We start from the raw sequence: 129,804 nt of genomic DNA on the forward strand, positions 1-129,804 counted from the left end.
TGCTGCTGCTCAGGCTGCAGCCTCTTGGCCAATTGCATGTCCGGCTAATAGTTGGGACTCTCAGTCTCTCTCAGTGCCATAAGATCTTCATATGAAATTATAAGCGCTTTAGTTTTATTATGCGTTGTCTGCTGCAGTGCCAAGGCGGTGGCGGTGGCGGTTGCTGTGGCTGCCACGCAGTGATAAATGTTTCCTATGCCGTGGTATTTCACCCGCGGCATCAGCAGCAGCAACAACAACAATTCATACAAATGCAAATTTAATTGTAGTCGCAGTGGCATCCACATCCACATCCCGACGACTTCTCTTGAGTCCACATCAAAATGAATGCTTTCAGCATGCCACGCAATTTAAGTGGGCGTGCCCCAGAGGCAGCAACAACAACTCCAACTCCAACAAAAACAAAACTACAAACAAAATGTGCCAATTCGTTTGAATTTCTTTAAATGTTTTTTGTGCTTTTCGCTCGTTTTCAAATGATAAACATTTCTTTGGACTTAAGTCTAACGGTAGCTGCCGCCGCCTGCTAACGGTTCATGCGCTCTCTTAACGTTTTTTCAGCGTCTGGCCAAGAGCACACGCAATGCGTCTGCAACGCAACTGGAAGCCAACTATTTTGTCTGCGCGTTGGCGTCGTCCACATGTCATTGACGAATGTGGCATGACACTTGTTCTGCGCCCAATCAATTGGCTGTAATTGCGCCAGCGACTAATTGCCGTAGTTTCTTGTAATTGTTTTTGCCACATATGCTGCAACATTTCTGACACCTTTGGCAACCGCAAAGGATCAACAGATCGAAGATCGCTCTGGCTGTAATTTCACTTCCTTTCGGGTAACTCGTGTGTCACACCTTCTTCTCAGCTGTTCATCTGATTTTTCTCTCTTTCTTTGCTTTTAATTGCAATTGTGCGTGAGTCTACTATCTTTTTCTCTCTTTCTCTCTCTCTGCGTAGGAGCGCGCCAAGGTAACAGCTGGCATTGCTTCTTTTCCTACTGCAACTGCAACTGCAACTGCTGCTGCTTCTGCTTCTGTTCTCGCTTAAGGACACAAAGCAAGCCGCCTGCAGTTGCAATATGTTTGTGTTGTTATTTGCTTAGAGGTCAATAATCTCTGCCTTAGGGTGGCTTACAACTTACAACGGGGAACGTGTGCAAAAACTAGAAATGCAGTCAGCTGACTGCTGGCATTTATCGCATTAGGAACTACATTCCTCGACATGGCAATAAGGCACTTAAAAATAGAAATAAAGTAAAATTAATATTCTATAAAATGGAAAGAGAAAAAGATGAAATATTAAATGATGTTCAAGCTCTTTAGCTTGGTAGACTTCTAAGATAGAACAACTGAATGCCTTTTCCAAAATGAATAAATGTCAGAAGACATAACACAATATTTAACATAAGATTGCTTTCTCTAATACAACCATCAAGAAAAACATCTTGAATCGAGATTATGTACATATATGAGGTCGAAATTGAACTAATTGGGTTTATTACTAAATCTTGATGAAAATTCTACAAAAATTCTAGATTGCCCTATATTGAAAATTGTGATTAAAATTTTGCTTCGGGAATGGAAAATTCACATAATTGAAGCAGAAAAGCAAAATCTTAACTCAAGATTTGGATCTAATTTGCAATCTAATTTATTTTCTCTCCGTGTAGTAAATATAATATGCGAATAGTTTTAAATGCTATTTTCAATATAAAATCATTTCTTTACATAACGAAGTGAAAACTATATTGCAAATTATTTGATAAAGGAAAAGGATATAAAAGGATAGAAAATATAAAATAAATAATATTTCTTTAAAATAATTTGAGAATTCTGAAGTTTAATTATTTATAAAAATGTAAAGGATAATTTGAAGTACCTAAATACCAGTAAAACTAATATTGTGTAAATCTATTTAAGAAATGTAAGTAGTATTTGGGAAAACTAAATACATTTTAAATTAATTTGTGACTAATCTATTTTAAGTAGTATGCTATAAGATTATGCATACTGGACATACAATAATTGCAATTGTTTTGAAAATATATAAATCTGTGTTAGATAATGTCAAGTTCAAATATATTCTAAAGGCAATCTTAAATCTTCGTTTTGCAATCTTGGTTTTTGCATTTCAAGTCTGCTTCTAAGAAATCCCCCAATCGCAATCAAATCTGCTTGATTTCTACTCTCGTTTCGCTGCTATCAACAGAATCTGCAGCATTCTCCCCCATCTCTAGTAGCTCTCCCATTATACCTTCTATAGCAAATGTCATTAGTGTGCGGCATACAAATACGCAACATGGCATGCTTCTTGCTACATTCAATTGTGGCATGCGGGTGTTTTCTTTGCAGCAGCAGCATCAGCAGCAGCAGCAACAAATCAAAGCAAATCTCAACGATGCTGCAGCTAGCAAAGGTAGGTAGCAGAAATTAGATGTTATTGTATAAGCGGAAGAGGGAAACACACCGGGCCGTAGATAATAACAATAATAATGATAATGCACAACCAAGAAGAACGCGCGCGCCAAGCAAAGAATAAGGAATGAGGAACGAGGAACGAGGAACCAGAGATCGAAGAACAGCTGAGAAGCAGTCGAGTGAAGTGAAGTAAGGTAAAAGGAACTCAAAGATCGTCTTACAGCAGGGATTTCAGTTTCAGCCTCAGGTGCGAGGGTGTTCACTTTTTTGTCATGCAGCAGCAGCTTCTGTTGCCTTATCCCTCTCTCTACCGCTTGGCAACAATTTGTAGCACGTGGCCTATTTGGCCATTGTGACACCGGGGCAAAGTTGGCGCCTTTTTTGGGCAGACGACGACCTTATAAAGACAACATCGCAGACGTGATTGCGGGTGCCTCAATTATCTAACCATATGAGTCTCGAGCTGTGTAAAAAGTGTCATCAAAGGGGCAACCACGTATCTGATTACCAAACGGGTTGTTACTCATTTTTTTTTTTGCTGTTGCAGTTGCATATGAATATCGATTGTTGGTCATTCAACACCCACGCGCCAGCGGATGCAGGAAGTGTTGCTGCTGCGGGGCTTCAGATAGGAATTGCAGACAACGATCTGCATAAAGCCTGGCAATTTCACCACAGCAACATTGTGAGTAGCAGCAAAGCAGAAAAACAGCAGCAACAACTTTTGCCAAAGACGGTTATAATTGGCCCAAGGCAGCGACAATTTATCAACGCCGATTGCCATTTGTGTTGACAACTAACACACTGTTGTGGATACTCTGGGAGTGCAAAGAAACACAACTGCAACTGCGAATCTCAATCTCGAATCAGTTGTTGCTGCTGCTGTTGCAGCTGCTTGCAAAGTTGGCATGAAGCGTGTTGATTTCGCACTTTACAGCTTGTAAAAGCCAGCAATGGCAACTGCCAACTGCCAACTGCAAGAGCAACACTTTGCTACCAACTATGAAATTATTTTATTTAATAACCACAAGATACGCGCATCTACTACTCGTATGTATGTATATGAAAATGGTCAACAATTGTCGCTTTGTCGCTGCTGGCCAAAACGCGCTAATTGCGCACGAAAAGCACAAAACACAGCAACAACAACAACAACAACAAAGACAGAATTTATTACATTTCAATTATGTATATGGGCAAATGTTGGCACAACCAATTGGCATCGCATAAATCTTAACGAGCATCCATCTAACCAAGCACTTTCCTTCCACACTCTTTTTCTCCCTCTCTCCCTCTCTCTCTATCTCTCTCTCTGTCATCATCATCAGCATCAGCTGCATTAACTGCCTGTCAAATTAGCCAGAAACTCAGTCAGCAACATGAACAGCAACATTAGCCGCAGCTGCTGCTGTCTTTGACTTTTAGCAACATGCCGTTGATGCTGTCAGCAACATGCAACTGCAGCTCGACAACACTGGCCAATTGGTCCAGTTGGCAATACTTGGCTGATTAGATGAGGGTTGAATTCGAAGAATGCGAAAAATAAAGTAGAAATCAAGTAGGAAATCTGATATGAAGAAAGCCACAAAATAACAACGATAAATAAGTTAGTAGAAGCAATTTAATAAATTAAACGATTAAACAATGATTATTTCTAACGCACACAAATAAATAACTAAAAGTAATCTTGAGATTAGACAGAGAAAAAGTTTATCTAACTATGCGAATAATTGAAATTGTTTAAGAAATGTTTAATTAAGCAATGTATGTGTCTTTGTAATAGAAAAAAAATCTTTTTTAATAATGTATTAGTAGTATTTGTTTTAAGAAAGTAAATATTCTAAATAAAATATTAAGAAGAGAATAGGAAGAAGTTTAGTTACATAATAAATAGTTAATAGAAATGAATTATCTATTGAATCTATTCAGAATCTTTTCATTGTGTTGAATATTTTTTTTTTTTTTTTTTTTACTTCTACTTTTACTTTTGTGCTTCAATAAAGTAATACTTTATTAGTAAAAATATATTAATACTATACTTATTAAGTCATACTATATTGTTTTTATGATTCCAAATAATATTTGTATAAGTTATTCAAAAAATACTTTTGTATGGCATAGAACGACTTCTACAATCGGGTCTTAGCTACTTTGGCTGGCAATCTAAAACATTCCATTATATTCAAAATAATTTATATTAGTTTTAGTGCCAAACCCTCTATTTATTAATATATGATGAATATCACTAATGACTTCTTCTACCAGCAACATTGAGTACTTTTTCACATGATTTACTACCAATCTAGCACTTAACGCAACAATTACGCAGTCCAGCAACATTGCAGCGACAGCAGCAACATGCTGCATGGATGGAAGCGGAAGGATGGGCTAGGAGGCGAGAAGGGGGGACAACTGTGGAAAGCCCTGCGACGTGTGTGGCCTGTTAAAGGTTAAAACCAGCAACTACATATTGCTATTGCTATTGCAATTGCTGCTGCTGCTGGCGTTGGCTTTAGCGGTTGCAACTTTTGTCGTTGTCCGTGCATAAATCGTGTGAAATATCGCATTTCGCGCAGTTTCGCTTCGTGTTAACGAGTGTCACATACACACACACAGACACACTCACACGCACACAAAGATAGACAGGCAGAAACACGCATTTATTTGTCTTGGACAAGCATTGTTGTTGCTGTTGTGGCCGTAGTTGCAGTTGCTGCTGTTGTTGTTGTGGTTGTTGCTACTGCCCAACTGCTTAGCTGGCAAGTGCTTGTCACTTGATTGCATTGCTTGCAGTTGTTGTTGTTGTTGTTGCTTCTAGAGTTGCTGCTGCTGCAGTTGCTGTTGTTGTCTTCGGTGTGTGTTTATTTGCATATATTGACAACGCTGTGTGATAATGCTGTTGACATTGATATAGCTCACAGTCGAGGGCTATAAGTTGAGTCTAGTTGTAGTTTTTGTTGTTGTTGTTGCTGCTATTGTTACTCTTGCTGTTGCTTTCGTTGTTGCTGCTGCAACGCCCACAAAACAATTGACAGTCGACAACATGCCGCAAAGCTGCAAAAGCAGGCAAAAAACAAAAGCAAACTCCAAGCTGGGGGCAGCAGCAGTCAGTTTTGGTTGCTGCGGCAATCTGATAAAGTTGCGGCTGTTGAGCATGCGCATGTTGCACGCCTACAAAATCATGTTGCACGTCAATTGTGCAGCTCGCAAAATATTTGAGTGCGTCTCTCTTTTTTTTCGCTGTGTTGTCTGCTTATTTAAATTCAATGCAATGATTTTTTCAAAGTACAGAGACTCTTCAAGGCCGCCCCTTTTCTTGGCGACGTGTGTGGCAATAAGCTGAGTCTGTGCACGGTAAGGGGAGGGGAGGGGAGGGAATAGGGAAACATGTTGCTGACAGACGGCAGCCAGAAGGCGGGCAACAGCAGCAGCAGCCACAGTCTGAGCAACACCAACGCCAAAAGCCACAACGACAATATCGAATTGCGATTGCTGCTGCTGCTGCTGCTTTAGATGTTGTTGTTGGGCGGCAATTGATTCTTAAAAAACGCTGACATCTTACATGTTGCAGCAACATATTGCCGCTGCGACTACGACTGAGATTTGCCTACGTCTGTTGGCTGGTTGGCTGGTTGTCGCGCTGCCAGTCGCAACAACGTTGACAAATTGCTACATGTGCTCTGCAAAACTTGAGCAGCATCGCATTACGCAGACTTTGCTCGACTTTGCGACTTGCGAACTGGACAACTTGGGAATATGCCAAACGGAAATTGAAAATTACTTAAAAATTGCACATCTCGAGAGAGAGAAGGATAAACGCCCACCAGGTAGCTCAAAGTTGTTAGTGCACTCTCATATGTAGCTATAATCCTTCGGCAGGTCCAAACTAATAATCGCATAATACACGTTCCAAGCTAATGATTAACTTGCATCATTATCGCACAAGATCTCGATCGTTCTCTCCCGCTCCTGCTCCCGCTCTCGCTCTTTGCAATTGCTGGTGAGGAAGGGTTCGTGGGTTCGAGTTGATTTCATCGTTTTTGCCGCTGAGCGATCTTGAAATTAGCTGCTGCCGTATCTGCAGAAGCTGTTCCGATGGGCAGGACAACAAAGCATCCTGCACTTTTACTCGTTTCATTGAAGAAACGACGCGCGCCCATTGCCCGAGGCAACTCTGACGTTGCTGCTGCTGCTGAGGTTGCTGCAATCTGCTTTTATTTTATGCGCAGCGCGCTTAAAAATGCAGTCAACGTCTTTCGATGGGCTCCAGACGCAGGCGCAGACAGGAACCTGCCGCTTAGGCGAATGCCTGACGACGGCCCCAAAAAGGCAAACGGCCCGACAACAGCAACAGCAACAGCAAGAGCAAAAGAGCAGCAGAAAAGCAATCGCGTGGATGATTCCCAAGCAACAGGCAACAGGCAAACGGCAGCCGAAGCTAAAAAATCTGTTTTGCCGAGGGAGAAAATTCACTGCATCCTCCCACTTTTTGCTGCTGCTTCTGCTGTTGTTGTTGTTGTTGCTGTCTTTTTTGCTGTTGTAGTTGCTTCTACGTGCTCCAAGCATTGGGGCTATTATGTTGCTGCTGTTGTTCTGTTTCTGTTGCTGTTGTGGAGCCAATCATTATATGCGTTTTTCATACTTTTTTATGCGGGAGTTCGGCCAGGAAAACAAGTTGCTGTTGCTGTTGCCGTGGTTGCTGCTGCGATTTTTGATTTATGCGCAGCCAAATGAGTTCCAGTTTAAAAAAAAACGAAGGGAAAAGGAATCAGTTGAGTAGTAGAAGTGGGCATATCAAAATGCGTGCACACCCACACTTCCGGCTGTAAATTGAATGTGGGCGTGTCACTCTGTTACTGCCCCCCAAAAAGTGAACTGAGCAACTGAGCAAAGCAACGAAAAGCAATTGGAATGTAGCACTCATGTTGCTGGCAGGTAGCAGCAGCAGCAGCAGCAGCCACAGCAACATGCGCATAATTATGCTGCTGTTGTTGTGTATTTAAGTTGATGGTTTTGTAGCCAAACATCAAATAGTCGAAGCAAAAAGAAAAAAAAAAGCCAACACACTCGCAACTAAGAAGTCAACAAGAGGCAAACGTAGAGCGTCGAACGACAAATCGTCGAAAGTTACAGTTTAAGTTGCTGCCTGGCTGACTGACTCGATGGCTGGCTGCTGCCAATCACCACAGCAGCAGCAACAGCAGCAGCAACAGGCAGTAGATAATCAGAATTCCAACATTTTCACCTGTTGCCATTTGCTGCTGCTTGCAGTTTGACATGTGCCGCACATGCCGTTGCCATTTGTCTGCACTTTAATGTCGCACCACGTCCAACAACCACAGTCAGCAGCAGCAACCACAGCAGCCAACGGGCAGCTTCAATCCCAATCCTCGCCTTCTCGTCGCTAGCAATCAGCTAAGCATCTTGGCGCGTTGACAATCTATGCGCATAGTTTAGCATTTACTGTTGGAATTATTGAACCACATGCGAAGTTCGACTTACAGTCGCTGACCCACTTGCCATTACAGCCAAGTCAGGCTAGACCAGGCCAGCTGATGTCTACTGGAAGTGGGGGGGGGGGGGGGAAGGAGGCGGTGGACTGCCGCTGCGCCTGAGGTGACCATCATCATCATGGGCTGCCACCCTTGGACGGCCAAAGTGTCATTAGTATGTTAATTTCACTGAAAATTCATACGCAGCGTGGTACGCCTGCAATGCAATTGCCAATGCGCATATTTAAATGCCAATTTTCAGCTGCCGTTTGCTTGCCGTTCTCACAATACCCTGCAAGCTATGATTGCGCTGCGATTGTAAATTAACTATTTCTTTACGAGTTGGTAGCACACTTTTGTTTATAAATAGTTTATGAAATTTACCAAAACATAGAAACCAAAAATATGTTATTTGAAGATAATTCTTAGTAAAGTGAAAAGCAAATCAAAGATTCAAATTTCCTTTTAGATGTTTTAACTCTTGTTAGCTAACAAGAAAGGAAGGCAATATTAATAAATTAAATAAAGATGTATAACAATTTATATTTATTTTTAGAGCACAAGAGAGAAAGGAACGGTTAATGAACTTTTTAAAAATTATATAATTGACTTTAAAATTATTTATTCACTTTACACCAAAGAACAAAAGTTGAAGTACATTTTGGCGAAAATGGCTTAGCAAAAAGCTAAAGTAAAATCATTCAATGTATCTTATTTTATTAGTAATGATTATTTCTGAGCTTAATTTTATATAATTGGCTTCTGATTTGAAGAATATAGGTATATTATATATACATTTCAATATGCTCTAACTTTTAATATGTGAATCTTCCTCATCCAAAATGGTTAATAAGTAAGTTAACTAGCTGCCCCTGGGAGGGACGAAGGATTAAGTAGCCTAGCTGTACCGAAAAGAACAGAAATGAATAATAATAGTGTATAATTCGTATATTCTAAAGGAATAATTAAAACTTATCTTATTTCGATCAATTTTTAAACTGTCTTAAGTACATCTTGAAAGCTCAAACTTCAAAATATTTATTTTTTATTAAAAAACTTAATTCTTTTCTTAAGTCGACTGCAGCAATGCGCAATTAATACCCTGGAAAAGGTTTTTGTTTTGTAGTTTCTGGTCTTGTTGTCACCACAAAGTGTAACAGAATGTTAGATATCGGAATTCGCTGACCTCCCGCGCACACATTGCGCAAAAAACACCTTGATCGCTGACCGGCCACCTCAGCAGAGGGGGCAACAGGGAAATACGCAACCACGGCAATAGTCACAACAACAAATATGCTATAGGAACAGCAACAGCTACAGCTACAGCAATCAAATGCGTAGTTGACCCCTGACTTGGCCTCGGTAAAAGCAAATAAACAACACAGCAAAAGACACTTGGCGAATGTTGAAGAAAAAAAAGCTGAAAAAGGGGCACTAGCTGAATTTGCATAGGAAAAACAACATTTCCGCCAACACACAAATACAAAGCGAGCAAAGGGGCGGTTTCATTTACTATAGCTGCAGAACAGAGTGAGGGGAGGATCCAGGTTAGACAATTGTATATATTACACAAGTACTCGCGCCGCGGACTCATAGTTGTACTCGCATTAGCATTCGTATTCACAGTCGCACTCACAGTTGTATTCGTGCTCACACTCGTTCTCAGAGTTGTTGTCCCAGCGGGAGGTTTGGCGATGGGCCGCACACAAAGCAAACTCAGATTTAACTAGAAACTGTACTTTGTGCCAATCGCCATTGAATGATACTATAAGATACGATACGTTGCGATCTGCTGTGCTGTGCTGTGGTGCGTTGCGGTGGTTTTCAGTCAATTTATGGTCAATGCCATTATTGCTAGGCATGTGAAAAATGCGTGCAAAGAAACAACAACGACAAACGCTGGCCACACTAATTAGTTTGTCTTTTGGCTTGGCCTACAACGAGCCTCCATTTCGGATCACCAGCTTGTCTTCTTCTTGCCTCCTCGTTGCCGCCTCGATCGCCAGCGGGCTGCTGCATAATTTAGGTAGCAGCAGAAGCCACTCTCCACTGGCCAGCGTCTTCATGGTCAGATCACTTTGGCAGGCTTTAAACGCCCACACAACAAACATTTGTTGCTCTCCGCGCTGCTGCTTTCGTTGTTCTTAATTTCCAGGAATGAAGCAATGCTCTGGGCCATGCTAATATTTAAAAGCCATAAAGCTGCAAGTTTTTAGCTCAACAATGAAGCTTTAATACTCTGCAAATTTGAAATTTTATTCAACTTAAGTCATAAATATATTTCAAATATCTAAGATACAACTAAGTTAAGCCTTCAACTCTGAAATGCCAAGTATTTTATATTAATAAAAGTACACAATTAGGATACTATAAATAAAGTTACACCACTCTGATTCTATATCATATATTTTGTTATTAAATAAACACATTTTTTATGATAAAAACCCACAAAAAGTCTAATTGAAAAGTGCAAATATTTTCACAAAATAATTTCAAATAATTCTTCTTAAAAAAGAGTATTCAAACAACTACAACTTATGATCTTCTGCCTTCAACTCTTCGCATTTAGTTCTTAACCATTTGCATAATTGCCAACCAAGTTGGCCCTGAACAACACAATAAATATATATGTAAAACATTTATGTGTTTGTGTGTGTGTGTGGAATGCTCTCTAGCCTAAAATGTTGCCCCCTAAGATGCCAAGTCGTCGGCGTTTCTCCATACAAATGAACAAGGACCTGAGGGATGTGTTGCAACCGATTCATGTGCGGGCTTTTCACTTTCTACAACGCAACTTGGGGTAAGTTGCGATGAGTCATTCAAGTCGATATATATATATTGACCCATTAACTATCCTTAGCTCTGGGCTATCCTATAATTCGCACATTGAACACGTTGTGGAACATCCAATTACGTATGCAGCAATCAATGAAATACTCGTAAGATTCAGCTCTCGATTCTCAATATAAATACCTTATACTTAGCGATATGGAAGCGTTTATTAATCTGCTCAAATGCGCTCTTGGCACGGGTTGTCTGGCCATGCCCAGAGCCTACTATAATGCTGGCTGGTTGCTCGGCTTGATTAGCACAATTCTGCTCGGCTCCTTTGTGGTTTATGCCATGCACGTGCTGGTAAACTTGGCTCTTGATTTTTAGTTTAATGTTCAGCTTATACGATTTCCCTTTGACCACAGCTCAATGATATCAACTCGCTGTGCAAACGACACAAGTTCTCGACACTCAACTACAGCGAGACCATGGAACTCGCAGTTCTCAATGGACCACAGTGGCTGCAGCCTCTTGGAAAATTGCTAGCGTAAGTTTAGCAAATAAGTTATTATTTAATTGTAAGCTGTGATGCTCGTATTAACCCTCAACCGAATACGAAGGTTTCTCTGACACTATAAAGTATTATTTATATTATTAAGCGCCATAATTACATTTAAAGTAAGTTATGACAAATGTTTAACACACTTAGCTGACCTTTTCTAAGAATTGATGTATTCTTCTTTAGAAAATGTTAACTTAAAATAATAATTTATATATGTACTTAATTTATTATTTGAAAATACTAAAATGTACCCAAAGATATATTTCACATATTGTTATGTACATATGTACATATATACTAGAGGTGGAGAACTATTGATGGCACTATCGGGACTATCGATGGCTGGCGACTATCGATACGCTCTCGATAGTGGCACGTACTCTCGATAGTGGTCAATCGCTATCGTCGATTGTGGTCGATATTTTTTCAAATATCTCTGTATACATGAAACTTCCGTAGAGTCGGAGAGGGTCTTCAACAAAGCAGGACAAATCTCTTCAAATACGCGTACAAAATTATTGGTTAAAATAAATATATAAATAGCAGGTAAGGTAAACCTACAAAATAAAAAAATCATATTCGAATAATAATTATTTGTTATTTTCAGATAAAGATTGAAAAACCAAATTATTGTTATTATTATTATTAAATTATTTTCTTTTACTGCGCTATCGACAACTATCGACGATAGTTTTTCCTTGCTATCGTCGATAGTCGATAGTTTATGGTAACTATCAAGCACTATCGATGGCGCAGACTATCGATAGTTCGCCACCTTTAATATATACTACTACATTATTATTATTATTATTAAAAAATACTATAATATACCGATCAATATACTACTACATTCAAAATATACCATCTGGTTACTATCAATTTTGTTTTACTATACTTCTCAGCTGCCAAGTGGATGTCTTTCTTTGTGTCTATCACTTTGGCGTAGATTGTGTGTACGTGGTGTTTGTGGCCAAGAGTGTCAAGGAATTGGGCGACATTTATTTGCGGCCCATTGACATACGTTTCTATATGGCGCTGCTCACGTTGCCGCTTCTGTTGACCTTTCTCATAAGAGATCTGAAGTATCTTGTGCCCTTTGCGATAGTTTCAAATATGTTAATGCTGACAAGCAAGTATTTTATGTAGTTTTAACATTTACATGTGTACCCATCCAACTTCCATTACAGGCTTTGCAATCATTTGTACCTATATATTCTGCAATTTGCCAAGTCTGGAAGAACGTCGAGCTGTTCAGGTGTGGACACATTATCCCCTCGTCTTTGGCACAATATTGTTTGCCATTGAATCTGTTGGCATGGCAAGTGCACACACTTTGCTTCGTTTCCCATCGTTAATCAAATTCGTTATCCCACAGATCCTCACGCTGCGAATGAACATGCAAAAGCCTGAACATTATTTGGGCACCTTTGGCATACTCAATCGGGCCATGTTCATTGTGATTGCGTTTTATGCGGCATTCGGCTTTTTCGGCTATTGGCAGTACGGCGATGCCACCGCCAGTTCGATACTTAACAATCTGCCCATCAATGAAATGTAAGCCTCAACTCAATATTTTAAGCTGCACATTAATCCGAGTATCGACTGCTTTACAGACTGCCTCAATGCGTTAGAGCCATGCTGGCATTGGCCATCTTTTTCAGCTATGCCCTGCAGGGCTACGTTGCGATCGAGATAATCTGGCGCAACTATATGCTGCCTCGATTGGTGGATAATGCAACCCGATCGCTTGAGTATCTGGTGCGCATGGCCATGGTGATTGCCTCTGTGCTTTGTGGCATCGCCTATCCGGACTTTGGATTGCTGCTTTCGCTGGTTGGCTCCTTTTGTCTAGCTCAAGTGGGTCTCATCTATCCGGGCATTATCAATCTCTGTGTCTGCTACGATCAGGGCTATGGTCGCTTTAAGCTGCTGTTTTTCCGTTCATTGGCATTCATCGTTGTGGGTTTGGGTGGCGGCATTGCAGGCACTGTGACCTCATTGGCATTAATGCGAGAACAGCTAAAAGACAACGAAAACTGAAAAGTAAAGATTTGTAGTTTAACAATCGTATTGGCTTTTACTATTACTTTAAAAATATTAAAATTAGTTCCGATTTTCAGTTGTACTGTTGACTTCATAAAGCATATTTAGTCAGTTTACCAAAATTAAAAGTTATTAATGGCAGAGTAAGTTAAATCTATCCTAGCTTTTTGCGATCTAGCCTTTATATAATGTCCACACACAGTTATGATCCATATGCAAGTCGAGAAGTGGAAGTTCCGCTGACGTAAGTTTTAACTTCTACAGATGGAATTCCACATAATATTCACTTTTGCTTAGCGTCTGGGATGCGTTTTTCTCATTGGTGAAATGCGTTATTGGCACTGGCATTTTGGCCATGCCTTTAGCCTTTAAGTTCACTGGCGTTCTGGGTGGATCCGTTCTAACTGTGCTGTCTATGTTTGTGCTTATTTATGGCATGGAATTGCTGGTAAAAGAATAGTTTTATTCACATTTAATTACTATGCCCAACTTATTCTACAGATCATGTGCATGGTGGAGTCGTGTAGACGAAAAAAAGTCCCATATATGACGTTCCATGAGACAATGGAGTTCGCCTTTGAAGAGGGACCCAAATGTTGTCGTTGGTTCTCCAAGGCAGCTGGATATTCGGTGGATATTATTCTCGGATTATCGCATTATGGTGTCAATGTTGTCTATATTGTTTTTGTGGCTGTCAACTTGAAACAATTCATTGAAGAGTATTTTGCTAAAATCGATCTTCGGATTTTGATCGCAATTGTTGGCATTTGTTGCATTCCATTATTCTTATTGCGACATCTGAAGTATCTGGTGCCCAGCAATATTCTCGCTACATGTCTGATTCTCCTCGGAATCTTGGCTATATTTTGGTACTTATTCCGTGGCCTGCCATCGATATCAGAGCGAAATATGTTCCCGGACCTGATTAAAATACCCTTTGCCTTAGGCATTGTATTGTTTTCCATATCATCCGTGGGTGTGGTTAGTAAGACTATTCGAAATATTTAGAGGACATTTTCCAACTCTTGCGGTTTCTCTTTAGATGCTCGCTATTGAATCAAAAATGGCAGAGCCGAAGAAATATTTGGGTTGGCTGGGTGTTCTGAGTGTCGCCGCGATATTGATATGCATACTTTATATTTTCTTCGGATTGATTGGCTACTGGCGTTACGGTGATGCCACTGAAGCGACTATAACTCTCAATATTCCAGTTGAAGAAATGTAAGTTAAATTTTGCACGTTTGATTTCACTATATTCGTGTAGAGAGCACAGAAAATAGGTCCATCATTCCAATATGTTCACTCCGAAAAAAGAGTAAAAAGGGGTTTATTAATTTACTATATAAGATATATTTTCTATACATCTTCTGAGCTTTATTATATGTCTCTTTTTGTCTCTTAATCTTTCTTTACCATCTTTTATTCATCTTCTTTCTTTCTTTCTCACGTTAGATCACATTTTGATTAAATATTTTTGTATTCTCAGTCTCGCTCAGATAATCAAATTGGGCATAGCTGTTGCCATATTTCTCACATATCCACTTAGCGGATATGTCACCGTCAACATTATCATGGATCATTTGAAGAAGCGCGATCTTAAAAATCCTCACATGGTTGAATATATCGTACGTATCTGCTTTGTCCTGTTAACCACATTAAATGGCATCGCATTTCCCAACTTGGGTCCATTGCTGTCGTTGGTGGGTGCATTTTCCATCTCGGTGCTGAATTTGATATTCCCATGCTTCATCGAGTTGTGTTTGTACCACGATTCTTATGGCAAATTTTTATGGAAACTCTGGAAGAATATTCTCATAATTATCTTTGGATCAATTATATTCTTTTATGGCAGTTATACAGCGTTCGTGGAAATGATTGAAGAATATTTTACATAGTCCGAGGAAACAACAACAGCGAAATATACAACAACTGAGGTTGCAACGACCTAAAAAACGTTTAGCAATCATATTATATTTACTTTTGTATATTGACAAGTGTTATAGAAACAGAAATGAGTAATAAAGTCAATAGTAAAGTACCTTTTTATGTATGTATTTTGGATAGTATAATTTCTGAAAAACGTAGAAGTAATGCGTCTATTTAAATTGTATTTTTGTACAATAAAAACACATAGTTCCTTTATATATAAATACATATATGTATAAAATGTACAATAAATATAAAAATATAAATATAATCAAATAATTAAAGAAGGGCACGAGTACGTAGAGAGACAAAATCTAGATTGAATCATATTAATATCAGATATTTTTAATCAAAAAAAAGAATGTTGAAATAACATTTTCCGGTTCAACAAATCTTATTTCGCAACGATTTTTATACCCGCTAACCCTTGTGCCGATAGGAAATGTATGTAACAGGTAGAAGGAGGCATTTCCGACCCTATAAAGTATATATATTCTTGATCAGCGTCAACAGCCGAGACGATCTAGCCATGTTCGTCTGTCTGTTTGTGTGTCTGTCCGTCTGTCCGTATGAACACCTAGATCTCAGAGACTATAAGAGATAGAGCTATAATTTTTTTCGACAGCATTTGTTATGTTTGCACGCAGATAAAGTTTATTTCAAATTTTTGCCACGCCCACTTCCGCAATTTAAAAAAAAATCGAATAACAAGAGTAATTTTAAAGCTATTGTTGCGAATTTTGGTATATACAATAATTACTATAGTAGTTATGATTCCTGAAAATTTGGAAAATTTCACTAGGGCTCTTAGTTGCTTTGGCCGACAATCTGGTCCATTGTGCCTATGGTATATTTTGAATGGTGTACTATATCGAAATACCAAACAAAACATTTGGTATATTTTAGTATTTTTTGGTATATTTTGATAAAATACTGCACTATTTTTCTTTTATTGAAAATGGGTAGCGGGTATCTCACAATCGAGCATACTCGACTGTAACTTTCTTCCTTGTTTTTCTGTGTAGTGATAAATTTCTATAATAAAATAATATTTTTCTTAATTACATTGTGTATTGCATGAGAACACGTTACTAAATAATTTTACTGAAGTAAACATCAATGAATTATATTCCGAGAGGGCGGTAAGATGGCACAGTTGCAATTGCAAGCAACTCCCAACTGTTCAACACCAACAGCATTCACAACTCCACCTCCGCTGACGAGTGCTCAGCCCATTATCGATGGTGATGTCGACATTGGCATTGCCGGTAATTCCCTCATTAGGTGGCAGTCTCTGGGTAACCAATCTGGCGTAGAGCCTGGCATGTGGCATGCGGCCGAGGCAACCTGCTTGCCACAACACAAGCAGCAGCAGCAGCAGCCTCAGCAGCAGCCTGTTTGTCTGTCGACGTCGCCGAGTCAGGCCCACTTAACGATGCTCCGGAATTTATGCCGATATGGTAATGCATCTCTACGCTGGGGCCGCTGTTGCAAGTGCTGTGGCAGCCACTGCTGCTGCTGCTGCTGCTGGGGCGGCCCGCCGCTTGCCTCATTATGCCATTGATGGACTGCAGTTGAGCGTTTGGATTGCGTAATTTATTGTTTGGGCCGTCGCTTGATAAACTGGTGTTGGATTCCGACATAACCTAAATGGGCAAACGGCCGACAGGCGACATCTGTTTGCAGTTGTTGTTGTTGTTGTTGGTGTTGCTGCCACCGATGTTGTTATTAGCCTGGAGAAACATTTTTTGCCAACGCCTGCATATCACTTTCCGTCAAATCCATCGGGGCTTTGAGTGAGTTCAACGTGGGATTTGAGCGCACTCGCATTTATGGCTCTAATTAGCTACGCAATCGGCATGCAAAAGCCACAAGACTCTTTTGTTCACCACAGACAAACATTGTTCAGTTCAGTTAGTGATGCCAGCGATCTTTGGCTAATGATTTCCAATGAAAATGTGGCACACGTGCAGCACACAGACATAGACGACTCCACCCATGTGGCCCAAGTGGAGGGCAAAAGGTTAAACAGTGTGCAGCAGGCGCAAGCATCAAGTTCTGCGTATGCGACGATTGCGCCAAAGTGCCACAAATCATTCCGAAGGAGCTATCCACTGCGATCCTCGGCAACCAATTTGTGTTCCGTTGCTTTGCCGTTTGTATAAATCAATTGGCCAGCCAAGAGAGTCCAAAGTCGAGAGTCGAGATACTGAAGTTGGAGTTGGAGTTGGGAGTTGTGCGGTTCGATTTGACAACCCGCTGCGCGATGTCTATTGGCATGGCCATCCTATAAATTGCCTGCCTCTCTGATCTCCACTGATGCATTATGTGTTTGGACTATGATTTTTCACTTGTTTTAGTGCGTGCGATTCACGTCTGATTGGTCTATAAATTATAAAGTTTATTGCGCCCAAAAAACCTACTCAATGTGCGTTCCTTGAATGTGTGAGTGTTTGAATCTGAGTATGAGTGTGAGTGTATGAAGCCTAAGGCCGCCCCCGACACTGATGGATTACAAATGTCGTGCCCGTCGTTATCTTACGCTCGACCTAACGCAAATATTGGTTTATCGAAATATTCTCCTTAATAAAAAAAAAAAGAGAAATGAGAGAAAAGTTATTGGTTTTTTTTTGGTTGTAAATACTTTCGATTTTTTTTTTCTTCAAATTTTGTTTAAATATTTGCACAATTTAACGGTCAGCGGCAGTCGCTGATTATTGAGTAGGTTGTTGGATAAAGTCGGAGACACGTCAAGAGTCGCCAAAGTCATCAACTCGTTGATTATGCTGCCCCCAAGGCCTTGACCTGTGCGGCAAGAGCAGCCAACGAACATGCAACACGGAACATGCAACAGTCAGAATGTCAAAAATGGAGAGACACAAGTTGTGTTGTGTAGGAGACGCGACACAAAAGATGCCGACAAAGACGCCCATTGAACTGCACCAAATTTTCAGAGCCCAGCAGCAGCAGCAGCCACAGTCGCAGCCGCAGCAGCAGCAACATGCTTGGAAGGTATGTCAGCAACATGTTGTCTAGCCAACTGACAATTGCCTGAACTGACTGACTGAATGACTGCCTGGACAGGTAATGTCTGTTAGCGGTACCTTTAATTGCCTGGCTGCCCAAAATCTATAGACAAAATGTCATGCCTAACTAACTAAAAACGGTTGCAGCCAACAACAGCAAAGTGAAGCAACAACTGACAACTTTGTTGCTACCAGCAACAGCAAAAGCAACTACTGCAAGCTCTTGTTGCTGCTGCTGCTGCTGCTGTGCCAGCATTAATATTAATTAAATAAACGTTAATTCAGCGCATTAATGCGTAATAAATAATGCCACTTTGTGGCAAAAATTAATGCATAAAACGCTACTTATCGCTGCCGACGCCGCCGCCACGCACTTATCTGTGTCAACACAGCGCCAGAGGCAGCAACAGCCAGATGTTGCTGCTGTTGCTGCTGCTGCTGACAAACGCATTGTCAATAGGCCTGGCCAATAGCAATATAGATCCGTTTGCTGCGGGACTCGCTAGTCGGTTAAGTCGGGAGTCTGCAGTCGGGAGTCGGGAGTCGGGAACTCTGGAGTTGGCGGACGGCGGCGCGTTGCAATTACATGTCTGTGACAAGAATTTTAAATGAAAAAAAAAACCAAGCAAAAAAGCAAGTTGCTGCACTGCACTCTGTGCACTGTGGACAAATGATTCAAACTTTCGCATTACGTGTGGAAAATGTTTAAAATTGCAGCACAGCCTGCGGACTTTTTAGCCTGCAAAGGCCCGAGGCGCCATGCCAGGAGGAAGGCTGTTGCTTGTTGTTTTTGTTCGCTTTGCATGCATTGCCACAAAGGAGCGTTGCAAAAACGCACAACGCACAACACACAGTGTACACAGCACATGGCACACATGAAATTAGAAAGGCATTATTGCAAATCTCTCGCATTTGAGGTTTATTTATCAGCAATTTGTCAGCAAGTGTTTAGCCAGATGCTGCGGCTCAGATTAAAGTGACACGACTGCGGCACTCGCCGCACTCGTACTTTCTAATACAATGCATTGACACACTCCATTAAATGCAACATGAAAAGAATCCGCAAAATATCAACTTAATAGCCGCAACCAATTGGGTCACTGATTTGCTAAGGTCCTTCAAATAAGGCAAGTACATTTGATAGCAATTTTAATGAGAGATAATGAGGATGAAAGAGTGACCAAATTAAAGATAATACAGTAGGAGAAGTAATGTCGTACATGTACAAAAAAAGGCTTAGATTAGCGAAAAATCATTCAATGAGAAATCACCATTATTTTGGATGATTAAATAGTTACCTTAATATTGAAATTATACTTTAAAGAGTGATATATAAAAAAAAACGAAATGAAAAACAAGTAAGTCGAATGTGCTTTTGAATAAAATCAAAACACTGCGGTATTATTCGTCAAATATACCGTAAAGTACTCAAATATACCGAAGGGCATACCATAAATGAAGTAGAACTTTAATTTAGGACATATTAAAAAATTATTCTATTATTCTATTCTATTTACAAATAGAAAATTGTCAGAAATATTAACAATATTCAATAAACTAGTTACTAACTCAAAGTTAATAACCACTTGCCAATAAATCATTTATATAATTGGATTGCCCTACAGAATGCTCATAGAAATAAAGTTATTTTTCTAATAAGGATTAATTTGTGGTCGTAAAAATTTAAAAGTCTCATTTAAACTATTTTATAGTTAAGTAATAGTACAAAAATAGCTTCCCTTTGGCCATATTAATTAAATTTTAGTTACTATTGAAAACTCTTTTTATAGCACACACACATTTAACCTTAGGCCACATTTCTGTCTGTTTGTAATTTCACATATTTAATTGCCAGTATAATTATTTGTAAATCGTGAAATTAAACTAATCAAATGAGTTGTTAGCCCTAAGCACAAATGCGAAAGCCAATTCAATTTTAATGCACTTTGAACAACAATTTAAGCAAGTAAATCGATGTATTGCAGTTGTAACCCACGCCTAAGCATAAGTTGGCCAACTGATTTATGGGCAAACATTTGACCATGTTGCAGCCAGTGTGCCATGAGTGCATTAGAAATGGCTGCAGCGAGGAGTACGACAGGAGCAGCCAGCCGGGAGCAACATAATTTCGCAGCGCGTTGCCTTTGGCTCAGTTAACAAATAACATCAACTTATTAAATAAAGTTTCAATTCGAACAAACTGCAAAACGAACAACGGCTACCGAACTGAGTGTGAGTCGCTCTCTCTTACTCAGAGGGGGTAAAAGGGGAGTCAGTGTGCAGGAGGTCGCTGCAGGCGCAGCCACAATAAATCATCACATCGAAGGCAGCCAGTTGGATGGAGGGGCACGACTCGTTGTCTGACTGTATGTCTATGCTACCTGGGCTGCCGCCTGTAACTGCGGCCAAGTTATGTGGCTTCATTGTGGACAGAATGAACGCTTTTAAGCAGACAATTGCAGCCTGCGGCGCAGCGACGTCGACAGCGGGAATAGAAGCAGCAGCAGCAGCAACAGCAGCTTCAACGCCAACACAGCAGCAACAGCAGCAGCAGGTAGGCAAAAGCAAGGAGATTGGTTAGCCACTCTAGCAGCTCCCACTGCCCCATTGCCCATTGTTCAGGCAAAAGAACGAAGCAGTTGCCTCCTTGCTGCTGCTGTTGTTGCTGCTACACATCGTAGGCCGCGCTGTGCACATAAATCATTGACTTGACTCCAAACAGCAAGTTCGAATTGCCAGCTCGAGTGCTGCTGCTGCTGCTGCTGGCTGCAATATGAGTTAATTTTTGCCAGCCCCGAAGCTTTGCGTATTTGTCAACTGCAAATTACAACTTTTTCCCACACGTTTCTTTGCCGCCTGGCGTATCGCAAAGCGTTGCAACGTTGACACAACACATGTGGGTGTATGTTGCAAATTTATGGCACGAGTGGCATTATAAATTTTCTATTAACTCGCCAGACGTCACACAGACACAGAGATTTGCATTGAATGCGGCCAACAGTCAGTCTGCCTGATAGCGCATTATCTGTTTAAGGCTTTAATTTTGTGTTACCAAAAATGTACGCAAAATAAGTGCGAGAGACATGCGAGACGCCTTCTACGGTGTTGGTGTTGTGGCATCGCACAACTCGCACTGACTGCATTTGCATGCAATTGACTTGAAAGGCGATTTTGTTGCAATGCCTTGTCCCTGCCTTGGGGACTCGCTGCCGCAGTTGCTGCCACATTCAACCTGCCACTGTCTATATAGTATTCGCATTTGCTTGGCTGCATCTTATTGAACTCGACAAATTGGTCATAATTTTTAGCAACTAATCCCAATAAACATGGCCCAAACATTGTGCCACTGACATTAAGCTGCCAAGCAAGCTAATAGATGCAGAGAGAAAGGGGAGTAAGTCTCTCTCTCTTTCTCTCTTTTCGGTTGCATTTATCTGTGCATCGATCAGTTGCAGAGAAACCTGTGTGCAACTGTAGCGCAGCGAATCGATTTGGCCAACAGTCAAACATCAATTGCAAATTAACAGTAGTTAAAATCCAAATGAATTTGTTGGCTGCCGTTCAATTTATGCAGCTGGCCACGGACTTCGACTTTGTCGATTTTGTCTTGAGGCAGTTTAATCTGCCGGTTCAAAGGTTGTGCATACGCATCCGAGTGATTTATGTACAGCTGCTGAAATATCATCGGAGATACAATTCGATGATGATGGCTTAACGGGCGCCAACAAAATTATGAGCGCGTGTATCCATAAGATACTCATACAGCGACTGACGAAGTCAAGTTCGGAATGTTTTGTTTTTTTTCCTCAAAATTCACACGCTGTGCTTATCGCAGAACCACGACGCACGAAAATAAACCACATACAGAGGCAGTGCCAATACTGCGCGTGTGTGTATCCGTCAGATACAATTTTTGATTTTCGACTGTGCACGAACTTTAAACTCTTACTTCGTTCGTTCAGTCGCTGCCTTGACCGTTTGGTAAATAGTAATTTTTCAATTGTACACACACGCACACACACATATGTATACAACCGAACATTGCGTCACAATGCAAAACGCTTATCGCTCAAGACTCAGCTACAACTCGTCTCAGTCCTCAGTCTTCAGAGTTCTGATGTCTTGTGTTATCTGTGGGTGTAATTTTCTCACGGTTCACTTTTCAGTTACTCCGACTTAAATTGCGTTTGCACATTTCCCTTTTTATATTGTTTTTTTGGTTTTGGTTTTTTTATTACTCGCTTTACCTTTTCGCCAACACTTTTGTGGGTGATTACTGCGCAGCACCTGAATAAATATCTTATCAGCATTTCGTTTCAGTTTTCAGCGCTTTATATCGTATATTAATTTGATTTCTCTGTTCTCTGAGCGTCATAAAGAAGCGTGGGAATGCGCTAAAAAATATTGTTGCAAATTTCAAGCCCTTTTTTTTGGAATAGTGTGGAACAGTTGAAACTGTTCTCGCTGCGGTTTGGCAGCCGTATTCCAACATTATCACTCGCTATCAAGTGTTTGGATTGTGCAAATAAACATGTGTGGCAAATCTTTTGCCACTAGGCAGGCAGCCAGGCGCTGGGAATTGTCAACAAAGTGGAGGCGATAAACGCTCATGTAGCTGGCGTGTTCAAGGTCTGGTTAACCAGCAGAGCTTCGCAACTTTCGAGGTGCATTGTAGTTTTAAACAATAAGCGAATAAAAATAAGATATCTTAAATGGAAAGTATGAACTAAAATGATAAACTAATATTAATCTTTTAACAAAGAAGTCGTTTTAATATATTTGATATTTCATAATGTACTTAAAGTAACAACAAAAAGTGAAGGCTTTTTGGTTGCCTTGCTTGTTTTATGTCTTTTTTTGCTTTTCGGTTAATAATTATTCAATTTTATTGACCTTATCTGTGTGCCCATCCGTCTGAAGATATTGCGAGAAAACATTATATGTAAACCCTTAATATTTATTAATTTACCAAATTATTTAAAAATCGTTGCAGTATCAAATTTTATTTAGTGAGATATTTGCAAAATATTTGTTCCTCTACAAATTATGTGCTTTACATTGTTTTCTTAGTATCGCTAAGTTATTGTATTTAAAATGAAAACTCCAAATTGACCTGTACTCTTCAAACGTGGGAAATACGTTCTCATATGTTATCTTAATAAGCGTTCAAATGAAATGTATGTTCATCCTTATTGGCATTTGGCTCTTGTATTTGACTTCCTACAAAAAATAATTAAATTTTCAAACTAACCTAAAAGTATGCAACAAACTTCAATAAGTCATAACCTTAGCATACTTGTGTACTGTTTACAACAATAAAACTTAGAGCATACTTTCAGGCGTCACATTAAATACGCTTGTATACTTTGGAAGAGCGGATTTTTATAGGCTTTTGAGGCACCGCAGACTATCACTTAGAAAGCTACTTCCTCATAGATATTTGAGGCGTCTTAAACGGCAAGACTTTGCCCAACTAATACGCTTTCATAATCATAATTGTAATATCTTCTAATATCATTCATATTTTTGGGTTTTGGGTATACAACAAAATAGTAAAATATCAAATATTAGTATGAGCAGCAGAATGTCTACTACATATAATGACATATATTCAGTCGTGTAAGTCGTAAGCAAACTTTTCATTTTCATGCTTAGAATACTTTTCACTAACCCCCGAAATTAGTAAAACATATGGTACATTTTATATTTTTATTAAATCAATTTTTTTGTTTTAAATTTTATTTGCGATTTATGCAATTGGTCTCCTTTACTATAGGTATTTTATATGTATATATGTATATAATATGTCATGATTATTAAATAGGGCATACAAATCGGAAAATCAATATTTAATAAACGAAAATGTATAACAAAATGAAAATATGTTGTGTATAGTTTTTTGTACACTTTATGCGTGTGTGTTTGTGTTTGTTTGTTTGTTTGTTTTTTAAATCTTTTCTCGTTTTTGTTTTTGGTGTGTAACTAATTTAGTTCAGCTAGGAACTAATTACAACTACTATAACTATATTGTTTTGTTGTCAAAAGATCACTACGTTTACGAAATCACTTCTAGTAGAATTCTCTAAATAACTTTGATGCCACAATTACGATTGTCCAACGACAAGTAATGCGGCATCGACTAAATCAAATACTTTGTGTTTGGATATCGGTAGAGGTTTAGGTCGAGCGTTTAGAGTTTTAGATATGTTAGGATAAAGATAGAGCTAAAAGTAAAAGTAAGTAGAAAGCTGCTTGCGCCTGGCCTGATTGAAGAGTTGTAGAATGATTTTGCTGGCATTTTGTTTGGTTTGTTTAGTTGCGAAATTAAGATATGGATGTGAGAAGCAGAGGGAGAATCTTACAAAACTTTGGTTAGCCCTAAAATTAGTTAAAAACTTAACTTAGATATCCCTGTGCTTAGAAGAGTTTTATTAAAACTAATTTAAATTAAATTAGCATAACGTGAGACATCTTTTCGACATCTTTGCTCACTTCTCATGTCCACCAGCGAACTCAGCCTGGAACTCGCGTATGCTCACATATGTGCCCGTCACGAAGCCCACAATTCCGAACAGTATCAGGCCCGAGTTCTTCCACAGTCGCCACTTGAAGGTGCCATAGCCAGGCTCCTCATAATACACAGCCAGCTCAATTATCGAGGGCACAATCATGCCCAGAGTGCTGAGGCAAACGGCGCCAATGAGGGAGATGAATGGACCCAAATTGGGCAGCGCAACAGCGATGGCACAGCAAAGCACCTAGGAAAATAATTATTTAGTATATAACAAATAAATAAAGCATTCAAGACTTACCACAAGTGAGACACGAAGTGCATACTCGCTGATGTTTTGGCGCGCAGCGGAAATCTTGCTCTCAATGCCCTTCCACAGAATGCTGACGGGCACATAGAACTGCAGCGTGAAGGTAAAGAATATGGCAATGGCAATCATCAGCTTGACAGACTGAGCCAATCTGGAAGAAGTTAAAGATACTTATAATCAACTGAATACATCGATTAAGATGCCAACTCACTTGTCTTCCTTTGGCAGATTCAGCGTAATGCTGGCCTCGGTTTCGCTCCCATACTTCAGATAGCCAAAGAAGCCAACAAGAGTGTACAGACCAATGACCAGACCCATGCCGAAGTTGAGCACCGATGGGCAACCAATGAAGTGAGTGGGGTTCTTCATGTCGTTCTCCAGGGACATAACTACACCGATGCCTTCCAGAGCAAAGATGACGGTGCCGAAGAAGAGCGGCCATTGTGTTGGCTTCACAATGCCTTCGCGTTCAGCGGGCGCTGGCAGATCGGAGAACATGTAGACAAACGTGATGACAATGCCGACAAACATCAGAATGTTGGCGATCATCGAGAAGGGCGTCAGAAACTTGAGATTGCGCACCAGACACATGAAGACCAGCGGAGCTGAGACAATGACAATCCACAGGCGAACGCTCAATTGTGTCTCCAAATAGACATCGACAACTTGCTGCAGATTGGTGGCCACAAACACCAGATAGATGCAACAGCAACCGAGCAGATCGAACACCAGAAACGTATTCACCATAAAGCGTATGAAGCGGGACCAGCGATTCAATGCCGGCGGACCATCGAGGAAAGCCTGTTCAGCGACATCGGCGAATCCCATCATGGGAATCTTGCGACGACGGCACAGAATATGCGCACACTTCACCAAGATGTGGACACAATAAGTGCAGAGAGCGCCAACGGCGAAAGTGGCAATCAAACCGAACCAGAGACCGGCATTGGCAAAGGCCATGGGCATGGCCAGAATGCCGGAGCCCAGCGAACCTTTGAGCAGATGCACAAATGTTTCCATATCGCTGCAAATCGAGATCAATATTGCACAAGTGCATGAACAATAATTAGACACGTCGAATGTGGACAATTATTATATTATATCTATAATAGGTTAAAAGAAAACCAGTCTGGCTGCCAAAATAAAAACGAAAACTTAAGTTGCATCCAAAATATTTACGAAAAATAAGAGAATTCATTTAGCTATCTTATTTGTTGTTGCCTCATTGAGCGAGAGTAATGCCAACAATACTTAATATAAGCTACACACACCTACAAACACACAGACGTCACACAATCGTGTGATGCTTAGCTTAATTCCAGCTTCTAATTGTCTGGTAATTGTTTTGTGAATAAATTCTGAAGAGTGAATCAATTATTTGTAGTTTCAGCATATTTAGCAGCCAATTAGCTGCTTTGTTGTTTAGTGTACATTTATGGCGCTAGCCCTCTCTCAAACTATTCTCTCTTGTTACACATTTTTGCACTGCCAACGAATCGTGCAACGAAATTTCGACATTTGTTTTGGGTTTTTCTTTTCATACCTAATTCTATTTATTTTTTTCTCTGTCTATTTGCGAATTTACTTTATTTTTAGTGTGGAAGCTTTTTCATTTAAAGTCCAAGGACAATGTCAATAAAATTGCAATTTGCATTTCCGATCTTTCTGTTCTGTTTCGTTCTGTCTGTCTATTTTTTCCTTTTCATTTAGATTACAAAAGGCAATCGCGGCGAGAAATCAAAGTCTAGGCAAAAGTTCAATGACGTTAATTAATTAGTTAGTCATTGATTTATCTTAATCACATGCGGTGCGCACAATAATATCAGCTGTTTATATAAGCGAATCAATCGAGTATACGACGTGTTGACATAGGCAAAGAAATAATATGAAAATAGATGATCTATATTTGGAGAACGATCTTACAATGAATAGGTCAACTTTCAGAAGTAAAATATCCTTCACCAAATAATATTTAAGCTTAAGCGGATGAAAATATCCTTCAGTATTTTACTTACGAAGTTGGATGCACCACTTTGCGATGCTCGAAGGGATTGTAGGTGCCATCCTCGCCATCGTCGCCGCCTTTTTTGCGCGTCAGCACCAGGGGAAGAGTCGAGCCAGCCGCCTGCTGGACAGGCACATCGGCCATGTCGGAGCGTATGAATCTATCCGAAGATGAATACATTTCAAACATTGTAGTCGAGGACTCATTATCGATATTCTTGTACATTGTTGCATCAACACCGAGTGCACCAACACACACACACACAGACTCAAATTTTAATTGTAAATTATATTTGAACGAGCGAATAGCAAACGTTTTTCTATGGCATCGAACACTAAAATGAATTGAACACTCACTTGGGTTGCCCAATGTTCGCATTATTCCTGCTGCCGTTTTTCTTCTCGCTATCGTAGACCGTCACAACCGTCGGAATTTTCTGCAAGAAAAACACATATACGAGTATAAGCAAAAGAGAGATCGGATTGAGAATATGTATGCAATGAATTAAAGATTGCAGAGTGCAGTCGACAAAAGCTAAAGAGCGAATGCTTATGTAAACCGCATTGAGGGACTATCAACTGATGCTGAGAGCGAGCCAAGAATTGATTTACGTAGTTTTTTCTTTATTTTTGTTTTTTTTTTGTGTGGTTGTCAGCAAGATAAATGCAGTTTATGGTTACTTGTTTGCTGGATTTGCAAATGATTTCTCTGACCTTGACAATGCTTATGCGCAATGTCAAATATTTTGTTGGTCTGCAGCAATTGCAGCAAGTTGAGCTGGTAAACAAAACGCCCGACAATGCAGCGTATAGCGAAATTTTTTGGCAACACGCGTCGTATGCGCAATATTCAAGTTCAATAGTCAAATTGTTATGCGGAAGAAGAACACAGAACACAACACACACTATCACACACTTAATCACCCACGCAGTCGACAAGATCACGTTGTTTCTCAGCCCATTCTTTTCTTTTTTTTTTCTTTTCTTTGAGTCGCACCTGCTGATCCAAACTAGACGCACTCAATGACGTTGTCATCACAGCGGAACCGCTCGATGGCGCCGGCGGTGGTCCGCCTCGTTTCAGCGACATTTTCAACCTATGACGACTGAGTGCAGCACTCGATAGTCGTGTTTCCCTTGCCCTAGAGCCAAGACTGCTCAGCTCGTGATCCTGCTGCTGCGGCTGCTGCTGACGCGGCGGCAATGGCGGTTTTCCGGCTGTGGCGTTCAGCTTGATGGCGTTGCACTGCACTGTGTGTCGTGTTTGAAATTGTGATCGCAATCGAGATCGAGCTAAATGTCAAATTCGTGTGTTCGAGCGACATGCGCGACGTTTACACGTTCAATTCACGTTCCAGAGAGAGGGAAAGAGACCAGCAATGTAAAATCTATTCGCGTTCACGGCCAATGTCGTCCGTTTATATGCACATTTGTGGCCAAAATGAAAAGCGACAGGCCGCAGCAGCCAGCAGCCAGCAGAATGAGACACTGCTGCGACGTGGCGCACTCAGAGAGTTGTCTATGATCTCTTGCAAATAGCTGCAAATAAATAGTGGGACACACGGCTGAGCAACAGCAACAACAATCACAACAACAACAACGACTGCATTAACGCTAGGGGCTCTGGCAATTGAGCAACAAGCAGTTTGTGACGGGATTTGATCGCAAACGAGGTTTTTTTTGTCGGTTTTCGGCTTCTATAGGTGTAGCCAGAGATACATTCATTGGGGGTGCAGCAGCAGCTAGTCGTAGCTAGATCGAGATTCTCGATGTCGTCATCGGTTTGCTTGCTGCCCGTTGCCTTCTATTGTTTCCTACACATTGTATCAGAACACACGTGCCCCAGCGAGCGTGTGGAAAAGAGAGATACAGAAAGAGAGAGAGAGAGAGAGAGCAGCTGCAAGCGTTGGAGGGGTAAGGGGAAACGTGAGTCGCAGCGAGGTGGCTATTAAAAAACAAAAAAAGCACAATCCGTATTGTGAGTGCTCCCACATATAAATTGATCAAAATCAGTGCGACGCCGCACAGCAAGCGACATGATCCGAGCAACGCGACTAAAGCAAGTGCGACGTAAATAAAATTAATGAGGAAGCTGTAAATTTGCGCAAAAAATGTGCGAAAAATATTTACGACTGCAGCCATGGCCAAAAATTGTGCCCTCTTGTAGTAATTTTATGTTTATTTTGGTTTGTCCAAATTGAATCAACTGCCCAAAAAGAGACATCAAAATATTCATATTTGACAGCGATTTGAGTTTATTAAAAAATTGCAGCATAAATTTACTAATTAAAGCAAACGCCAAAAATTTGTACATTTTATTTATTTACGCGCGGCAATTTATCCCGCGCAAGCGACAACGGTGCGTATGCTTGTTGTGTGTCGGAATGCGGCTGGCGCCATCTATGGGCCTGCGCAGGAAACTATTGCAACAGCGCCACACGTAACAGCGGCGTGTCACAAGCACCTGCGCGGCGAATTCGCCTAGCGAGCTGATTCAACGAGTTTGCGCGGCGAATTCAAAGCGACATCCATCAGATGTTTGAATTTTAAATTAATTGTGTTTGACAACAATGCAATTTAAGCGACAACTATTAATTATATTTGATGTAATGTATTTTATTACGTGAATATTTTCAAATTTTGAGAAGTTCGTAACACAGATGTTGAAATTTTAAGCGACAACTATAAATTATAATTTATCTAATTATGTAAATATTGTTAAATTTTGAGAAGTTCGTAAGACAAGCTGAAATGCAATTGGAAACTATTTTTGTACACAACTGTTGATCAGTTTGAGAAGCAATAAATCGCTACAACTTTCGCGGTGAATTCAGATGTTTGAGACAAAAGACAACTATTAATTATAAATTGTGTAATAACATATTACGTAAATATTTGTAAGCTTTAAGATATGAAATTGTAAAACTATTGTTCACGCCCAGCTGTTGATGAGCTTGAGAGGCAATAAATCGCAACAACTTTTGCGGCGAATTCTAAACGATATCCGTTAGATGTTTGAATTTTAGTTTAATTGTGTTAAAATATACAATAATTTATGTAATATAATTTATTACATAAATATTTATAGATTTTGAGAAGTACGTAACACAAGTTGAAATGCAATTGAAACTATTATTGATCAGATGTTTGAATTTTACTTTAATGTATTTGCAAATAATGTAATTTAAGCGACAACTATTAATTATAATTAATTACGCAAATAATTTTAAGCTTGGAGAAATGCAATTGAAAAACTATTGTTCACGCCCAGCTTTTGATGAGTTTGAGAGGCAATAAATCGCAAACAACTTTCGCATATGCCAAACGACAACTTGACAGTTTCACGCTTCAGTAAGCAGTGTAGTAAGCGAAATTGGAAATGGGTTAAATATACCCCGTGAAGTGCAGGGTATATCAGCTGCTGCTAAAAATAGTTAAACGCTATTTCTAACTAAAAATAAAAATAGTTTTGTTTACATGTAATTGGGCAGCTGTGCCGTGCAAAAAGCTGAGCTGCACTTTGGCGCCAAATAATGCAATTGTCATACTCGTATTTATAAACGTCACATTCCGTCAGTCAATCATTTCGTGTTCTGTCGCGTGCAATAATTCTAAAGTCGGAAACTTCATGCACAGTGTAACAATTACGAAATTCATTTAACTGCGTTTGCGTTTTTCGTTGCGCTTCTCGTGTCGAGTTGAGTTTGCAGAGCGAGGGAAGTGGAATTTGTACTCGAATTCAAATGGCGGCAACAGCTACGCAAATAGCGCAAGCACAGCAAAGTGCATAGCCAACAGAAAACAGAAAAAAACAAAGTATAGAAAAAAAGAGAAACATGTGCGAAGAAGAACAAAAGCACAACAGAACAAAATGCAACCTGGAAGCGAACGAATTGCAAACTGCATTTGCTCCCCTAAAGAGCGTTCAGCTCTCAACACGTGTCATTGGCGCAGTTCAAGTTCAATATGGCGGCAAGTTCCGTTAGCTGCGAGTTGCGAGCTGCAGCAATGTTGCCCCATTGATAACAGAGATAAGCAGATAAATTCACTATGAACACAAGCGATGAGATGGCAAAAGTGTTTTAGGTCGCAAATATTTGTATAAATGCTTTTGCAAAAATGATTTAATCGAATGCCGAGATAGCGATGTCATTTAATTTTTGTTGTAATAGATAGCTAGGGGAGAGAGAAAAGACAACTCAATTGCATAAACATGCGAAAAGAACGTCAGAAAAAAAGGGGTGACTACACGCTTAAGTGTCGATTACATAAGACAAAATACAGTGTAAAATAATTCATGACAAATGTTCAACCATAACTTATTCTTGTATTGGATTATAATAATTATAAATAGCATATTTCCTTATCAGCTCACATGCGCTGATTCAGCACAGAAATAAATATAATTAGCGATAGCAATCATTATGGAAATTTCTAGATAAAATTTGCAAATTCACGAAACTCACATCAATCAATGGGTATTCCATTTGTTTATAATTTTTCAAGTATTTCCCACTCATCGATAACATCGGTAATTTCTAGGAGCCAGCGATAAGAAGCCCGTAGAGTTTAAAACTCAAGCTGAAATCTCGGCACAATCTCGAAACGTGTTATTACAAATTGTGCGCAAATAATGAGTAATTAGAAATGTAAAGAGAGTATTAAGTATTAATTCCCTTGCATGCAATGACGAAATCACAAACAGCAAATAGAACTCTCAATCCTAGGACAATGACTAAGCCACATTCGCAGGCGTACGAGAGGCGGCATCGAACATGCATTCATGTACATTGCGATATTTCTAATTAAAACTGTCAACTTGGCTCAATAGCTGCATGCCATTGAACTTACATAAGCAACAGAACAGAACCGAACAGAGCAATGAAATCGAAATCGAAAACGAAACGAAAACGAAACAAATGCAAACAATTTGTAGTGGAAAGTTTTTAACAAAACTGGCTAAAATGCTGGCGACGAGAAATGTGCATCACGTGGCTCCCCCACCCCTTCTTCATGCCCCTTCTCCCTTTGCGGTCTGTTGCATTTCTAGCGAAATAAAAACAAGTAAGAAAGCTACAGTCGAGTGTGCTCCAGTCGTAACCAGGAATCATAACTACTATAGTAATTATTGTATACACCAAAATTCGCAACTCTAGCTTTAAAATTAGGCTTGTTATTAGATTTTTTTGATTTGCGGGGGCGGAAGTGGGCGTGGCAAAAATTTGAGACAAACTTGATCTGCGTGCAAACATAACAAATGCTGTCAAACAAAAATTATAGCTCTATCTCTTATAGTCTCTGAGATCCAGTGTTTCATACGGACAGACGGACAGACACACAGACGGACAGACGGACATGGCTATATAGTCTCGGCTGTTGACGCTGATCAAGAATATATATACTTTATAGGGTCGGAGATGACTCCTTCTGCCTGTTACATACATTTCCTGCCGGCACAAAGTTATAATACCCTTCTACCATATGGGTAGCGGGTATAAAAACTGTCAGAAATCAGTCAATGCAAACACCTAGCTACGATTTATAGCTGTGGCTTTTTCACCCTCTTTTTGCAGTGTGCCAAATGTCATATGCATTTGGGGCACCTTCGAAATGCATAAAAATATGTTATGTTAGATAAGATACGAGTGTTTGAGAAGGGGCTCTACAATTTCTAGATACCGATGGAAACGGGTGTCAATCGAATTGCAATTTAATACATAACGAACTGCAGGAATTAATGTTCCTCAAATATAAACATCTGCGAAACTAGAGACTATGTAATGAGGTAGAGACTTATTACCCGATGCCTGAACATAATGTGTGACTCTGCAGTCGAGTTTCAAGTGCACAGCGGCTGATGCAATTCAATAGAAGTAAATACGAGTGCGAGAGCTAGTTAGAGAGAGAGAGAGAGAGAGAGAGAGAGCTAGCAAGTCGAGTTATTACGTTGCAAGTGCTGAGAATCTGGACACGCTTTTAGAGCGCGACTTCTGGGCATGGAAAATTCCCAAATGTAATCGAATGTTTTATTGTGCCAGTTTATAGAAACGCAACGCAGCAAATTCATCAACGGCGCTTGCGCAGCAGACAGACTGACAAATCGTCGACAGTTGAATATTTTCAAGTCAAAGTACAATTTTTTAGCCACGAAATTGTAGTTCTCAAATTGAAACCCTGAAAAACGCTGACGCAGTAGGTAGTCGAAGAAGTCAGCTAAGTCAGCTATAGACGATTTGCTGAATGCCCTACTTCGTCCCCTGCCCGATAAAACTCGACTCGACTCGAATCGCAGCCAGGCAAACATAAAAGTGCAAGGCGTTCGCTCGCACAGGCGACGCGAGTGGAAAATTCCACTAAGAGACAGAGAAGAGCAAAGCAAACAGCAAACATTAGAGACAACAACATTAGGGCTAGGTGTCTAGGAGTATCTAACAGTCGGTGAGGGTGGTTTATAGCTATGTTACTCATAACAACAACACACGAAACAGAAACAGAAACAGGAGCAAGCGGACCACAAAAAACATCCCCGAAATTAGGCTTCAGTTTTCGGGACTAATTTGTTATCATTTCAAACAAACTGATTTGCATAGACTAATATTAATATATGCGAAAGGCGATCAATCAATAGGAAAGGGTTAAGAACTCATGGTTGCTAATGACAATTAATGCACAGCTTTATATCATATGACCTAGTCAGCAATAGAAGCAAAGCCGAGTCATGGCTTTACCTGGGAATAAGAGTCATGCTCTAGAAATTTATCATTGCAAAAACGAAGTTGATAAGCGCAAAGCTATCTGATTAGATCTGAGACTCTCATCAGACATCAGAATGTTTGTCGACAAATCGATGTGAAGGTGGGTCACAAAAAAACAAGGAATTCCCAATGTTTGCGCTCGAGCCTAGACCTAGAGCGGAAAACTGGGAGAGTGGGAGAGAGAGCTAAGAGTACTTACGGTATATTCCGCCGGTGCTAGCGGCGTGCGTGAGTCGCTTTTGTGAAAACTCATTTTCACGAGCAGCGATTATCCTGGGGCGTGTGGGGCGTGTGTTATCCTGTCGGCAATGGCAACTGGAGCGCGTTTAACGTATATCGTAAACTCTCGGTAAACGCGTTGCGACACGTTTTCCAGCAACTTCCAAACACTTGTTACAATAATATAAATAGAATTTGAATGAGGAAATTTAGTGCAAACTATTGAGACTCGATATTTAATTTTTTTTATTAATTTTGGATAAAGATAAAATGCAATATTACTAATGCAATTCTCAAGAACTTGCGACCGCTCTGGCTTTGAAAAATATGCAACGATTTTGCGTTGCCTTTTGCCTTTTCTTTGTGCCGAAAGAAATGAATTAAAAACGTCGCCAAGACGTTGCAAAAGAAAATTTTCAAAGTTCTGACAACCGCACGGTTTGACAAACAGAACAAGAATGCCAACCTTTGCACAAAAACGAGCGAGTAAAACCCCCCGATTTGACGATTTTACGATTTCACGGGCAACGGCAAGCCCAGAGAGAAAGAAAGAAAGAGAGCGAACTGGAGAGAGAGCGAGAGAGACACAATTGTTTGAAAGAGAGCGCACTCCGTTGAAGTGGAGAGTGCATTCAATATTTTCAACGTCTGGTTCCGCTTCTGATAATGAAAAGTGCAAAACTTCCAGCGAAAAGGAAACTTGCTCGGCCCTCATATGGCTCAAACAGAGGCTATCACCCGATATTGCCTATTGCAAATCAGTTCCGTTGCAATTGCACTTAATAAGGCATATGCGTCACAAGCCACCAAGATTCCCAGAGAGCGACAGAGAGAGAGAGAGAGAGTGCACCTTCTACTATTCAATACAATACAATAGAAAAGTATGTAGTATATAAAAGTTAGTTTTTAAATAGTCTGGCATGAATCAGTTATGCCCAATAAATCCATCGATGCTAATTACACGATAATATGAACTGCTTGACACCCTATTTATAATACACATTAATAAATTACAATCTTAATTCCCTTTGCTGACAGCTAAATGAACAAAGATTACCGCTTAGTGTCTAGATCTAAGTAAATAGTTATCAATTAACTTCTAGTACTGTGATATAATACACCCCTCAATCCTCAGACTTTCCTACAGGGTATATCGATAAGACACACGAATTACGTGGAAAACTCAATACAATATGCATGGCAAATAATACTCTAATTAATTAGCGATGCCATTAGATAAGAAAGAGCCCAAATGGCATATACCATAAATAAATAATAATAATAACATCGTCGCACGCTCTAAAAAGGGGGCAGCTCACCATCCGATGCCAATTTCAACTGCGCAAAACTCTCGGCTGCCGCCGCGTCATGAAGTTGCAGTCTCCGTCTCCGCTCCGATTTTCCGCTTTCCAATAAACGTGACGGGTCGAAACAGAGAACAGTGAACGGCGAACGGCAAACGGCGAACAGAGACATATATTATTATAGTCAGTCAGCTCACTCAATTGGGCGGCAATTGAATTGTGTGACGTTTACCCCAAACAAATTACGAACAATTGATAGCCAAAAATATGAAACGCAACTCAAGGGCCAATTCAGACACCAAAGACACACGACAAGAAAGTATATAAATATATATATACTCTATATATATATGAGAAACAACTGCAAATTTAAATCAATTTATGTTTCTTTGCGGCGCATTTATTCATGTGAAACTCGAAACGTGCCAAGTTACCCGACAACGCTGCAAAAATCGAACCAATACAGATCTCGTCTAACTCAACCAGTGCGAAGCGGTTCGATTTGAGCATATGGAAATTTTTAAGATTTTTCGCTAAGTAGAAATCAATTGAATATGGCGAAATTGTTTAAACTTGACCGAGTTTATGTCTCAATTTATAACTAATCACTGCGAGAGCAGATTAGATGAAGACGACATTGATTTCAGCTCAATAATTGTCTTTGTAACTATTAATGGATTATAAATTGATTTAATTCAATTAAATAATGTTGCCTTTTTTATTGTACGCAGCGTGAATTGCAAGAAATGTTTAAATTTCCGTTAAGCATTTGCATCGATATGCAAACAAAAAGCGTTGCATACTTTTGTGCGGCGACGCACGATAGCGCCATCTATCGGCAGCTGTCGGCGAACGTAACTAACGTAACTAGCGACAAACGCAGTGAACGATACTCTGAGTCACTTGACGAAATCTAGCAGCGCGACATATTGGCTGGATATTGCGCATACGCCCCCATTATTTTTGTAACATATTTAAAGCACTTAATTTATGTGACCTTTGCACTGAGATCAGCAAATGCAACTATTTAACTAATTGAAAACTAAAAACATTCACACACTAGAATAACAAATCAAAATCAAATCGTACTTGAATGCTAATTCAGTGCAATCTCCGAGCATCTCAACATGCTGCTGGCACGCAAATTAGTTGTAAGTTGAACCGAATTTAAGTAAAATTTGCATACTGAACAGGCACAAACGAGTATAAATGCATTCTAAATTTAGGCCGACAACCGGTTACGATCATTTATCACACTCATTTAAAAGATGAGAAAGAAATTTCACAAAAAATAAAAACAGGCGTCGCACTCGTAACATGAATATTGAGAAACAGGAGAGATGCAAACAATATGGCATAACAAAAACAACTCAAGTACCGGATACGCAACAACTAGTTGCGGCAGTCATAACATATTATGTATGCAAGGCACATTCGCGAGAGAAGTGTTAACTGAATACGCAGTAAGGACGGAGCACAATATGTGAAACTCATTTCCATAACTTGATGACGTTCGAGGGAATCACACACAAAAAAACCCAAATTAAGCGATTTTAATGGGTTAAATCCGTAAACTGTGTTGAACTTGAATAGCATATTTAGAATGCACAGCAGACGAGTCGTAGATCGCGCACAGTTCATTGTACAGCAAGTAGTTAAAACACTGTTTGCATCCTTCGCATCACTTTTTACTCACCTCACTGTTAAATGTCATTTTAATGTTAATTGATATGCAGCATAAGCATCTGTGCTTTGAGTTTAAACACTTTTGAAGAACTGTTATTCAACAAATACTTTCACTTCAAGTTTTTAGACGTTGACCATGGCCATCATCCGAAGTACAAGCTGCCTTGAGTTTCAATGTTGCGGCTTACTTCGTTTGTCTTGTCATGAAGCAATTTTGCAATCTTTGCCGATAACTGAAGATCTCAGGCACCGTTTGTTATTCAATTTCGGGCCAGACGATCGAAAATATAACCACATGGGCCATATGTTTATTTAATTAAAAATCTATATAGGTTCTTATCTTTTATCCAGATTTAAAAATAGTTAGACAAAATAAATGGGTGGTGATTCATGATGCTGAATCACGGTTATAAAGATTGTGATTAATAAACATAATCTTAGCACATTCTCAACATTCGATTGTTGATTGATTGTGAAACAAGTTTTATTGATACATTTAAGTAGAATTTAATCTACGGAAACTGCACGTGAACTGATTTGCCTAATTGCCGCCTGCCCGCAGGTCAAGTTTATGAGAAGCACAACAAATAATTGCGGCTGTATCACGTCACGACAACGGCTTTATATCTGAGATCGCGACGAGTGTTTGTTCAACAAGGCATGGCCACAATCTTCAGTTCATACCAAATTGGCAATTACATTGTACTCTACCTTTATTGGAGTCATAACGCTAATCCGTTTAATGCACTCGGCACAGCGTGGCTGTTGGGTAACCAGACAATATTCCTACTGTCGGACTTCTGTCATTGTCGAGCATCTCATGAGCTGTCATTAAGCAATTCACCAGTTGCGAATTGATAAGAGAACTCACTGAAATGTCGCTGGCAATGTTTACTATTATTAAATAATATTCGTCGTCCCAGACGAATGATATACGAACTTGTTCCCTACATGCAAATTATGTCAGCAGTTGAGATAGATTTAATAGAACTCACAGGAATTCACAACTATGATAATATTAACATCATTGATTTACGTTGCCCTAATGATAATTTAATGACTGGGAAATCGCCACACGATAGTGAACATTTCGATTACCACTCGCAATCAGAATTTATACAGATATAGCTTTAATGATTGATCCATAAATATACACTTATGTCCCGCACAATCAAACAGTTTATAGGACAACTGATAACAGCTAAGCACTTTTTGTATTATTGTGTATTAAGAACTTACTGTTCCATTATCTGGAATGGTATTTGCACCATTAATCGCGATGACCGTCATTATGGTTTATGCCTTCTCCACTTTAAATCGATTAATGAAATTATATTAAGTATACGTAAGCGGTTGTGCGCCAAGAACTGACGACTGTCGACTGCTTTTCAAGCGGTTGGCGCACAATGAATAAAAGCACAAATCTTACAATACAATTGTGTTTAAAACACACACGGTTAATACAATCTGATCAGCAACTTCACTCAAAACCCGCTCACTTGTTGAGTGAACTATATTTGCACAGGCTGCGTTCGCCGATTCAAAATTCGAATGGATTTTCTACTCAAAACAGAAACTGAGATCACTTCGACATACACTTAAAGTGCCTGACAATGAATGACGCTTAGCATTAACATTAACATTAACATTGAAAAATCCGCCTGCTAGCCAAATGCTGTTTGTATACTCGTTCTTGTCTGGTTGGGCATGTTTTTTTCGGCCTGCTTTTATTGCAATAGTTTTAGCGCATATTTGAGACGCAGACAGCAAAACGTGAGAAATAGACTCACAAAATACGAGACAAATTGTGCAGGTAACTCAGTTGAGACTGATAAAATGGAGACTACGATTAAACATTGTTTTCACTGCTTATCAGCAGTGTTAAGGGAAACCAGCCACCACTAAGAATATCACTCAGAATAGAGTTTTTTTCTTTTACATACAATTAATTCAATTGGTATGCGGCTGTAAAGATTAGGCCAAAATTAACTGTTGTAATCGGTGCGAAGAGTGTAAGGCACCAAAGAATGTGTTTTATTGCCAGATGTATTTCTAATTGAGGTTCAGCGATTGAGTGAGTTTTAACGCAATCGTTGAACTGGAAATATTTCTATTTTAATTTATGAGCAACACTCATTGTTTGTAATTGTTTTGACACATGCTAAATAACTTCCTTAATCAACTTATATTTCAATATAAGTCAGGTATATTTTATGCTTAGAATTCTATTTTAAAATGCTAAGAATTCTTTAAAGAGTTGAGCACTTTCAAATAATTAAATTCTAAAAATGTAGAGATGCTTTATTTATATATTTATATTTTAATTATATTTTAATTTATGAGCAACACTCATTGTTTGTCATTGTTTTGCCACATGCTAAATAACTTCCTTAATCAACTTATATTTCAATATAAGTCGGAATAGAATTCTATCTTAAATTGCTAAGAATTCTTTAAAGAGTTGAGCACTATCAAATATTTTAATTCTAAAAATGTAGAGATGCTTTATTTAGTAGATCAAGCAAATGCTTTAAAACAATTCTGCTCTCAATTCACACTTCCTTTTATGTTAATTTGGGAGCGCGTTCGCAGTGAATAAATCAAACAGCTGCCGAGGAGCATCACCCAGATTTTACAGTTTACCATAACAAACATTTTATGCGCAATTTTTTATTTAGTTTTTATTTCTATTAAATATATAGTACGTCAAATAGTTGAGATACACCGCAAATTGACAATAACAAGGTAATCATTCAATTAGGCCACACAAATCCACTTGTGTTGTACCTACTACATGGTTACTACTGATGATGATCGCTGATGATGATGATCAGTCTATGGGTGGCTAACAGTCATATTTCAATATCAACTAATGTAAAGTACAACCGAATTGATGTTGTGACGCACGCGTAATAAATCCAGTTATGACCGACGGAGGCCAAAGGGCAAACTTCGAATGGATTCTAATTTTAAAAGCTGAAAGAGTCCCGAGTTAACCGTGATAATGACACGTGTTCACTGTAATAAAACTGTTGTTGTTTGTTGTTGATAAGTGTTGCCACAAGTTCATGGCGAAAACAATTTACAATTATGCTACACTTAATGCGGCTTCTAATGGAACTGTTTTTAGTTATTTACATGTTTTTATTATTATTATATTTATTGTCATCACCTTTTTTTCTATATTTGTGTCTGGCGTCAATCAGATATGTGTTTGCCATTATTTCGAGTGAATTTTCACATGTAATTATTAGATGCAATTCATATTTATCTGCTTTGTATTTGCGTGACAGCACGGAAATTATATTTGAAATTGCTTCGCATTTAATTAGCGTGTTTTAGCTGACCCACTGATTGGTTAGTTAAAAGGTTTTTTTCTGTGTGCTTCCAAAACCACAAAATCAAAGCTAAAGTGTTTTTAAATTAAAATGTATAAACATGAAAAATCCAGTTTCTATAATGAATCTATAGATGAGCATAATTTAATTACATTTATTTAGCAGCTGAACAAACCATAAAGGAAACCCCAATGATCTCTGCAAATTAACACCAATTTATCAAATATTTTGAAGGCAGCTCTTAGCACCTAATGTTTGACGATAAAGCCATTCCCAAAAGAGCGATAAACACAATAAGCGTCACAATAAACGATCAGTTTAAATGTGTCAAAGCTTATGTGAGATTTGCGTAGGCAGAGATTTGGAATAGGAGTTGCAATTAATTGATCTCTGCTGCTGGTTCCAATCGGATTCACATGATTCACGTCTGGCGTTTGATATTGACGTCACACTTAGCAGACAAAAACAAGAGGAGGAAAGCATAGACGAAGCCAAGACGAAGTCGCAGTCGAAAACGATAATATCTCGGGGTAGACTTTGAGAAAGACTACGTCAGAGTCGGGCTAACGCTTGACCGGTTTTGTGACAGGTAGTCAGGCAGACGAATAGACAGACAGACAGACAGACAGACGGACAGACGGGTGAACAGGTGAACAGGCAGGTAAACAGTAGCTAGACATGGGCATGGGCAAATATTTAGCCGGCTTTTGGTCTGCTGTGTTCATTGTGGTTGATAGTTGCTTATGCTTGTTGGTTGTGTGTATGTACTTAGTGTCTGCCATATGAAACTGTAACACGCGGCGTATGCGCAATGCATGCAAAATGATTGGAAGGCCGCCGTCGTCGTCGTCGTCGCCGTTGTTGTAAATGAAATTTCGCGTAAAACGCGCAAATTCTCTTTGCCCCAAAACCGGTTGATCGCCTGAGAAAGTGCATTAAGGCAACAAAAAAAATGTAAATTGCACATTTTGGCAACAGTTTTGTTGTTGCTTTTACTGTTGTTGTTGCCCATAGTTAGTTACCCACGGTAGCTGCAGTTTATGCAGTAAAGACACCTTACACCTCAACTTGTACTGGTTCTTTATGCAGTCTTGCCATAGTTACGATTACTCGCTGCTCATGTTGTTGTTGTTTTTGTTGTTGTCGAATATTTGGCAACGACTTTGTGCCAAGACACGAAAGCGTAGCCGACAAAAAAAAAAAACAGAAAACGAAAAGAGAGTGAGAGATCCATCAAGTTGTTCAGACATTGTTTACATTTATTATCGTTTTTTTTTTCTGTTTCATTTGTCATGGCATCGATAATGAAACAAGCAAGAATGCACAACGAATTTACAAGCATACTCGATAATATTATATTCGCATTTACTAAGAAACAAATTGCAATGCTGAGACTTGACAAATTGGTTAGAAGAAAAAGGCATTCTGATTTGATTTATTATGCAGTTTATATAATTTAATACCTGGAAATGCGAGTATAAGGAAGCAAATATAAATGGTCATCACGATCTTGTTGTAGTAACAATTATTTAATAAAAGCAATGTCTTCGATAGTTTCGTAGTTGATGTCAATTGAGGAAAGAGCTTTCGCCGTACAGTAATTGAGCTTTAGTCTACAGATCAACAGAACAGTTAAAAGCTGCGTATTAATAACATTTAACTAAACAGTTTAACATTAACGTATCTCATCCACAATCTCTTCGCATTCTCATTCCGTCCTTTTTTGGTACACGCCGGATTCTGTATCGTAACTCGAAAATTTCGTTATGATATATATTTTGTCACTGTGATTTTGTTTTTTTTTTGTTTTTTCGTGCCTCCCCGTAACTTGAGAGAACGAGTATTCATGAGTGCCTGTCTGACGGTCTGCTGGCATCGCGATCGACGTCGAGCAACAACAACAACAGCAACAACAACAGCAACAACAACAATTCGCGCAGTGCATAAAACCGGTGACCCACGTTGGGTCTGATTTAGTCGTTAGCGCGCGGTCAACACGATCACATCGTATATTGCAGATCGTCTCGATCCCATTGTAGATCGCATCCGTTAGATTTCATCCAATTTTGACACCTGTCGCGAGTCGGCTTCGCTTCTCTTTTCGATTTTAATTTCGTTAAATTAGCATGTGTTAATTTGAATTTGTGCAACATTCCATTAATGCAAATTATTATTTACAAATAAAATAATCGTTAACAAAATTTGTGTTATACAAAATTATATTTTAAATTCTCTTCCTAAAATCTATAAAATACAAAAAGTGTTCTTAGGGCTTTAGGTAAGTTGAGTTCTCTACATATTATAATTTTTTTCGAGTCTAGTCTAATTAACAACGGAAGTGAGAGAGCATTTGCAAATTACTTGACACTCCGCTCCACCCCGTCCATCCCCTGTTCCATTCAACATTCACCGAAAAAACACTCATGAGTGTCGAGCTTGAGTGCACATTCAACATCGCAGCTCTAATTTGGCGAGCGAGAAATGAGATGAGATTTGCTGTGATGAGAGTGTTTGAAACGAACTCAAAATGTGTCTTTTGTAAATCTAAATTAATTGCATTTAAAATTAGCACACACTGACGTAGTATTATTGATCAAACTGACGAAAATAGAACCAACTAAACTTGAGCGAGGATACTCGATAACGGTTTCAATTGTGTTTGCCGGAAAAACCTTCGTTGACTCGCTTTTGAGATGCGCTAATGAATGAGATCAGTTCGTGAAATGATTTATGGCCTAAAAATTTAATTAAGCATCCTAAAAACAAAACAAGTTATGCTTATCTCAAATTATATATTTTCAAATGTAGAATACTTGATTCACTTGTTAACATAAAAACATTCAGTTTGTCCCATATTATATATATTAAAATTTAGAATACTTGATTCAGTTGTTAACATAAAAACATTGAGTTTAACTCAAATTATATATTTTGAAATTTAGAATACTTGATTCACTCGTTAACATAAAAACATTCAGTTTGTCCCAAAATTATATATTTTTAAATTTAGTATACTTAACAAAAAAAAACTTTCAGTTTAACTCAAGTTTTATATTTTAAAATTTAGAATACTTGATTCACTTGTTAGCTCAAAAAATAATACATTGTATTGCCTTTTCGCATTTAAAATGTTCATAAAAAAAAAACAATATTAAATATGCATAACAATTGTTGAAGTAATTGCACTGCAAATCGACTATTTCATAATCATAACTTTAGAGCCGAAAACAAAAAAAAAAAACAAAAACGTTGATTCGTTTTTAAGTGAAATTGAAAGTTGACTAGAACAAAAGGAATTACATTTTATAATTCGTTTAAAATTATTCAAGTAAATGCGGAGCAAGGCCAACAACTTGGTTCGAGTTCAGAAGCTGGCGCCGTCGTCGAAGACGACCAATTGATATGGCCAGCATGACGCTGACAAATGAATTTGAAATTTTTCAAAATTCCAAACACAGTCAATCACACCTGAAGCACCGCTAAGGCCAAACTGACTGTAAGCCAGGCACATTGAACTCGCCCCTCGAACTCAGCTCAGCTCAGCTCGCAAAGCAAAAAAAATAAATACAGCAACAACAACAACAACAGCAACAACATGAAAATAATAATAAAAAATCAAACAAAGAAAATGTCGCGTGCTGATCGCGTTTTTAGTGTAGTGTCTGAGTTTTCAATTCGATATCAGGTTCATTGGATATTCTAGTTTAAAAATTTGATATATTTCTTGCACGTATTGAATTTGCATATTTGCTCAATTTGCAATTGGCAATTTGCATTAAATAATGCGCAATTTCTTTGATTTGTGGCTCTGTCAAATAAATTTCAAATATCTTAGGCGAATTGTGCTCGCCTCTCGAATTTGGTCTACAACAAAGGTTTAAAAGACAAGCGGGCGCATCTGGTTTGAACCGGTTGCAGTTCAGTTCATTAATAAAACAAACTTTGAAAATACTTCTTTTACTTTATTTTTGAGCTAGTTTGCGCATAAATTATCGTAGAATAAATTATCCAAAGTATTTCTGCGAATTTTGTCTTTACGTAAATCTCGTTTAGGCCATGGATAAAAATAAAAATAAAAAGTGAGTTTGATGACGCTCTTTTTTGAAATCCAAGACGTATAAACAAAAGAATTTAGAAATTTCAAATTTCAAGTAATTTACAATTGAAGCCAAAAATAATGCGCAGTAGTTTAATTTGTTTTACCCACAGTTTAATGACATTAATAATATATGGTAATTCGATCCGCCTTGAATGGGATCAATTCGATATTAACATACCTAAAAAGTAAAATACTTGTTTAATTAATAGATGTAGAAGTTTATTAATGCATTAAATAAATGCCCTAGAGTCATTTGGCTCCCATTGTTTTCTAAAGACTTCCGCATATTAAATCTGACTCGTAATCTTGGCTAGAACGAATCATAAGAGAAAAAAAAAACTGGCTGTACTTGAAATTATGCATGCATCATCTTAAGCAACAGCCAACAGCTCGATGTGTGGGTGTGAGAAATGTGGCTTTGGGTTTAAAGATTAATGAAGAAAACACAAAAATAACAACGAGCGAAAATTTACTCATTGATGAATCAGTTGCAAGCGACCTTCTTCTGTCTGACGAAGAAATTACAATAATTGTTATTGTTTTATTTTTTAAAATAACAACATTTTATGCATGTGAGCAGTGCACTTGCAAATAATACTCACAGCTGTACTTTGCATGCTAACCCATTACGTATACGCAATGTGAAATAGAGAAATGTCAAGAAGTCAACTCGGGCAATTAAATATACTAATTGCAAACGACGCTCGCACAACCGGAAAACTTTTTGCCTTTGCCGTTGATTTGCCAAAATTTCCATTTCTCGGCCGTAGGCTTATCTTGGCACTCGGATGGAATGGGGCAATAAAACATCGAGATTTCTAATTAAGGCATGCGTTGTCTGTGTGTTTGTGTGTTGCAGATAAACAATTGTTGTCTTAAACAAAAGGGGGATAACGGTAACAGCTAAATAGCTAAATCAATTGAAATGAAAATCACAACAAAGTACGAGTGCAAAGCCAAAGCCAACGACAAAGCCAACTCGCCAAGTGACAGTAAAATTGGCTGCAATTACAAAATGTTAGCACGTTTCATTCACGACATGTTGTTGACGACACACACACAAAAGTATAAAACATATATATTATATATAGTAGAGTATAGTATAGTGTGTGTACCTACAATGTGGACTCATCTGCTGAGGGGGCAACGCTTCGTTCGCTTACATTGAACTTGACATTGTGCGGGGTCTGCTTTTAATTTAGAAATATGTCAAACTATTTTCAGCTGCATTTGCAGCGCTTAGATCGCGATCATCATCATCGTCCGACAGTGTCAGCAATTAAATAATGCCTCTCCAACTGGACTTGCCTTGCCTTGCCTTTCCTTTGATTTATCGCCCATTATGAGTGAAATTTAACTGGAATTCTCCCTCTTCCTCTCTCTCTCTTTGACAGTCATGAGTAAAAATGGACACAACAATCCGGCGTTTGTCAGCGATCATGTGGACAACATCAAGCAGCAGAGCGCCAATAAATACTCGCTTGAGTTGGCGGAAAAAGGTTCCAGCAAGGCCGCCAAGGATCCCGACTACAATCCTTACGAGCATCGCGAGGTTCCGCATCCCACAACGTAAGCACAAAACAAATTTTGGCTTCTCAACTGCAGGAGAAACAAGTAGAAGAATCAATCTGTCTAGAATCTGAACATCTCTGTTTAAAGTACTGCTTTTAATCTCTTAAAGGAAATATATATAATTACCACCATTACTTTAAAATAGGCACCAAATTTTGGTTCCCTATAGTAAAAGCTCAGACTAAATGACTTCTGATCAGTTTAAATTATTCATATGAATGCAGTATTCAATTTGTGAATGTTTCGATTTGGAGAAAAAATGTTTGAAACAAGAATTTATTTTGCATAAAATTATTAAAACAAGTTATACATACCAATTTTTTCTAAATTATATATATTTGTTTCTAAATTGTATAATCTATTTATATTAGAGATTTCATTTTAATTGGACAAAGAGAAATGCAATTGAATTCTATAATTTTCTTTTTTTGTAAATCATTTTAAATAGCTACAATTTTATGTTTGCCATACTTTAATCATATTTAATTGTATTGTATTTGCAGCAACTGGGAAACACTTTTCCATTTGCTGAAGGGATCGCTGGGCACTGGCATCCTGGCCATGCCAAATGCCTTCCGCAATTCTGGCTACTTAACTGGATCCATAGGCACCATTGTGATTGGCATCATCTGCACCTACTGCATACATCAGTTGGTCAAGGCAGAGTATGAGTTGTGTCGTCGCAAGCGAGTAAGTTACACTATAATTTCTTCTTTTAAACTCTTCTCACATTTCCCTCCTCTTATCAGGTACCCAGCATGAACTATCCCGCTGTTGCGGAGTCAGCTCTCCACGAGGGTCCGGGCTTCTTTAAGTGCTGTGCTCCCTACATTGGCACTGTGGTGAATGTCTTTCTGCTCATCTATCAACTGGGCACATGCTGTGTCTACGTGGTCTTCGTGGCGTCCAACATCAAGTCCATTGTGGATGCAGTGTATGACACAAATATGGATGTGCGCCTCTGCATGATCATCATCTTGGTGCCTTTGATACTCATCAACTGGGTGCGTCAACTCAAGTATCTGGCTCCCTTCTCCACGCTGGCCAATCTCATTACCATGGTCTCCTTTGCCATCATCTGCTACTACATATTCCGCGAACCCATCTCAACAGAGGGCAAGGATGCTGTTGGCAAGATCGAGAACTTCCCATTGTTCTTTGGCACTGTGCTGTTCGCCTTGGAGGCCATTGGTGTCATTCTGCCGCTGGAGAATGAGATGAAGACGCCACACAAGTTTGGCGGTTCTTGTGGCGTGCTCAATGTGTCCATGGTGTGGATTGTGTTCCTCTATGTGGGCATGGGTCTGTTTGGCTACCTCAACTACGGCGCTGACGTCTTGGGTTCCATCACCTTGAATCTGCCACAGCACGAGATGTGAGTAGTTTCATTGTTAATCTCTTGGAATGAAACTGAATTGGAATTCAACCTTTTTGTAGTCCAGCACAGATCGTGAAAGGCATGCTGGCTTTTGCCATCTACATCACCCACGGCTTGGCCTGCTACGTGGCCATTGACATCACCTGGAACGATTATGTGGGCAAGAAGCTGGGCCCACAACGTAACAAGCTGTTCTGGGAGTACGCTGTGCGCACAGGCTTGGTGCTCATCACTTGTAAGTATTTTGTTATTTGAAATCGGGTACTGCAAGAGATACTACATACATATATCAACTTCTTTTAACGATAGAGATACATATGTAGTACATATTATGTACATATATCCACTTCTTCTAAAGTCTTTATAAGCGTCTTTATAAGCATATACATTTTAAAAGTTACATAGGACTTATAGGATATATTAGTTGCCAGCTTGCCCAGAATGAATGGAAATAATGTAAAATTGAATTTTCTTCAAGTGGTTCGTGTCTTCGCTAAGCACAGGTTAAAGTACAAACTATGGTCTGTGTCTTAGCATTAGCAGATATTAACGAAATTTCATCATTTTATAGAAATACATAGTTAGAATAGGAGTAATGAAAATTCTTACTTGTTATAGATTAACATTAATTTATAATAACATTAGCTACTTTAAAAACACTTTCCTTTAGAATTTACACAAATCCTTTGCTTTATTTTACAGTTCTGCTGGCTGTTGCTATTCCTAATCTGGAGCTGTTCATTTCACTGTTTGGTGCTCTCTGTTTATCCGCTCTGGGTTTGGCTTTCCCAGCTCTGATTCAGATCTGCACGCATTGGTATAACACGAGTGGCTTAAGCAAGGCCTGGTTGCTGTTGAGTGAGTATTTGTAGCCATAGTTTCCATTTTATAATATATTAATCTATTACATCGATCGCAGGCAACTTCGTGCTGATTATTGTGGGAATTCTTGGCCTGATAATCGGCACTTATACTTCTCTGAAGGAGATCGTCCTCACATTCACCGAATAACCTTGTTATCTTACGAGTAGAATTGTTTTTTTCTTAGGCATAGGATTTTGTTTTACTTTTTCCTTCGAATTTGCCGCCACGCATTTCAAGCAAAGTATTATGCACAAAAGCAAAAAACTAAATTGTTAAATATTCTAAAAGAGCATGACAAATGGGTTGAGAGTGTCAAACTATTGTTAAGTAAAATGCAACTTGAATATATTTGTATAAATTTATCAAATTTGTGATATTTTTAAGCATTGTGCCCAAAAAACATTTTTTTAGATACGCATATTTTATTACATGTTCGTAATTGATAACGATCTTTATAGCTAATTACTGTCTAAGTCCTATCTGTTTAAGCACTATTTAAAATACGATAACAAACAACAACAAGCAATAAAAACATTTTGCCATATTATAAAAAACAGAACAGTTAAAAATAGTCTTTTCTTTTTCGCTTATCAAAGTTTGACGTCGGCAGTAATGGCCATAAAGCTCTTTAGAGCTGAACACAATCGTTTTGTTCCATCCTCCAGTTTCTCCTTGGAATGGAAGGCTATCGATATACGAAAATATTGCTTACCCTTACCAGTTTCTATTGCAAAACGTGGGCCAGCTATAAATGTGATCTTCTCGTGCTTCAAAGTATATTCCATAAACTCGCCAGCATCGAGTTCTTCCGGTAATTTTATCCAAATAAAGTAACCTCCGCGTGGGGCTGAGAACTGACAACCTTCAGGTAACTCAGCCTTAAGTATCGCTGTCGTTGTTAACATTCTCTCTTTGTATGCCTCATAGACACTTGCTATATGCGTTTGGGCCAATTGCAGCTCAAAGAGACTGGCCACAATGCCAGCTGTGTAATTGTTGAAGCAGCCACCACTCATAATGATTCCACTTCTGTCGAGTTGCAGCTTTAATAGAGGCGGCACTTCCAACCAACCCAAACGCACTCCTGGACCAATAATCTTCGAAAAGCTGCCATTGGAGATGACATTGCCAGCGAAATCCTCATCCGTACGTGCATCGTAGGAAAGAAGACGTGAATGTAATGGCTTCTCTATGTAGTTGAGTATGTTATAGACATCATCGCACAGCACCAGGAAATCAAACTTGCGCGCCAGCTTCACAATGCCACGACAAACATCTGTGGGAGGATTAAGGAGATCATTATCGATTCAACTTTAACAAATTTATAAGCTACTGGAAAGCTACTGGAAATTTTGAAACCCCATGTTATACTTAAAACTTACTCTTTAAAATTTAAAAACTTTAAACTATCAGTTGACTAATTTTAGAGGCTCTTAAAGAAAGTTAGAATTGTCGGTTTAATGAACTGACCTGGCGAGAACAAAATGCCCGTAGGATTGTGATATGTTGGAATTGTATAGTACATGGCCCAGAACTCTTTACTGTTTGATTTAAAGCGCCTTTCGCTTACTTTCGCCTCGAGATCTTTGAGATCAACTCCATCGTCGTTAAGTTTAAGAGGCACAATCTGAAGGGTCGTAAAGTGTTTCATGCTATCCAAGGCAATCATATAAGTGAATTCATCCACAAAGATGAAGCCATTGAAGTCAATTAACGTGGAGAGCACAAAATGCAAGCCCTGTGTGGCGCCAGTTGTGATTATCAAGTCCTCACTAAAATCATTGAATCAATCATGAATCATTCAAAGATAAATATAATAAGCCGTTAGAAATTACCTGTTGACGGGACTACCGTACATTTGGGTAAAGTATTGCGCAAGTTGATGGCGCACTTCGAAGGTGCCGCTCGTTGGTCCATACTGAAAGATCAACGACTGATTGTCGTCCTTCTCTCGATTCTACAAAGGTTGCGGGAATTATTGCTGTTGATTGACAACAGGTGGTTGCTGATAAGAGAACTCACCAGACAATGCGCCGATGCCTGTTGAAATAGATCACAACAGGGCTCTAATAAATCTGTGCCTGGGGCGCCCACGCCAAGATTTAATATATCCGGTGCATAGACATTCCAAGCGCCGCCATCGAAGAGATGCTTGAGTTTCTGTTCTTTATTTTGCAGTGACATTCAAGTGTCTTTCCTTTGATAAATGCGATTTGATACTGATTGCGAGCGCCACAAATTTATAGCCATTCACGCCGACCGATGACAATCACAGCGAGACGCAACCATTTAACAATGAAAAGCAACCAAAGCAACTTTTAAATATATAGGAGTATTTATCGCATTTTATAATTTTTTGTAAGTTAAAAAACAGTCTGCTCAAGCTGCTTGCACTCCATTTAATTGTTAACGTATATTTTTAAAATATAAGAATATTTCGATTGTCATCGATGTGGGCAATCATCAATTTTCGCATCACTACCAACAGACATTCACAATAGAACGACATCAGTCGTCAGCTGTTCGAATAGTAATTTTCTCTCAAGAAAATTCTTCTTACATCGTAAACATGGATAACGAGCAGCCAACAACAAGCGCTAATGCAGCCCAGGCCCAGAACCAAACCAAGGATCAGGATCACAATAACATGCTGGACTCCCCGATGCGTGGCCCCACACTCTCTACCTCGACGTCCAGTTTTGAAGCCTTGGCCCACGCCCATGATCCAAATCTCAGCAAGTTGGCCACAAAGATGTTCCAGAAGACTGAAGACTATATATCACACGAACTGAACGCGCCATTGGAGGACTATAAATTGCTTGAAGAGATGAACAGAGCCACTATTGGTAAATACAAGGATATGCGACAGATAGCTGAAAATCTCAATGTAGGCACTAGCGAGCTGTGCGGCAAGTTCCAGCAGTTAGCACCGCTAATGCAGCAAATCGATGAAATCTCCGATACGGTAGACAAGCTGGAGGCGGCAGCCTACAAATTGGACGCTTATAGCATAGCACTGGAGAATAGGGTCAAGTGTGTATTACAGCGAAAGTCGCACGCAGGACATTAATCGACAATGACATTTATTAATTAAAGAATAGCTTGTAAGTTTTACCCGAGTAACAATTTAAATATAATCGCAACTATATTAAGAAATATCAGCGGAACTGTTGAAAGTGGGAAAGAGAAGGGACACGTGTTAATCTTTAAAGTGTTTCTATTATTATGTGCTACTTACTCTTGGCAACTGTGCGAATAGAGCGAATTAGGTGCAGCAGCTGATCTTTTGCACTGGGAGCTCCAAAGTCTTGTTGACCCGCCTGTCTGCCCCAACCAACTGTAAATGCAGCGTGTCAAAAGTTGCAATTGCGGCAAGTCTGGGTTTTAGTCTACTTACATTTGGCCAGGAAACGTTCTTCATGTAGAATGCACACGGCATTTAAGCAGAGCAGCGAGGCTTCAATCAGAGTCCAGAGTGTAAACATTGTGTATAGCGTATATATGAACTATTTAAGTAAAAAACAAAGAAAGCAAACAATTTGTTGACGTCAGTTTTAAAGCCGCATTTGCCAGTCACTGCGAAAGAAAACATTTGTCAGCTGTTGCGTTTTTAGGGTGACCAGTTGCTTTGTCGCCTGAACGTTTTGTAACACTCAAATTTATCGATAGTGGTTTCATATTTTCACTTCACTAGCTTGCGTTATTTACGTTGTTTATTTCGTTTGTTTATTTTTGTATTCAAAGTATTTATAAATAAATAGTAAAAAATGGCAAACATTGCAAAACTATTCTTGCTGCTGTGCTCCATAGCGACCATCAGCTACACGTTCTACGTGTTTGGACGCTTCACATCTTTCCTCTCCACACCGCGCTCCATTTCAAAGGCACACACCTGGATCTTTAATTTACTCGACAATAAATCGCGTTTGGAGACCGCATATGGACCTATTGTGCTTGATACGCTCTACGTTATTGGCTTCATCTTTCAGCACAGCTTCCTTAAGTCAGCCTTTGTGAAAAATCTCCTACGCAAACTGGGCTTGGCCACTGCAGAGAGAACTATTTACGCTCTGACGTCATCGCTGTGTTTACATGTTTGTAGCCTTGGAATTTGTTTACATTTCATGCACATTAACTAACACGCTCTATTTCTGTAGCATCTAGTTACGAACTGGCTGCCAGCCCCCTCCATAGTGCTTTGGCAGTTCGATGTCGATGAATCCCCAGCTCTTTGGTGGACTTTCCTCATTTTCCATGCCATCTGCTGGCTCGTCATTTTTGGTGGCTGTGCCATGATGGACTTGCAGGATTTGCTGGGCATCAAGCAGGCGTACTACAGTCTACACAACTACTCACTGCCGTCTGCTTACAAGTCACCCGAGCTGCATCAGCTGTATTCACATGTGCGTCATCCATCCTTCGTGGGCTTCACTTTGATTCTCTTCGTAACGAATGTGATGAGCGTGGATCGGCTGCTGCTTGCTGTACTGCTCACCAGTTACATGTTTGTGGCCTGGTCCACCGATCAAAAGGACGTGTTTTACCAGAAAGTGCAGCTGGAGCGCAAGAAGCGCCAGTTGAAGGCGTTCTAAGAGCTATTCACTCAATTGCAAACTCTTGGTCTCGATTGCAGCCTTCTCGTATAGTCTTAAGTATTTTATTCTAACCCATGTTTGTATTTCATCAATAAATCACTAACTCATGCGCACCATTGATGGATCAAAGGGTTGTCCTTTAAATGGTGAACCCTCGGCATCCCACGCCTTCTTCAGACGCTCCATAGTCTTGTTCTGCTCGGGATCTATGGAGGCTAAAGCCTGCTTTTGCTGCTGATCCGCTGCGATTTGCTGGACGCGCAACTTCTCGATGGCTTGCTGCGAATCCTCGGGCAACTCGTCGATGTAACGCTCAGTGTCCAGTTTCTTGATGTCGATCTCATCGTCGTCCTCAAAGAGCCGATCCCACCAACGCTCCTTTGCCTTGTCTGCAATAATAAATACTTTTAGCACCATTTGCTATGATTATATTATAGTTCATTCACTTACCACAACAGATGAGCAGCTGGCCACCTTCGATGGACCAAACGGCATCGTTGTGTCTAATGCGCTGACTCAGTGTTCCCTCGAGGATCAGCTGCTGTGGTCCCATCTTGCTGCACACTTTAATCTGTTGTGCCTTGATCTCGATGTTCAGCTGCTTGGCAGCTTGCAGATTCTCAGGCAACTGGATGTGCAGCTCTACATCCTTGAGGGTTTGTGACCAGCAATGATACTCAAAGACGGCACCATTCTTATGGTCAGCAGGCTCAAATCCTCGTCTGCTCTTGGCCTTTGGCGTTGGTCGAGTATCCACTTCCTGCTCTTCCGTCTCCACTGTGACTTCGTTTATTGCCGGCGGTGCATTGATGCCGCTGTCATCAATACTGCTCTCCGCGGTCATCGTTTGCAGCAAGCAGTCGGGATCGTAGCGTTGCATGGCACCGTACAGGATTTGATCCCGCATTCCCTTCGGAAAGCCAACTTTGTCGGTTGCATCCTTTTTCGTGTGATAAAAATCTGTGCTGTAAACAACGCTTATTAAAACCATGTTGGTTTTACTTTGTAGTCTTCTTACTTGCGCTTCAGAAAACCAAAAACTGCATCCAGAAATCCAGTTATAGTTTTACGTTCTTGCAATATTTCCATTAACATAGCATCGCTTCTTTGAAATTCCATGATTATTTATTTTTGTTTATAATTCATTCGCTTTTTAATGGCTTGAATTGCGGCAGTGTTGTAAAACGACATTAGTGTGGCAACAAGCAAAAAGACGTGAGGCATTGGCGCGAATATTGAAACTGAAGGGATTTTACTATTACAGGAATGAATGCTGCTCTTTTTCAAAATAAATGCTGTATTTACTTGATGATTTTAATACATGTGGACTATACAAGCGTGATCCAAAGGCTTGGATCGTCACAGAATTTGTAAAATACATTTCATTAGTTAAAGTAAATAAGTTTACATACTTCTTTTAGCCTATATCATGATTAAATTTAAATTATAACTAATCCGATGCAGAATCGAGGGGCACAACTCCTAAGGCACAAGTTGACCAACGTTTGTCTTGAAAAACAAAAATTAAATTAGCTTTTTAAATATGAAACTATAGTAAACAAAACTACCTTCATCCAAAGTCCAGAGGCCAAAAGTCTTAAGCTTAGAAAGATCCAATTTGTGCCCATTTTGTTGCTTATCGTTTGTATCGTTCTTTGTTTCTCCATTACATTTTTTAATTGTCATGTCGCATAGTGTAAGCATGTCATTTGTCTGTTCCTTACTGAATGGCGGGTCTACAAGCGGCAGTAAACTACAATAAAAATAAATCATTAATAAAAATAATTTTAACAGATGTTTGAGAACTTTACCCCTTCAAAATAGGGGCCGAGTGTAAGCTCAGGTGCCCAATTCTGTTCAGAAGGAAGTCTTGCTCAAATACCCAGGAACACGGTTTCTTGGGACAATCGCCAAAGATTAAGGTAAGAGTTGGGTCTACGCCCGAATGAGTGAGCAGAGTTCGCATTATTTTCGTCATCTTTGGATTGTTGTACATCGAAAAGTCTACCGGCTTTGTCGTCGTTGGATTCTGCAAATTCAAATCCAATTTAATTTACTAGTTTCAAATGTTTGTCCAATTCACCTACAATCTCCACTTCCTCGGAATACATGCGCTTCATGCGGCCAAGCATGCCAAAGGTGTGTAGCATTTTTGTGGCCCAATAGCTGGCACCTTGACGACTCTCCGTATCCGCATTTGGATTTTCAGCCAGATACACAAAGGCCACAAAGATATTCAAAATATAACCCTGCACAGCCAACAGACGAAACAGCTCCTGGGTAGCCTGAATAACGTCATCCTCCTGATCATCTTTGCTGTGACTGATTCCTGCGCCCAGGAAATACTTCATCTTGAGCACACTGGCCATATATATGTCTAGCAGATCCTTCATGGCTGTGTTATGTTGCTTGATTACAACACCCAGTTGGTTTATCACCTTACCGAGAACTTCGGATGAGGTTTTTACATTGTGTTTGGAGCAAAATATGCGTAACTTGTTAAACTCGGCGCTGCTTTTCAATTTGCGCACTTCCTTCAGCTTCTGAGCTCCTTTCAATTGACATTCCAGGGCCAAGTCGAAGATATCCAAGAGGCTCTTCAGTTTCATCTCGAACTTCAGCTTATCCTTGCGCTGCAATTTTGGTGCATCGAGATCCTTCATCGTTACCTGCTGTGGCTGCCAGTAAAACTCATGCAGCCATTTCATGCAATGTTGTGCTGTATTCCGTAAGATCGCAGTAGGCGGCAGCTCTTGTCCATGGGCGCAAAGATGTCGCAAGTCCACAATGAACGAGGGCAGGCCCAGTTGACGAGCTGTCTCATACATGCTGCTCATGTTATAGCTTTGCATGATGGAGGACATGAAGTTAAAGAAGCGAGTAAAAGCACTGGCATAAGTTGTCTGAATGTTAACATTGCCCAGCTTGTCTTCTAGTTGTGCATGCACCAGAACAGCAGTGGCAAGCACCGAGGCGGGGCAGAGGCTGCCGCGTCGCAAGTTCCAGATGCGCATCTGGCTGAGCGCCTTCCGAATATCTTCTGGCGTTGTCGCGTTACCAAACAACCAATCGTATACCAAGCCAAACTCTTCACTGAAAGCATAAAGCGATTATATGGGAATTCTGTGGATTTCAAAATTCAAACAAACGCACGTGTCGCGCCAAGGTGTGACCACCATTCGCTTCTTGGCCGGCGGCGGAGCTGTTGATGTGACCAGATCACCGTCATTAGAGCGTTTCACGCCGCGTTTTGCTTTCTTAGTCGCAGACATTATTAGTTACTTAATATTGAGTACGTTGAATGGTAATTAATAATTAAGAACAATTTCTATTATCTTTGTTTCACTTTATTTAAACTAGAGCGCTCTCTTAAGCAGACCCTTTATTGTTGTTGACATTGATAAGCGATGCAATGTGACTGACAGAGCTGTCGACCATCTGTGGTTGAAGCAACAGCTCACCACTAACGTACAGTGCTGCCAAGTTTCGAGTAAGAAGACAGCTGTTTTACCAGCTGTTGGCTATCACTGATAACACTGATAGTATTATATAGTATATATTAATGTATAAAATGTCTTTTATTTTACATGACAGGGTAATAAAATCCACAAACAGCTAATTAAAAACGCATAATTCTTCGTTACATTTTTCAAAACGAAATTGCCAACACTGTCAGACCAATGCAATGCAGTGTTGAAAAGACGTGTTTTTTGTTGGACACACAACAAGAACAAGAATTTTCATTCGGCAATTTTAACGGGTCTTAAAATTAATATTTATTGTGAAATAGTGCAACAAATATATTCTAGAAAGTTGCCGGAATACGAGCGGTATTCGATACAATTCGAGTGTGACTCCAGAACAAAGTATTTTGCCGCGCTGCATAATACGCGCGTTTTTTTTGTTGCTCTCTCTCTCTCTCGCTCCCATCTACCTGCTGCATTTGCTCTACACATGCATATCGTTTACAATTACAACAACATAATCAGCAACAGCCACAATAACAACAACAATAATTTCGCGGATATCTTTAGTCCCGATTACATCGATGGACCCCTGACGTCCAAGAAGATGCTAATTGGCTCATTCTCAATGTTTGTGATATTCTCATATTTGAAACTTCTCTATATACTCGTGGCAATCTATTTGGCCCTCCACCACGTCCACATCTAAAAGAGATCGAGCAAATGTATCATTTGGTCTCTGAGCAAACAGCGGAATTGCGCCTCTCCGACAATGTGCTCATCGGCAATCAGACGACGCAGTATCTTAAACCCTTTCAACTGGAAGCTGTGCGTTTCCTTTACGATCGATTCTCGAAACATGAATTTTGTATCTTCAACGATGAGAGCGGATTGGGTAAAACCGCCTCGATTGCAGCTTTCTTGAGTGGACTGAACACGTCTAAGAAGACGCTTGTGGTTCTGCAGAATGATGATCACTTGTTGGCAGGCTGGCAGTTTCACCTCGGCGTTCTCACCGATCTGTCCGTCTGTGTGGTAAAGGATGTCAATGGTAAGCAGCCCTTTTTTAATATTCCTTTTGATCAAATATATCTCAGCAATTATAGTAGATATAGGCAACGCACTTCTTTCATTTGCATCAATAGAACTTTTAATTTGTTTTAAATTATTATAAAGTAAAACGACATATATTCATACTAGATCAACACACAACAAAGGGTCTTTTCTTGCCTAAACTTGACTAAAGCTTTTACACTCTTTTCTCCATTGTTTATTGTACATTTCATACAGACAGCACAGAGTCAGCGCATAGCGTTTATCTGAGCAAGTGGAGCATTCTGCGTAGTATCGGTGATCTCAGCAAGCTAAAGTTTGACTACATCATTGTGGATCATCGTGGGTTTACGTTGAACAACAGTTTTTGCAGTTCCATGCTGCTCAAGCATTATGAGGGCAAAGTCAACATTGTGATCTCTAGTGTGGACATAACGGTATTATCTGTCTGATATTATTAAATTACTATTTTATATTAACTGTTTCACAACTCTCTAGTCCGACGTAAAGCTGCTGTACAATGTGCTGCGCTTGGGCGGTTGCCTGGAACATCAGTATAAAACCATTCAAGCCTTTGAGCGCAAATTCCATCTGCCCGATGTTAAGGAGGTGCTCAGCAAACGCGTCGATCTCGAGGAATATTATAAGCAGCGCGGCGTTCTAGGCGAATATATCAAGTAGACACAATTATAATCTGTTTGTTAAATGATTTAATATGTATTAATCTGACTTCTGTTTTTTAGAGATTATCGCCTGCGTCGTTACCGCCATCAGTTCGAGTCTTATTTGCCATTAGTCACTGAGGAGCAATACAAGATCAATTTGTCTCGTTGGCTGGGAGAAAACAATAGCAATAGCACCATAAGCCAAACAACTTTAGAGTCCTCATCAGAGCCGCTTTCCACGGGCAACACAGACGAGATATCCGAGTGCTTGAGGAACATGAAGCGAGAGCCTGAATCGACAAGTGGAAATGATAATGCTGAGATATTGTCCGAGTGCAGTGATGAAGTCGTGGCCATGGAACCGTTGTTCTTGCAATTGTCTGAATCAGAAGTTGAGGATGCATCCAAAGAGCGCGTCGATGATGAGAGAGATGAATGTCGCAGCCCATTCATCGATGTCGTCTCAGTCTCCAGCGATGATTGCGAGATTATATCTCTAGCAAATACACCGCCACCGCATCAGCCAACAAGGTCGCCAGCAACCAGAAAGAAACGGAAATTCACTAAACGTTTGCAGCAGGCGGAAAATATTGAACTTACCGAATCAGAGACAGAGGAAGCGGCGCCTTCAAATAGCAACAGAAAGTCATTAAATGTTAGATTGTGTCGTGTGATGTTGCCACAAAAAAAGCACCAAGAAACGGAGACAGCCTCCAAGAGCGCAGAACCCAGAAAGGCACCATTGAGAAAACCTGCATCGAAAAAAACAGATGAAGAGATGACTAAAAAACCACCGAATGAAATGACAACTTCAAAGTCCACAGGGGTATCACAGTCTGAGTCAGAGAAGGCATCAACATCAAAGTCAAAAGAGGAACAGCAGAAGACTCCAATGAAAAAGTCACCACAGAAAGTTCAAGCTGTAAATGTTTTGGCCGATACATCGACAGATCAGCCAACAACATCAAAGGCAACGCGGGGCAGAAAATCCGAATCTAAAAGCCCAACAGAGCACACTTTTAAAAAGCCACAAGAACAGAAGATGCAATCGAAACCAACACAGTCCTCTAAAACAGTGTCCAAGACACCAGAAAATGAATCAAAGTCTTCAAAGTCAACGCAGTTAAGGAAACCTGCAACTGCAGCGTCGAAGACGCCACAAGCGGAGACAAAGTCAACGCAAGTGAAGAAACCTGCTAATGTGACCCCAAAGAAGCCACAGGAACAGACAAAGTCTAAGACAGCAAAAGAGGAAACAGCAGTAACGAAATCAACACAGGCCACGCCAAAGAAGCCACCACAGACGACGGCAAAGAAGCCACAAACAGAAAAGACACCTTTGAAATCTAAACAGACTTCTCCTAAGGAGGCAACGGAACCGAAGACAAAGCAAGCTATGAAGACTGAGCCTGCTACTTCCAAGAAAACGCCACAACAGAAAAAGACCTCAGCAGACGAGCAGATGGGACCACTCAAACAAGAAAGATCAGCGACTCCCAATTCAGAGCCAAAGACGCGGCGTTCATACTTGCGCGACAGGAACTCCGATGATGTGGACCAACGACAGACCCGTGGCATGCAACGACTGACGCGATCTGCCGAATCGCGCATTCAAAGCAAATACATGTCACCTTTGAAGGCTTTGCAATATGACAAGAAAAGCCCAGTCAAAGGCAAGCGTAGCCATGATGCGGTTCAAACACCAAAAGCGAGTAAACGTAAGCGGGAGGAAGATAACGTTAAGCAGGAGGAGACAGCAGACAACAGATCATCAACAACAATGATAGAAGGCGAACCACCGCCAAAAAGAAAAGTAGGTCGCCCACGAAAAGTAGCGCAGGATAATCAAAGAGTTGCCACGCCAGAGGTAACAAAGAAAACGGAGATTACTCAAAAAGTTGCCACGCAAGAGTCATCAAAGCAAGCGAATATTACTCAAAAAGTTGATAAGCAAGAGTCATCAAAGCAAGCGAATATTACTCAAAAAGTGGACACGCCAGAGCTGCTCAGTTCCGGCTCCAATGCCTCCGACTATTCGTACCTACAGTGCGCCCAAAAGCTGCCCGACAACCTCACCGAGCTGGAGGCCTTTCAAGACTTTCGCATACCCGAGGTGCCTCAGGCGACGCCACTAATGCTCTCGTCCAGCTTGAATGTGAATTTCTTCAGCGACTCGGAGGTAATCGTTGTGCCCAGCTCCATACCCAAGCAAGAGGTTGTGGTGATCAACAGCTCGAATGAAGAGTGCTCACAACAGTCCAACACGCAAAGTCGACGCACGCGAGCCTTGAAGCGAAAGGTGTCCAAGGAACCATCACAGCCAAGCGCATCCACATCCAATTTTGGTCTGCTGCTCGGCGATCAGCGTGCCAGAGTCAACAAATCGCCGGACATCTTTAGCAATTGCTCCGATTTGTCGCAGATTACGTTGGCGCAACCTGTGCCCCAGCCATCGCCTTTCGAAGGCTTCAAGATCTTTGGCTCCGAGGTGAAACAGCATCAAGTCAAGACGCAGCAATCGATGGGTACGCAAAAGAAGCGAGAGCGCTCTTGCCTGGACATCTTAGAGAACATGTTTGAGCCACATAAAACCAAGACCAACAAATCTGGCATCAATTTGCTGCCCATGCTGCCGAGTCCAAAGAAACAGCTGCCACAGCGTCGCTTCACTTTGCTTGACGAGGATATCTTTGAGATAACAAATAACGGCGAATTCGGCAGTCGACTGCGTCTCAACTCCAATGGCCACGTGTCGCCTGTTCCTCAAGCGCAGCAGCAACCGCAAGCCACGCAGCAGTTGCAACAGCGCAATAAAATAACAAAGTACTTGATAGGTTCTGGTTGCACACCCGAGGATACTGGCCAACGTATTCAGGCGCTCAGTCCGGCACAACGCAAATCACCGAAAAGTATCAAGTCGACGCAGTCAACGAAGCTGACACGTTGGTTTGGCACCGCCGATGCGACAACCTCACAAAGTGCACCCAGCACTCCACAGGTGCCAGCTGACAAAGCAGCCGCAGCTCGAGTGGCACGAAGTGGCGGACCAACGAAGCGCAAGCAACTTAATCTCTTCAAGTGATAGAAGGATAAAGATTACAAGCAACATCATGATCTAATTGAAAAAAGACTCGAGAGACCAAGACTCAAGTCTTGCTTTGACAACTTGCCAAGGCTTTAACGAAATCCGTTCGATGGATTTTCAAATATTTTTAAGATTTTCCCTTTAATGTGAAGTCGAAGAATTCACAATTCTAGCACAATTGAGTTGTAGTCACTCATTAAATTAACTCTATCGTACTTTAATTTGAGAGAGGTATTCTCTAATGAATTAAATACCTCGATGAAAAGTTAACAGCTTCCAAATCACATTGGGGCCATTGACAGTTTTTAAAGTTTTTACTGTGCATAGCTTGAAGTTTTAACTTGACCCTATAATTTAGTTGCCAAGTACATGAAGTTAAATGTATTCAATTAATTTGTTTAAACTCACAACTAGCTGAATGGTTCACTAGCTAATTTAGTTCATTACTCTTATTTTTATTGTGCACACTATATGAAATTGTTAAACATTTAATTGCGGAAATACATGCAGATTAAAAAGAAACTAGTCTAGACCGATGGAATATGGACTATAATGATGAGCTATTTTTATTATGTACGCTTCAGAATGTGCGTCAAATTGTACATGACGGCACGTCGCTGATACTCGAGCTCCCGTCGACAGGCGCTGCCCAGAAGCGGTGGACACTGATACTCGATCTTCTCATTGGCGTAGGTATCATCACCGCGAGCACTGAAACGGAAGTCGCTATGCGAATGCACTGCGAGATAAAGAGAGAGAAGTGAAAACATGTGGCAGAGAGTCAAGTGCTTGTGGCACAACTTACAGCAATAGAAACCGTTGAAGAAGCAAGTTTCATGACTCGATTCAATTGCCCATTCTTGGGGCGTTACACCTGGCATCGTCTTGGTCACCACGTACTTGGCTGTTGCCGTGTTCAGCCAGTGCGGCCAATGAGACAATCGTTCCGTATACTCCACCGTATATCGCCAATCATGAGCATGTCCGTGATCAGCTAGAATCTTGAAATTCAGGCTAGCAAAATGAAGAGATTGCTGTCAGTTAGGAGAAGAAAGTGCGGGTAGTTTATGATAACTTACATTGTGGGATTTAGTAGGCGCATTTTGTTAAAGTCCGCAACATATTCCCAAACCGTTTCCGGTTTCGTATTGCCGATAACAGCGTCTATTTGATACTTGCGATAGCTTCCCGAGAACACAAAGACATAGAGCACGAGGACAGCGCAGAGCATGAACGACACCCGCTTGTTATTCCATGTATGGCGAGAACGCATGATGATGGTGTGTATGTATTTGGTGGAAACCAATTCGAATTTCAAATAAACAAAGTCAAGCAGTGCCGATCTCGAGTAAACAATGTTCCAGCGGACGATCCAAACAGCAGCGATGCAAACAGAAGACTGAGTGCGGCAAAGAATTTGAATTTGAAGGAACTTCAGCGAGAACCGAGAGAATGTGTGAATGGGAGAAGACTGTTTATCGGAGTTCAACGGAGGCTGACACAGAGGCGTAGGGCATAGGATATAAAAAGGGAGAGATTCTAATGTGTACATTCCAACATTTGTATTTTGACGGAAGCTTATTGATTTTTGTTCCCCATACTATCAAGTGTCGTATATATAAGTCTATTGAAAGTAATTTGGATGGAGGAAAATGAAGTGCCACCTATCATATATGTATGTATAAACCTTTTATTACTTTCATGGAAGTTCATAATATAGAGGACAAAAATCAATAAAAGTATGTATTCGAAATAGTAAGTTAGTGGCAATTAAGAATATTTCTTATAGTCTTTTATACGATACTATCATACTAATAATAAAGTAGACCAAATTCCATCAAAATTTGGATTTCTTCAGTATCTACCTTCTATGTTTAAAGCAAAAAAGGAAATCTTCATAAAAGTTGTAGAATGGATTCATAATCTTTAATTTTGTAGATAGTATAATATTAACTTTTTATACCCGCTACCCATAAGGTAGAGGGGTATTATAACTTTGTGCCGGCAGGAAATGTATGTAACAGGTAGAAGGAGGCATCTCCGACCCTATAAAGTATATATATTCTTGATCAGGGTCAACAGCCGAGACGATATCGCCATGTCCGTCTGTCCGTCCGTCCGTATGAAACACTGGATCTCAGAGACTATGAGAGATGGATCTATAATTTTTTTTCGACAGCATTTGTTATGTTTGCACGCAGATCAAGTTTGTTTAAAATTTTTGCCACGCCCATTTCTGCCCCCGCAAATCAAAAAAAATCGAATAAGCCTAATTTTAAAGCTAGAGTTGCGAATTTTGGTATATACAATAATTGCTATAGTAGTTATGATTCCTGAAAATTTGGTTGCGATCAGATAAAAATTGTGGAAGTTATTAAAGAAATACTTTTGTGTGGGCAAAAACGCCTACTTACTAGGGGTCTGAGTTGCTTTGGCCGACAATCTGGTATATTGTGCCGTCTATGGTATATTTTGAATGGTGTACTATATCGATATACCAAACATACCATTTGGTATATTTTTAGTATTTTTAAGTATTTTTGCCTTTATTAAAAGTGGGTAGCGGGTATCTCACAGTCGAGCATACTCGACTGTAACTTTCTTACTTGTTTAATATTGTAAAATAGCTATGCTGTTAAGACGAAGATTGGTAAATATCTTCATAGTCCACAGGGTATCTCACAGGTTGGTCATTGGTATAGACGCTGTAGCTTAGAGAGATAATAGCCCATTCAGCAATTTGCCCCACATTCACACACACAGACAAGCAATGTGCTTGTGTGTGTAAAAGCTTTTGCGTGAAAAGCTCTAAGCAACGTTACAATTCGCCATATGATCGGAGCGTTCAGTTTATAAACAAGAGTTGCCGGCTGCAGTTCGTCATCGCGCAATAACTCGAGCTAGAGCTGGAGGAACACGCCGAAATTTGGAGAACAAACGTACTAAGGTAAGCACTTTTAAATAATTGCTTATCACGATTCCAGTTGTCTGAATTAGTTGAATTGATGTCAGACACAGCCAGCCCCCCTACAGGGCACTTGCAGGTTAGGTAATCGAGGCAACGAAGCGGAGCGTGCTAATAACAATTTTGATTAGTCCTAAACAAGTCAATACACAGAGATATAATACACATTCATCAAAATGAGATTGCTGGTGAAACGCGCCAAGCTAATGCTGTTCCAATGCGGCGCACAAATCTCTCGCCGCCCCTTTTCGGGCATGGCAACCGGTTCGCAGTTCCACAGATTGGCGACAGCGACGGCGACAAAAACTGTGGCAACAGGTGCTCAACAGCACGATTTGGATACTGACAGCCACTTGAGGGAAACAACAATCAGACAGGTAAACATGATTAATATACTAAACAGGAATGGAATTAAATTAAGGCGTCTCATCATTAGAATCAAGCAGCGACGTCACCGCTCACAGACAGCTTTGGAAGACACCATACGTATCTGCGAATTTCACTCACCGAACGCTGCAATTTGCGCTGTAAGTGAAGAAACGAATTCAATTAAAATGCCTCCAAAACCAATCAATGTTATCTCTCTAATGTTGAACAACCTTGCGTATACTTGATAAGCAAATTGTACGACTAACGACATATGGTGAAATTACAGGCGATTACTGCATGCCCGCCGAAGGTGTGCCGCTCCAGCCAAAATCACAGCTGTTGACCACCGAAGAAGTGCTCCACTTGGCCCGCATCTTTGTGGAGCAAGGAGTGCGAAAGATTCGCCTGACGGGAGGCGAGCCAACAGTGCGTCGCGACATTGTGGAGATTGTGGCACAGTTGAAGGCGCTGCCTGAGCTGGAGCACGTGGGGATAACCACCAATGGCCTAGTGCTGACACGTCTGCTGCTGCCGCTGCAACGCGCTGGCCTCGACTCGCTCAACATCAGCCTGGACACGCTGCGCAAGGATCGCTTTGAGCGAATTACGCGACGCAAGGGTTGGGAGCGAGTGATTGCCGGCATCGATCTGGCCATTCAGCTGGGCTATCGACCTAAGGTGAGAGTTGCTCTTACACGCCATCAACTAGAACTAATGCGAGTTTTGTGTCCAGGTCAACTGTGTGCTGATGCGAGACTTCAATGAGGATGAGATCTGTGATTTTGTCGAGTTCACACGTGAGCGTCCAGTTGATGTCCGTTTCATTGAGTACATGCCCTTCTCTGGCAACAAGTGGCAGACGGAACGTCTCATCTCCTACAGCGAAACAGTGAAGATCATTCGAGAGCGTTTTCCCGACTTCCAGGCACTGCCCAACGGTCCCAATGACACATCCAAGGCGTATGCGGTGCCAGGTTTTGCAGGTCAAATGGGTTTCATCACCTCGATGACGGAACACTTTTGTGGCACTTGCAATCGACTGCGTCTCACGGCCGATGGCAACATCAAGGTGTGTCTATTTGGCAACAAGGAGTATTCTCTAAGGGATGCCCTGCGCAGCGATCAGTGCACGGAAGAGCAGCTCATCGAGTTGATTGGCAGCGCTGTGCAGCGCAAGAAGCGACAACATGCAGGTGAGTTTGGCACTCCAAAGATTCGTGTAGTTAGAGTTATGTGTATTAATTGGGCATCCTCTAGGCATGCTGAATCTGTCGCAGATGGAAAATCGCCCAATGATACTCATAGGCGGCTAGATCCCCAAAAGAGAGAGAGAGAGCGAGAGACAGCCACAACACATTCCATCATTCCCCACATGCTGTTTGCTTGCAGGTTACGCCACAGTTGACATCAGGCAGCAGCACTTGCTTCATCCTCATCAGAAACCACTTTTACATATGCGCAACTACAGCAACTTGACGCACATCGATGCCCAGGGCAAAGCAAAAATGGTTGATGTGGCCGCCAAGGCGCAGACGACCCGCGTGGCCACAGCCGAGGCCTTCGTCCAGGTGGGAGAGCGTCTCACGGCGCTGATTGCAGCCAACGAGCTGGCCAAGGGCGATGTGCTGAGCATTGCCCAGCTGGCGGGTATAATGGGTGCCAAGCAGACCTCCCAGTTGATCCCATTGTGCCACAACATTGCGCTCTCCTCGGTCCGTGTGCAGGCCACGCTTCTCGAGGCGGAAAAGTGCGTCCGTCTCGAGGCGAGCGTACGTTGCACTGGCCAAACTGGCGTGGAAATGGAGGCGTTAACTGCTGTTGCCGTCGCCGCTCTCACCGTCTACGACATGTGCAAGGCTGTGTCCCATGACATCTGCATCACGAATGTGCGTCTGCTGAGCAAATCGGGCGGCAAGCGTGACTTTCAACGTCAATAAAGATCATCCAATCGAATTTCTTTATCGTTTTCTTGTTTAATTGTTAGCCGGACTTCAACGTGGGCGTGTTGTTGTTAAGTGTGTGTAAGACTGTGTGGTTGAGGCTGTGTTAAATGAGGGGATTTCGATGGGCGAATGAATGTAAAATAATGCCTTGATTGCAAATATCGATGTGCGAAGGTCCTTAAGACAGACCGAGAGACTTCGACTTAGTTGTTGTATTGCTTTAAGATACATTTTCAATTTATCAATTCAGTTTAAACAAATGTTGAATATACCACAAATTTTTAAAATGCAAGAGATTTTCTTGAGCCGAATATTCTGGAAAATTCGATCACTTTTATGGTATTACTAAAATTACATTCAACACTTTACTGTATGCAGAATTGTACATATTATTCAAAGCTAATATAGTTTCTTCAAATATTATGCTACTCGGAGTTTTAAGTAGATATTGATAATTTATATTGCTTCATGTACATTACAAATGCATTTAGTATCTCATCTCTTTTGTTTTGACATATACAGATAAATTGTATACAAGAATAAATTGCGCAGAAAACTAAATTTAAGTTTTACTGACAAGTGCACAATTCAATCATTTCAAAATGACTCGCGTATATATAAAGCACTACTCGAGGAAAAATTCAGAATATGCAAATCGCGTGACTATATCGAAGAACAATAAAGCAAATGCGAAACCCGTGACTATATCTCTGGCTGTATGAATTTGGTGTCTCGTCTCTCTGCTTTGTAGTTGGAATCAAGGCATTAATTAGTGTGTGTGTGAGTAGGTGTTGATGATGTTGGTGTCGAACTGCGCCTTAATAGCTAAAATTACATATAACATTAGAATCAATCAATGCATTCGTGAACCACAATAAATACGCCTCGTTCTTCTCTTCATTTTGGCTTATGCTCTTCTTTATGTTCTTAGAGATGTTAGTTGGACACAAGCACATTACGGTTTTCCGCTTTGGTGGCGCTTTCCGCCTCGGATGCCTTCGAGGAGCCGTCGGTGCCAATTTGTTCGCCACGAATCTTGATGTTGTGCTCTTCCTTAAATTTATTGATTTCGGAGCCTTTTTTGCTCAGTTCTTCGGTGACCATTGTAATTGTTTTCGCCATGAAATCCTTGTTCTCCACCAACTGGGGCAGTACATCTTTGACGGTGCGTTCGCACAGCACTCCGCCAATGAGACGGAAGCACTTACGTTCTGGATCCGCCGAATTAAGGGTTTCTATCACAGTTCTATTTAAGATTTTGGAATTACAAGAAATATCAATTAATTGTTTGCGTTTTTTTTTTGTAGGTTAGGTTAAGCGGTGCATTCTGACTCACTTGTGTTCACGCAGATCCATTTCCAACGTATTGAGGCTGTTGGCCAAATTTCTTTGTTCGTTCCGCAGCTGTTGGAACCGGGCCACAATTTTCTCCTGGGAGATTTGCGCTTTCGCCGCTTCGTTGCTCATTTTTCTAGTTAATTTTTAAACAGATGTCTACTAAAGTTGAATGCTAGCTCGTTAGGGTGTGACCGAATCGTTAAATGCGCGGTGTTTTTATGTGTTTCTTGTGTTTACATGCTCGCTGACACGGTCACACTGACAGTTGTGTCGCTAGCATTCATTTGCAACACTCACACTTATCGGTGTGTGTTATCGGCAACATACTTGCGGCTGGCAGTGCTGCACATTGAGCGCGCAATTCAAATTTGTTTGACAATACAAATGAAACAACAAATTAGTTGGGCAAACAATAAATAATTCTGTGCAGCTTCAACAAATAGCTGGTACACAGTTTCCTATTATTGCAGAGCTCAGTTTGATGGCTTTATAACCCAATTTCACTGCTAATTGCGCAAGTAAATATTTATTTGGCTTGCTGACGAAGAATATTTTCAGGCGCCTGATACGATTCTTCAGCATTGTCATAACGGTTGTGACTGCTGTTGGAACTCGTAATGCATATACTTCTCCGCCTGTTGTCAGCGCTGTGCCTCTTGCAACTCTTGCACGCCGCTTACGATGTCGTTGCACCCACACAGAATTTAACGGCTTACCTTCATGCACGTCAGAAGCGTCATCAACTGGTATATCCAAATGGAGCAACCATTCGCCTGGTCGTCGGCCCTGTGATGGGTGTGCAGCTGGACGATCCGGTTGTGTGGCGCAGTTTCCTTCATTACTATACGCTGCACTTTGGAGGATACTCAATGCCCTCGACGCCTTTGTATCCCTGGGACAAGTGGGAGACTATTTTTGCCAGATCGTTGAACGAACAGATCCGACAGCTGGATGCCTCGCATGAGGATGACACACGACTCTTTGCCTACACTGCATTGGAACAATACATGGACAGCGCCAGTGGCGTCACGGGTCGTGGTCGAGAGTGCTTGCTGCGTGCCATGTGCGAGAATGCGCAAGTGCATCATCATGTGGGGATTATGGCCGAGCTGTTAAATGTGCTGCTAACGTAAGTGCAAATGATCGTTATCCCAATTGCCTCCCCAATTCTCCTAACGTGATAAATTGCAGACCCGGCAAGGCGTTTCTCGGGGATGTTTACAGGGAGGCGCATGCTGCGGGCGTGGCAGGTGTGGATTGCTTGCGGCACTTTCCGGGCTGCCCTCGAGGTGACTCTGTGCTGGACGCCTTTGCTTTGGATGTGAGCCATTAAAGTGCAGGTTTGTGGGTTGACTTAGCGGGCTAAGCTCAGCTTTAAATTCTGAATTCAAATGTGTAAATAAACAAAAATGTAAAAATGAAATATTTTGCTTTAAATAAACGTATTAAAGATTAAAGTTTTTAATTAAAATTGAGTTTGTATTGTAGTGCAACATACATTTATTTTCTTGCTGAGTTTAAAGTTTTTTCATTTAAAAGTTTAAATAAAAAGTTTCGTTACAAAACCGTCTCCAGGTTGAGCTTAAAGTTAGTAATTGAAAAAGGCAATTAGAGAAAATTGTAGCACAACATTTATATTTAAATTGTTTTGTTTCCAAATAAAGAATTTTGCAAGCTGAACAAAAATATATCACTTTGTTTTAGTTTGCTGGATGAAATTTAAAAAGAATATAAATCAGTGTTGTTAAATGCTTGTAAATTAGTTGTATACTGATTTTGACAGTCTTTAAGTGTTGCCTAACTCCTCCCAGAAAGCCGTCGCATTAATGCCTTGAGGCGTTCGCTAAGTTCGTTGAGTTGCAGTGCTGTGCAATGCAGCGAGCAAGCGACCGCCATTTTGTCAACAATGGCGTCAATTAAATGGAAATGCAGCAGCCCCATCAACAAGAACAGCGACAACAACGATTGCTGCTGCTGTTTCTGCTGCAGCGACAACTGAAAGACAATAAATGCGTCTTAAGTGGCACATTAGGCTTGTCAGGTGGCTACACACTGACGACAACTGACAACGCGACAGCAGCACAGGGTGTTGCCACCACTGCCAGTGTTGAGCTATAGCAAACCAAGTACAGCGGAGACACCCTGTTTCTGCAATCGGTCGTCGTTTTGTATGCACAGCTAATTCAAATGCGATTATGACAACGCGAACAACGCTGTTGATGAGTGCGCTGTTGGCATCGTGTGGGAGTGGCAAGTGGGCGGCATTGTGTTGGGCTGGGGGGTGGCATGAGGCAGACGCGCGGCAGTTGTGCAACTTTGCGGTATTTGAACTTGCGATGCAGCATGCGAATAGGTAACAATCCTGTGGCTGCCACGTTTATGTGTACAGCAAATTCATGATAAGAAAGATGTGGAAGAGGAGAGCAACAGAAGCTATAGTAAATATAAATTTGAAGAAGTTTCACGAATAAGTGCAAATTACTTGCTTACCAAAGGAATGTGCTGTAAAATCAAGTAAGAATGAATGAAATAAGATTTAAACACATCAATAAGGCATTTATAAAACTTTTCAGCTGTCAGCCTTTCAGCTTTTTTAAAATTATAATAGAAAACTCTTTAGCAAGAGATATTTATAATCATTTTGTTTAATTTCTAAGATTAAATGGAACATGCCCAACTTCTAAATGTATTTTAGAGCTGTACAAGTTACCTCTTAAATTTACAACCTTTAGCTTTTAACAGGTTCCACACATGGACAGACGCATACTTATGCTAACATTAAAGATGAAAGTACAGAGTAAAGACTATTGAAATAAAAACTCATTAAATATGTAGAGTAAAATAATCATATATGATTAATTACCAATCTTACTTTCACAATAAATTCCTTTCGTCATATCGTCATGCGTGTAAACCTTAATGTTTGTTTAGCTGTATCTGCTGTAGGTTTTGTTTGTGCAGGCTCCCTTAATGCCGTTTCCTGCCACAATTCCCTTCCAAACCCCTCTCTCCATCTCTCTCTCTGTCCCCTACTCACCGCAGAGTCCTTTGACAGCAACACAAATTATGCAACAGCCACAGCAACAGCAGCAACAGTATCAACAACAACAACCGACAATAACAACAAGAAGCATTAGTTATGCGCTTTGATTTGGCAAACAGGAAAAAAAAGCAAACTTTATTGTTGTCTCATGCGTCCATGCGTCATCAATCCATAACGAACGAAAATCCAATCAATCAAACCTTCAGTTAAAGCTGTGCTCCAACATCAGCAGCTCGTCGAGAAAGTTGAGGCCACGTGGACATGCCTTAAAGAGGCCCAGGCAATTAGCACCCGCCTGTCCGGCAGCAAAGGCATCGTGATACGAGTTATCTAAATCCGCTTTGCCCGGACTACAAAAGAGATGTGGTTCAAGGATGAGCAATGAGGGGGCAAGAACATGGCTAAATTGTTTGCTCACCTCAGCACAATGTTTAGGATTTCGGAGAAAATGCCAACATGATGATGGACCTGGGCATTCTCGCATATGGAACGCAGCAGGCATTGTCTGCCCACAGTCATATCATTGTTCCTTCTGCCCAAATACTCCTCGAGCGCAATGTAGGCCAACAAACGTGCATCGTCCGCATATCTAACGCCTCCGCCTGCCGTATGCCTCTCGATATTCCGACGCATTTGCTGCATAGATCTGGCAAATGTTACCTCCCACTTATCCCATGGCCAAATGGGCGTCGTGGGCAGACTGTAGGTGCCGCCCTGCAGCGTATAGGAGAGGACACAGGAGCGAAAGGACACAGGATCACCCAGAGGTATGGGCATCGAGGGTCCGATGCTGAACTTCAGCGAACCGCTGTTCTGAAAGATGAGGCCACGACGCTGGCGATGCAACAGGAACTCGGTGAGATTGTGAGCCGCCAAGGCGGAGTGAAGTGTGAGGCCAAAGATCAGATACCTTAGGGCCGACATGGTCGAAGCGCGTTTGAAGAACAACTGTGGGTGACGTTGTCGTAGTCAATGCTAATGCTAAGTACAGACCGCATTCTAAATGAACCATCAACGATGACAAGTGGAAATTTCAGAGAGACAAACATTTGTTCAGCCAATTAGCATTCTCGTTTTGGGTCCGAGTTAATTCTAAAGAGACCCGAAAATCAGTTTAGTTTCATTTCTGGTTTTCTATTTGCGCACGTGAGACTGAAATTGAGATGTTCGACGGATTAACTGACACTCTTTTCTGTTCTGTTTTTTTTTTTTTTTTTGTGGGTTTCTTCGTTTTTGTTTTGCGTGACCCGCTAGAAGGTTTGATACCCTGCACCAGATTAAGCTGTGGCTGCCTTTGAAGTGAACTGGGAGACCACTTAAAAGGCCATTAAGAAAGCATACAATGAAAAACGAAAAATGTTTTCCAAATTATTTATCCAAATAAACATGAGAGCGGCAACAGCAGCTCCACGACAACGACGATGAAGAAGATGATGATAGTGTGGCCAAGGAAACAGTTTTGCTGCAGATAATATCCTTTTAGGTTGTTTGTGATTTGTCGACGTGGCCGGAAATGAAAAGCAAACAGCAACAGCTACAGCTACAGCTACAGCAACAGCTCCACCATCACCATCGTCATCACCAAGAGCAGAAACAGCAACTGGAGCAACTATACAGGAGAGGTGCAAGCAGAGCCAGCAGCACACAAATAAATTTGCTTAAATAACAGCAGGAAGGCATGAAACTATAGTAGTATAACGAAGCACAGATACTCTTTCGAAAGTTCAGAAATTATTTTATATTGTTAAATATCAAAAAATGTCAATTGCAATCCGTTATGAGCTGCTTTGGTTGAGAAAATGGTATGTTTAGTACTCTATGGTATATTTGAATATAGTACTATGTTGTTATACCAAATATAGTCTTCGGTATATTTTATTCGGTATATTTATATTTAATTTGGTATATCAATATACCAAATATAGTCTTCGGTATATTTTATTATGTATATTAATTTGGTATATCAATATACCAAAAATTGAAAGTAGTAATATATCAATATACCAAATATAGTCTTCGGCATATTTTATTTTGTATGTTAATTTGGTATATCAATATACCAAATATAGTCTTCGGTATATTTTATTTTGTATATTAATTTGGTATATCAATATACCAAATATAGTCTTCGGTATATTTTATTTTGTATATTAATTTGGTATATCAATATACCAAAAATTTAAAGTAGTAATATATCAATATACCAAATATAGTCTTCAGTATATTTTATTTTGTATATTAATTTGGTATATCAATATATCAAATCTAGTGTTCGTTATATTTTATTTTGTATATTAATTTGGTATATAAATATACCAAATATAGTCTTCGGTATTTTTTTATTTTGTATATTAATTTGGTATATCAATATATCAAATCTAGTGTTCGTTATATTTTGCAACTTTTTTGGCAAACAAATTTGGTATATTTTATGAATTATATTGACAGAGGTATTTTTATTTGAATTGATTTATAGCTGAGCTAAAAAATTCTCTTGTTAAGAAACAAAATCATTTTCAAACTGAATTAAAGTTCAAAGTTGACAAAAGTATATAAATATTTGGAGTAACTTTAATATTTCCGCAAACAAAATTATCTTTATTTATTTTTCGATTAAACTTTCTCCTTTCCAAGTTTTTTATATAAAGTATTCAAAAATTGTTTCCCATCGTATCTTATGTTTATTTTTTTCTCATTCCTTTGCCGCATTTAAAATTCATTTTGGTTTCGCTCGCAATTCAATTGAAAGCGATTATTGTCGTCGCTTGAGTTAGGGTATTCCCACAAGTAACTAAGCTGCCCACCACAGAGGCGACCAAGGCAACGACGATACACGCAAACAGTTACATTAACAGACACAGATTGTTACACACACACACCATCACACCCACACACACACATATAGAATTATTTACACTCACACTCAGTCAGAATGCATTGCCAGCAAGTTGACATGCCTGACAAGGGCACAATGCTCTGATGCTGCTGCCTCCTTACGCCCCTCAATACAATAAAGATTCTCAAGCTCTGAAGCCATCCATCCCTTTCGCACAATCAGCAACTTCTCGCTCTCGCACACATCCATGTGGTTCATTTCCGCTTGGGAAACCGCAAGAAACTTGCACGATACGAAAACGCAACGCAAATAAATTCGTGTTGACAATTTGAATGATTTATTTATGGGGTGCGAAGCAAAAATTTTCATATACCCCAAACAAAAGGGAAACGGAAAAACAACGAAACAAAACAAAATCCCAAACACACGCACAAGTGAAATGAGCAATAATATTATATTTATTCAGCACAAAAGATCTTTCCAATTAGATAGCAAAAAATTGGCAAACCTGTTGAAAAAATTTGAAACTGATTAAAATCTTTGATAATTTATGTAGCGTTGCTAGGGAGCAGGTGAAGAAAGGGAAATACCGCGTACTCATAAGGAACTAGGGTATAATAGAGTGTTTAATAATAAACTAATAAATTTATTGTATATAATACAAAATTACATTTTTAATTATTAATTTGTAATATGTCAATCGAGTGTAATTAAATAACTGATTAAAGTCAGTCTGTTGGGCTGAGGTTGAATCTGTCTGTCTGACTGATGCTTTTATTGGCGAACACGTTCAAAATATATAATGTGTACTTACCAAATATCTTGACAATTACAAAATTTACTAATACTCTTTGCAGACTATGTTAAAATCTAGAAAAATATTTATCTATAGAGTAGAAGAGTATTATAACTTTGTTCCTCCAGGAAATAACATTCAAATTATATAAGCTAGAGTCGCAAGTTTTAGTACATTCAATAATAACTGTAGTCTTTATGATTTCTAATTCCAGATTCAAAGTATAGAAGTTATTAAAGAAATGCTTTTGTTTGAAAAAAAAAACGCCTACTTGCACTGGCTGACAATCAGGTAATTTTAGTACTCTGTGGTATATTTTAAATGTAGTAATATATCAATATACCAGTTATAGTCTTTGGTATATTTTTTCATTTCTTTTTATTTATTAATTCGGTATATTCGTCTTTATTGAAAATGGGTAACGGGTATCTCATAGTCGAGCACATTCGACTAGCTTTCTTACTTGTTTCCTTTTGCATTTATCATACATATAATATATCATAAAAACTGAATTCATACAATAAATTTACAGGGTATGTTATAGCCTGGACACTCAATAGCAGAATTCTTTCTTATTTGCGTTTATAATTCGCAGCTGCATGAGAGAAAAGTTCCGAGATGCTTCTTTGGTATTTTGCATGTTAGAAAAGTAGTTTTTGCCGCATTGTTTGCTATTGGTCATATTTTATTTACTGCAGTTTTGTGTTTTGTTGTTTCATGCTTTTTGTACGTACTAAAATGGCTGATGTTCCCTTGCCGCAATTAGGCAAAGCAATTGAGGGGAGTGGGGGACAGAAGACTGCAAGCATTTCTCAAACTGTCACAAAACGACAATGTTTCTCCCTTCCTCCCCCAAAAAAAATTCTGCAATTCCCCAAAAAGAGGGGCGCCAGGCTCCCCACCGAGAGAGAGAGAGATAGAGAGAGAGAGGGAGAGGGAGAAGTAGAAGGAGGACGGCATAGCATCTGTATATAATATTTATTATGTTGGCATAATAAATTGCAACATGGGGCAGATTCATTTTCTCACTTGCGGACATTTTTCATTTCGCTACCCAGGCGGGCGGCAGCTGCTCGGACGTCTGTGCGGCCAAGTGGGACACGGTTGTCGGGATTGCGGGGGATGCGGGGAGTTGAGTTAGCCAGCTGATAGGTAGCAAAAGGGTGTGAAAGTCGCAATGGCGCCATGTCCATGTCGCCACGAGAATGATGGCCACAGCGAAGAGCGAAGGTAAGGCGAAGAGCAGAGAAGTAAAAAGAAAAAAAAAATGAACTTGTTGCCTCCTCAGCAGTCGCTTTTGCTGCATTGCAACTTGCAGCTGGGCAACTTGCCATGTGCGCATTTTAAAAAGGAAATTTAATAAACCTTGTCCTATTTCATGCTCATTAGTGTCATGATAAATTTTACAGCAACTTCGCGTCGTTCTAACCAGGTGGACGAGGCTCCAAGCTTCTGCTTCAGCTTCAACTGAAGCTAGCATGTAAATGTTGGCGGTGTCAGGGGTTGAGGTCGTTGGGGTTGGATGACGCTTAACTGTTGCATTCCATGTGGCCATAAATTAGAAAAGTTTTCTCCACGCGGGACAAGTTGCTTTGATTTGCCAGTTTGCCAACGTTTTATGGCCATTTAATGTGCTGACAAGTCGACAATTACTGGGCGGCTGGGCAAAGCCCGCTGTGAAAGAACCAGAGAGAGAGGGAGAGATGTATATATGATAGAGACAGAGAAAGCCATCGCACATAAATTCAACCAATAATCTCATTGTTTTCACATGAGCTTCATTGGCCGCGATTTTTAGTCGCGACTCGACTTTACTCGACTGCTAAAACACTTTCTCCTTGTTGTTGTATCTTGACGCCATCGCTGCATTTGTTCTTGTTGTTGTTGTTGCTGTTGTCAACAAAGTTTTGCAGACACAATATGTCTGTTACGGTCGTCTGCTATATGTCTGTCGGTTTATCGGTCCGTCTGTCCATATGTCTGCCTCGATGTCTGTCTGTCTGTCTCTTTGGTTGGTTTGTCGCTCTGTTGTTTGCTTTGCATGCAGTTGCCAACTGATGTTGCTACTTTTATGGTTGATGTTATTACTTCTTCTTTTTTTTTTTACTACCCATCTCATTCCCCCTAGAAATACGCGCTCTCGTTGAGTCCTTAGCAGCTGTTCCGCAAAAAGCTGGGCAACTTTTTCACAACTTTTGCGAGTTGAATACGAAATACTCTTGCTTTTTGGATTATTGAATATAATTAAATTTGTGATACTTTTAAAATAAATGGACAGTTGTGTTAATGTTTAGTGAATATTTATGTCTATTTTAAAGAATACTTACTATGTTTCAAAATATTATATTATATATCATATGCATGCATCATATTCTTACTCATTAAATGCTTCAAAAGCTAAGTTTTCATTCTTTCTTTTAAACTGAGAATTGTTTTATTGGAAGACACTAGAGGTGGAGAACTATCGATAGTCTGCGCCATCGATAGTGATTGATAGTTTCCATAAACTATCGACTATCGACGATAGCAAGGAAAATCAATCGTCGATAGTTGTCGATAGTGCAGTAAAAGAAAATAATTTAATTAGTTTTTGAAATAATCCATATGTATTAAAAATATGAGAGTATGAGAGTATGGTTTTCCAATCTTTATCTGGAAATAATAAATAATTATTATTTGAATAATATAATTTTTTATTTTTTAGGTTTACCTTAACTGCTATTTATGTATATATTTGTTTCAACCTATAATTTTGTACGCCTATTTTAAACGATTTGTCCTGCTTTGCTGAAGACCCTCGACTCTACGGAGGTTGAGGGTACACAAATATATTTGAAAAAATATCGACCACTATCGAAGATAGCGATTGACCATTATCGAGAGTGCGCGCCGCTATCGAGAGCGTGTCGATAGTGGCCAACCATCGATAGTCCCGATAGTACCATCGATAGTTCTCCACCTGTAGAAGACACATTTTAATTGACGTTTTTTTTAACGTTTTATCGACTATAAGGAATGAGCTCATTTTGGTTTCAGTTTAAATTCAAATTAAATGAAATTATTAGAATGACAATACGATTTATCAAAAATTGTTAATTGTATGAATCAAATTATATAATGTTGCAGAGATTAAAAGGAATAAATCGAAATGAAAAACATTACAATGCAAATATACTTATTTCAACAATTTATTAAAAATCACAAGTCTTAATATTTTAATCGAATTATATACTATTTTAGAGATTAAAAGGATTAAAGATGCATTACAATATTTTATTTAAATATAAATTTATATATACATATTTTCTTACTAATCCTTTATACTCATCCATTGCATAGAGCATACGCCAAGTTTGTATCGCTGTTCTTGCTGTTATTATTGCTAGTTGCCTTTGTGGTTGCTGCTGTAGCTGTAGCTGCTGCTGCTGCTGCACTTCAGACATCGCGACGACATTTAAAGCGCCATGAATATGCAAAACTTTTACACTCGCTTTTTATGCACAAATATATAAATCTAAAAGCGTATAAAAAAAAAGGGAGAAGAGGGCAAAAACGAAACAGGAACATAACCGAGCTGGGATATTGTGCGGGGGCTTTGCGCTATTAGGCATCGTCGTCGTCGTCGTCGTGGTTCTCCTCATCGTCTGGCGTCCCCCGCATTGGCAACTTCTGTTGCCTCTCCGCGTAATAATTCTTCAATAATAACAGACCGACGCCCTGGCTATAGAAGAGTGAAGAAGAGTGGGGAGGTAACTGGAAGCTATGAAACAGCAATGGCAAAACGTTTGGCGGTTTTGGCCGGGAAACCGGGGCAAAGTCAACTTCTCTATGCCGGCTATAAAATAAACACTCGCTCACTTTTGCCAGTGCTCCTTCGTCCTGCCTCGTCCTGCATCGTCCTGCTTCGTCCTGCTTCTTCTGCTCCACTTTGCCTCTTCGCTACGCGCTTCAGTTTTGTTTTTCTGCTTGTTTTTGTCGCGCGCGCGTTGCGGTTTAAGTTTTTCTCTGCGGCTCAACAAAATTTGTTTGCATTTGCAATGCAGAATTAAATTATTGCTTCCTCTACCGTTTTCTCTCTTTCCCCCTTTGTCTCTCCCTCCGCGACACATTGAGCTTGTCTCTGCTGCTGTTGCGGTTTTTCTAGCTATTCTCAGTTGCTGTTGCTGCTGTTGTTGCTGCTGTCAGTTATTGCAGTTGTTGTTTTGCGCACCGCAGCAACATTATCGCTGGCTTTGGCTCCGAGTTCTTGTTTGGACTTGTGCACTGCGGTCTGTGGGGCATATTGATTGGAGCCCGCTGGCACTCTCAGTCCGCCCGTCCTTCCGCCCTTCTCTCTCCTTCATCTGTCTGCCAGCTCGAGTCGTGGTGCATCGCAAACAGGGTGCGCCACTGTTTGATATTGGCTAAATTGATTGGCGTTCCTTGGGGTAGCTCCAAAACGGGCCATGATTTCATTTTGAAAATTTATTTAGAGCTAACTGCAGTATGCACTCGCAAAACAGCTCGCTGCACGCAGCTACAGCATTAATGGGGTTAATAGATTTGTAGAAAAACATAGGTCAGAGAATATAAAATATAATACAATAATCAATTTTGGAAACGCAGAATATAAAATATGATATTAATAATAAATTCAGGAAACAGAATATACAGAACATAAAATATAATAGAAATAATACTAAAATTATAAATTTTGACTTATTACAATAAATATTTTTGTATATTTATTAATATAGTGAAACTCAAATATCAATAGAATTAATAAATATTAAATTGTTGGGTTTCATAAGTTCAATAATCAGCGTTCGATAGCAAATTTTTCAAATAAATATTTTGTAGCATACTTTTTGGGTTTTGAGTTTGAGTTTGTAGCTGACGCATTGCCAATTTTGGTTTGCTTATATTGAAAATTTGCATGCATAACTTGCCAGCGAATATTTCGAAATTCCCGTATAAATATTTGAGATTTATTAGCAATTGTTTTGCGTATCAATTCCAATTATTTGTTATTTATTGCCAGAAATTCGAAATGCTGAAACTATCAAAATATTATCTGCAATAAATCAGCAAAACAAACCCGTTGAAACCCGTTGGGTGCCAACATCAAATCTACTTCGCTCTAAATTAACTTTACCCTTTATGGTATTATCCTCACAAAAAACTTGCCAAAGCAGCTAAGGAAGAAAACGATGGAATTCCTTAACGCGTTTTTGCATATCCTGTTGCTATTCCGGTTGCTGGCTGTCGTTTATTTGCCGCTTTGCATTCATTTCAAATATTTGGCGTCACATTTTACAAATAATTTTGCATGCATATTTGCCAAAGACAGCAGAGCAGCCGGAAAAGTGTGGAAACCCCATAGAGAAAATACGAAAAACGAATGACGTTTTTTCTTTTACCAGATTTTTATGGGCAAAAAGAAATCAACTATCCGAAAGCAGCGAGCAGCAAGCAGACAAGATGTCCGCAAGGAGTCAACGCAACTTCCTCGGCTCATTGCGTGTCCTTAAATTATGCACAGCGCAAACAAACGCCCGAGCAACCGAAAAACAGCACAAGAAAAGAAAAACGCACAAGAAAAATAAGCGAAAATAAAAGAAAATGTTGGGAAATGCTGAAGGTAACTGTCCGGGTGCCGCTTGCCAAGGAAGTTTGCCAGCTTGTGCCATGACCTGGCCTAGCCCGAACTCTGAACCTGCTCCTTTGGCATCACAGACGCTCAAAAGTCAGAGTCAGAGTCAGAGCTGGGAAGGAGGATGCGAGGGTCTCGGGTGCAGACTGGAAGCTGGCTTAAATATGTTTTTGTTATTTATGCAAATTCGTTTCTGTTGCCACAGCGAAAGGCAATGGGAGAACGGAGAACGGAGGGCGGAAAGCGTTGGAGGCGACTTTAGCTTTGTTATATTGTCATAATGCCAGCGCAAGCCAACAGAGCTACACATGGCCTAGGTGTTATGACGGGGGGGGGGAGAAAGAGGGCGAAAAGGGATCGAAGGGATGTCGGGGTGATGGGTGCTAACCTGTTGGCATTTGTAACGCTTCGCTCATCGCCTGCTTGTTTATGTGGCAACACTTGCGCGCTTTTCTTTCAGCCTTTCACTGCATCAGCTTTATGCAAATTTTCGTAACGGGCGCATTTCCTTGCTCATTTTCCACAGCAACAGCAACAACTACAAGAAGTCGCATAATAAAGTTGCAAACTTTGACTTGACATTTCCTTCCATTCACCCAAATGCTCTTACATATTTAATGCCCAACAATAGTTTTGAATAATGCAAGCATTTGCTTTGCCACGCTCCCAACACATTTGACTAACCATTTTGGCCAGAAGACACACCAGAAGACACCAACACTCTCAGAGAGTGCACTCAATATTTGACACTCTCCGTCTGTGGGCTGATTCTGTAGTTTATTATATTTTTATGTCATAATTTCTAATGTGCTTGCTTTTGCTTGCCTTGGAGCCTAATATCTGAGCAAGGCCAACATATTTGACATATTAAATAACAGCGCTCTGGGTTGAATCTTCTTCTTACCACCACCCCCAACACTTCCCCCCCCCCACCGACAACAACAACCACAGCGACAGCGACAACAACAATGGCATGAGAAATTGCTGGCAATTTATGAACCACAGGGTCAGAGAACCGTAGCGAGTGCCTGGGCAGCTTCCAGCTTCATAAGCACAAAAAACACTTGAAAAAACTTAATTAAAATTTGAGTTTAGTGTTTGTGGATTTTAAGCAGGCTTGAAGGGTGCAACCTGTTTTCCGTATAGGGTGTTGTTGTCCTAGGTCCCTTTGAAAACATTCTTCCAAATGCTCATTTTAATGAAAAGCGAAAGGAAATGCGCTAAACTTATTACGGAAATTCATCATGTTGATTCTGAGAATATTAAAATTTACTAAGTTATATTAATGTGACATTTTTATAAGGAATTTAAATTCGTAATTCATTAATTTCATTAGTAATATATATAATTTCGAATGTATCATCAAAAATAGTAGGAGTAAAGGAAGAAATTGGTTTAGTAGACCATTTGGCAGACACATATGTATGTAATTATTATATAAAGTTTTAAAATAAATATGAGTGTATTAAATGTAACATATTTATATCGTAGTGCAATGAACAGCACGCACTACAATACGTATACGTAATAATATATATAATCATCTTAACCGTTATATAAAATGTATACTAAGAAATTTACTTTGAATTCAGAAAATTGTTTTTGCTTGAAAAATTTGTTAAACTAGTTCTTGAAATAAATAATTTATGCTATGCTTATACATTGCACATACGCAAAAGTTATGATGAGCGTTATCAACAGTTTATTTTTATTTTTTTTTTAATTAACTTATTTATTTAAGTATCGAACCAGTACAGCAAGAACAAAATAGTACTATAACAACATAGGTAAAAGAAATGTTTATGTTGAGGCCAAACCTCATATTAGTTTAAGGTGTTTCTGAGAAGTTTACTATTGGGTGAACGTTTTGAACAGTTTATTGAAAATAAAATTAATAATAAAAATGATACAAAACTAAATGTTATTTACATACCTTAGGTACCTTAGGAAACTGTTTTTTTTTTTCATTGTAGGAATTTAATTTTAAAACATTGCATATATCATTACGTATACGTAATAATTCTGACAATTTTTGACTTTTAAGTTTTATTGAAATTAAAGTTCGAAAAATTCTTTAAAATTGCAAATTAATATTTCATTCGATATACTTGAGAATTTATATTTAATTAAATATTTTGTTAAAGCTATACCACCCATGATTTTACTCATAGATTAATCTCAGTATTTTTCCTATTTTACTCATAGATTAATCTCAGTATTTTTCCACAGTTTCATCGGTTGAGAATCGCATAGAAGTCTGCTCAAAGCACCCATTACTTACAGTCTCGCACACACACACAAAATTAATAGCCCAACTGCTTAAACACATAAACGCACACGCACACACTCAACTGGGTTTTATGTTTATGTAATTTTAGTGAAACTAATATGAGGCCTAAAACAAGAACCCCTAACTTAAAGGGGGAGAGGGGAGAGTCTGCAGTTGCTCAGTTGGTCAGGTTGCTGTTATTTGTGTGACAGGGTTTCGACTAACCGAGCATGTGTATCGAGTGTTCTATTGCTTTCTCTCTATATCTCTATCTCTCTCTCTCTCTGTCTCTCTTGCTGTGTGTATGTGCGTGAGTTAATTTATTTAAATCTCACTTGTAATTCATATTTTAGAGGCGACATCGGACGCATAATAAGTGCGAGTAAGAGTAGTAATGCTTTTCCTACATAGTACATGCTACTTGTCGACTCGACTAGTGTGCAGACCCCAAAAAACGACCCCTCTTTATGTGTGTGTGTCTGTGTGTGTGTGCGAATATTTGAGATATAAATTCAGCAAATTTGGCCCGAGACCAAAGTGTGCTACGTGTCGAGAACTCGTGCCGGGTGTAAATTTGCAGATAAGTCGCATTAGTTGGGCCTTCTATTTCGCTTCACTGCTGTCCTTGTTGTCCTCGTTGTCCTCGTTGTTGCTGCTGCTGTTGGGTTATTATGTACTTAACGAGTGTTTATTAGCATTTTAATTACCTTTCGGCGCGTGAAAGCTGCGCGTATTAGTCAACCTTTAGTCCTGGTTCCAGGCATTTCTCCCAAGGGTCTCCCTCTCTCTCTCTCTCTGACTCTCTCTTGTTCTCTGCGTGTGGCAAAACTTTAATTTTGTTTTTAAACTTTAATGAGGCGACAGCGGCAACAGCAAATCACATCTCGTACATACTCTAGAGTGTATATTATGTACAATTTGTGTACGCTTGATGGATGTGTAGTGGACCAGTGGAAAAATATTTGCATTGCGCTAATAAAAGCATTGAAAAAAATTGCGAAAACTAATTGGATGCGCAAAAACTAACGCGTCAAAGGGGGGGGCGATTTATTGTGGGCGTGGCAGTTGCTTGTTAAAAGTTCATTACACTCATAGAATGCTTGTAAAGCGAGATGATAAATTAATCTACAGTGTGCAGCGAAGCGCGCTATTGAGTGGGCGCGCCAAGAGCACAAAAAAGGGAAGAAAGCAACAGCAATAGCAACAGCAGCAGAGAGATACCCAAAGAGAACAAGAGTGCAACAGCAGCAGGGACAGAGAGAGAGAGAGAGAGAGAGAGAGAGAGAAGGCGCGAAAGAGAGCGCGCACATAAATGACGAGTTTAATTTGTATGCAAACAAGTTGGCGGCGTTGTCGACACAAACACGACGACGACGACGACGACGACGTTGACGTTGGACCTACAATAATTACACAAACACTCACACTTACACACACATGCATGCACAACACACACACACATACTGTCAGACTTGAAGAAATGCAAGCGCATACAGCAGGAAGCGACATTTTGGAGAAGGAGCAGCCATGATGGCTGCTAACTGTTTCCGCTTGCCTCTGAGTGACGACGGTGACGTGCGAATGCCAGGAATGAAGCATTACTTGCAATGGACACCAGTGTAAGCAGGAAATATGTAAGGACGCAGGGGGGAAGGGAAACAAGTGCTAAAGAGTGCAGAAAATGTTGAGAGATTTTTAGCAATGATATAGTACGTGCATTAGTTAAAGATGGTGATAGTTGTTTGCAACTGAAGAGGGGAGAGAAAAACGCACAACAATGATAAGGAGAAGGAATTTTATATGCACTCACATTGCAGACATTGTTGCATGAGGGGAGATTCAAATTGCGGAGAAACTTTCAGAAATTTCCACTTTAAAATATTGTTGCTGACATTTGTTGATATTTACATTTTTTTTTTATACATGTTACGATTATATTTATATAATGTTTTGAGGGGGAAGAATCATAAGCAATAATGAAGAGACTAAATTTTATATCTACTCATATTACAAACATCGTTGCTTGTAGAAAATGATTCCAAACAATTCCTAAAATATACAAATATTTAATGTGAAAGAAATTCATGTTTAACGTTTAAATATGCATCTCGAATCTAATATAAATGCTTTTTTATGCATAATTTAATATTTTAACATAATTTAAAATTAATTTTATATGCATCAATAATCTATTAACTAATGAATATTTCACATTTAACTTTTTACACCCGCTACCCATAGAATAGAAGGGTATTATAATTGTGTGGCGACAGGAAATGTATGCAACAGGCAAAAGGATGTCTATATAATGTATATATATTTTCGATATACCAAATATGGTATATTGGTATATTTTAATATTGTGGGATAGTATATTTAAATATGTTTACCTTTAGTTAGCGGGTAGCTGAGAGTCTAATATGTATTTATCAATCAATATTAAACATAATTTGCTCATATGAAATTATTAGTTATATAAATTCAACATTTTATATTTATGCATGACGCTATTATATACAAATTATACGCATACATATTATTTATTTATGATTTTATTTATGGCCTTTGTCGGGGCATAATTTTGAAATCAATTTCTGAGAGCACACGCTGCGTATGTGAAATAAATGTTCATGCATTCTTAATGTGCCTGAGGCACTTTGGCAATGAGCTTTCTTTTAATTCTTAATTGAACATTGGCCAGGAAATGTATTGTGAAAATAAAGCTGCGCCTAATTAGCATAAACTTAAACAGTTAATTAGCGTAATAATTGCGTTAAATGCGATGCGAAAGCAGGAGGCAGCAGAAACCAAATCGAAATTGGATTGCAAAACCAAAACCAAGAAAAGCATAGAGCCAAATAACCAAAGCGTAGCACACACTGAACACCAAACAACAACACCAAACTTCACACACACACAGAATCCGCAACTTAAACTGAAACTAAAACTATTGGTGTCTTAATTAGCGTGCGTGTTCAATTACAATCAAGGAGCAGGCAGCAACAATAGCGGGGAAGGGGAGAAGGGTGGGTGGGGGTAATATGCCATTATCAGCTGCTGTTACTTGAATTTATTTCAGCAGACAAAGTAAAGGCAGCCCAAGTGGATGCTGGAACTGAACTGAGCCGAGCTGAAGAGAATGCCACTCATGAATTTCAAATAATGTCGAACACTTTGACTTTGACTTGCTGCCGTGCAATGCAATGCGATTGAGCGGGTGGCTTACACAGCTCTCCTTGTCTCCTTGTCTCCTTGTCTTCTTGTGTTTCTCCATTGTTTTTGCCCGCCTTCTCTCGCTCGCTGTTGTTGTCGTTGTTGGTCGTGATTCCAGTCCTGATGCTTGGCATGCCGAAATCCAATGAAAGGCGTTTAGTTGTGCTTGGATGTTCTCATCTTCATCCTGTCGTCGTCGTCGTTGTCGTCGTCCGCCGTTGTCCTCCTCATCTTCGACGTTGTCGTCGCAAGAAATTCGCAAAGAAAACAAGCAATGAAATCGCATAACTAACAATGAATTCCTAACTTGAAGCTACTTGAGCAGCATAGACCAGAGACTAAGGCAAGGCAACAACAACGAGGCACTGGATGAACGTGGTCTACCCCAGCACACGTATTTCTGCAGTGCATGAAATGTGCTTTGGCCAAACTCAGACCCATCGACAATTGAAGTTTCCTGGGATTTCATGGCAAAACTAACTTCAAGCATCGCCTTCTCTTCCGCCCGCCCTGCGTGGGATTTATTCTTATGCTGTTTGTGTGCGCGATAGTCGCGATTTCTCGTTACACTCTCTAATCAATTTTGACAGTGGGGTATATTAACATTGACATGTTCAAAATGAGGGTTAAAACTATAATTCCAATTTGCAACACACTTTATTATATTTTAAGGGAAGAAGTATAGTTTTATACTCTTTGACTATTATTTCATATTTATCAATATTTATTAATGTTTATTTATTCTTGATTCATTTAAATTTACGTATTTTTATGATGACAGTTCAAAATTATCTTCCTTGGATAAATATTAATGTACTGATATTTTAAGTATAATAAAATTTTATATAGGATAAAACTTCATTCTATTACTTATTGCAGGGTACAAGGCAGTCAATATACCCCTTGGTAATTCAATTCCATTCTGCTATCCTACACTTTTCTTTGCTTTCTGATGCTGTTTAGTTTCGTGGCGAGCGAATATTTGATTTTTCCTTTTTTTCTCTTCAGCTTCACGGTGGATTTCCACCGACATTCGCAAAGCTTCAACATGTTGTTGAAATTTTTGGATTGTCATGCCAATTGGCACGATTTTTGACGGGTGCTAAATAAATTGACGCTACATTGTATGCGATACAAACATTTCTATATGAGTCAGCATTATTGTGATAAACGTTTACCGCACATACAAAATGAACGAAAGATAAGAGAAAACGTTTTCAAACGTTCCGCAAACGTTTGATAAGCTAAAACGTCTGTAAACGTTTACCAAACGTTTTCACAGCGTGTATAAAAGCTGCGACCCAGCTGAGCTTTTCATTCAGTTCGCAGTGAGCATTGCAGCAATACAGTAACAGTAGCAATACAGAAGTGTTAGTAAGTTCTTTAATTTTTCTAAAGTTTTCAGTGTTATCACCATACAATTAAAATGTCGAATGATAAAACAGATTTGTTGGTCAAACTAATTGATCAAGCAAATAAAGCTCAATCTATGATAACAGATATTTTGCAGCAATTAGAGTCAGAGAAGCGAAGCTCAACACGAGATCGCTGTCGTTGTCTTGAAGGTTCCGATTCTTCTGATGACGAGCTTTTGGTTGTGAGGAGAAGCTCTGTAGTTGAGCGAGAGCGAATGTCTCGACGAGGTGCAGACAGAAAGCGCGATCGCTCTCACTCTCGTGGCCGCTCTCGCGGTCATTCCAGGGGGCGTTCCCATGGACGTTCGCGTTCTCGCTCGCACACGAATGCGCAGCATAGAAGAGTTTCGTTGGCTGTTCGAGCGTAGAAAGAAAGAGATGCAAATAGCTATGAAAGTTGTGCAGATTATATTTATCATGTTTATTAGCTCTACAAAATATTTAAATAAATAAACAAATAGTATTTATAACCAGAAAAAATCTTTGCGTTCGTAATTTATTTGAAATGGTTTTTGGCTTGCGGGGTTTTTAGTTTCACAGAGCTGGTAACGCTTTGCAAATATTAATTTTGGAAATATTGCACCAATAGTTGGCATTAAAATAGTGTTGTGTATACACTTAATTGCACTTGCATTTGTTTTTCATTTGAATGCCGTAAATAAAATAAATCAAATTCAAGTATAAAATGCTTTTGGCATTTGACTTGAGTTGAGAGAACTAGAATTCGTATTGTTAAGGTCCTGTTATTGCACCTGCCCCAAGTTGATAAACATGTGTGTAATTGCATTTGCAAACAACTCAAGCACATTTTGTTTTGCTAGCATTACTTTCGAGCAATAACAAATAAAGAGAACAACAAAATACAGAAAAATCACGATAAACATTGCAATTGTATATTATATATGTCGTAGAACAGACAGTTAAAATGAAAAATTTGAATTCATAGCATAATTAGATTAGTAATGTAAATGTTAAGAACATTGTTAGTGCTAAGAAACGCTAAATATAAATATGAAGAAAAAGGATGGTTGATTGGTGAAGGCGTGGTCCGAGCGGGACGGCTATACGGGCTGAGCGTGGCGCGATTGTTCTCAGTAAAGAAGAAGACGAAAGAGACATTGGCGACTTGCTACGCTTTTACCAAAGCTTAAATATCAAAATGGAAAACAATGATATGAATAATTCTTCTACATATATTATTCACACATATATTAGAAATTTCGATTAAACATTAGCGCTCTTCAGGGCTTTGTAATTTATTGACAAAATCGTTGATTTTCATTTTTAATTATCTCTTCAAAGTGAATAAGCAATCTAAACATTTTTTTTTTTGAATAAGTGTCTTTAAACTATGAATGATTTTACTTTTGCTTAAAAGTATGCAACTGATTTATGCAATTGAGTTCATCGCTTTAAAAATATTGTGTGAATGTCTTTAATAATCCCATCATTGTGATGACGAATTATCGATGTTTTCTTATCAGCTTAAATTCATTAAAAGAATTAGTAAGATTTAATATTGTGACAATCAATAATGGAAAACATTGATTTTAATGTGGAGTACGGCAATCTTCAATTGGGTAATTTTGTAAGTTTTAGAGTCCGTTTGATCTTTTGTCATTCGTGCTATATATTTTTCATTATATGTAGATAGACGGTGGTAGCTGGCGATTGGCACATTGGAGAACTGAAAACAAAGCGATTGTTGTTAAAAAAAATTCGTGGCGTAATAAACAATGCAGGAAATAATGAAAAATCAATTTTAAATGAAATTAAAAATATAAAAGTTCTTAATCATCCGAATATTATCACTTTTTATGGAGTAACAAAAGATTCCGAAAATAGAATTTGCATGCTTTTTGAGTTCGCCGATTGTGGTTCACTCTACAGCTTCTTGGATGAATCGAATATAAAAATAACACTAGATGGAAAGCTTAATTGGATGAGCCAGATACCGAAGGTAAGCTGAATTAACTTTAAAATCTGATCCGTATTCAGGATTTGATTGCTACATGACCAAAAAAAAGTCCATCGGGATCTTAAGTCTAAGAACCTTTTGCTTTGCAACAAATATCGTACGGTGAAAATGTGTGACTTTGGCACAATTAAAGAACTTGCAACGGTTAATACGGAAGGTATTGGGACATATGTTTATATGTCTTAAGAAATATGCGTAAGTATATATAATTTTATGTAAATCTTTAGAGTCTGATAATTGTTAAAAAGAAGCAGTTTCTTTGGCTTAAGATCGCTATGAATAATGTTTTGTTGATGCATAATTTCGACACCTTACACTTGCAACGAGAATACTTTATTACACGAAAGAAATGAAATTTACCTTGGCCAATTGAAGCAACCACGTTAATGCATTTTTATATGAAGAGTCACATAAATGTAGAGCAATATAGAGAGTTCCACAATCAGCATATTCTGAGAGTAGACAAGTTCTGCCATCAGTATTTGTTGTTATGCCATAATATGTCAATATATTTTCATGGCAAGGTCGTAACATAAATAGTTTTGTTAAAAGTTTAACTGTTTATATGTCTATATGTTTTAACTGCGATTATCTTCTTCTTGCATTTAGTTCTCCAAATTGCTTTAAATACGTCGCAGAAGGTTCCAGAGCTAATGTACTATTATTATATAAAAATATTTAAGTAATTGGCGCTTTATTTATATACATATGTAAATAAACATTAAACAGAAATAAAACTTATAGTTTAAAAATTAAAAATGTTGTAAGAATGACTTTATAGTAAAGCATTCTTAAGACGAGACTTAAATTTTCATTTTCGATTTATTTTTTTCTTAATTTTATATTAGAATTATTTTTCTGTGTATATGTTAATAGCTCATTAATTGAAATATCGATCCAGTTAATTTTGACAGTTGGTTGAGGCTTAAATCGAAACTCATAAGGTAAACATCCGACTTCATAATCGATAGAATAACCATCTTCATCCATGTCTACACAACAGACATTATATTCTTCAAGCTTCTTCACGCTTTTTAAAGAAGAATCTCAAGTCCATAAAGTGTTTATCTTCGTCCTTGGAATAACAAAATTCAATATTTCTTATAACTTCTTGCATAGCTGGTCTTTGCTTAGAATCTTCATCCCAACACTGTTCTATAAGTTTTATTATCTTATCAGATTTGTGGATATTTTGAATTACAATTATGAGTGGATCGCCTACAAAAACAATAATGGTAAGTAAATGAATATTTACAGCATTTTAAAAATTACGTTCTATGGCGTTCTTTTGAATATTAAAGTTCACAGTTTTTCCCAAGTGGTAAAATGGCTTCTTTTTTTGACATTACTTCCCAAAATGTGATGCCGAAACTATAAACATCGCATTTCTTAGTGTAGGAATTTTCTATACTGACCTTATTTTGTGAAATCGGAATTAGTACAATATTTGACATCTTGGTATCCAACTCTTTAGCTGTACCAAAATCGCAAATTTTCAATGTCGAAAACTGATTGCAAATTAGTAGATTTTGTGGTTTTAGATGAAGAATTTGCGGACTAAATTCATGAATGTATTCAATACCCTATGAGTTAGATTAACGAGTGAGAAAGGTATTACATTATGTATTTATTAATTTACCTTGGCACGTTGAAGCATCCAGTGAATACGTCTCATATAGCATATTTGTTGATACAAAACGTTATGGAGCGAACCGCACTCTGCATATTCCATGACCATGACCGTTCTACTGTCTCCATCTTTTGTGATACCAAACAATTTCACAATATCATCATGGTTGGCTAACTATAACAGACCGAATTCTTTTTCAATTGCGGAGTCTTTTACAAAGGGTCTAAATTTTTATACCCGCTACCCATAGGGTAGAAGGGTATTATAACTTTGTGCCGGCAGGAAATGTATGTAACAGGTAGAAGGAGGCATCTCCGACCCTATAAAGTATATATATTCTTGATCAGCGTCAACAGCCGAGACGATATAGCCATGTCCGTCTGTCCGCCTGTCCGTATGAACACCTAGATCCCAGAGACTATAAGAGATAGAGCTATAATTTTTTTCCGACAGCATTTGTTATGTTTGCACGCAGATCAAGTTTGTTTCAAATTTTTGCCACGCCCACTTCCGCCCCAGAAAATCAAAAAAATCGAATAACAAGCGTAATTTTGGTATATACAATAATAACTATAGCGTTTATGATTGCTGAAAATTTGGTTGCGATCAGATAAAAATTGTAGAAGTTATTAAAGAAATAGTTTTGTATGGGCAAAAACGCCTTCTATGTATGTGTTGTATGGATGCGTATACGTGTATACATGCTCGCCTCTATATTTGTATCTGTATGCAAGAGGTACTGCGATAGCTCTATTAGTAGAGTGCAAGCATATTACTGTTGCGGTAGTCGGGGGACTCTGGTTAAGTTAAGTATAATAGCAAAGGTTGGCGAATTTCAAATGACGTGATTTTGCTTGGTATTGCTGAATTTCTAGGGGTTATTTTTTTTTGAGTATTGACTCAGAAGTTTTAAGTTATTGTGGTTATAATTTTCTTAATATGCGCACTTTTTCTCTTCTTCATCCAAACGATTGAAGTCAACTGATAAGTTTCATACTTAATAATTAAAATGCAGAATGCAAAAACAATGTGACCAAGTTGCAAGTAATTAATCTTGCCGTAGCTCCAAGTATTTCAATTCTTCTTAAAGATTATTCTTTCGGTAAAATATCAGAAACTGGAATTATAAGAATCATGTTTCCTTCTTTTAATAAATTTTTTCAACTTTTTCTTTAACAAATTTATTTGATGTTGTAGTATTATACAATAAATAGGTTTCGAAAGAGAAAAAAACTAGAAAAACGTGAATTGAAAAGTGAATTAATGAATTATATGCATAATAACATCATTTTAAATAAACGTGCAGATTGTAATAATCTTTTTCATAATATTCAAAATTTGGTTGCCGTTCTCTTAATAAAAAGAATATTTTTCCATAATTGCGAGTACTTCCTTTATAGAAGGTCTATTCTGTGGATTCGCATCCCAGCATTTTGTAATCAAAATTTTTATCTCATCCCAATTTTGAATATCGACGACATCATTTACATTTGGACGAAGACCTGCAGAGAAACAATTTGTTAGACGCTTAATTATATTTCAAAAGCATTTTAACCTACTTGCACCTTCTATTTGTCTAAAAAGTTGAGGTAGCGAGTCCTTATCGTTGAACGGTTTCTTTCGTGACATCACCTCCCACAGAATTATCCCGAAGCTATAGATATCGCACTTTCTGGTGTATTGCATCCCTCCCATAATCTATATTAATTTATAAACATATCACTAATTTCGGTAAAAACAATTTTTTTTTAAATACAAACTTCTGGAGCCATATATATAAAATTTCCAAGCATTATTGATGCACCCTCTGTCATCACTGCTTCAGATAGTGAAATCTTTAGGGTTTGATAATTGTTAAAAAGAAGCAGACTCCTTGTAGTTATTTCCCGACGAATAATCGTTTGTTCATGCAGAAATTTGAGACCCTATAAATTCAAGGAAAATATTAATAATGGATTCAAAAATAATACATCCGAAATTTACCTTCGCGCAATGAAACATCCACATTAAAGAAAACATTTCATATGCATTATTAACAATATTCACTGTACAATCATGCACAGCACTATCGAGAGTTCCGCAATCGGCATACTCCTTAAGTTCGATAGGTCGATTATTGTCATCAAAGGATAGACAATATAATTTTTGAATATGCTCATGCTTTAGTTGTAAACTATAAATTTTTAATTTTTCTGAGTTGATCGAATAATGATATCTATATCTTTTAACTGCAATTATCTTTGGTCCCTTCTCAGTTTTCCAGAGAGCCTTATACACATCTCCAAAGCCACCATACCAAATGAGCTTTTTGAAATTTGTACAAATAGATTGTCATTATTTATATAATAATATTATATATTGTAAATACCTCTTCTAAAGTAATTTTTTTCCATTCATCTTTCTGAATTGCATTCATATCTTCATCAATCAATCTGTTAACTTCATTTTTGATTGGTATTTTCAGACTTAAGTTAGGCTCTTCCACATCCAAAATTGGGTACAAATTATTAATATTACTTATTATTTCTTGCATTGTCGGTCGTTTCTCTGCATCTCCATTCCAACAGAGTTCTATAAGTTCTATTATCTGCTCGTATTTTGGAATATTCCGGATGTCATCTAAATGTGGTCGAGTTCCTACAAAATTAAGAATATTAGAAGCAGTTGAGTATGTTAGGTATACTCTAACCTTTTGTGGCAGCTAAAAATGGAATGGCCACTTTATCACTTAGTCCTAAGTGGTAGAATGGTTTCCTTCTTGACATTACTTCCCAAAATGTAATACCAAAACTATATACGTCACATTTTTCGGTGTATGATTGGGTGATAGCGACCTTATTATGTATAATTTAAATAAGTGCAATACTTTTTAAACTTCATAGAGTACGTACTTCTGGTGCCATATAACAAAAAGTTCCAACATAAGACATAATGGTTTCCAGCTCCTTAACTGAGCCAAAATCACATATTTTCAATGTTCGACAATTATTAAAAAGCAGTAGATTTCTTGGTTTTAGATCACGATGAAGAATTGTCCGACTGAGTTCATGAAGGTATTTAATGGCCTTAAAATGAGATAAACGTGTAGAAAACCAATTTGATTATTCATTTAGTTACCTCCGCACATTGCAGCATCCAGCTAATACGCAGTGAATGTGGTAAAATGATGTTCTTATTTTCCTCATTGTGCAGTAAGCTATGAAGAGAGCCACACTCTGCGTATTCCATTACAATGGCCATTCTTTCCTTCTCATCTTTTGTAGTACCTATTAACTTTACAATATTATCATGATTGACCAGCGATAGCATGTCGACTTCTTTTTTATTTTTGTCGTCAGTTGAGTTACGATAAAATTGTTTAATCACGACAGTTATTTGACCATTATTTGAGTTCCATGTCGCCTTGTATACATCACCGAAAGTACCTGATCCAATGCACTGAGAAATTTGAATCGAATTAAATTTTGTATAATATGCAAATAAAAATTGTATTCTACCTTATTGTCGACAATCAATTCATTCCAATCTATGTTATGCGTCATGCTTAAAGAGAACGTTATGTGTTATACAGAAAAAACAGTTTACCGAAACTTGAATTTCTTTTCTTGTTAATTTTTAAAGACACTCTTTCTATTTCAATACAAACTGATCTATATTGCATAACACAAATAATTCAAGATTGCGAATTTTATCATACGATACACAATAATTTTGTAATTATTAGATTTTTAATTTTTTTATTTCGGTTTTATTTCACAACTTGTTCTTTTTCTCATTGTTCTCTAGTGATCGCACTTTCCTCTCGTGCTCAACCGATACACCTATCGATCGGGCTTCTAACTCGATAGATATTTAATCGATTAATTCTTAATGTTACCTTATGCTATATTTAAATCTAGTATTTACAATATTTACACTTTCGATTTTTTAACCATTAATCGACTATAAAACGGAATAGTCGAGTCACTGCAATTTTTACCCGCGAATCGAAAAACACAGAACGATGTGTTCAAAATAGCCATTTCGCTAAATATTCTGTGAGATTAGATAAGTACCATGCTGATTATACGAGCAGCTGAATCATTTGCCTGGCTCATGTACTTTTTCTTCAGGCATCTATTATGTAGTTTATACAATATGAAAAACAAATTGGCAGATAAGATTACAACGATTATTATCAAAAGAATATTTATAAACGTTAAGTCAATCGAACTTGACTCTACTTTATTTATAACGTTTGCAGTGGAATCCGAAATTTTCTTCCTCGCTATATTTACTTATTGCATTTGTTTTAATGCTCAAAAAAAAATTTTTTTTTTTTTTACAATATTTCCCTGCCTAATATTTTGTATGGCTTTATTGGGCCATACTTCTTGCCGGTCCACAGCGGGCGATTTGGTCCCCGCTAGCGGCATTTAATTAATAACTTATAAACTAAAATAGATATCTTCAGTCGGTTTTTTCACTGATCAGAAAAAAATCATAGAATTTTTTAAGTTAAAAAAATTTTTTTTAAAATTTTTTTTTTATTTCTTTTTTTATTTAAAAATTTTTTTTTTTTAAATTTAAAATTTTGTTGTACTTTTATTTTATTTGAACTTCAATTAACATATTTCATATATAAACTTTATCTAAAAAATGATGGGGGATGATGGAAAAAAATGGGATGACTTCTGAGTGCAATACTAAAAAAAGATCCCTTTTTGGTACTAACACTGTGTTTAAAAAGTACCATAATTTCAAGGCTAGCAGATAATAGCAGTTGATATTACACATTTTGGACGCCACTGATTCACACTTTCGGCTAATAAAGAAGTTAGACTGAATCCAGTTGAATAAATTAAGTTCTACTCCACGAAAGACAGGTGTACGCTAATCCGGGCTAGTTGTTAATACACTGAATTACCACTACGTTTTATGAGCTACACATTTATAGACCGGTCACAAACATAGATTTTTTTGAAAATAGATACCTTGAATATAATAAAAAACCAAACTTCTAACAAATTCAACAAAAATTGTAAATTTCCGAGGAACTCAAATTCTATGTGCGCAAAGAGAAAAAATTGTGTAAAGCTCTTTGCGAAATCATATGGTGTGTTTGACCGATCACAGCTGATGATCACCTGATCGTAGAGCTTTCGAAAAGCTTTTAAAAATCTAATCAAAGCATCTGCTATCGATATGTGAAAAAATATTAACGGATTTTTAAATTTGAAAATTTGAATTAAATGCCGCTAGCGGGACCAAATCGCCCACTGTGCGGTCGACTCAATTGTCGTCGGGCATTACAAAAATGTAATTTAAATGTAAGTTTAAATTTAATTTAATTATACTATAGTCTGCTGTAGTCCTGCACCTTGGTGTGCTGCCAGCCTCTGCGCTCTAAGTAGCGCTGTCGGTCACTATGGTCAACTTGGAACATTGACGGCGCTGGTTGCGTAGGCTTTTTTTTTTTTTCTCGTTGGCCCGGGGGAGGGCGCGCTGCTCTTGACTTGAATTTCAAGTGCATGACGTTGCAACATGCAACATGGGGCACACTGCTGCCATTGTTGCGTTTTAGCGAAACAATGCCACAGACTGCACATGACGGCGTTTCAAGTTGTTGCTCTGTAGGCCATGTTGCCACAGGCAACATCAACGGCAACTGCTGCAACATCTACTCGAACATGCTGGAAAACATGTCGGTGGTTTTTAGCTTCCAGCTGCCGTTGGCTACTGTGATAATGATCGCTAATGCAAAAAGTGCCGCAATAGGTAGATTGATGCATAATTTAAACGGGCCAACTTGAGACGTATAGATGGCAAGATGTTGAGACGAGGCTTATCAACGTCTCTAATCAGGGCAATAGCATTTTAGAGCTGGCTGTTGCCCATGCCGACCGAGCCATGAACTCAGCCAAAAGCAACCAGAGCCCAGCAAATAGGTGCTAACAAAAAAAAGAAAAGGAAAAATACAGAAAAAACGAGAAAAATAAATGTGTACAAAATAATTCCAGAACAGGCAGAGGGCAAAAATAAACAAGCAAACCAGAGGCCAAAGGTGAAAATGATGTACAATGGCCAAGAGCGTTGATTGTGCTGGCCAAAAACAAGATAAGGCTGCCAAGAGATGTATCTTTTAGTTGGCTACGTTTTAAATGTTGAGCATTTAGCAGTTTCAAACGATGATCTTTAATCTGCTAATAGCTTGTTGTGTCCACTAACATATTATATTTTTAAAAAGTTGCAGAGGCTTTTAAAAGGTTACCATTTCTTAAAATAGAAGCAGAGGAAATTGTTGGTTGATAATGAATAAATAATAATATTATTAAAGCAGAACACTTCTATGAAATACATTTATGTATTTAAAATATGCATGAATTCAAATGTGTAAAATAAATTTTATAAAGGAAAGATTGTGAATTAAAATATTTAATTGAGCAACAATTTTTCTCTTTACGGTTTAATTAAATTTAGTAGTTTTACTATAATAAAATAAAAAATTAAATGAAATATATAAAATATAATTAAAAATTTATCTCAATCTCAATGCACACTAAAAGAAATTCATTCAAAACTTAGTAATTTTTGTTGTGATTTTTTGTATTATGAATTCTTTAAAGTATTCTCGATTAAGAAAGTGATTTTCTTTAAGTGTGTAGAATTTATTTAATGGTCATACCACTGTTTTGATTTTTAAATATTAATTTTGTAAAGTCTTGTCTATTTGCTGACACCAAAAAAAGTGCAGAAAAAAAGTAGAAGTCTGTTTTTTTTGTACCCATCGTGCAGCTGTCATTTTGCGCGTTGGCAGCGTCGACATTTTTATGACACGCCGACACTGAGGCATACAACACGCCCAGCATCCAGCAACATCCAGCAGCATCAAGCAGCCAAGAGGCATCATCTCGTGCCCTGCTCACGCCCAGCAACACGCGTCAGACATACGGCAGCTGCCCGTCCCAGGCGCTGTTTGGATGGCTGCAGACACCGACTGAGACATGGCCAGGGACGAGAAGAAGAAGTAAAAGAAGAAGGGCAAGAGGGGAATGTTGCCTTGTTTACATACACACATACATACATTTGGAAGTGTGTTGGGAGGCTGCAAGCAATTTAGCGACCGGAAAGCCAAGACGAGAGCAAGCAAGGCGAGCGGCCTCGAAAAAGGCAAAGCGAAAAGTCTTTGGCACAAATTCTAATAAATGTAAAAGAAATTGTATGAGGTTATGCCACGGCAGCTGTGAAAATAGCAAAAATTGCCAGGCAAACGCATTTGCACTGTTGCCGTGTGCCATGAAAATGAAAACTAAACGAGTTTCCCCGTAGACAAGCCGACTGTCGAGAGTCCTGTCTGCCTGCCTGTCAGCAAATTGCCAACGCACAATGCGTGTGTTCAGGACTCGCGCTCGCGTTCGCGATATGAAAGTCTTGAGCGAGGCGACACAAAATTGCCCTGCCAAAATGGATATCGTTTTAATTTTTTCGTTTTGCGTTTGCTGTCTTTTGAATTACAGCCACAGGGGGTCAAAGAGGGGGGAGGGAAGTTAACAACGTGGGTTCGTCAGGTGATTTGTGGCAACAGCAATTTGCAGTGTCTTAAATTGGCAGCGTTGTTGAAGCACGTTGCGCATACGCCGCATTGTACATGCAGCCCATTGCTTCACTGACTTTACATAATGTCTGCTGATTAGTAAATGCATTTGTGTGTATGTGTACATTTGTGTGTGTGAGCTAGTAATGAGCCTGACCAGAGTTAATAGTGGCTGCAACTAAGTAGGGCTCAGAATATACAGCATACATAACGAGTATAACGAGGCCGTTGCAACTGCAACTGCAACAGCAACAGCAAACTACATAATGCCCCAAAAATGTGCATGCGTATAACCTCATATATACACACACACACATTCTGCATGTGTGTGCGTTGTGCGTACGCAAAATTCATGTCTCTATACGCACAACGAGATGGCGGCGAATGCAAATCAATAATGATGACCTGAATACGTACGTTGCAGCCGATTAACTGGACCTGCCCTGAATGCAACACGCCCCAAAAATATGCAACGTGCAGCAGAGGCAGCTGAGGCAGCAATTGCTCTCGGCCTTTCTACTGCTGCTGCTGCTGTTGTTGTTGTGTTTCAATTTGCTGGCTGCTCGGCTTGGCTACTGCTGCCGCCTGCCGCCTACACAATTTTTCATTTTCATTTACGCTTTCGACAGCTGCGTTGCCTTTACTCTTTTGCTTTCATTGTCTTTGCTATGTGAGTCTCTTTCACTATACATGTGTGTGTGTGGGAGTGTATGTGTGTGGCACGCTTGATTGTTCAAAGCGCAGCTTTCAGTTGAAAATTTGTAAAGTGCCGTCAAGCCAGAGCTGCTGCTGTTGCTGTTGCTGTTTCCTCTTACCTGCGTCTCGCGTTTTACTACGATTCTCGTATACACACACATCACATGACTGCAATACATAGGCCCATCATATGTGCACTTGATCTGCGTATGTGTGTGTGCCATATTTATGGGCCATGTGCAATCGTTTGCATCTGTGTGAGTGTGTGTGTGCGTTTCCATATAGAGACTATCTGCTGTCCGTTTTCATTGTGGGTCATTCCCGTTCTCGTTGCCGTTGCGAAATCCGCTTTACACACTGACACACACACACACACACACACGCATATAGAGCATACACATACATATGTACTTGTATATAGGTTTATGTACTCACTCTGTCCATTGGCAGTGTCTGCGCGTTGCGTTGCGTATACGCCGTGTCGCCCATTGTGTGCCGCACCTCGAATCTCGAATCGCTTGCTGCCTGTCGCCGACCGTTTCGTGTGCCTCGTTGTCTGTTCGTTTACATTACTCATATGCGAGATGCAACAACAACAACAACATCTGCAATAACAGTAACAACAAAAGCAACAACAACAACTACAGCTGCAACAATGTCAAATAAAACATAAAAAGCGAGATGAAATAAAAGCGCAAATAAAAAATTGCAAAATATTTATTCATTTACGCGGCTAACCAGGGCTGCAGGATGCATTTAAAAGCAGAAATTGCTATAAAATACGATACTATAAAATATTTAATATTTGAAATTTGTTGAATACTTTAATTCTATACAAAAATAACCTAAATATATTATTGTCTAAATTAACAGCTTAAATATTTTAAATTAACAATTAATTGTTACATTGTTAGCACTTTAAATATATTTAAATTTTAAATATTTTATTGGCTAGCAAACAGTTTAATATTAAATTAAATAAATTTGTATTTCAATTTAAATTAAAGATACAACAATTCTATTCGACAATGTGAATTTATTTGATTTGTTGAAAATATTTTCTCTTACAAGTAAACAGTTGAATTTCAAAATAGACAAATTTCCCATTGGATTCAGGCAGTTGACCTTTTTGAATTTGATTGCTTGCTTAATAAATGTTAGTTAATAAATATGTTTGGGTTGTTTTTTGTGGACAACATGACAAATTTATTTTGCAGCCCTCGAAGTTTGGCCCAAACAACGTCGGCAGCTTCTTCTCTCTTTTCTTATGCATCTTTGCATTGCGTTTGCTGCATTTTATTTATTGTTCAGTGCATCTGCATGTTGTTGCACACACAGTTTGCCACTGCAACACGCTGCAGTTGCACATGTGTGAGTAAGCCTGACGCATGTGTGTGTGTATGCGTGTGTGTGTATTTTGCATTTACGCCTGCTCCAATTTATTTATTGTATGTATATTTGTTTATGTCGTATATAGAACTCTCAACAAACTGATGTTGCTGCTGCTGTTGCAGCTTCAATATTTTTTATTTATTTTTTTTATCATCTTTTATTGGGCGTTGGCCGCTTTATCGATTGGTTCACACATGCGTATCTGTGTGTGTGTGTGTGTGGAAGGCGGAGTGCAACGCAATTTCAATTATGCACGCACAAATAATTAAATTGTTTTAATTGCGCGAAACGAATTTGCCATGTTGTTAATTAAGGACTCGTAAGAGGCAGCATCGCATCGCTTCACATCGGATCGTCTCGGTTCGCACATAAAATCAGACCCAAGTGCTTATCGGCCATGTTGCCACATGACAACTGTCGTGGCCAGTATCAAAAGGATGATCCCAGTTCGCCAGCAATAACATCAAAAAAGAGTTCGCAGCCTTCAGCACATTGGTTTCTTTGCTTTGCTTTGCTTCCTTTGCTTCGTTCATTTCCATTGACTTTTCTTGCCTTTCATTTCATTTCATTTCATTTCATTTCATTTCGTTTTGAGCTTATCTAAAATTACTCTATGCACACATCCATTGGGAGACGCAAGTGAGGAGAGAAAGGGAGAGCTGCCATGTGTGTTGCCTACGCAGTAAGATTAGAAAATATTAAGGTCAACAGGTTAGTGTGCTGTACCCAAAGGACATAAAAAAAGAAAAAAACGAAGAAGAGGAAACGAAGAGCGGCAAACGCAAAACTGTTTCAAATTTGAGTTGAAACTAGGTTGGACGACACGCTCTAAAGAGACCCTTTGCACACACACATACACATACATGATTACTGCCTAATTTTGTGACGGACTGGAATGTAACATGACGTATACTTAACGCTTTCACTTTAACTCCCGTGTCGGGCATCTGCAGCTTCCTTTTGACATGACGTGAGTGTGTGTGTGTGTGTGCGGATTTTGCTTGAGTGAATGAGGGAATACCCACTCGGCTTGTCGACACCCTTTTCCTCTCCCTTTCTCCTCTCCTTCGCCCTCTTTTTTCTCCCCTTTGCAGGCACTCAGTGCTGCCCACCAACGCAATTTACGTACAATTGCCAGAGCGTGTGTACGCGTTTGAAAATGTATTTGTGTTTGTATGTGTGTGTGTATGCGTGTGTGTGCGTGCTGCTCTGTGTTGCTGCTACTGCTACGCTGATGACGATGCCAGCTATGTTTCAGCAACACTTGTCGCAAAATGCCGCATTAAGCAATAGCAACAACAACGTGCGCGGTATATAAAGTCGCCAAAAACGGGCAACAGCAGCAGCAACATATATAGTATACCCCAATGTCCCCTTGCTTTCCTCACTTGCTCCCCTCGCTACTTTCTATATTCCCCTTTTACATTTTCGAGTCTCAGTTGCCGTCTCGATTTCAGTTAGAGTTTCATTTGGAGCGCTGCTTAAGTGGTTTTTGCGTTTTATACGCTGTTAGCAAAGAGACCCCTTGATTACTCAGCAGCTCGCTCAGGCAACAACGTTTGAGATTAATACGAGACGGGAGAGTACGCTGCAATAGTTGCGAAATTAGTTTCAAGTTGATCAATAAACTGTGTATTCTTGACTCGTAAACTTTTGCTGCATAGTTTCGCAATTAGTTGGCAGTTGATCAGTTGAATGATATTTTGTGGGGCAAAACCGAGATAAGAGCGAAAAATGTGGCGAAATAAATATAGTAATTACAGTTTATGAAGAAGTGTAAGCAGAAGTGAATGTGGAGAAATAGAAATACTTAACTGTACGTCACTTAAAAATTAATCAAGCTTTTAATGCTCTTAAGTGATCTTAAGTTAAAATTATTTGTATATTTCATGCTTTATTGATTATGAAGTAATGGAAGTACTTATTTTACTTATTGATGAATATTGAAAGACAATTTCAGATAGTCTTAAGAAATTCTAATCAACTTATGTACATAGTAAGAGTTAAGAGAAGAGAGAATTAGTTTGTGAATTAATGAAAATACATAAATTAGATATTATGCAATATAGTAAAGAAGAACAGTAAACATTAATTTCAATTTAATTTGTTATATAATAAGTTGTTAAAATTTGTGAATTTGTAAGCCCCAAAGACAAGATAGGAGTTATTCTTAAAATACTCAAAATTAACTTACCGAAAATACTAAATTATCGGCGATATTTGGTATATCGATATACTTTTAATTAATGAATTAGTGGAAATACAGAAAATAAAAAATTCCGAAATTTCTTTTTCAAAAAAAAAAATTCAAAAGCTAACTTCGTGAGTGCTCGACTGTGAAATACCCATTACAGTAGAGTATTTTTCTTAAAATTAATATATATATAAATATAAAATAAATATAAATATAAAATTAATATACCAAAAAATACTGAAATATACTGAATGTGGTATCTGGTATATCCATATATTTTGTAACTTCGTTTGTTGATTCTACATATTTTGTAATCTTTTTAAAATTATTCTAAAATTTACTGAATTACGTATTTAGTATTTCGAAACACAATTATACAAAGTAGTAATACCCTTTATAACATAGAATAATAATAGTAAAAAATATAATTCAGGGTATTTGCAAGTCGTATTTTTGTCAACTTCGTTTGGTGGTTTTGCGTACTTTGTAATCTTTTTAAATTTGTCGCAGTGTATATGCTAGCGTACTAGCGCTGCTTTCGGCAAGCGACTCTCTGCTATGCGGCAGCACACACTCGCACTCGCACACACACGCACACTCACACAGCTGCAGACATACATATGTATGCATGTAATGCTCAAACGTAGACCGCCACACGGACGAAATGTTAGCATAATTTTAGGCACGAATGCGCTGCGTTGTCGTGTATGAAAGTATGGCTGACTCTGTGTACGTGTACGTGTGTGTGTCTGAGTGCGTGCATATGTGTGTGTGTGTGTGTAGTCTAGTACAACTACAATGCGAGGCGAGCGAGGGCTCGTTGTAAGCATAACTCAACGAGTCAATGACTTCTTGGTGTCGTCGTTGATGTGCTTTAATATGAACAACAACGCCAGTTGGCCAACTACAAAGATATGTTTATATGTATCTGTGTAGATATATACATATATATATATACATATATAGAGCAACTAAGTCCCCTTGATGTGCATGTGGGGCGGCATTTGAAGAGGACATTGCGCATCAAACTGCCACTTACCGACACACAAATAAATTTGCAAATGAACACGTTCCAAGCGATGATGCTTCATGTGCAGTTTCCCCAGCAACACCCAACACACAGAGATGTATGTGTGTGTGTTGATAAGTGTGTCAACAGCCAAGTTTTTTCTTCTCCCTGTTGACTAAATCAGCAAATTGGCTACACTTGGGCCCTGCTTCTGACTTCTGACTGCTTATTATTAATAATCATCTTGGCTTCGTTTCTCATTTGCTCATCTTTCGCCATTTTTTCTGTCTGTTTTTTTGTGGGTCGCTTTCTGCTTTGGGGAATGACAATTAAGCTGAACACAATAATCAGTCAGCAAGGCATAAATCAGTAAATTACCAGCAACAGGAGCGCAGAAGCGAGCCAAAGCGGATGTGTGGGTGGCGGAAGGGAGAGAGGAGGAGGGCGGGTGTGTGGGCAGTGCATAATTAAATAAAAGGCAACGTGATAAATAACAATCTTTCAGCGGCGCAAGCGAATCGCTAGGGAGATTTTTGCATTAAATTGATTAAATGCGCAGCACATGCAAAATGATAACAACAACAACAACAGCAACAACTGTGGCAAGAGGAAGCAGTGAAAATTATCAACTTGGTCCAAAACCCGTCGAGACTCATAAAAATGTGCCACTTAGCAGCAATGGACGTTGCGGCAAGAATGGGCGTTAAGAGGGGAGGCGGGGCAGTGTAGGAGTCTCACGCACATTGCGGTGTATATGTGTGTGTGTGTGAGGCATGCAAATGACATTGTTGCTGCTGTTACTGTTGTGGCTGCTTCTCTCTCTCTCTTTCTCTAACTCTCTCTCTCTCTTTGAGTCTCTCCCTAGCTTGTCATGGTGAGCATGCGCATTGACTGAGATTGCCAAAATGGCGGCCAGTTTAAGAGGCAAGAGAGCGAGATGGAAACATAAATGTTGCCGCTAGCTGCCAGAGAGCGAGTTTCGCTTGGCTGCTGTTGCTGTTGATGTGGCTGTTGCTGTTGCCTCGGCAGCAGTTGCCGCCGTAAATGTCAAGTGTAATGTCACAATCAGCAGCAATCAAATACGCAAACATATACAACACACACACGCATACATAAATAGTGCAAGCGAGATAGAGAGACAGAGAGTGAGAGGGAGAGAGATGCAGAGGAAGAGACTTGGACATGCATTCCAAATGCAAATGCTAATGTGTGCGAATGCAGTTTTGCAATTGCAACGTGCACAGGAAATGGAAACGCAACGACCGACAGGCGGATGGATAGATGGACAGACAGACGGACGGACAGACAGCAGGACGGACAGACAGTTAGACAGACATTCTGGCTATCCGTTGCAGTGCGGAGGTGATAAGGGCAACATGGCGAATACATGACATTTTGGCAAATATTTAGAAATTGGATTAAATTTCAGCTAGAGCAGCAGTTGGCGATGCGGAAAATTTCATGCTGATCGCATTAAAACCGGAATACAAATTTCATTTTAATTCTTTTGATTTTTAATTCACCGTTTTTGAAGCTGCTGAAGCAGCTTATGAATTCCATCCAAATTGATTTACGAATTTAAATTAATAAATTACTTCTGTTAGTTAGTGTAAAGTTGGCATTTTAGCTTACAATAAATAAACAATGATGATGTCGCCATATTAAGTTTAGTTAGATGGGAAATTATAAAACATTTTATATAAAAGATTAAAGATATTGATGTCGGAATATTAAGTTTAATTAGAAGTGAAATTATAAAACATTATATACACAAAATTAAAGATAATGATGTCGGAATATTAAGTTTAGTTGGATGTGAAATTAGAAAACAATTTATATAAAAGTTTAAAGAAAATTTAGATATTAGAGATCGTTAAAGAACATTCTCTATGTTCAATTTTTTCAAAGGCAATATTGTTGTCCGTTTAACTTTAATTTATATTATATTTAAATTTAAATTAAACGATCATCTGACTTAGTATTTACTATTTTACTACTGTAAACATAACTTGAACTTTAACAAAAATGTCTTACATTAAATTTAATTGATCTACTGATCCAAAACTGCATTTACAATGCCAACTTTAAGGGTATTTTCCTCATTGTTCGCTGCTCTTGTCGTTAATAATGCCAACGCCAAATTAATTGAAAACTTTCATACAAAAATTTATATATTTTTAACTATTTGGCTAATAGAAAGTTTTCTGGGCAGTTTGAAAAGAAATTGGGCGCTCATTATGTGCATTTTCTTTATACAAATTTTTTTTCGGGCATTTGGCTTTTCTTAATGCAAAACTTTGTATAAAGCGTCAAAGGGCGCTACAACTAAAAGCAGCGGCAACTGAGCAATTGCTGCTTGGCTCAACCTCAAGTCCGGGTTTAAGTTTGAAGCGCTGGCCAGGGACAAGGGCGGATTGTGGTCCTCTTAGCCAACGGAAGGAGCGAGCAAGGGAAGGGGATGTGGCAAAAGTGTTATTAGTTTGTGCGGTGCACGCTCATAAAATGTTTTTCTTTTTTTTTCAAGTGCCGCCGTCGCGAGCTCAAAAGTTTGGCATTTTCTTCTGTATATTTTTGCCCAGTTTTTATTATTTATAATTTTTTTTTACCATATTTATTTTTTTGTGTGTGTGTCGAGGGTTGGAGCAAAAAACGGGTGGCGTAAAAGAGAAAATAATTAAAAATGTGAAATGGCTACGTGACTGCTTAGTTATAAAGTTGAAAAACGTCAGTGAAAAGTAGTTGGACAAGTTGAACCAGCAGGGATTATGGTCGAAAACAAAAAGTTTGCCGACAAGCAGCCAGCTAAGGATTATATTGGAAATGTTGCGAGAAATTGATTAAACTTGAGAGCAAAAGAAAAGGAATGTAGTAAGCGACTGTAAATATATTTATGACACTGATTGATTGTAATTTATATGTTCCTTTAATTAATAAATGGTATTTAATTATTTAATATTGTAAATTATCGCATTTACCTTTTTGTTATGTTAAATTCTTTGACATTAAGAAGTAAAGTGAGATGCTTTCACATAACTGTCATTAGCTTGGGTAAATTGTTTGCGCATTCTCAACCTGCTTGACACATAACTTGGTTCAACAATTTATCAATATCTCAGCTATAAATACATACACACACATACATACACCCATGTATATGAAGTATATATAAAATTGGCAAGTCAAGTTGACTTTTCTGTTTTGCTATCAACAACATTTTTCGTTGTACTTTGTTTTAAGCTGTTTATGTTTGGTTTGCAATGCAGACGAGAGTCACATTTTTGACACATACCATTGCACTCACTCACACACATACACTCGAGTGTTGAACATATGTGTGGCATGCCTCATGAGTGAGCATCCTCTTTTCTCTCTCTCTCTCTCGTTACAGCTGCCAAGAGGAAATATGTGGACAGATTCTCGCAACTTGATAATGATGATGTTCCTGCTGATGATGACGATGATGAGCACTTCTAGCAATGCCACTTGACTTGCCCCACACACACACACACACACACTTACATACCTTTTGTGGACTTTTTCAGTGAGCTTGTTGAGTGGACGCAAGTGTCAAAAGCCTTTGTGGCATTGGCCAGTTGAAAGCAGCAAAGCAACAAAGCAAATGCTGCGCCACATTTTGACAATTGCTGCCAGAGAGAGTCCGCACAGAAGAGTGAAGCCTACTTGTAATTAGCTTAAATTACAATAGCACCCCAAGCAAAGCAATTTCTAGCTAGGGAAACGAACCCTTTTTTTATGCCGCGCTGAACTGTGAACTCTGTTCAGATGTTATTAACTTTTGCTCGGCATTTTCTCATAATTTCCTTGCGCTTTTGCTTTGCATTGGCTTCTGTTTTTTTTTGCCCCTGCTATTTTCTTCTCCCCCTCAATACACTTAGAGTGGGAGAAGTCATTGGGGAGCTGAGCTGAAAGACTCTGTTGGCATTTGGCAACGTCAACGGCAGCTTTGGCAAAAAAGTTATTGTTCCCCCAAGTGCGTGCTGAACATTTATATTGGCCATAAAATATTTCTCATCTCTATACATGTGCAAAGTACACATGAAAAATGTCCAACGAAGCACACACACACACACACACACAAACACAATACGAACTGAAATTGTACGAGATGTTCGCTGTGCAGTTCAATCAACTTTCCATGGATTCGCCATTGTGCACACAAATTGTTTACAAATGCAATAGCAATTATGCAATAATTTGTGGCAACAAATTAAAAGCGATTTATATGCAGCAACGAGGTGCGCTTCCCTGCTCTTCTCTTCTCTTCTTTTCCCCCCCGCCTGCCTTCAGCAGCAGCGTCATTGAAGTGCCCCTTAGAAAATCGATGGCCCAATACAGCAAATATAAATCGAGCTGTGTAAAGTAGAGGCGCTGTTGAGACTCCACTATAACAGCAGCAGGCCTGGGTCCACTTCAGTTGATCTGGGGGTCTGGGGCAGGTCAGTGTTGCAGCAGCAGCAGCAGCAACAGCAGCAACAGCAACGGCAATGGCAGCCAACGCCCAATCGTCCTCATCGTTGTCGGCGCTGATTGCATGCAATTGTGTATGTGGGTGGGGTCCACGCTGCGTATGAATGACCAGAGACCACATTGCGAATGAGTGCTTTTGACTCATGCTCACGGGGTTCCACATTCGTTGCTCTCAGCCCACCACCCACTCTTTGACTCTCTCTCTGCTCTCTCTCTCGGTTGCTGCTGCTATCTGTGGCTGCTTCTCTGACTCCTGGTCAGCCGCAGCCGCCCACTTGGGCAATGTGCATCTGCTTATTTGTATGTATTGTATTAGCCAACATAATGGCCGCAGCACCAGCAACAACAACAACAACAATGAGTCGTTGCTCATAACGCAGGCTTGTGTGTGTGTATGTGTGGGTCAGGCAGCGTTGCCGCTTCCGTTTCCGGCTGTTGTTGTTGTTGCTGCTGCTGTTGCTGCAATCCAATTTTCGTTGCTGCTATGTTTTTGACACTTACAAAGTGGTTACGGCTTTTGCTTTGGCATTTCTCACTTCAGCAACCGCACAAGCACCCTCACACACCCACACACACACACACACTCGCACACACACATAGTAAGAGGCACCGCAGCAATTTACAAATGTGTGTCAAAATCTGCACACGTAGTGTGGCATGCCCCTTGCCCTTTGCCCATCTCACATCTCACGTCTCGTCGCACTTTGCTTTGCCATTACTTTGCCTCGACTGGCGTCCAATTTTCATTGACGAGGTCAGCTTTTAACAAAGCATAGCACTTCAGCCAAAGCTGCAGCCCATCAACAGCACAATCATAATCACAGTCATCGTCATCATCATCATCATGATCGTCTTCGTCATGCTGAACAGCAGCGTCATCTCTTGGGGGGATTATTGAGCTGGTCCTTAGTGGGCCACTGACTATTTCCATATGTCTATTTGTTCCCTCTGCTCTGAGCAAAACATTTATTTGCATTCGTTTATTGCCATGGCCATAATTGATTTATCATTTCGCAATTGCAATGCGTGGCCTGAATTTCAAGTGGTTTCACATTTCACATTTCAACATTTATTTTCGATGAGCTGAAGAGTTTGTAATTCTTTTAAGCAAGTATTTTGGCAAGTGCTTTATTAGATTAAACTTCAATTATGACAATTATGGATAAAATTCATACAACAAACTGAAATGCTGAAAGAAATGTATACGAAGTCTGTCTGTTCAGTACGGAAATTAAAGAAGTATTTGATAAGAAATATAGAATTGTATTAATAATGGTGCAAGTATTTTTAATGCAATCAATTTATCGTTTAGGATATGAATACACATATAAATATTTTATTAGGAAATGTAAGATAAAGTAAAGTGTTATTGTAGATTCTTTGAATATGTCAGAGTTTAAAATAAATAGAATGCGTTATCTCTAAACCAACATTACATAAGTATTTCTCTACTTAATAGGTAAATAAAAGAATGTTGGAATTTTCATAAAAGTATAAAATATATTATGACACATATGAAGTGTTGAAGGAAGTAGAATCTCAAAAGATATATTATTAGGTATTGCAATAATAATAAAGATAGCTGCATATTAATGTGTAAGAATAATGTAAATCAAATCAAACTTTATTGCAAATTACGCACATTTCTCAAAAATATGTTATTTTGTTAGATTTCGCTTATAAATGAATGAGCATAAACATAACATCAATTGTTGATAAATTTTTATGTCGTCTACATGCCAGCGGAGCTCAAGCTTTGAGTTCAGAAATTGATAATGTTGAGTGTTGCTGTTGTTGTTGTTGTTGTTGCTGTTAGCCAGCACATATTACAAATGTTGTGCATTAAGGACATGAATTTTACACACTTATGACACCCAAGCGAGTCGTAAAAAGAACCGCACGCAAATAACATTAGTCGGCGATAGATGCTGGCATGTCTGAGAGGGCGGATTGAGACGGGACTAAGAGGGGACTAAGAGGGAGGCTTGGGGTGGGGTACGAATATGGCTGACAGCTGAGCTGCTGTGGCATTTATTAGAGTTGCCACGCGACACAGCCACAGCCACAGCCACAGCCAACGACTCAGCCACAACGCGACTTAAGCTTATACCAAATGGCTGTCCATGTGACAGCGTCAAGCTGGCAAAAAGAAGAACGCGGCGGCGGCGGGGAAGCCAAAGATGACTTTGGTCTCTTTGGTCCCTGGTCGTGGCTGAACGTCTTATTGTCTTGCCAAGAGGGGGAAATATCCCCTTCAGACACACACACACACACACACACAGCCAGACAGACACAGAGAGCGCTCTAACAAGCCAGTCAAATTGTATTTGCATGCAAGTTGCCACAGAACCAGAGTCAAAGCTGGAGCTGAAGCTAAAGCTACATACTTGCAATGTCCTTGCTGCAAATATGCAGATGCCTGGCAAACAGATACAAGGAAGCAGAAGCGCAGAAGCAACGCATGCGACAGCCACGACAGTCTAAGTGAATTTTATGTCGAAAACTTTGAAAAGGGTAGCCGAGCAGAGGCATGAAGCAGAGACGGGGCAAGGAGATTTGAGGATGACTCCTACAACTTAAGCAACAAGTGCTTAGCAAATGTGCAGCAAACCGTGAGGCAAAGCGTCTTCCTTCTCCGTCTCCTTCTCCTTCTCGGCTACCTCAATCCTTGGCTGTGTCTGAGCGGCATTTGCATTTTTTGAATCTTTCGCATTTTTGGTCGTTCTTTTTGGCCTGACAAATTATGTAAATGCTGAAATAGATTGAAATTTATACTTGAAACCGCGCTGCGGCATTGCTTAAGCTAATTGAAATAACGAATTTTAAAGGATCGTCGCATTTTAATTACCTTTGCTGCGAAAGTCGAAAGTGCGGGCCATCAAATGTGGCTGCAACGAATTGCACTTTGGCTGCATAAAATGCCAAACAGTCTGGATGAGGTCAGTCCACACACACACACACAGACAACTGCCATTTTTGCAATTAACTGCAAAAAGCAAATTGCAGTCAAGTCGCTTGGCCGGCGAAACCATAAAAAGATACGACAACTTGCAGTGTCACGCACTTATGTGGCCATTTCAATTGCCCTTGCAAATTATGAACTCGACGCGGCAAAAGCAGACAGAATGTGCTTGCCACATTGCCAGAGACAGAGACAGAGGGAGAGGCAGAGACAGAGACAGCGACAGGCGGCAGCTTAAAACGGCGCCCAGCACAGCTGCCACATAACTTGCGCCAATTAGAAATATTTACAGCCATAAACAACATTCGTTGCTCCGTTGCGGCTGCCATTGTTATTGCTGTTGCCTTTTTGCCAAGCGTCTTTGGGTTTTTATTAAATTACGCGCAGCGACATTAATTTCCTACTCTCGTCCCATGGAATCCAATAAAGTATAACGCAGCTGAGACTCAGACTCAGACTTCGACTGCGACTGCGAATTCTAAGCCAGTCGGCAAAAATGAAATCCTCTTCAACATTTAATTGTGCACTCCAACTTTAAGCGATAAAGTTTAATAAATAACCAGATAAGATTTGTTAATTTAAATAAATGTGTGGCCAAGGTAGTGCCAATGGCCTACAAAATGATCAAATAAATTATTTCGGTAGCTGCAATTATCTGAAATGTACTGCAAAATGTGAACTTGACACACGATTGCCAAAAATGATTACAGGCAATTATTTAAAAGTTGCTTTGGTATTAAATTTATAAGAATACTTAGCCATAACAATGTAAATAATAAGTAAGTTTATCAACTAACAACTTGCTATTTTAGAATGCGCCTGAAAGTATGCTTTAAATTGTTGGTGATGTTATTAAGTATACGTAGCTAATGAACTAGAGAAATATTTGACAGCATTAACAAAAAGAATAACAAGAAATAATAAAAACGTATTTTAATACTCTGCTTTCTTTTAGATTGAGTCTGAAAGAATGATTTGAATTAGAGAGAGACTTTATTAAGTATACAGATGTTGCTTGGGAAGTAAAATATTTATTTCAGCAATTCAAACTAAATTACAATCAAGTTTTCCTTATAATTACAATTCGATGAAAGTTCATAAACAGTTTAGCATTTTATTTATGTATTCTATTTTATTTTATTAAATCACTTTCCTTTTATGGCAACTTGGCATTTTTACACAAATCAGAAATAAAATATTTGCTTCTCCACCTTTAAACTCCGTCAAGTTCTCAATGTCTAATGCGTCACATTATATATTTGTGTATTATTGCCAACTAGGCCATTTGTGGAATTTGTCAATCCTAACGCGCCAAGCTGAGACTGCATTTTTCTTTCTAACATCGGCCGAACAAAGCCCGGACATATTTGTGAGCTGCTCAAGGAGGCAACTAAACCAACGACTTCTACGCTCACTACGAAGCTTAGAATACATACATATCGTTGTGGTTGCGCCACAGACTGTGGCACGCATGCTGCATATTTAATAGATTCAGATGGCCGCATAGACACGTTTGTGTGTGTGTGTGTGTGTGTGTGTGTCTAACAATCCGGTCTAGGACAGACCAAGACTTAGGACCGTTTATGCTCAGAATTTTAAGCATAATTGGCCGCATATTTGGGCAGTGTATTATTTAACTATTAACGTTCAATTGCCACAAGGATTTATCGTGCCGCATACGCATACGGTCTCGGCATTTTTTCATATCTTAAAGCTGTGCGCGCTGGAATGCTTGGAAAAGGGGAATTGCCTTGCCTCGGTTTGGTTTGGCTTGGCTTGGCTTGGAAGACAGTCTGAGCTGCACGAACAAAAAGGTAATTCAATATCTTAATATCCGCATAGATCAAGTGCAGGTACGTGCAGGTTTGCACAGTTTGACTTGGGCGCCGTTTAGCGTTAACGTTAGTTCTAGCTGCGACTTTACTGTGGCTTCATTTCTTTTAAGGGGCTGAGAACTCATTTTGCGACTATTGCTTAAAGGGTGACTGGCTGCGCTTGATTAGAGCCGCTTTTGCATTTTATTTTTTTGTGTGGCTGCTCAACGGTTTTATTGACAAACAAACATTCAGTCAGTCTGTAAGTCTGTCAGTCAATCAACTAAGCAACTCGTCAGTCAGCAGTCGATTTGTAGTCGAATTGCTGGCAAAGGGAAAGTGTTGTTGAGGCAAGTTGTTTTTTTTTTTTTTTTTGTTGGGTGGCTCTTTGTGGCCAAAGTCCCAAAAACTTCTGCCTTGTGGTTATTATTATACATAGACTTTATATATATTTTTTTTTTGTGGGTGGCAGTCTCCATGCTGTTTCGACCGAAAATCTCGTCGAAACTTTGGCAATAAAACTAAAAGTTTCAACGTTTATTGTCGCCAACTTGAAAGTTTAAACAATGAGCCACAGTTCATGAGCTACATTCTGAAGGTACGGGGGAATTCTGTGGCCAGGGGTTGTCGGGATAATTAAAAGCCATCGTTGAGTATGGGATATTACAACTTTTCAAAGCGTTAGTTCGCTCGGTTTCGGAATCGGAGGGGAAGCTCGAATTGGTTTTGGGGGGCGGGTGCAATTAATATAAAAAAGATAAGCTGCAAAAAATGAAATTAAAATTTTGAAATGCGAGCGTAGCTGCAGTATTATGTAGATATTATGAAATATTAAAACTGTCGTTGGCGAAAAACCAAATTAAATGCGCACGCATTGAAAATATTACGTATACGTATTCGTATACGGGCTTATGTTTAATTTAAAACAGAAAATTCAACGTTGTCGCTGCCGTTGACGTTTTTATTGACCCACTTACCCCCGCTTGGGCCCACCGCGAGAGCAAGCAAAAAAATAGAAATAATAGTAATAATAATAAAATGACAACTAAAATTGCATTTTGTGGCAGCTGCAGAGTATCGGGCCATGCTATATGCGACTATATAGAGTATAGAATGTTGTATAACGAGCGCTCCACATATCGTTTTAATGCCTGTTTTTTAGTAAATAAAATTTATTTATTTAATTTGCCGCTTTTGCTGTGTTTTCTGCCGCTGCGTTCTGTGCAAACAAATGCGCGAACAATTCATTTAAAATGTAACGTGAACACACTCTTTCAAACACTGTTACACACTCACACACACATAGAGGGAGAGAGAGAGAGAGACATACATATTGCAGCTATTTGCATACAATGTTGTTGGGGCAACGGAAAGCCAAGTTTTTTCACTTTTTTGTATATTTGTGGCATATTTTTTGTGGCGCACTTTGTGGTGATTTTATTTTTGCTTTTGATGCTTTTCAATTGATTTTTAGCGGATGTAAAAGGGCTCACAAATTGCAGATGTATTTGTATTCGTATTTTTATGCGGGTGTGTGTACACACACACACACACACACACAGTAGATACAAAGCTAAAATGCATAGATGGGAGCGATAGTGCTCTGGGCTCTATCTCAATGGGTTTATCGCAAAAAATAGCTGCAAACCGAAAATATTGAATTAATATTTAATTGCTGAAATGTCAACAAAGCTCTCAGTAAATTTGTTTATATACTGCACCTAGATTTGCAGTTGGTCGTTGGTGTACACACTCAGCTCTGTTATGTGCTCTGAATTTAGCAATAGAAATAACTAGGAAAATCCATAATAAATAAAATATAAATACTACAAATAAATAGAGTCGCATAATAAATAACAAAATGTTACAGAGAATAAAGCTAAATTGCTTCCTTAAATTACATATGTTCAGCAACAACTGCAAAAACTTTAAAGTTATGCATATTTGTGAAATTTCTTTAATAAATTGTCATACTTATTTTATAAATAAGCAAATAGTTATGAAAATAAAGTTTGTGTATAGAAATATAAAAAAAAATATTGACAAGATATTTAATAAATGAAATAAATGCCCACCCGTATAATAAACTACAGAGAAATTTCTCATATTTATTGAATTTTAAAAATTACAACACTATTTTTTGTAATTAAATATATAATTTTAAGATTAAAATTCATAATAAGACTTCGAACAATTATTTTAGGAAACGCATTTAATAAAAACAAGTATGAAAGTCGATTGTGTTCGATTTTGAGATACTCAGTACTTCTTTTGAATGACAGAAAAACAGTGTGATATTTTTTAAAATATACCAAATAAAATAAAATACCGTTATATGGCATAGTATTACATTTAAAAGGTAGCATAGAATGCAAAATATAACAGATTGTCAGGCAAAGGCAACTAAGACTTTTAGTAAGCAGACGATTTTGGCCATACAAAAGCATTTCTTAAATAACTTCTACAATTTTTATCTGATCGCAACCAAGAAACTTTAATAGGTTTGACAATTCATTGAATTTCTTTATGAATTTACAATACTTATTTTATAGATAAATAAATAATTAAAGTAATGATAATTAGATTATAATATTTGAAATTTTACTTGATAAATAAAATACGTACATAATCGTATCATAAACACCAGCAAAGTGGCTCACTTTAAGTAAATCTGCCGCTAAAACTAAGCTAGCTATGCATATTCAAAGCCGTGGCTTAGCTATGCAGCTAGCAGGATATTTTAAATAAATTAAAAAGCACCCGCTATAACCGCAAAGCGTAATGCAGCAGCATAAAAGTTATGTCATTGCCCCAAGAGACAGAAATGTGACGACGCCGACGCCAACGACGACTACGAGGACGACAAGCAAAGGCAATTCGAATGGCAAGAAGTTGTGCATCTAATAAATGGCAAAAGCTTCAGTTGAAATGCGGCATTTATTGTGCTGGGTCCTGTTGCTGCTGCTGTTGCTGTTGCTGCCAAATGCTGGTGCTCTGGTCCAGGACAATTGCTTAAGAAACTTGCAAGTCGCTTTTGCCGTTGGCTAAGCGAACGTAAAAACTTTTTGCAGCATTGTAAACAAATCCCAATACACAATTCAATGCGCTTCAACACGCCTTAATGTATGCTCAACAGAGAAAGTTGCACACAACAGAGACCAGAGAGAGAGATAGTGAGTGAGTGAGTGGCTGGGAAAGTTGTGCTGCATATTATTGTATTAGTTTTTGTTTTGGCTAAGAGTCCCCAGAGTTGTAGCCAACATAAGTGGAATGAATGAATGTGAGTCCCTTCCTCCCTCTCCCTCTCACAGCACAGCTGCAAACCATCAACTCAACTCAACACTGCTCTGCTCTGCTCTTCTCTTCTCGTCTGTACTCTGCTTGACTTGAGCTTCGCATCGTATTTTGTTTGTACTTCAATCTGTTGGTTTATCTTGGCAGTGGCCAGCGAGTGAGTGCCTGCTGCTGTCAATTGGCCATTGGCATTTTGTTTGCGAAACATATCAAAAACTTTGGGGCCACTCTTTTTACTACCATCATCATCTTTTGTGTGTCTCTCTGGGTGTGTGTGTGTGTGCTTGCTCTTGAGCTTTGGGCGCCTGTTCATTATTGGGCTCTTATTATAATAAGTAATATGCTTATCAGTTGCGGCTCAGTTCATTGAACTTTGAGCCGCATAATGTTCCAGATTGTTCAAATAAATCTGCTATTCTATGACAATAAATATATAAAAGATATTAATTTCCGTTTTGTCTGCAGGACGCACAAACGCACCGATATGGCAGCCATTTTGTAGCGCACGTAGCGGAAATGAAAATCCAAATACATAGAAATCCGATTTAATTGCGTGTAATTGACAGTCGCTTTGAAGCATCAAACGAACAAACCACAAAACGGATGTTATTCGCAATTTTTTATTTATTTGTGCTTTGTTTGAAGTCGTTTAAATCATACGAAATTAAAGTTGTACTTTAACATTGTGAGTCTATCTTGTGAGAAACTTAATCAACATAGAGTAGAGATACTCAAAGTGTTATTATTTTTCTATATTCGATTTTAAAGTGTTCATCTTCACTTGCTTATCTTAATTAAATTGCTTAGAGTGTTCTGTGCTATCTCGCTTTGCCCTTAAGTAACTCATTCATTTTCATCATTATTGGTCGTTTGCTGTTTGTCAAGCAAACAAATTAGCTAACCGAAGCTGTACAGGTGAGTTCAACCCAATCACACACACATACACACACACACAAAGTACTAGAGATTGTTGTAGTGTTATCGAATTGCGTTTTGGATGGCAGACAAAGTCAATTTGCCTGAACTTTTGGGCTAATATCCTGTCGCCGCATTTTGGCAAAACTATTTTCGATGTGCTATCGAAAATGTTGTTGTGATTTTTAATTGCTTTCGCTGGGGGCGCTTGAGTCTTAATTATAATTTGAATTGCTTTTACGACTGCCGCAAAACTATGGCAATTATTTTGATTGCATTGCTCTAGCTCATGGTTTCACTATTATTTTTTTTTGCTCTTCTGTTCTCAATGCTGTGAACTTTTGTTTTGGGGTCGACTCGAAGTCGAAGCTTTTTGTTAATTTTCAGCGCATAATTGAGCTGGGGTGACTGTTGAAAAATACAACAATAAAACGTATGCGCAATAAATTTACGAAAATTGCTTTTTATGGTCATTAATTAGAAATACAATTTCCGTAGGCGAAACAGTCGAAGGTTGCAGATGAAGCAGGATGTGAACAATGCTCTGGGGCTCTGGCTGACACCTGAACAACAAGACTCAGTTACATCCGGTCAAAAGGACGACGACCAGCTGGGCTAACTGATGAGATTAATTAAGCAAGGCAAACAAAAGGATTTTAGTTTCCATGTATACACACTTGGTATAGTTGTTGTTGCCGAAGTTGTTGTTGTAGTCGAAGTTGTCTGCTGTTGATGTTGCTGCTATTGCTGCTGCTGCTGTTGCCTGACAGGCAGCAATGCGTATGCCTGCTGGCATTTTTATTGACAAGGACACATTAATTACTCAATGACATTGTAATCAAATGTAAGCATAGCCTGGAAGCTCATCATGATTGTTGTTGTTATTGTCGATGTGTGTGTGGGTGTGTGTGTGCAGTCAAAGTTCAACTTTGGTCTGTAAATCTTTGCCGCTGTCAATATTACGTATACGCCAGCATCACTCAAGTTTGTGAAGCGCGCATGTTTATCTACATAGCATGCAGCATGTTTTATTAATTACGTAATTATGTAACAAATTAAATGCGTGTGTGTGTGTTTCGGTGTGCAATAGCACTCGCATTTCAAACAGCATTTGCGCTCGTTGAAAGGGTTTTCCAGCTACTCAAAGCGAACGAATACTGGCACAAGTATTTTGTGAATGTAAATGGGTTAACTTGGTTAAACGACACACACAGACAGACATGTTTGTGACATGTGTGCGGCGTTGCACAAAGGACACGTTGTGTGTTGACGCCGCCTCGCATGGTCTGCTAAGCATTTGAAGCACTTTCTGCTGCTGCTGTTGCATTAAAATGAAAGTAATTTGATGAATGGATCATTATAAGCAACATTGAAGTTAAGCCAAGAGTGACAGCACTGACTGAAACTAAGCAAAGAAACATTGCGTGAATGGCAAGTAGGTTAAGTAATTAGCCTAAGATAAGTATTAGCTTAGAGTCTGTAGTTCAAAATATTCTTTCAATTATAAAATGTATTTCTATTTCTCATTTCAATTATTTTGTAATGCAAGCCAAGTGCAGCTTAAGCTGTGCAATCAGCGTACGCTGTTTATAATCAATTAGTGACAGCATAACTAACAATGCGGAAACCAACAACAACGTGCTGGAATCTGAGCCTTTTAGGATTGCGACACTAGCACTGAAAACTTTGTCAGTCACACCTGAAGTCGATGTCGCTACAAGATGCTGTTGCCGCTCTGGCTGTTGCTGCTGCTGCTGCCACAAGGCACACAAACCATAAAAACTTTCTCCTGGCATTTCCGCCACACTGTTCCGTGTGCCATGCGCCTCCTGCTTCGTGCCTCATGCCGCATTTGTCTCGTTTTTCTTGCTGCCTCTGCTGTCTGCTGCTGGTAGCGAAGATTGAGCTGGTGCGTCGAGGGTCGCTTGCCTGGTTTCACATTACGCCGTGGCACGCATTTAAAATCCAAATTAAATATTTCCGCATGAAACTCAAATCTTACAACTGATTAAATAAACCAGCGTCGGCTGAGAGAGAGAGAGATGCGGGTGCTCCGGCAAATGGCTTTAGGGGCAAGTCAAAAAGGCAGCACGTAAATTGCGACAAATATGCTGTGTGTGTGAAGTGTGTGTGTGTGTATAATTGGCATGCACAGAAGACACACGTTCTGTGGCTTTTTTTCTTGCAGTTGAAAAATTTTGAACATTTAACAAAAACTCGTTGCTACGTCGCCGGGGTAATTGTGTTGTTATTTGCCCTCCACACCTTGCCTTCTCCCTTCTCTCATCCGTTGGTCTGCTTCTAAAACTTGCTCCTACACAAAAAACTCATTTGCCCGACCAGTTGCCAACTGCACACCTTCTTCTGGTTGCTTTATGAATGAATTCCGCTGCTCAGAATTCAGCATCGCATTCGTATTCACATTCGCATTCGCCATTTGTGACTCAACTTCACCTGGTTGTCTGAGTGACTGGGAAATGACAATGAGGCGAATGCCGCAGAAACGAAGATGAAAACTTTGTCCTTTGCCTTGAGGGAAGTCTCTTCACTCTTCCCCACCCTCCCTCAAGATGATGACGATGGGGGCAGCCCACCTAACTAACCCCTTTGCCAGAGTTACAGTTACAACTTGTTCAGGCAGCAACATGAAGTTGCTGGTCGTGGCAAGTCGACGAGGCAAGTCGTGGCAAGCTGAGGCCAGGCCAAAGTGAAAATCATTTGCACGGTAAAACGTTTTTCGGTAAACTTGACTTGACTTAGATTGTGGAATATAAAATAAAATTACCAACAAATTGAAAATTGCATCCTGCGTGCAATGCCAAAGCTTCCTCACTCACTCTTCTCTTCTTTACTCGCTTACTCTGTCGTTCAGTAGGTACACGAAAACTTTTCTATTTCATACTCAAGGATTATGCTATGAATATAAAATCTTGCAAAATTACAGACACACACACGCACAGAGGGAAAGTAACTATAAGTTGCGGTCATGAGGCGTGTTGCGGGAGGCATCACTGAGGTTATGACTATCTGTCTCTCAGTCTCCTTATCTATCTGTCTCTCTGTCTGTTTGTGCTTTTGGATTTGAGTGCACTGCAAAAAATTGCACGCCAAATAAATTGCTCTGAGCTCTGATGCAACAAGCTTAACATAAAAGTTGTTTACGACTACATGTAAAATTTAATTTATTTTACATTGAAATTTATGCTATGCTTTTAATAAAAAATCCGTCACTTGATTAAGTTATAGACTAGCAAAGTTTTTGGCTATTAAAAGGAGAAGAATTTGTTCATGCTTTGGTAATTATGAAGAAGGAAAATTATAACAGATTTGTCTCTATCAACACTTACTTTTATTTGAAATAAATCATAATGAAAATATATATTTTACAATTTGTTTGATTTTCATTTTGGCTTGTCAATATCATCAACTACATTTTCTAATATAAATCATTGAATTTAAAATCAAATAAATAAAAATTAACACTTGATAAACTAAGTTTGGTTACTTTAAGATTAAAAAATATGTTAGCTTTAGATAAAGTTTACATTTCAACAAGTTTTGCATTTTAACACTTGCATTTTAATACTACCGTAAACTGTCGTTTAGTTTTACCTTAAATATATTGAAAAGAGCAACAGTGTTGCGCTTGGGCAACGTTTGATAAGAATAATGTTAATAAGAAAACGTGCTGAACTGTAGTTAAATGTGACCTGCGAAAACCTGCACAAACAAGTCGAGGACGTACTTAGTAATTTTAATCAGATCAAAAGCGAGCGAGTTGAGAGAGAAGTATGCAACAAAACGCAGCAGATATGCGTGTAGAATGAAACTGCCCTGAAGGTGTAAGAGTGCGCAGTGTAGCATCTCAAATTTGCTGCAATTTAAGCAACTTACTTGCAGTTTTTGTCGCTGCATCCTGCGGCAAAAGGAAGTGCAGAAGATGCTGGCGGAGCGGGTGAGGCGGGTGCAGCGGGTGGAAAAGAGCAGCTGGTGACGCTGCCGTAAGCGCAATCATAAGCCAACACCTAAGCACGTCAACAACACTGCCAACTCCCCCGGGTAGTTGCTCCTCTCCTCTCCTCTCGACACTCCTCGTCCTATCCAGACAATCTCATCAAGAGTGACTCCTGCTCTCTCTCCTGCTGGCGTTGCTGCTAACGCTATTTAGTGTTAGAGACAGCGAAAACTTTTTGCAGGTCCTACAAGTAAAACTAAAATTTGCCAGATCATTGCTTCCGCTACGTGCAAGGATTCACTGAGGCAACAGCCGGTTCAGCGTTCAGTAGCTTGGCACGGATTTCAGAGCAACTCCTGCCGGTTGCTGGTTGCTGGTTGCTCGTTGCCGGTTGCTGCTGAGCTGCATACATAAGCAATGTTAGTTTTTTGGCCAACTGCACAAATGGTATAACGCACATAGAGAGCCTAGCAGAAGAGCAGAAGCTAGCAAGTTGTGATTGTCACTGGTAAAAAGCTTTGGCTTGTTGCAGGAGCAACTTTGACTGCAGTTAAGGACAGGCTTATGCTTGTGCTGGCTAAAGGCCTTCAGCCTTTAAGCCATATGCATGGTGCAAGTTTGGCCAAATTAAATGTTAATTAAATTGTTATCAGGCCTTTTCCTCCTCTGACGCTGAAGCTGACGCTGAGTTGTGTTGCTCAACAATTGTTGTTGGCATTCGTTTATTTTTGTATTGCTGTTGCTGTTGCTGTTGCTGCTCTTCGCTTTGAAACTAAAGTTAAACATAATTTCTGCACGAATTGCCACTTGGCATGGCAGCTGGGAAATGCAAAGAGCAGAGAATACAGCTTACTGCTGCTTATAGCTTTAGTTTTGCTCCTCCATGCTGCTGCTTTTGCTACTTGAGCGTAAATTGCATAGCTTCAACACAAGAGTCCAACAGCGACTGCGACTCCGACTCTGACGCTTACTCTGAGTCTGAGTCCGAGTTTGAGTTGCAGTTGAAGTCGGATGCGAATCAGAGATGTAGATGGAGATGGAGATGGAGTTGGAGAGCCAGCGGTTCGTAATACACAAAGCCGTGCACTGAGGCGCATAAAGTGTGGGGGGCGGCGAAATGGGAAATGGGAAGGCAAAAGGCAAGCTCCAGTTTCAGTCATTGAGGCACTATAAAACTGCAATGAATGGTTAATCAAGCAACCGGCCTGAACTGAACTGAACTGCTTTTGGCTTCATTTTGCCAGCGCACTCGTGCGCAACTAGAGAAGGGGCCACACCAAACCAAACCAAACGAACCAAAGTAAGTATATAATGTGCAAAACGCATATAAACAAAACAAAAGCGCACACAAAATAGGCCGAGTGCAGTAAGCTGCAGTGCAGTGCGGTTGACATGGCAATGCTCAACTTCAACTTCAACATGAGATTCTAATTAGTGAAGTTCATTGCAGCAACTTGGTCAGCTCACAAAGTAAGTGCAGCTAATTAATCGATTACATTATTAATACAATATTATGGTGACAATTTATACTTTTCAAACAAATCTCGTTTGCTTATGCTCCCCTCCAGAACAGAAATTAATTAAATGTTCAGTCAGCTGTTGGGCAACTGAATTTTAATCAACTGCATAAATTCATCTATGTGTTGCATTATTTTACGACTTTGCTGCAAGCTACTTTTATGTGCATGCAAAACAAAGCTGATAAATGGAAAACGGGTGATCCTTACCAGCTGCTGCTGCTGTTGCTGCTGCGGAGCACCTGACAGTTTAACTATCTGCTAAGAGAATTAAAAAACGTAAATAAAACGAGTGAGAAAAAAGCAAACTAAAAATAAATTTCCGTTTTTATTGGCTGCCAAGCTTAAAAACGTTGAATTTCTATTAAATATCTGGCGCTCACGTCGTATACGTAATATCAGATTACGGCGCCGGCTTAAAGGCAAACAAACAAAAAGCACAGCAACAACAGCAACAACAACAACAACAAGAGCGGGAACAAAAAATAGCAAAAAGAGTAAAACAAAATAACAAAACAACAAAGGTAAATAGCGAAAAAAGAGTGCAGCAAACAAAAAACTCGCGCATAAAATAAAATGGAAATTACACAGAAAGACAGCACAAGAGCAGCGAAGACATGAAGAGGGGTGAGAGGGGGTAGCTGGCTATGTAGAGAGCCGGTGTAGTTGGCTAGGTATGGAGGTGCTTACGCTTTTTTTTAATTACCTCGTTTAAGGCAGCGGGCCTTGAGTTGCCCATTCGCATATGAGAGCGAATGTTTGCATGTGTATTTGTGAGCTTACGCTATTTGTATTTGTATTTGTGTGCGAGTGTGTGTGTGTGTGTGCGAGTGTTTGACTGTGTGCGCGCTTTTATCAACTCGTTTCGCCGTGTTTTACTCACTCGCAGACGTTGCCATAAGTTTTAATTAAAATTACTTTGCCCGCTACTGGCTGCTGGCTGACGGCTGCTGCTTTCTCCTCTTCTTCTCCAGCTCAGCTCAGCTCGATGTTGTTGCCAGTTGTTGTTGTGGCTGCCGGTTGAGTGTTTTGCCGTGTGCTTTTTGTTATTTGCTGTTTGGCCGCTCACACTCACCAGCCGAACGAACGAAAGAACGAACGTTCGTTCTGTGTTTGTGAGTGTTTTTTGCGGTTTTTGCTTGCTGCCCTCGTCTGTCGTCTGTCGTCCTCCGTCCGTCGTCCGCCATCGTCCTTGCTGATTTCGCTGCTGGCGCCGGCAGTTTGTTTGCGGCCTGCGTTTCTGACATTGCCCCAGCAAATGACAATGGCGGCCGCGGTCGCAGTCGTCGTCGCTGCCGCTGCAGTCAGCAGTCAATGGCCGCTGGCCGTTGGCTTTCGCGCTGCAATTGTTTGTTGCATACTTTTAGGCAGACCGGAAATTAAAAGCTGCAAAAGTTGCAGAAATTATTGAACAATTTGTTGAAAATCTGCGGGCGGCTGTGCTGATGACTGCTGCAATTTTAAAGACATTCCTGGCAAATATGTGATTTATTTGTGTGCATTTTTATGGTATACAAAATGGATGATATATGTGTGAAATGCGCATATTGAAGTTGTGATTTAGCAGCTGTTTAACTGGGCGTGACAATTCGAATGCCAGTTAGCATCAAAGCGCAGCTTTATGGGCTTTGCACGCTGCTGACGTCGTCATCATTCAAACAATCAGCGAACTGTGAAGCGACGCGCCCAAACGAGCGGCTCTAAACGCGCATTTCAACGCTTGGCTTGCTTTGGCTTGGCTTGGCTTGGCTTGGTTCCTCGACAGCAGCCAGCTAGCCAGAGTCAAAGTCAGAGAATTGGAATGGGTAGCGTAGCTGTGTAGGGATGCTGGCTGGCACAGGCGGTGGTCCTGGAGTATATTTGCCACATGCTGATAAGCAGACATAATAATAAAAAATGTATGAGCTGCCTCGCAAGCGGCAGTCATAATAAAATGTGCAGAATAAAATGAAATGGCGAATAACCACACAAAGAGAGAGCAAGAGCAAGTAAGAGTGGAGAGAGCAAACGGATGTGCGCCAAAAGCAGTAACGGAAACGTTGCACAATTTTTGCGGCGACAACGCGACGCGGGTGGTGGACCAAGGAAACGGGACATAATGAAGTCAAAAGTTGGCCAAAGAGTTTTGAACGTTTTGCTAATGAGAGCTCTGCACAAGGCGACAGTGATTATCTGAGGCTCTGCTCTGTACAGTGTTGGGTTGGACTTAAAGTTGAGCTGCCAACACGAAACTGAAATGACAGTTTGTAATCCGCTTTCCACAGAATTTCGCCGGGTTTTCGTTTAGTCAGCTAAATGCGCTAATACTCTGAAATGTTTGGTCATATGAGAATTGGCGAAATTAAGCAGAAAGAGCAAAAGATTTTTCCAACACACACACAAACGCACACAACATGCAAAAAGCAAAACCAACATCAACATCAATAAAAACGAGCAAAAAATAAGGAAAAATATTTACGCTAAGAGTTTGCTGTTGATATTTTGTGACCCAGGCGACAACATTCATGGCCTTTGGCATTAAGAACCTTCATAAATTTCTGAGTGAGGCGAACAGAGCGCAGAGTGCAAAAGCATCAAACAGCAAGCATCAAACAGCAAGCAGCAAAGTCTGCTTTTGATTGATACTTGAAGGCAGCAGCGACGCCAGGCGATGAAGTTGAAGTTGACGTTGCTGTTGCTGTTGATGTTGATGTTGCGATGCTGGGGCCCCATTGTTGTTCTTGTTGTTGTTTGTTTACTCTGTCAGTGTTATCGTTGTTGTTGCGGTCGTTGTTGTTGTCATAAGCAACACAATTTAATAATAGATTCATTACACACACAGACATCATATTCGCAGCTCCACCACAGTCAAACACAAACACAAACACTCACATATGTATGTGATGCTCCTTGGGCGCCGTCTTTTAACACGCCACGCGAACTACATTCGGGGGAATGTTCCGCAGTTTCGCAGTTTCATGCGTATCATTATGTCAACACAAAACAAGTGTCTCTATACAGAATATAATAAATTGAATATATTTTCATCAGCAATAACAGCAAACAAACGCATCAGCGACAGCAACAGCAACAGCGACAGCGACAGAAACAACAATAACAAGTAGAACATCCACAACAATATCAATGAAAACATCATGTTAACAAAATGGCCAAGCAATCCGCCAGAAAATGGTAGCAATAAAATTAATAGAGCTGCGAGGGTGAGGGTGAAAATGAGGGTGACGGTTCAACAATAGCGCGACAAGTGATGTGTGCGTGTGGTAAACAAAAAGATTGAGGGCACCAAAATGAGTTCTAATTGCGAGAGACGCTCGACATCTTGTTTAGCTCAGAATTAAGTATACGACCGAGTAACCATATGAATCAAGTTTCTACAAAACGGTTACATTTGTTCAGAATACGATTTACATTCAATGAAATAACTTCAAATTGTTCATAAATTAAATCATAAACATAATTTGTCGCTATCAATAATAATATTGTGTGTTTGTTGTTTCTATTATTTATTTTACAAATTTATTGGCAAAGAACTAGATTAATCAACTAACATTTACCATAGTAATATTGTATTATTTGTTTCTTATTGATATTACGGTATAATATTATATTTTGTGATTACTATTTGTTTCTAAATATTCATTAGAACTGTAATTAGTTTCAGCCATTTTGCAGCCCTTTCTGAATACTGGAATTACATATATTCTAAATTTCTAATCTGACAAAATTTTTAAATTGGAAGAATTATTTTTCTGTAAAACAAAAAAAATTATGTTTTTTACAATCAATACACAGATTTATCAAGATGCACTATATACTTGAATATTTCATTGTAATATTGTATCTTTAAATTTAATGCAATTCTATAACCCGAGCCAGAGCTTCATTGAAGTATTCATTGAGAATTATGTATTGAGCTGATAATTTAATTTGCAGTTTCTGTTAATTACTTTCCTATTTTCTGTTTCCTAATCCTTTAAGCAGCCCTCGCTTTGCCGTAACACTTCTATGCCTATCGCAACTGCTGCTAATACTAATTTATAATAAAACCCCAAATCTATTTGTAACATTCGAGTATTTGTGAAAATGTCGCTTTCGCTAACTATTCCTCGCGTATACTATATATCTTGCGTATCCGTATCTGTATCTGTATCTGTAACTGGCTGTCAGGAGCCGAGCACAAATTGAAATGAGGCGACGATGCGCCAACAGTTTGGAAGTTTATTTGGCAGCTAGCTGAGGATGAGAAGCAGACGATGCGATTGAGGATGAGGATGAAGATGAGGAAGCGAATAAAGAGGAGACATGAAAACCGCCAAGATGCCAGCATTTCAACGCCAACACTCGACGCGTCGGTTGTTGTTTATCTCTTGTTGTTGTCGTTGTCGTTGATGTTGTTGCTGTAGTTGATGGTGTGGTTGCTGAAGCTTATTATCTTGAACCAGCAGGCGGTTCCTGCAAACACTAACGCAGGGACCATAATCAACGCCAGCTGAAGCCTTTTTCCATAAGGCGCTGTCGCCCCGCTCTGTGGTTTTGCCAAGAAGTTTCAATAAAGTTTGCCGTCGTCTTGGCATAAAAATTTCATGTGAACTTGCTTTGATATTTTATTTATTTTTATTTGTTTGCAGCCCACAGTATTTGCCGTCACTCTTTCACTCGCACTCCCAAAACTTTTTCCCTCACTCCCTCTCTCTTTTCATCTCGCTGTTTTCTTACGGGCTACTTCTAATCAATTCCGAATCATTTAGCACACGCATGAGAGCTGTCAGTGTGTCGCTGTGCGCGTGTGTGTTTCTGTTTGTGAGTGAGTGAGTGAATGGCATCCGCCATTTTGTTTAACTTAAAGCTACTGCTGTTGGGGGGCTTTAAGCTCGTTGCTGGCCATAAATCAGAGGCGTGACGGCGCACAAAAGGCTGCTGACAAAGCCCAAAAGCTGTGCGGGTAATTATGACTAATTAACGTAGCAAATGAACGCCCCAAAGACCCATTTATCCTCCTCCCATGTTTGCACCTCATCGGGGTGGGGAGGGGGGAGGGGGGTAAAAGGGCCTTCTATCGATATGTCGAGTTACTGCGAGTCGCCTTAATAAAATCATCAAATTTGCCTCGAGCCAAGCATAAAAGGCTTTCGGTCGAGCCATAAAAACGTCGTCGCTGGCCAATGCCCAATGCCATTTTGATATGCCTCACACGCGCACCGCAGCTGATAAACTGAACAGCATTCGAGCATTTATGGACGCCACATGGCACATGGTATAACGTCCAACGTCCACTCGATACGTAATGTAAGTGGCGTAAATTTGTGGTCAAGAGGTTGCCCAGCGAAACAATGGAAAATGGGAAATGGGGAACTAAAACTTTGTCGCATATGTGAACGGAGAGAGGAAGGGAAGAGAGTGTCGCTTAGCTCTCGCTCTGGCTCCAATTTCGAGCCATTTCGTGATACTTTATGGCTGCTGGCATGCGTCTGTGGGTGGCTCAACGTAAAATATGACAGTTCACTTTAGCGTCTCCCTCGTGTGACCAACAAAAAAAAAAAAAAACAAAAAATGTAATTTCAGTTAACAGAAAAAATTATAAACTGCGTTACGACATTTTGCCACTTTCAATTCTCACATCTGCCAAGCACTTTTCACTTGTAATGCAGCACTCTCTGCCCCCAAAACATATATCTCTTTGTCGGTATCTTGGAGTTTTTGAGGAACAAACCACATTTTTTCCGTTGCGGACTTATTTACTCTGAGCTCTGTCAGAATACGCAATTCCGCACGTTCCTTTTGTTCGCCGCAAAATGTTCATAAATAAGTTGATTAGTTTTTTTATGTGGCTGGCGATGGGCGACGTTTTGAGAGGCAGCCGCCACAGACCGGAGCAGGGCAGAGAATGGCGAAGAGTCTCTGGTTGCAGCTCAGTAATTGAAAATGGTACTTAATGCGTGATTATTATATTCGCAGAGCCTGCCAGCAAAGTGATAGGACGAAAAAGCAGCACTCCATTCACGTTGTTTATTATACTTGTACTCCTACTCGACTCGCATATTCGTTTATTATGAACTCTGTGTGGTGTGTGAATGGAAACTGCGTGTTAAGCTGCTTTTGTGGTGGCCCCCGAAAAAGATGGACAACAACAGATTTCGTGTAACAACATTTGAAATCTCAGAGATGATTTTTAATATCATCCGCTTGACATAAATTTTGTGAAGTATTTTTGATTGATTGATGAATGTGTCAAAGTAGGAATAATAAATTGCATGAAATATGTTTTCAATTCAAGTAGTTTGAGCAGCAAAATTAATCGATTAGTTGCAATATACAACTGCTTATCGATAAGTTGAAAATATAAGAGATAATTAATTTGAACAAAAGATATTTAACATCTGCTTGTTTGCCAAAAGCATTTACACAATTTATGGAACAGTAGAGAAATGTTTATTTATTTTCTTTAATTTGTAGCTTACTCTGTTTATTCAAAGGGTGGAGCAGCTGCTAAAGTGTGTCACATAAAATGAAATTAAACATGTTTACAATAGTCGAATGTCTGCTCAGCTAACAAATTACCATAGCTATTATCGATTAGATGTAGTGGATTATTGCGCTGTTTATCGATAAGTTTCGACATTTTAAATGCAATTTATAAGATCATATAAAGCAGTTCGCTTGGCAAAGTTCTCAGCAACTTGACATCAAATAAACTTGGCCGGAACAACTTTTTCTTTTGCTTACTCAATTTTTTGTTGCTGTTCTATATACTCGAATGTTGGCCAAAAGGATTGCTCTTGGCTTGAGCGGAAACTAAGTAACAGTTATTTGTCTATACTGTACAAATACATATACACATAAGAGCATATGTAGTTGTATTTATGTTGGCATTTTCGTCACAATTTCCGCTTTTAGCTCCGCTGAAACTCAAATCGAACAAAGCCAGAAATAGGAAACTTTGTTTCAACAACTTTTCGGGCATTCTCGGCAGCTCTTAAGTTTATATGCTCAACAACTACTTGGCAAATTGTTTGCCATTGCCATTTCCATTGCCATTTGATAAATATAAAACGATTGCACTGCAATCTGTTTTTTATACCCGCCCATAAAATGTGCCCCAGAAAAAAGAGGAGAAAGAGCAGAAAGAATACTCGTATCACCTAAACTACGAGCATGTCTTGTACTCGACTGCACTGTGATTATTTAGGTGCCGGGGGAAGCAGTTGCTTGGCTTTATGACAGTTTAATCATAGCCAGGGTAACTGCTAGTCAGCCAGTTCTGTACCCCAAAATGTTACTTTCTGACATTTATGGATTGAACTATTGAGTAACGTTTGCTGCATTTTGGGGGCAAAGTTTTTAATCATTTAATGTGCAACAACTCGAAATGCATTTCGCATAATTTGTTTTTGTATTTTGTGCACTGAGGCGTGCTCTGGAATCAACACACAT

The 129,804-nt window shown here is 39.2% G+C and overlaps 17 protein-coding genes across 30 annotated transcripts; 8 read left to right on the top strand and 9 right to left on the bottom strand.

Moving 5' to 3' along the window:
- Positions 1–10,440: 10,440 nt before the first annotated feature.
- LOC117571193 (proton-coupled amino acid transporter-like protein CG1139) lies at positions 10,441–13,309 on the top strand. Its single transcript, XM_034253235.2, has 8 exons — positions 10,441–10,706; positions 10,767–10,820; positions 10,891–11,041; positions 11,104–11,225; positions 12,143–12,369; positions 12,428–12,558; positions 12,616–12,794; positions 12,854–13,309. The coding sequence occupies exons 1-8, from the start codon at positions 10,588–10,590 to the stop codon at positions 13,278–13,280; spliced, it is 1,410 nt and encodes a 469-aa protein (XP_034109126.1). The 5' UTR covers positions 10,441–10,587; the 3' UTR covers positions 13,281–13,309.
- A 23-nt stretch (positions 13,310–13,332) lies between these two features.
- Positions 13,333–15,321, top strand: LOC117571195 (glutamate transporter polyphemus). 2 transcript variants are annotated; one of them, XM_034253236.2, is made up of 6 exons: positions 13,333–13,426; positions 13,486–13,527; positions 13,581–13,731; positions 13,785–14,264; positions 14,326–14,504; positions 14,770–15,321. In XM_034253236.2, exons 1-6 carry the CDS (start codon positions 13,419–13,421, stop codon positions 15,176–15,178), a joined length of 1,269 nt encoding a protein of 422 aa, XP_034109127.1. In that variant the 5' UTR covers positions 13,333–13,418; the 3' UTR covers positions 15,179–15,321. The 2 variants fall into 2 exon arrangements, with proteins under 2 accessions (XP_034109127.1, XP_051860837.1); XM_052004877.1 differs by lacking the exons at positions 13,333–13,426; positions 13,486–13,527 and having other exon boundaries at positions 13,603–13,727.
- Positions 15,322–24,531: 9,210 nt separating this feature from the next.
- On the bottom strand, positions 24,532–38,407 carry LOC117568196 (proton-coupled amino acid transporter-like protein CG1139). 3 transcript variants are annotated; one of them, XM_034248660.2, is made up of 6 exons: positions 38,264–38,407; positions 27,418–27,497; positions 27,072–27,221; positions 25,268–26,080; positions 25,048–25,207; positions 24,532–24,993 (listed from the first exon to the last, which is right to left on the bottom strand). In XM_034248660.2, the coding sequence occupies exons 1-6, from the start codon at positions 38,312–38,314 to the stop codon at positions 24,724–24,726; spliced, it is 1,524 nt and encodes a 507-aa protein (XP_034104551.1). In that variant the 5' UTR covers positions 38,315–38,407; the 3' UTR covers positions 24,532–24,723. The 3 variants fall into 3 exon arrangements, with proteins under 3 accessions (XP_034104551.1, XP_034104549.1, XP_034104552.1); XM_034248658.2 differs by lacking the exon at positions 38,264–38,407 and adding an exon at positions 34,015–34,493; XM_034248661.2 differs by lacking the exon at positions 38,264–38,407 and adding an exon at positions 28,058–28,197.
- Positions 38,408–42,325: 3,918 nt separating this feature from the next.
- LOC117567536 (proton-coupled amino acid transporter-like protein CG1139) lies at positions 42,326–48,834 on the top strand. Its single transcript, XM_034247581.2, has 7 exons — positions 42,326–42,640; positions 45,856–46,030; positions 46,537–46,723; positions 46,783–47,408; positions 47,471–47,646; positions 48,114–48,269; positions 48,331–48,834. The coding sequence occupies exons 2-7, from the start codon at positions 45,858–45,860 to the stop codon at positions 48,420–48,422; spliced, it is 1,410 nt and encodes a 469-aa protein (XP_034103472.1). The 5' UTR covers positions 42,326–42,640; positions 45,856–45,857; the 3' UTR covers positions 48,423–48,834.
- LOC117567537 (uncharacterized) lies at positions 48,604–50,525 on the bottom strand. The gene is made up of 4 exons (XM_034247582.2): positions 50,298–50,525; positions 50,111–50,232; positions 49,746–50,047; positions 48,604–49,551 (listed from the first exon to the last, which is right to left on the bottom strand). The coding sequence occupies exons 1-4, from the start codon at positions 50,457–50,459 to the stop codon at positions 48,866–48,868; spliced, it is 1,272 nt and encodes a 423-aa protein (XP_034103473.1). The 5' UTR covers positions 50,460–50,525; the 3' UTR covers positions 48,604–48,865.
- Positions 50,526–50,748: 223 nt separating this feature from the next.
- Positions 50,749–51,345, top strand: LOC117567540 (biogenesis of lysosome-related organelles complex 1 subunit 2). Its single transcript, XM_034247586.2, has one exon. It carries the CDS (start codon positions 50,845–50,847, stop codon positions 51,343–51,345), a length of 501 nt encoding a protein of 166 aa, XP_034103477.1. The 5' UTR covers positions 50,749–50,844.
- On the bottom strand, positions 51,342–51,856 carry LOC117567541 (immediate early response 3-interacting protein 1). The gene is made up of 3 exons (XM_034247587.2): positions 51,673–51,856; positions 51,514–51,612; positions 51,342–51,442 (listed from the first exon to the last, which is right to left on the bottom strand). The coding sequence occupies exons 1-3, from the start codon at positions 51,758–51,760 to the stop codon at positions 51,387–51,389; spliced, it is 243 nt and encodes an 80-aa protein (XP_034103478.1). The 5' UTR covers positions 51,761–51,856; the 3' UTR covers positions 51,342–51,386.
- Positions 51,857–51,941: 85 nt separating this feature from the next.
- On the top strand, positions 51,942–52,990 carry LOC117567539 (nurim homolog). The gene is made up of 2 exons (XM_034247585.2): positions 51,942–52,369; positions 52,433–52,990. The coding sequence occupies exons 1-2, from the start codon at positions 52,043–52,045 to the stop codon at positions 52,865–52,867; spliced, it is 762 nt and encodes a 253-aa protein (XP_034103476.1). The 5' UTR covers positions 51,942–52,042; the 3' UTR covers positions 52,868–52,990.
- LOC117567538 (nudC domain-containing protein 3) lies at positions 52,970–54,050 on the bottom strand. Its single transcript, XM_034247583.2, has 3 exons — positions 53,889–54,050; positions 53,321–53,835; positions 52,970–53,259 (listed from the first exon to the last, which is right to left on the bottom strand). Exons 1-3 carry the CDS (start codon positions 53,987–53,989, stop codon positions 52,970–52,972), a joined length of 906 nt encoding a protein of 301 aa, XP_034103474.1. The 5' UTR covers positions 53,990–54,050.
- A 252-nt stretch (positions 54,051–54,302) lies between these two features.
- LOC117567534 (uncharacterized) lies at positions 54,303–56,295 on the bottom strand. Its single transcript, XM_034247580.2, has 5 exons — positions 56,024–56,295; positions 54,958–55,963; positions 54,682–54,899; positions 54,439–54,623; positions 54,303–54,379 (listed from the first exon to the last, which is right to left on the bottom strand). The coding sequence occupies exons 1-5, from the start codon at positions 56,140–56,142 to the stop codon at positions 54,321–54,323; spliced, it is 1,587 nt and encodes a 528-aa protein (XP_034103471.1). The 5' UTR covers positions 56,143–56,295; the 3' UTR covers positions 54,303–54,320.
- Positions 56,296–56,919: 624 nt separating this feature from the next.
- LOC117566847 (protein suppressor of underreplication) lies at positions 56,920–61,493 on the top strand. The gene is made up of 4 exons (XM_034246438.2): positions 56,920–57,385; positions 57,625–57,824; positions 57,886–58,064; positions 58,131–61,493. The coding sequence occupies exons 1-4, from the start codon at positions 57,058–57,060 to the stop codon at positions 61,132–61,134; spliced, it is 3,711 nt and encodes a 1,236-aa protein (XP_034102329.1). The 5' UTR covers positions 56,920–57,057; the 3' UTR covers positions 61,135–61,493.
- A 203-nt stretch (positions 61,494–61,696) lies between these two features.
- Positions 61,697–62,688, bottom strand: LOC117566849 (uncharacterized). The gene is made up of 3 exons (XM_034246442.2): positions 62,217–62,688; positions 61,943–62,151; positions 61,697–61,876 (listed from the first exon to the last, which is right to left on the bottom strand). Exons 1-3 carry the CDS (start codon positions 62,408–62,410, stop codon positions 61,707–61,709), a joined length of 573 nt encoding a protein of 190 aa, XP_034102333.2. The 5' UTR covers positions 62,411–62,688; the 3' UTR covers positions 61,697–61,706.
- Positions 62,689–63,977: 1,289 nt separating this feature from the next.
- Positions 63,978–66,424, top strand: LOC117566848 (molybdenum cofactor biosynthesis protein 1). Of its 6 annotated transcripts, none has more exons than XM_034246439.1 (6): positions 63,978–64,084; positions 64,150–64,479; positions 64,539–64,629; positions 64,758–65,149; positions 65,205–65,664; positions 65,861–66,424. In XM_034246439.1, the coding sequence occupies exons 2-6, from the start codon at positions 64,279–64,281 to the stop codon at positions 66,406–66,408; spliced, it is 1,692 nt and encodes a 563-aa protein (XP_034102330.1). In that variant the 5' UTR covers positions 63,978–64,084; positions 64,150–64,278; the 3' UTR covers positions 66,409–66,424. The 6 variants fall into 6 exon arrangements, with proteins under 6 accessions (XP_034102330.1, XP_034102331.1, XP_051859437.1 ...); XM_034246440.2 differs by having other exon boundaries at positions 65,729–65,905; XM_052003477.1 differs by having other exon boundaries at positions 63,983–64,084; positions 64,156–64,479.
- LOC117566852 (probable prefoldin subunit 2) lies at positions 66,425–67,953 on the bottom strand. 2 transcript variants are annotated; one of them, XR_004572017.2, is made up of 3 exons: positions 67,751–67,953; positions 67,297–67,660; positions 66,425–67,239 (listed from the first exon to the last, which is right to left on the bottom strand). XR_004572017.2 is itself a non-coding variant. In XM_034246444.2 (2 exons), the coding sequence occupies exons 1-2, from the start codon at positions 67,879–67,881 to the stop codon at positions 67,351–67,353; spliced, it is 441 nt and encodes a 146-aa protein (XP_034102335.1). In that variant the 5' UTR covers positions 67,882–67,953; the 3' UTR covers positions 66,425–67,350. The 2 variants fall into 2 exon arrangements, 1 of the variants encoding a protein (XP_034102335.1); XM_034246444.2 differs by having other exon boundaries at positions 66,425–67,660.
- A 357-nt stretch (positions 67,954–68,310) lies between these two features.
- Positions 68,311–69,163, top strand: LOC117566851 (uncharacterized). The gene is made up of 2 exons (XM_034246443.2): positions 68,311–68,881; positions 68,944–69,163. Exons 1-2 carry the CDS (start codon positions 68,370–68,372, stop codon positions 69,083–69,085), a joined length of 654 nt encoding a protein of 217 aa, XP_034102334.1. The 5' UTR covers positions 68,311–68,369; the 3' UTR covers positions 69,086–69,163.
- Positions 69,164–70,966: 1,803 nt separating this feature from the next.
- Positions 70,967–71,719, bottom strand: LOC117571685 (uncharacterized). Its single transcript, XM_034253928.2, has 2 exons — positions 71,214–71,719; positions 70,967–71,145 (listed from the first exon to the last, which is right to left on the bottom strand). The coding sequence occupies exons 1-2, from the start codon at positions 71,717–71,719 to the stop codon at positions 70,998–71,000; spliced, it is 654 nt and encodes a 217-aa protein (XP_034109819.1). The 3' UTR covers positions 70,967–70,997.
- A 20,091-nt stretch (positions 71,720–91,810) lies between these two features.
- LOC117571531 (mitogen-activated protein kinase kinase kinase 7-like) lies at positions 91,811–95,629 on the bottom strand. 5 transcript variants are annotated; one of them, XM_052003800.1, is made up of 8 exons: positions 95,538–95,629; positions 94,062–94,107; positions 93,682–94,002; positions 92,933–93,201; positions 92,548–92,868; positions 92,325–92,489; positions 92,130–92,262; positions 91,811–92,066 (listed from the first exon to the last, which is right to left on the bottom strand). In XM_052003800.1, the coding sequence occupies exons 3-8, from the start codon at positions 93,689–93,691 to the stop codon at positions 91,918–91,920; spliced, it is 1,047 nt and encodes a 348-aa protein (XP_051859760.1). In that variant the 5' UTR covers positions 93,692–94,002; positions 94,062–94,107; positions 95,538–95,629; the 3' UTR covers positions 91,811–91,917. The 5 variants fall into 5 exon arrangements, with proteins under 5 accessions (XP_051859760.1, XP_051859756.1, XP_051859757.1 ...); XM_052003796.1 differs by having other exon boundaries at positions 92,124–92,262; XM_052003797.1 differs by lacking the exon at positions 95,538–95,629 and adding an exon at positions 94,480–94,556 and having other exon boundaries at positions 92,124–92,262.
- Positions 95,630–129,804: the final 34,175 nt, after the last annotated feature.

Source organism: Drosophila albomicans, chromosome 3, assembly GCF_009650485.2.
Source record: "Drosophila albomicans strain 15112-1751.03 chromosome 3, ASM965048v2, whole genome shotgun sequence".
Classification (NCBI taxonomy): Eukaryota; Metazoa; Arthropoda; class Insecta; order Diptera; family Drosophilidae; genus Drosophila; species Drosophila albomicans.

Coding starts and splice junctions, on each gene's coding strand:
- LOC117567538 (XM_034247583.2), bottom strand. CDS start 53,989: ATGGAATTTCAAAGAAGCGATGCTATGTTAATGGAAATATTGCAAGAA. Junction 53,836..53,888: donor TTTGGTTTTCTGAAGCGCAA/GTAAGAAGACTA, acceptor CGTTGTTTACAG/CACAGATTTTTATCACACGA. Junction 53,260..53,320: donor CCAGCTGCTCATCTGTTGTG/GTAAGTGAATGA, acceptor TTATTATTGCAG/ACAAGGCAAAGGAGCGTTGG.
- LOC117566852 (XM_034246444.2), bottom strand. CDS start 67,881: ATGAGCAACGAAGCGGCGAAAGCGCAAATCTCCCAGGAGAAAATTGTG. Junction 67,661..67,750: donor ATGGATCTGCGTGAACACAA/GTGAGTCAGAAT, acceptor AATCTTAAATAG/AACTGTGATAGAAACCCTTA.
- LOC117567534 (XM_034247580.2), bottom strand. CDS start 56,142: ATGTCTGCGACTAAGAAAGCAAAACGCGGCGTGAAACGCTCTAATGAC. Junction 54,900..54,957: donor ATTCCGAGGAAGTGGAGATT/GTAGGTGAATTG, acceptor TTGAATTTGCAG/AATCCAACGACGACAAAGCC. Junction 54,380..54,438: donor CCTCTGGACTTTGGATGAAG/GTAGTTTTGTTT, acceptor TTGTTTTTCAAG/ACAAACGTTGGTCAACTTGT.
- LOC117571195 (XM_034253236.2), top strand. Junction 13,528..13,580: donor GAAGTGGAAGTTCCGCTGAC/GTAAGTTTTAAC, acceptor ACTTTTGCTTAG/CGTCTGGGATGCGTTTTTCT. Junction 13,732..13,784: donor TTTATGGCATGGAATTGCTG/GTAAAAGAATAG, acceptor CTTATTCTACAG/ATCATGTGCATGGTGGAGTC.
- LOC117567540 (XM_034247586.2), top strand. CDS start 50,845: ATGGATAACGAGCAGCCAACAACAAGCGCTAATGCAGCCCAGGCCCAG.
- LOC117567536 (XM_034247581.2), top strand. CDS start 45,858: ATGAGTAAAAATGGACACAACAATCCGGCGTTTGTCAGCGATCATGTG. Junction 47,409..47,470: donor AATCTGCCACAGCACGAGAT/GTGAGTAGTTTC, acceptor ACCTTTTTGTAG/TCCAGCACAGATCGTGAAAG. Junction 47,647..48,113: donor AGGCTTGGTGCTCATCACTT/GTAAGTATTTTG, acceptor TTTATTTTACAG/TTCTGCTGGCTGTTGCTATT.
- LOC117571531 (XM_052003799.1), bottom strand. Junction 92,490..92,547: donor GGATGTTTCATTGCGCGAAG/GTAAATTTCGGA, acceptor TTGAATTTATAG/GGTCTCAAATTTCTGCATGA. Junction 92,067..92,123: donor TAGACAAATAGAAGGTGCAA/GTAGGTTAAAAT, acceptor GTTTCTCTGCAG/GTCTTCGTCCAAATGTAAAT.
- LOC117571193 (XM_034253235.2), top strand. CDS start 10,588: ATGTTGCCCCCTAAGATGCCAAGTCGTCGGCGTTTCTCCATACAAATG. Junction 10,821..10,890: donor GTTGTGGAACATCCAATTAC/GTATGCAGCAAT, acceptor CCTTATACTTAG/CGATATGGAAGCGTTTATTA. Junction 11,042..11,103: donor TTTATGCCATGCACGTGCTG/GTAAACTTGGCT, acceptor CTTTGACCACAG/CTCAATGATATCAACTCGCT.
- LOC117566848 (XM_034246439.1), top strand. CDS start 64,279: ATGAGATTGCTGGTGAAACGCGCCAAGCTAATGCTGTTCCAATGCGGC. Junction 64,480..64,538: donor GGGAAACAACAATCAGACAG/GTAAACATGATT, acceptor TCTCATCATTAG/AATCAAGCAGCGACGTCACC. Junction 65,150..65,204: donor AGCTGGGCTATCGACCTAAG/GTGAGAGTTGCT, acceptor TTTTGTGTCCAG/GTCAACTGTGTGCTGATGCG.
- LOC117567541 (XM_034247587.2), bottom strand. CDS start 51,760: ATGTTTACACTCTGGACTCTGATTGAAGCCTCGCTGCTCTGCTTAAAT. Junction 51,613..51,672: donor AGAACGTTTCCTGGCCAAAT/GTAAGTAGACTA, acceptor CTGCATTTACAG/TTGGTTGGGGCAGACAGGCG. Junction 51,443..51,513: donor TATTCGCACAGTTGCCAAGA/GTAAGTAGCACA, acceptor CACTTTCAACAG/TTCCGCTGATATTTCTTAAT.
- LOC117566847 (XM_034246438.2), top strand. CDS start 57,058: ATGTATCATTTGGTCTCTGAGCAAACAGCGGAATTGCGCCTCTCCGAC. Junction 57,825..57,885: donor TCTCTAGTGTGGACATAACG/GTATTATCTGTC, acceptor ACAACTCTCTAG/TCCGACGTAAAGCTGCTGTA. Junction 58,065..58,130: donor GTTCTAGGCGAATATATCAA/GTAGACACAATT, acceptor TCTGTTTTTTAG/AGATTATCGCCTGCGTCGTT.
- LOC117567539 (XM_034247585.2), top strand. CDS start 52,043: ATGGCAAACATTGCAAAACTATTCTTGCTGCTGTGCTCCATAGCGACC. Junction 52,370..52,432: donor CGTCATCGCTGTGTTTACAT/GTTTGTAGCCTT, acceptor CTATTTCTGTAG/CATCTAGTTACGAACTGGCT.
- LOC117571685 (XM_034253928.2), bottom strand. CDS start 71,719: ATGTCGGCCCTAAGGTATCTGATCTTTGGCCTCACACTTCACTCCGCC. Junction 71,146..71,213: donor ATCCTAAACATTGTGCTGAG/GTGAGCAAACAA, acceptor TCTCTTTTGTAG/TCCGGGCAAAGCGGATTTAG.
- LOC117566849 (XM_034246442.2), bottom strand. CDS start 62,410: ATGCGTTCTCGCCATACATGGAATAACAAGCGGGTGTCGTTCATGCTC. Junction 62,152..62,216: donor CGCCTACTAAATCCCACAAT/GTAAGTTATCAT, acceptor TCATTTTGCTAG/CCTGAATTTCAAGATTCTAG. Junction 61,877..61,942: donor CTTCAACGGTTTCTATTGCT/GTAAGTTGTGCC, acceptor TTTATCTCGCAG/TGCATTCGCATAGCGACTTC.
- LOC117568196 (XM_034248661.2), bottom strand. CDS start 28,150: ATGTCGCTGAAACGAGGCGGACCACCGCCGGCGCCATCGAGCGGTTCC. Junction 27,498..28,057: donor CGTCTAGTTTGGATCAGCAG/GTGCGACTCAAA, acceptor TTTTTCTTGCAG/AAAATTCCGACGGTTGTGAC. Junction 26,081..27,071: donor AAAGTGGTGCATCCAACTTC/GTAAGTAAAATA, acceptor CTCGATTTGCAG/CGATATGGAAACATTTGTGC.
- LOC117566851 (XM_034246443.2), top strand. CDS start 68,370: ATGCATATACTTCTCCGCCTGTTGTCAGCGCTGTGCCTCTTGCAACTC. Junction 68,882..68,943: donor CTGTTAAATGTGCTGCTAAC/GTAAGTGCAAAT, acceptor GATAAATTGCAG/ACCCGGCAAGGCGTTTCTCG.
- LOC117567537 (XM_034247582.2), bottom strand. CDS start 50,459: ATGTCACTGCAAAATAAAGAACAGAAACTCAAGCATCTCTTCGATGGC. Junction 50,233..50,297: donor AGGCATCGGCGCATTGTCTG/GTGAGTTCTCTT, acceptor CAACCTTTGTAG/AATCGAGAGAAGGACGACAA. Junction 49,552..49,745: donor GGGCATTTTGTTCTCGCCAG/GTCAGTTCATTA, acceptor ATCCTCCCACAG/ATGTTTGTCGTGGCATTGTG.